This window comes from Peromyscus maniculatus, chromosome 1, assembly GCF_049852395.1.
Source record: "Peromyscus maniculatus bairdii isolate BWxNUB_F1_BW_parent chromosome 1, HU_Pman_BW_mat_3.1, whole genome shotgun sequence".
Lineage (NCBI taxonomy): Eukaryota > Metazoa > Chordata > Mammalia > Rodentia > Cricetidae > Peromyscus > Peromyscus maniculatus.
In genome coordinates, this window is record NC_134852.1 from 2,919,380 (window position 1) to 3,042,500 (window position 123,121).

The 123,121-nt window shown below is 39.0% G+C and overlaps 2 pseudogenes; one reads left to right on the forward strand and one right to left on the reverse strand.

Moving 5' to 3' along the window:
• Nucleotides 1-23,522: 23,522 nt before the first annotated feature.
• LOC143266768 (vomeronasal type-2 receptor 116-like) lies at nucleotides 23,523-100,260 on the reverse strand (annotated as a pseudogene).
• On the forward strand, nucleotides 26,397-86,243 carry LOC143266781 (vomeronasal type-2 receptor 116-like; annotated as a pseudogene).
• Nucleotides 100,261-123,121: the final 22,861 nt, after the last annotated feature.

Sequence of the window (123,121 nt, forward strand, 5' to 3'; positions counted from 1 at the left end):
TATCAATTTCACATAGCTTCTTTATTAGGGGTGAGAAGTGGTGTCCATTTGCTCCTCACAATTATGAGACATCACCTTAACTTGTACCATTTGAACCACACCAGGTCTTGGGCATGCTCACACAGTCTGAGTGAGCTTATATATGTGTGAATGCCATTGTGTCTGGAAGACAATGCTTCCTTGGAGTTATCCATCACCTTTGACTCATAATTCTGTCTGTCTCCTCTTCCACATAGATCTCTGAGCCTTGAGTTGAAGGAATTGATGAGACAACTCACTGAAGACAATGTGGTCCAAAGTTCCTCACTCTCTGCACACACTCTCCAGTTGTGGATTTCTGGGTTAGTTCCCATTGACTACAAGAAGCTTCTTCTCTGATGAGAGCTGAGTGAGGAACTGCTCAATGAGCATAGCAGAATATCCTTAGGATTCATTTGATTGCTGAGTTCCTTAAACAGAATAATAGTACTAGATTTTCATATATATATTCTGAGGTTCTGGGAATCTTTATCCATGTCAGGTCGAGTTCCATTTCATGGACTGGACATTAAATCCAGTCAGACATTGCTTGGTTAAACCCCTAGTATTTATGTCATTATTGTACTTATGTATCATACAGGCAGGTCATCAATATAGACCACAAAGTCTGTAGCTGGATTGGTGGTTACAATTCTCCTCTGGTAGAATGAAGAATACCTTCCAGTACCATAAATGCAAGTCAGTACAAGCACTAGCTTGATTTCTCCATGTTCAATGAAATAATGAGGGACAAATAGCCAAACGAATGGAAACACATGAACTATGAACCAAAGGCTGTGGGGCCTCCAACTGGATCAGGCCCTCTGAATATGTGAGACAATTGATTGACTTGATCTGTTTGGAGGCAGCTAGGTAGTGGTATCAGGTCCTGGGCTCATTGCATGAGCGAGCTGTTTGAAACTTGGAACTTATGCAGAGACGCTTGGTTCAATCTAGGAAGAGGGGACTAGTCCTGCCTGGACTGAGTCAGTGCATTTAACCTCTGAACTATTTCTCCCACCCCTAAGAATGAATCTTCTACACTGGTTGTTGCTGAAACCTTTGTCAAAGCCCAGGTGACTATACCCATTGAATTGAATTCTGAGTTTTCCACTTTGCTTTTTTGAAATATTTATATAATACCGAGTTAGCACTGTGATCCTCTGTTACTATTGCCCCAGGTTATAAATGCAACACACGTATTGTGATACCTCTAGCATGGGTTCCTTTCTTCACCTTTGCTTGGTCTATCTGGAATCTGATTTTTTTATAAGAAATTTTAGATTGTTTTTTCCTATGTCTTTAGTTATGTTTCAATGGAATTTTGATAGAGATTACATAGAATCTTTGATTATTTTGGTAATGTAACCAAGTATTAATGTACAATACTGATTTGCCAACCCATCAACATGTCAGATAGTTTCATTTTCCATTGTCTTCTCTTTCTTTCCTCACTGTTATAAAATCATCACCATGAAGAACCTTGAGCTCCTTGATTGCATTTATTCTCAGTTATTTTAATGTGGGAAGTTATTGTAACTGTGGTTGCTTTCTTAACTTCTTTCTCAGTATCGTCATTCCTTGCACACAAAAATGATCTTCTGTATCTTGATTTTGTATTCTCCTGATTTCCTGATGATATACATTAAGTCTAAGACACACTCTCAGAGTGTTGACCACCTCATGTACAAGTTTATACCATCTCCGGGTGAAAAAAGTTTGACTTCTATTCTTCATTCATTTCGTTCATTTTTCTGGGTTTATTGTTTTAGCAGAATATGAGCAAGGCTTACTTTTTTTTTTTTTTGGTTTTTCGAGACAGGGTTTCTCTGCGTAGCTTTGCGCCTTTCCTGGAGCTCACTTGGTAGCCCAGGCTGGCCTCGAACTCACAGAGATCCGCCTGTCTCTGCCTCCCGAGTGCTGGGATTAAAGGCGTGCGCCACCACCGCCCGGCGCAAGGCTTACTTTTGTGATACATGAATAAGCATGTTCCCTCTTTCAGTGTTTTTAAGGGAAGGTTCATAGTTATCCTCCATTTGATGTTTTGCTGGGCATTGGTTTGTCCTGTGCAGACCTCATCCCATTGAGACATTACCCTTCTATCCCTAATATTTTAGGGATGCTGTAGAATGTCAGATGTCTTTTCTGCATCTGTTGAGATGATCGTGTAATGTCTGCCTTGTCTATTAAAGCTTTCTGTGACATTCACTGAGTTTTGGTCTTAAACCATCTTTCCAACCCTAGTCCACAGTGAATCCTGTGGATACATACTTTATTTTGATTGCATGTGTTTTCTGGAGAATGTTTAGTTTAAGTACATCAGTAATATTTGCCTATAATTGCTTTTTCCTTTATTCTGTTTTGATGATTCCTTATCTGGTTTTGGATTCAGGGACATACTGAATTTTTAAAATATCATTGTTTCTATTACTTTCCTTTCAATTTCTGAGAATTGTTTGAATGACCTTCTTGTTGCATTTTCTTTAGGTATCTGGTAGAAAATTTAAACCAAGATGTGGCAAATACCTTAAGCAAACCTACTGTAAGGATTGAGATTGAAACAGTTATATAAAATATCATCTTCCAACTAAAAACCCACCAGACTAGTAGTAGTCACTACTAGATGAAAATAAATCTTTCAATAACTAACACCAATGCCATTAAGCTACTAAATTATTCCATTCAGAAGAAATGGATGAAGTACTATCTAACTATAGATATGAAGGCAGTGTCATTCTGATGTCCAAACAAGATTTATACAAAGCAAAACTTATATGATCATTTAATAAAACACTCATATCTTTTTGAGACAGGGTCATTTATGTCTTCCTGGCTATCTTGGTATTCAGTATACAGACAATATTGGTCTTGAACTCACCAGAGACTGCTTATATCTGCCTCCAGAGTACTAAGATTACAGACATGCTCCATCATGAGCAGCTATTTGTAGATTCTTAACATAGTACTTTTAAATCATTCACAATGATTGTAGGCTTCTTTCCAGAGTTGCAACAATGGATCAGGATAAGGAAATCGATTAATGTAGTGCATTGCATAAATGGCCTAATAAATGAATCACAGTCTCATCTGGCTAGATGCAAAAATACTTGGGGCAAAAATTCAAACTCTTTTTGTATCAAAGAACAAAAGAGAAAACAACAACAGGCTTCCATATTTGAGATCTTAAACAATCCACAGAAAATTATTTATATCAAAATGACAGGATAAAAATTACCACAAAACTCAGTTGCTTCCCTACATACAGAGAACACATTTGCTGTGAACGAAATTAAGAAAGCCACGTTCACAATTGTCTCAGAAATATGGTAAAGTAAACTTAATAAAAACTTGAAGGACATCAATAATGAAAACTTTAAAATAATGAAGAAACTGAATATATCATTAGTAGATGGGGAAATCTTACACACACACACACACACACACACACACACACACACACACACACACATATATATATATATATATATATATGAATACTCAATATTGTGAAAATAATTCCTTTCAAAAATTAATTAAGAGAACATAAGGGAACGCGATGGTTGAGCTGGAATTGGGAAGGAGTGGGGGAGCAATGAAAGAGATACCATGACAAAGGGAGACATCATGGGGATAGCTAGAATCTGAGTACTAGGGAAGTTCTCAAATTCCACAAAACACCTGAGCTGAGACTACTAGCAATAGTGGAGAGGGTGCCTAAACTGCCTTACTCCAGTGATCACATCAGTGAATACCCTATCTGTCATCATAGAGCATTGATCCAGTAACTATTAAAAGCACTTGCGACTTCCTGAGACTTAGAGACTGGCCCCCAGCTCCCATCCTGCCCCCGAGTTCCCTTCTGGACCAGAGGTGAGTATCCGGATGAAACTCTGACCCCAACCCTGGGCACCCTTCTAGCCCCACTGGGAGGGATCCCCTTCTCCAAGCCACCCGGGAGCCCCTGTAATCCCCGTGCCCTGGCCCCAGGTCCATCTGCCCGAGACCCCAGCCACTTCCTGAGACTTAGAGACCGGCCCCCAGCACCCATCCTGCCCCCCGACTTCCTTTCTGGACCAGAGGTGAATATCAAGGTCCAACCCGGACCCCATCCCTGGGCACCAGCCACTCTGGGAACACCTGCCCAACTTGGCCACAGGTTCTAGCCACCAGGCGGGTCCACTTCTAGCCCCCGACTTCCCTTCTGGACCAGAGTTGGACAAGAGAACTCCCTTTTGGACAAGAGAGAGAGACTTCCTGAAACTGTCAGCTCTTTCTGAAACAAGTACACTGATAAGACCAAGAAGGGACCACAAGGAGATGGGCAGACGTCAAGGCAGAAGTACATACAACAAAATGAAGAGCAATACAGCATCACCAGAACCTAGCCCGCCTCCAACATCTAGACCTGAACATCAAAAATTGGAAGAAGCAGAAGAAAGTAGCCTTATGAATAACATCATGAAGAAGGTAGAGCCTTGCATTGAGGAAAAGACAAGAAAATTGGAAGAACGCTGTAAACAACTAGAGGAAAGGGCAAACAAATTAAAAGAAAACAATAAAGCCCTGCAAGAAAAAAAATAAAGTACTGGAAGAAAACAATAAAGCACTGAAAGAAAATCATGAAAAAGCAATAAAAAAAACAAAGGAAACAGTCCAAGAACTGAAAAGGGAAATTGAAAAAATGAAGAAGACACAAACAGAGGGAATGCTGGAAATAGAAAACCTGAGTAAAAGATTGGGAAGTTCAGATGCAAGTATAACCAACAGAATGCAAGAGATGGAAGAGAGGATTTCTGGCATTGAAGATACAGTAGAAGAAATAGTTTCATCAGTCAAAGGAAACACTAAAGCCAACAAAGTCATGAACCAAAATGTCCAAGAAATTTGGGACACCATGAAAAGGCCAAACCTACGAATGATAGGGATAGAAGAAGGTGAAGAGTACCAACTCAAAGGCACAGAAAATATATTCAACAAAATTATAGAAGAAAACTTTCCCAACTTAAAGAAGGAAATGCCTATGAAGATACAAGAAGCCTAAAGAACACCAAACAGACTAGACCCCCCAAAGAGTCCCGCGACATATAATAATTAAACAACTAAATGTACAGAATAAAGAAAGAATATTAAGAGCAGCCAAGGAAAAAGGCCAAGTGACCTATAAAGGTAAACCCATCAGAATAACACCCGAATTCTCAATGGAGACTTTGAAAGCCAGAAGGACGTGGACAGATGTAATGCAGACACTAAGAGACCATGGATGTCAGCCCAGACTAATATACCCAGCAAAACTTTCAATCATCATAGACGGAAACAACAAGACATTCGAAGACAAAGCCAGATTTAAACAATACCTATCCACAAACCCAGCCCTACAGAAAGCACTAGAAGGAAAATTCCAATCGAGGGAAGTCAGATACACACTTGAAAACACAGGCAATAGATAAAGCCACAACAGTAAACCCCAAAGAAGAGAAGTACACACACACTACCACCAAAAATAACAGGGATGAAGAATCACTGGTCATTAATATCCCTTAATATCAACGGACTTAATTCACCTATAAAAAGACATAGACTTACAGAATGGATACAAAAGCAGGACCCATCTTTCTGCTGCATACAAGAAACACATCTCAAATTCAAAAACAGACACTACCTAAGAATAAAAGGTTGGGAAAAGACTTTCCAATCAAATGGTCTTAAGAAACATGCAGGGGTAGCCATCCTGATATCCAACAAAATAGACTTCAAACTAAAATCAATCAAAAGAGATCAAGAAGGACATTACATCTTCATCACAGGAAAGATCCACCAAGATGAAGTTTCAATTCTGAACATTTATGCCCCAAACACAAGGGCACCCACATATGTAAAAGAAACATTACTAAAGCTTAAACCTCATATAAAACCCCACACTTTAATAGTGGGAGATCTCAACACCCCACTTTCATCACTGGACAGATCTCCCAAATAGAAACTTAACAGAGAAATAAAGGACTTAACTGATGTCATGACCCAATTGGACCTAATAGATATCTACAGAACATTCCATCCTAACAAGAAAGAATATACTTTCTTCTCAGCACCCCATGGAACTTTCTCTAAAATCGACCACATACTTGGCCACAAAGCAAATCTCAACAGATACAAAACAATTAGAATAACCTCCTGTGTTCTATCAGACCACCATGGTTTAAAGTTAGATTTCAACAACAACAAAAACTACAGAAAACCTACAATCTCATGGAAACTGAATAATGCTCAACTGAATCACCAATGGGTTAGGGAAGAAATAAAGAAAGAAATTAAAGACTTCCTAGAGATCAATGAAAATGAAGACACCACATACCCAAACTTATGGGACACTATGAAAGCAGGGTAAAGAGGGAAATTGATTGCACTAAATGCCCACATAAAGAAGTTGGAGAAATTCCACACTAGTGAATTAACAGCACATCTGAAAACTCTAGAACAAGAAGAAGCAAAGTCTCCCAGGAAGAATAGACGCCAGGAAATTATCAAAGTGAGAGGTGAAATTAATAAATTAGAAACTGAGAGAATAATACAAAAAATTAATGAAACAAAGAGTTGGTTCTTTGAGAAAATCAACAAGATAGACAAGCCCTTATCCAAACTAACCAAAAGACAGAGAGAGAGAATCCAAATCAACAAAATCAGAAATGAAAAGGGGGACATAACAACAAACATTGAGGAAATCCAGAAAATTATCACGTCATATTTCAAAAACCTCTACTCCACAAAACTGGAAAACCTAAAAGAAATGGACATTTTTCTCTATAGGTACCACATACCTAAGTTAAATCAAGACCAGATAAACTATTTAAATAGTCCAATAAACCCTAAGGAAATAGAAACAGTCATTAAAAGTGTCCCAACCAAAAAAAGCCCAGGTTCAGATGATTTCAGCGCAGAATTCTACCAGATCTTCAAAGAAGAGTTAATACCAATACTCTCTAAATTGTTCCACATAATAGAAACAGAAGGAACATTACCAAACTCCTTCTATGAGGCTACAATTACCCTGATTCCTAAACCAAACAAAGATGCAACAAAGAAAGAGAACTACAGACCGATCTCCCTCATGAACATTGATGCAAAAATACTCAATAAAATACTGGCAAACAGACTCCAAGAACACATCAGAACAATTATCCACCATGATCAAGTAGGCTTCATCCCAGGGATGCAAGGTTGGTTCAAAATACGAAAGTCCATCAATGTAATACACCATATAAACAAAATCAAAGAAAAAAACCACATGATCATCTCACTAGATGAAGAAAAGGCATTTGACAAAATCCAACACCCCTTCATGATAAAAGTCTTGGAGCAATCAGGAATACAGGGAACATACCTAAACATAATAAAGGCAATATATAGCAAACCAACAGCCAACATCAAATTAAATGGAGAGAAACTCAAAGCAATTCCACTAAAATCAGTAACGAGGCAAGGCTGTCCACTCTCCCCATACTTATTCAATATAGTACTTGAAGTTCTAGCCAGAGCAATAAGACAACATAAGGAGATTAAGGGGATTCAAATTGGAAAGGAAGAAATCAAGCTTTCCCTATTTGCAGATGACATGATAGTATACTTGAGTGACCACCAAAGATTCCACCCAGGAATTGATAAAGCTTATAAACACCTTCAGCAACATAGCAGGATACAAGATCAACTCAAAAAAATCAGTAGCTCTCCTATACAAAATGGACAAAGAAGCTGAGAAGGCAATTAGAGATACATCACCCTTTACAATAGCAAAAATGACATAAAATACCTTGGGGTAACACTAACCAAGCAAGTGAAGGACCTATATGACAAGAACTTTAAGTCCCTGAAAAAGAAATTGAAGAAGATGTCAGAAAATGAAAAGGTCTCTTATGCTCATGGATAGGCAGGGTTAACATAGTAAAAATGGCAATCTTACCAAAAGCAATTTACAGATTCAATGCAATCCCCATCAAAATACCAAAACAATTCTTCACAGACCTGGAAAGAATAATACTCAACTTCATATGGAAAATCAAAAAACCCAGGATAGCTAAAAGAAATCTGTATAATAAAACAACTTCTGGAGACATCACAATCCCTGACTTCAAGCTCTACTATAGAGCTACAGTAATAAAAACAGCTTGGTATTGGCATAAAAACCGACATGTGGACCAATGGAATTGAATTGAACACCCTGACATTAACCCACACACCTATGGACATATAATTATTGACAAAGAAGCCAAAAGTGTACAATGGAAAAAAGAAAGCATCTTCAACAAATGGTGCTGGCATAACTGGATATCAACATGTAGAAGGCTGCAAATAGATCCATATCTGTCACTGTGCACAAAACTTAAGTCCAAGTGGATCAAAGACCTCAACATAAATCCAGCTACTCTGAACTTGCTAGAAGAGAAAGTAGGAAGTAGTCTTGAACGCATTGGCATAGGAGATCACTTCCTAAATATAACACCAGCAGGACAGACACTGAGACAAACAATCAATCAATGGGACCTCTTGAACCTGAGAAGCTTTTGTAGAGCAAAGGATATGGTCAACAAGGCAAAGTGACAGCCTACAGAATGGGAAAAGATCTTCACCAACCCCACATGTGATAGAGGACTGATATCCAGAATATATAAGGAACTCAAGAAATTAGACATCAAAATGACCAACAGTCCAGTTGAGAAATGGGCTTTAGAATTAAACAGAGAATTCTCAACAGAGGAAACCCAAATGGCTGAAAAACACTTAAGGAATTGCTCAACATCCCTAATCATCAGGGAAATGCAAATCAAAACAACTCTGAGATACCACCTTACGCCTGTCAGAGTGGCTAAGATCAAAAACACTGAAGACACTTTATGCTGGAGAGGATGTGGAACTAGGGGAACTCTCCTCCACTGCTGGTGGGAATGCATGCTTGTACAACCACTTTGGAAATCAATATGGCGCTTTCTTAGAAAATTGGGAATCAATCTCCCCCAAGATCCAGCTATACCACTCTTGGGCATATACCCAAAAATGTTCAAACATGCCACAAGAGCACTTGCTCAGCTATGTTCATATCAGCATTGTTTGTAATAGCCAAAACCTGGAAACAACCTAGATGCCCTTCAACTGAAGAATGGATAAATAAATTGTGGCACATATACACAATGGAATACTACTCAGCAGAGAAAAACAATGACATCATGTGGTTTGCAGGCAAATGGATGGATCTAGAAAAACTCATCCTGAATGAGGTAACCCAGACTCAGAAAGACAAATATAGTATCTACTCACTCATAGGAAGATGATAGATGTGGAACAAGGATGAATGGACTGCTACTCACATCACCAGTGAGGTTACCTGAAAAACAGGACCCCAAAAAAGACACGGAGAAATGGATGAGATCTACATGTACAGCCTGGTCATGAGTGGGAACAATGAAGAGCAATGGTCGAGGGAAAGAGAGTGGGAGATCCTAGCTGGATCAAGAAAAGAGAGGGAGAACAAGGAATAGGAGACCATCGTAAATGAAGACCACATGAGAAGGGGAGGAAGCAGACAGCTAGGGAGGCCCACGGAGATCCACAAAGATACCCCCGCAAAAGACTGCTGGCAATGGTCAAGAGACGGCAGGAACTGACCTACTCTGGTGATGGGATGGCCAGACACCCTGATAGTTGTGCCATAAACCCCATCCAAGGACTGAGGAATCTGGATGCAGACATCCACGGCTGGGCCCCTGGTAGAGCACTGGGAGTCTAATTAGTGAGAAAGAAGAGGGTTTATATGAGCGAGAGTTGTTGAAGCCAAGGTTGAATAAAGCACAGGGACAAATAACCAAATGAATGGAAGCACATGAACTATGAACCAAAGGCTGAGGGGCCCCCAACTGGATCAGGACCCCTGAATGGGTGAGCCAGTCATTTGGCTTGATCTGTTTGGGAGGCAGCTGTGCATTGGTGCCTGGTCCTGGTCTCGTTGCATGAGTTGGCTGTTTGAATCATGGGACTTATGCAGGGACACTTGGCTCGGTCTGGGAGGGGGGGAATGGACCTGCCTGGACTGAGTCTACCAGGTCAATCCCGGTCCTCAGGGAGGACCTTGATCTGGAGGAGGTGGGAATGGGGGGTGGGCTGGGAGGAGGGGGAAGGGGACGAGAAGGGGAGAACAGGGGAATCTGTGGCTATTAGGTTGAACTGAATGGTGTTGTAAAATAAAAAAAAATGACTATGCTACAAAAAAAAAAAAGCACTCGCAGAGATCCATAGCCAAGCACCAGGCCAAGCTCCACAAACTTAGTCAAAGAGAGGAAAAAGGGATTCTATGAGCAAGGGGCATCAAGATCATGATGGGGAAATCTACAGAGAAAACAAACCAAAATAGTGGGACCTCATGAACTTTGCCCAACAGCTGTGGAGCCTACATGAGACTGGAGTAGGCTCTCTGCATAAGGCAGACAGTTGTGTAACTTGATCTGATTAATGGGCCCCCTGGCAGTAGGATCAGGATCAATCCCGTCACAGGAGGTGGCTTTTTGGAGCACACTACCTATGATGGGACACCTTTCACAGCCTTGATGCAGGGAGAGGGCCTTGGGCCTGCCTCTACTGAGTATACCAGGCTCTGCTAAATCCCCATGGAGGACACCTTATTGGAGGAGGGAATGAACAATGGTTTGCTTAGGGAGAAACCTGGAGGGAAGAGAGGATGGAAGAGACAGAGATACATGGTTGGTATGTAAAATAATTTTAAAATTTCCTTAACAAAAAAAGACACAAGAAAAAGAGGAATAGATGTAAAGACAAGTATCAGAGAATAAAACATTTAGACTTAAAAACATCAGACACATACATATTTTATAGTAGCAGAGATGACACAGTGTGTAGCTTCTCCATGCCAGTCCTCAAATGTTGACAGCTACCACAGGCAGGTCCTGCCACTATAGCAAGTGAGAAGGGGAGTAAGCAGTCACCACTATAAGCAATGCCCTGGCTTTTTCAGAATGAAAACATAACATTTGAAATGCAGACATTCCTTTTTGACTTTGAAGATAGAGGTAGACCTGACCTTTGTAATCCTTAAAAGTCTGTAACTGTGCATGTGTTAGAGTGAGAAAGGACAAAGGACACACCCAAGTACCTCATAGTAGACAGATCTCATACATCCTCACCCCTTGCAGCTTCAGAGGTGTGGAGTGATCACATGCAGAGTATCTGAAAGCTTAACTGAATGGCTACATGAATACTCCCTCTAGTGAAGAATGGCACAAATATTGGAGACCCTGCTTCTGCACTAGGAGTCTCACACTTTTAGAAGTAACATTAGCAGACTCTGGAAGAGACGGGAATGCACCTTGTGAATACTGAACTCAATGTAGTACTCTGGAGCTTCTTGTCTTACACCACTGTATACCTCACAAGGGCACCTGTGAAAAGGAAGGCTGCCTATGATTGATCAAACTAATGAATGTTGTTTTTAATTTTGCTGTCAGCCTTGTAAATGGAGGCTACTTGGAAGAAAATTTTAAAAGTCGCACAGCTTGATAGTGGGAAAAAATGATTTTTAAATATCAAAACATATTTTGCATCGGTTTTAGTGATAGGATTGGGAGAAAGGACACAATCTACCAGCATTTCTCTGACTATTCACACACCTATTACACATTATATATCATGACATTTACATGAAAAATGCAAACACACTTACATCACATTCAGGAAAAATTTGGAATGCTCTTTGTCCAACAATACAGGCACTGCAAGAAGGTAAAAGACAAAACCTGTCACCACCTCTCCAGGCTTGTCTTCATTCTGCTTCATTCTCCAAAAGCACTTGGGGTGAGTGAGGTTGGACATGAGGAGGGGGAATGTTCAGGAGCCAGAAGAAGAAATGCAGAGTGAGCATCAGGTCCTGTCTCCAAATCTCTAAGCCAGTTGTGTGGACTGTGGATGCAGAATAGTTTATCAAATGGATAACCATGTATACACATCTGCTTTTATGTCTGCTGCCTACTGGAGAGATCACTTATGTGGATGAGATAGATGCCTTGCTCTCCAGATGGCTCTTCTACTCTGGAGAAATGTCAAGCACTTTCTGACCTAGGGCTCTGCAGCTGACATCCACAGCAGAGGTAATAAACATGGGTTGGAAAATAATCTGATGACATCTCAGCCTCAGGTCCTGTGACATCACATCATATCCCTGGGTATTGAGGCCCATGGGAGAAAGCAATGTTGGGCAGATTGGTCCCAGGACAGTGACAATGAGTTATTTGTTTGAACACCTTTAGAAATGATCTCAGCAGAATGTATCAGAAGATGGAGAGTTAGATGTAAAGGTAAAGAATTGAAACGACCCATGACAATCAAAGTTCATGTGGACACACTGTGTGTTCTATTCCCCAGTGCAAATGAGCGAGCCTCAGTCTCATGTGTAAGGCATCCACCATTCATAGAGCATAAGCAGTATGGCCTATGCTACATCTCTCACAGAGACCCAATAACCAACCAGTATCCCTGTGCTCCATTTTAAGAAGCTCCAACAATCAGGTCAAATCTAGAAATTCTAGTCTTATACTGTGTTGAGAAATGTCCAGGCCATCATTATCCATGAGAAATTAAGCTGAGTATTTGAGTTATGAATCATGAACTTCTTCCCTGACGTCAGCTGCTTCTGATAGCCTATTTCTTCAACTTCATCCTTCATTATCTATTCATTTCTGCTTATATTAGAACCCAGTAGTGACTCCAAAGAGAACTGTGTCCAGTAGCTTAGAACCCATTAGTAACTGGGATAAAGCCTGTGTTCAATATGTAAGCTGTTCTTATTCCATTGTCATACTCATATATTTTGGCTGCATTCTAGAATATGTGTTGCCAGTGGGAGAGTTCATTGATGAGTGTGGGCTGAGGAAACACCTTTAGATGATGTGGACTACAGAGCAACAACCACAAATGTGGGGCAATTAGTTGGTGTGGAGGATGCTAGATATTATTTAGTACTGGAGATGAGGTACACAGGGCTGGTGTTCTCTGGATCTTGTGCAATATTTAAAAATCAACATTTAACACATGCATGGCCCCCAAGTTCTGTGATGTGCTGCCTAAGACTGTCTAAGATGTGAATATTGACAGATGTGATGGGAGTAGATGTTCATATGAAAATGAGAAATTTCATGTTTCAAAACTGAATCTGTATTGATCACAGCAATCGGGATTAATTCTTTCTTTCTGCTAATTATTGTTAGTTTTTAACTTAGTGCATAACATAATGGGAATTAGTGTGGCATTTTCATGTGATGCGGATATAGACAGATGTAATTGGAGTAGATGTTCATAGTATCTTATGGCATGCATTCCCCATATGTAAAGCAGATGTAAAATTCCTGGTTAACCCATAATAGGATTATACCACAGGACTGGCAGGAGCTGGTACATGCTGTTCTGGAAACCGGACAACAACTCCAGTGGCAAATGTGGTTCAATGAGGAATCTAAAAACATACCAAAACAATGTGGGGATAAAGGTACACAAGTCTTCCAGAATCAGCTTTTTGGAGGAGGCCAAAATGCTGCAGTACAAAAACAATGTTTATATGATATCCAAACCTTAATTCTATGTTGAATGGAAGCCTTAAATGCATGGGACAGAGTTGAGGAACCAGGAAACATAACTGAGTCATATACTAAGGTTATACAGGGCTGGAAAGAATCTTTCACAGATTTCTTACAAAGACTGTCTTCAGCAGTAAAGAAAATGGTCCCGAATGCAGAAGCTAGTCAGAAAATAATTGAATCTTTGGCTTTTGAGAAGGCAAATGCAGCATGCAAGAGGATAATCAAGCCATTAAAAGCAAGATCTGCACCCTTGGAAGATTGGATTCGAGACACAGTTAATGTTGAGGCTCAAGTCCATGATATGTGCATAGGAGAAGCCATTTCAAGAGGTTTGAGGAATGTCAGATGTTTTGGATGTGGGAAGTAAGGACATTGGAAAAGGGACTGTAAACAGGGCATTCCTAGAAACATAAGAAATCTTTCCATCTTCTTAGATAGTCTTCATTTTTTTCTTCAAACACTTGAATTTCATGTTATGCAAGTCTTTCACTTGCTGGGTTAGTGTTTCCCCAAAAGATTTTATATAGTTTATGGCTATAGTGAAGGGTGTTGTTTCCCTGATTTCTTTCTCAAACACTTTGTAATTTGTAAAGAGGAGAGCTACTGAATTTTTTAATGAAACTTGTACCCATCCTCAATCCTAAAGTGTTTATCAGCTTGAGGAGGTCCCTGGCAGAATTTTGGCATCAATTATGTATACTGTCATATCATCTGCAAATACTGATACTTCCAATTCTTCCTTTTCAATTTGTATGCCCTTTATCTCCTTCTGTTGTCTTATTGCTCTAGCTAGAACTTCAAGTACTATACTGAGTAGTTACAGAGGAAGTACACAACTTCGTCTTGTTCCTGAATTTAGTGGAATTTCATGAATTTCTCTCCATTTACTTTGATGTTGGCTACAGACTTGATGTAAATTGCTTTTGTGAAGATTAAGTTTGCTCCTTGTATCCCTAATCTCTCCCAGACTTTTCTTATGAAGGGTGTTGGATTTTGCCAAAGGACTTTTCAGGATCCAATGAGATAATCATATACAATTTTCTTTCTTTTAGTTTGTTTATATGGTGATTATATTTATTGATTTGCATATGTAGAAAGATCGCTTAATCTCTGAGATGAAGCTACTTGATCATGATTGATGATCCTTTTGATATGTTCTTGGATTCTATTTGCAAGAATTTTATTGTATTTGCACCTGAATTCAAAAGGAAAATTGGTCTGTTATTCTCTTTCTTTCTTGACTCTTTTCATGTTTTGGGTACAGAGTGACCATGATCTCAGAAAATGAATTTAGCAGTTTTCCTTCTGTTTCTAATTTGTGGTATAATGTGAGGTATGTTGGTATAAGCTCTTCTTCAAGGTCTGGCACTGTGATTTTTTTTGCTTGGGAGAGTTTTAATGACTACTTCTAATTCCTTAAAGGTTACAGATTATTTAAATTGTTTATCTGGTCTTTGTTTTTCATTTTATTTTATTTTACAATACCATTCAGTTCTACATATCAGACATGGATTCCCTTGTTCTCCCACCTCCTGCCCCCTCCCCTTCCCCCCAGCCTACGCCCCATTCCCAACTCCTCCAGGGCAAAGCCTCCCCTGAGCACTGAAATTGACCTGGTAGACTTAGTCCAGGCAGGTCCTGTCCTCTCCTCCCAGACTGAGCCAAGCGTCCCTGTATAAGTCCCAGGTTTCAAACAGCTAACTCATGCAATGAGCCCAGGACCTGGTACCACTGCCTAGATGCCTCCCAAACAGATCAAGCCAATCAACTGTCTCACCTATTCAGAGGGCCTGATCCAGTTGGGGGCCCCTCAGACTTTGGTTCATAGTTCACGTGTTTCCATTCATTTGGCTATTTGTCCCTGTGCTTTATCCAACCTTGGTTTCAACAATTCTCGCTCATATAAAACCTCCTCTTTTCACTAATTAGACTCCTGGCGCTCCACCCATGGAGTAGCCATGGATCTCTGCATCCAGATCCCTCAATTGTTGGATGGGGTTTGTAGCATGACTATTAGGGTGTTTGGCCATCCCATCACCAGAGTAGGTCAGTTCAGACTGTCTCTCGACCATTGCGAGCAGTCTAATGTGGGGGTATCTTTGTGGATTTCTGTGGTCCTCTCTAGCACTTGTTTCTTCCTTTTCTCATGTGATCTTGATTTACTTTTACTAAGTTGCATCTATCCAGAAAAAATATCCATGTCTCTTAGATTTTCCAATTTTTTTTGAGTACAGTATGACCTAGTGATTCTTTTAATTTCCTTGGTGTCTGTTGTTATGCCCTCCCCTTGTCATTTCTGATTTTGTTAATTTGGGTATTACCTCTCTGCCTTTTAATTAGTTTGGATGGCAGTATATCTATTTTGTTGATTTTCTCAAAAACCAACTCTGTGTTACATTGAATCTCTGTATTCTTCTCTTAGTTTCTATTTTATTGATTTCAGCCTGCAATTTGATTATTTTTGCCATCTTCTCTATTTGGGTGTTGTTGCTCCTTTTTGTTCTAAAGCTTTCAATGAACTGTAAAGTTGCTGGTATGAGATCTCTCCACTTTTTATGTAAGCACATTTTTCCAACATTTTACTCAGAGTTAATGTCTATATTTGGGGTTTGGTGTGTTTCTTGTATGCAGCAAAACAATAGATTCTGTTTTCATATTCATTCTCTTACCTATGTCTTTTTATTGGGAAATTGAGTCCATTAATATTAAAAAATATTAATGATCAATGATTATTAATTCCTGTTTTCATGGTGGTGGTGGGTTTAGAGTGTGTGTGTGTGTGTGTGTGTGTGTGTGTGTGTGTGTGTGTGTGTGTCTGTGTCTGTGTGTCTGTGTGTCTGTGTGTCTGTGTGTTTCTGTTCTTTGGTTTTTTGTTGGTATGAGATTATCTATTGACATAGTGTAGTGGATGCAGTTAACCTCCTTGGAGTTTTGGTTGGAGTTTTGCTTCCTGTACCTTCTCTAGGGCTGGATTTGTGGGTAGATATTATTTAATTGTGACTTTGTCATGAAATATCTGGTTTTCTCCATCTAAGCTGATTGGGAGTTTCGCTGGATATAGTGGTCAGTGTTCTCTTAGACTCTACATAACATCTCTCCTGACTCTTCTGGTTTTCAGAGTCTCCATTAAGAAGTTGGGTGTATTCTAATGGGTGGGCCTTTATATGTTACTTGTTTTTTTTTTCTTTTTGGGCTTCTAATAGTTGTATTAGAACATTGTTCTGTATGTTTAGGGTTTGATAATTATATAGCTTGGAGATATTTTTTCTGGTCCAATCTCTTTGGTGTTCTGTAGGCTTCTTGTACCTGTATAGACATGTCATTCCTTAGGTTAGGAAAATTTTCTTCTAAGAATTTCTTGAATTTATTTTCTAACCATTTAAGCTGGTATTCTTATTCTATTATTATTATTCTTAGTTTGGTGTTTACATAGATTCCCAAATTTCCTAGATGTTTTAAGTTAGGAATTTTTAGATTTAACATTTCCTTCGACCAAGGAATATATTTCTTGTATTGTATCTTCATCACTTGAAATTCTCTCTTCCCTCTCTTGAATTCTGTTGGTGATGCTTGCATGTGTAGTTCCTGTTCACTTACCCAGATTTTTGATTTCCAGAATTTCCTCCTTCTGTGTTTTCTTTATTGCTTCTCTTCCATTTTCAGGTCTTAAGTAGTTTCTGTCACCTGCTTGTTTGTATTTTCCTGTCTTCTTTGACATTCTTTAAAGAATTTATCAATTTCCTCCAGTTTTTTTATTTTCTTTTCCTCAATTTCATCAAGGAATTTTTTCATTCCCTCTATCATCTTCATAAAGTTGTTTTTAAGGTTGCTTTCTTGTACTTCAGCACTGTTGGAATGTTCAGGTCTTTCTGTTATAGGGTAGCTGGGCTCTGTGGTGCCATATTGCCCTTTCTGTTGTTGATTGTATTCATGCACTGGCATTTAGGCATCTAGGTTTGCACTCATTATACATCTTTAGATGTTAATTCCTGACTGTCTGTTGAATGGGTGTTTCGTTTCTTGTATTGGATTCTGTTTCCTCTTTGGTCTTCTGGCCTAATTGGCCAGGGATTCTGGTGACTAGGCAGTTTATAGGGTATCTCCAGTGGGGTTTTGTGGCCTGCAAGACCTCTGGGATTTGAATATCAATCTGGCCTCTGTGTTCCAATAACCTAAGTGGCCTCTTGTGTTCTGGGTATCTGCTTACTATCTGGGATTCCTAGTATTGCATAGGCTCCAATAAGGCAGAAGTTTTCTGCAGAGGTTGCGGGCTAGGATAGGGAATACAGATGGTGTGCAGTTGGGGGCTGCTGGGGCAGCTTTAGTGAGTGTTGGCTAGCAGTGGGCAGTGTCTTACCTTGGGACTCCAGAACCAGCCTGGCCTGAGGTAAAACAGAAGTCTTCTGCCTAAGGTGTGGGCTGGATTATGGAGCCCAGAGGAGGGAGTACAGTCTTGGGCTGCAGGACATGCTTTAAGGAGTGTTAGCCAGCAGCGGCAGAGTCTAACCTGTGGTTCCTAGGAACTGCCAGAGCTGTTTTCTGGATAATGGATCTGAGTGAAGGGAATGCTAGGATCCCTAGAACCAACCTGGCCTTTGGTGAAGCAGAAGTCTTCTGCTGAAGTTGCAGGCTGGAATGTGGAGCCCAGGGGAGATAGGGCAGCCTGGAGCTGTTGGGAATCCTGGGGTCCCTAGGACCAGTCTCGCCTCCATTAAAGCTGCTAGAATTGTGGGCCAAAATATGGAGATGAATAGAGATTTTTCCTCTATTTTCTTCTGGCCTTAATGGACTTTTCCTTTATACTTTGATTTCCAACTTTGTGTTTTATGCTTTTGGGGTTTGTGTGTGCATGTGTGACAGAGTGAGTAATTAATTGTTGTTTGGTTTGGTTTGTTGTGATTTTGTTTTATCTTTTTTTTAAAAAGAGAGAAAGACAGGGTGTGGAATTGGGTGGACATGGAGATGGGGAGAATCTGAGAGGAGTTGGGGGGGGTGCAAAATCATGATCAGAATATATTAGATAGGGAGTGTGAATGGTAATGTGATGATATAAAGAGATTAAATATATATATATCAAAAATTAAAAGTGTATAGAAATATGGACATTATTAAGACATTGAAAATATAGCAGAAAATGCATAAGCGTATATCATAAGCCAAGAGTAAATTGATAAGATATCAGGAACAGAGAGTTCAAACACTTGACCATGAAGACATAAGAATACATGAGTAGTTCTGTATCTCTGCCATGCAGAGATACTGCTATACAGAGTTATGAGAACAGTGTCACTGATGAAGTGGTTCAAGGCTGCAAGAATTTAAGAATTTTAACTCATTCGTGCTCCTTCATAGAAGGAACAAACTTGGAGAACACCATGAAATTATGAATGTAGATGCATTTGGAATACAAGAGAACATCATATAAGATTTCAAAGGATTTCAAAGGACATCCTCTCTATTGCACTGAACTCTCGTGCCCTCTTAAGAATGGAGATGTATTAATGAAGAGGCAATGACAGAGTGAAATTAGGTTCATGTAATGTATGTCAGTGCTCTAGTGACTTGTAAAACAGATACAGCAATGTCACTCTAGGAGAGGATACCATAGGAGCAACAACAAAGAAAGCATGGGTGCTGCTTAATTTCTGTCAGCATGAAGTAGAAGGCAAATTGAGTTTAATCCTTCTGTATTTGTATCTGAAACAAAGCAAGGTGGTTCAGATATCATTGCAATGTTCTCGAGCAGGTAAGTGACTTAGAATAAAAGGGGGAACCTGAGTATGCATTCATAACCACCTGCATTTCTGCCAGATGTGGATCAGTGTATGAAGTGTCCAGAAACACACTATGCAAATACTGAGAAGAGCCACTGCCAACATAAGACTGTGACATTTCTGGCCTATGAAGACCCTTGGGAAAGATATTCAGCGTCATGTCCCTGGGCTTCTCCTCACTCACAGCTGTTGTTCTTGGGGTGTTTCTGAAACACAGAGACATTCCTATAGTCAAGGCCAATAACTGGCATCTCAATTATGTCCTGCTCATCACTCTCCTCCTCTGTTTTCTCTGTCCCTTGCTTTACATTGGCCATCCTAGCACAGCACCTGTATCCTACAGAGGAACATATTTGGATTTCTGATCACTGTGGCTCATTCCACTGTGATGGGAAAAACTCTCACTGTACTTAAAGCCTTCACGATCACTACTCCAGGGAGAATAAGGAGGTGGCTGCTGTTAGCAAGGGCCCCTTATTTCATCATTCCTATCTGCACCCTGCTGCAAGTTGTTCTCTCTGGAATCTGGATGGCAACCTATCCTCCATTTACTGACAAAGATGTCCTTTCAGAACATGGACATACCATCATCATTTGCAACAAAGGCTCAGCTATTGCCTTCTACTGCATCCTGGGATACCTGGGGACACTGGCTATAGGGAGTTACCTCATGGCTTTTTTGTCCAGGAATCTGCCTGACACATTCAATGAAGCCAAGTTCCTGGCTTTCAGCATGCTGGTGTTCTGCAGTGTCTGGGTCAGCTTCCTCCCTGTCTACCATAGCACCAAGGGGAAGGTCATGGTGGCTATGAAAATCCTCTCTATCTTGGCTTCTAGTACATCAATCACTCTTAGGCATCATCATTGTTCCCAAGTGCTACATAGTACTATTAAGACAAGAAATGAACTCACTTCATCACATTAGGGACACAACATATGCTAGAAGAACAAACCTTAAAACCTAGCTCCCATATTTCTTTAATTAAAGAGTTTTGATGTATAATTGTTCTCCACTCTCTGAATACTCACATGTGAAGTCAAAATTTAGCATTTGATCCCATATGCTATTATTTCTTTAAGTAATCATATTAGGCTAAATGAATTTTGCATCAATCCTCTTATTCATATTGGAATATAGCCTGCAATTTGAGTTCTCCTCTTACATTCACTATTACTTTTGTGTTATTGATTTCATTTACTGATGAAATGCTAATTTGGGAATTTTCCACTTGGATCATTCACATATTTTATTAATTTGACCACTAGATTATTCCAAAAAAAATTATTTCTGCTGTCAATTACATATGTTGATGAATAGTTTCAAGAGTTATACATGTAAATATTAAACATTTTTAAATTTGACATTCATTACAACAAATTTATGTTAATATAGTGTTTTGTTTCTGAAGCCCTTGAGACCATTCTCCAAATTGTCATGTGTTCTTTTCTTATATGTTTTATTCTGAAGAAATTCAAATTATTCACATTCGATGCAGCTTTTCATAAAGATTATACTGTACCATACATACTAAGTTATTGCAAACTCAGGACCTCATTTTATAACCCAACTCCAAATGTCAACCAGAACAGCCAATTTGCAGTCAACACCAGCAGCCTCTCTTGAATTATGATGCCCTGTGCAAAATGCCCAGATGTAACTACTCCCACTGACTCTGTACTCACTTCTCTGTGTTACTCTAAACACCCAAGCAGCGTTTATCTTGTCACTTCCTCACAGTCCTTCACCTTTTGCTAAAGGAGTGCATATTCCTTCAACTCATACAGACTGGAAAAGACCTACAATCCAGGAAGGCCATTTGCAGCCATTGAAGCAGAGGCTTCTCTATATCCTGGACTCCAGATAGAATCAGCAGAAGATACTTGGCACTCAGCTTCAGAACCTGTCTGTGTGATGCCTGTATGTGAACAAAGACTTAGTGAACCATGTCTGAGAGAGCCAGATCAGTCAGGAAGACAAGAGTAAATAATAATCCATAAAGAAGATGGGGACTGGCACACATTCTTATACACACAGGGTTCCCAATAGAAGAAGAGGATGTTTCATGTGTCTATAAAGCCCCAGGAATCTTCCCATGATGTACTTCCCTCATTCTCATGGAAATACACTTTGTTCAGTTGGCTGCTCCATTCAAATACTGTGTGTGTGTGTGTGTGTGTGTGTGTGTGTGTGAGAGAGAGAGAGAGAGAGAGAGAGAGAGAGAGAGAGAGAGAGAGAGAGAGAATATATAAGAGAAAAAGGGAAAATGGAATAAAATAAAATAAGGGAAATTCTTTTAATCTCATCATGGAAGCTACAGTGTGAGAGAATGATTCATGCCATAAACCACAGAATCTTAATTCAAAATAACAAATGGCCCCAATAGAGTCTTTAAACTTCCCTCTGAAACTTCACAAGCCATGCTCCCATCTTCTGCATTGCACTCAACATTCTTATATTCCTAGCTAGTATGGAACAGCTCCCATTAGGTAAACACTAAAAATTTTCTTACACAATATTTGAAAGTCCCTCCATAGTCCTCCTACAAAACAACATGGTCAGGTCTGTCAAAGCAAGACCTGATTCCTGGTACTACCTTGTCTTAGTTAGAGTTTCTATAGCTACAATAAAACAACATGGCCAAAAACCAAGTTGTAAAGGAAAAGGCATATTCTGCATACACTTTCACATTTGAGTCCATCGTTTCAGGAAGCCAGGATCAAAATCAAACAGGAACTGAGGCAGAGGCCATGGAGAGGTGCTGCTTACTTCCTTGCTCGGCCTGCTTTCTTATAGAACTCAGGACCACCAGCCTGGGGATGTCACCACCAACTTTGAGCTGGGCTGTCTACTAAAGTGAAATCTTTGTTTTACTGAGATACTGGATGCTGGTTGGCTGAGTTGAGAAATTAGTGGTGATTAAGAAGAGCCCTCAGTGGTGGTAGTGCTCACCTTTAATCCCAGCCCTCAGGAGGCAGAATAGAATGCATGTGTAACAGTAGATGACCAAAAGAAAATAAACTTAGTGACATCTTTGGATGTTTCTTGTCTCACAATATCATGTCAGGGTGTTTTCCTTTTTTGTTTCTTTATTTCTTTGTTGTTTTAATCTTTTTTGTTTTGTTTCATTTTGTTATGATTTCTCTTCTTATTTTTTTTCTTCTCTCATTTTACCCTACTAGTTTCTTTGACTATGTACAATGGCTACCACTTTACAGTTTTTATGGGACTGAGAATGTGCAACCAAGTGGGTCTCGGATTTATCTGACTTTTCTTGGGCTCCTTTCCTTCTTTTTGTTTGTTTTGTTCAATCTAATGTGTTATTGTCTTGTTTTTTCTTAGTATGTTTCATTTTATTATTATCCCACAGAAATCTCTTTTTTTTCTAGTGACAGACAGAAAAGGTTTGGATTCTGGTGTGTGTGTGTGTGTGTGTGTGTGTGTGTGTGTGTGTGTGTGTGTGTGTATGCATAACAGTCCTTGGAGGTCCAAAGAGGACATTGATCCCATGGAGATACTGTTACGGGGGGTGTAAACTACATTTTATGATGTCTGTATATTGAACTCTACCACTTTACAAGAGCAGTACATGATTTTGTCTGATGAGACATCTCTCCAGTTTCTGCAATATTCTGCAATATCTGTTTATTGAAACATCCATGTCACTCCTAAGTTCTACTTCACTAAATCCAAAGATGCATCATGATTCTGTAGTCTTCCAGCTTACAAGGGGTAGCATTTTGTTGCCTTCATCTGCAAACATGAGGTCACAAGCTTCCTTCAATTTCTCCAATAATTAATTGCTGTCAAAGTCTTACATTCACTAAGTTATCAAAAAGAAACCTCTGAGATAATTTCAAATCTTATTACATCTTAGAGACAAAAAGAACACTTCCACTCATCACTAATGTCCAAATGCAAAGTCCTTTAGAAATTGGTGGCTGAGTAGAAAGTTATGGGAGGCAATATAGATAAAAAGTAGCATACATGACACTGATAAACAACACCATTAGAAGAAACAGTGAGAGTCATTAGCTAATGAATAATCTTTCATTGTATCCTAACAGTTGGTTCTGTACCAACATTAAATTTGACAGTAGAAATTTATGAAATGTGAGTCCTGGAAAATGTTTTCTCCCTTAACTTTTGAAGAGAATTTCTCTCTGGTCTTACCAAAATGATGTAGCACTTGGGGACAAAGATGCATCCCAGCAAGCCAGCACTGGAGGCTAAGATGGAGAAGACCTCCACAGCCACCATGACCTTGCCCTTGGTGCTGTGGTAGACAGGGAGAAAAGTGACCCAGACACTGCAGAACAACAGCATGCTGAATGTCAAGAATTTGGCTTCATTGAATGTGTCAGGGAGATTCCTGGCCAAGAAAGCCACAGTGAAGCTCCCCAGGGCCAGAGAGCCCAGGTATCCTAAGACAGAATAGAAAGCAGTTACTGAGCCCTTGTTGCACACAATGATGATGTGGCCATGCTCAGAGTGTGAATCAATGTCAACAGAGGGAGGAGAATTGCCCAGCCAGAATGCACAGAGAATAATTTGGATGATGATGCAGAAGGGAATGATGTAGGTTGGTGCCCCTGATACCAGAAGCCACTTCATCCTTCTTTCAGGAGTTGTGATTTTAAAAGCCAAAACCACAGTAATTGTCTTGGCCAACACAGTGGAAACAGCCACAGTGAATGAAACTCCATATGTTATTTGCTGCAGGATACAGGTAGCTGAGTTGGGATGGCCAATGAAGAGCAAAGAACAGAGGAAACAGAAAATGAGGGAGATGAGCAGGATGTAGCTGAGAGTGAGGTTATTGGCCTTCACAATGGGAGTGTCTTGGTGCTTCACAAAGATCCCAAGAACCAGGACGGTGAATGCAGACAAACCCACGGCCATACAGGACAGAGTCATCCCCAAGGGGTCATCAAAGGCCAGAAAGGTCACATCTTTGTACAGGCAGTGGGTCTGCTCTGCATTGGCATACTGGTCCTCTGGACACTTCATACACTGATCCATATCTGATGCAGAAAGCAAAAGTATTGTTAGTGCAACTTCAGCATTTCTTATGGACAGGACACTCCAGTGTAATCTGTATTTTGGCATCTTTAAAACATCCACATACTTTATTGATAAAGATGTAGTTGAGACTTTTCTGAAGAGCATTCCATCCGTATCATAATGCCTATCTTCTTCAAGGACAAACACAGATCCTATTGATACACTATAATATGAATCTTTCTGTCTGGATTAGAAGTGATGCCCTCAAGAGAGATGGAGACTTGGTCTTATTCAGGATGAAACCTCTTATAGCTTTTTTTATTCCCATATGATCATCACCAAACACACGAGTAGCAGAGCAATAATAGCATATAGAATCGTGTGTGTGTGTGTGCATTGCATATGTATGTGAAAGCAGTAAATGAAAAATAGTGTTTGAAAATAGTAAATGAAAAAGAGCTCATGAGTTTGAGTGTTTTGTTGCATGTGATGTGTGGGAACTAGAATGAGGAGAGAGGGTGGTTTTATAATGTATGAAATTCTCACGAAAAATTATTTAAATATGATGCCCTTAGTTGTGTCCTCATCAGGGAATAGGGATAGCAAATAGTTTATAAAATGAATTAATCCTACTCTTAAGGTAGAAAACACAATGCATACATAGCACCGAGAAGTCTTGTATCTTATACCACCACCTTAGTGAGCACAAAGCATGTGCTTACTTCCCCAATTTCCTTCTATATGAGACCTGTGTCAGGACCTGCCCCCACATTTTCCCCCTGGGTGTTCTTGGGGAGTGAGGAATGAGAGATTTAGATAGAATTATAGAGGGGAGAGAGAGAGAGAGGCAGAAACACAGGATAGTCTCAGAGAGGCCTAGATCCTAATCCACTGGCTCAGAACTTTATTCCAAAGGGCTTTTTATATCAATGCCAAGGGGCGAGGCAAAAGACCTCCCCCTTACTAGATACAACTAAAGGTAGACCCTATGAAACAGCTAGTAGCCAGTCCTGAGGTCCAATCATCCTCTTAGGAAGCCATGCTGGTAAAGCAAGCTCAGATATCACTAGGAAACCTCTGTGGGCTCCAGCAGACCTGGGTTCTACTAATATACTCAATGGTGAAGGAGTTATTGGTAAAACAGCATGAACAAGGCAACATGAGAACTCCCAAGTGAGAGTGGTAATACAGAATATTTGAATTGAACAATAATACCCCATTCACAGCAAGTAAGTGAAATATGATTGGAATTGTGCTAAATTGTGGATAATAAATGAGAGCAATGATGTGCTTCCAGGATTTTAAGTCATTCCATGAATAAAACCAACCAGCATTTATGGACAGCTATGATTGCATTTTTGGTTTGTTGTTCTTTAAGGGGATGGAAAGATGGCTCAGCTGTTAAGAACATGGTCTGCTCTTACAGGAGGCCTAAGTCCAGTTCCAAGAATATGTGAAGTGCCATGTTACTACCTGTATCTCTGGTACAAAGGGCATCAGATGCCTCAGGTAGATGTCACATGGACCTGGCCCTGTATGGACTTACTACACTCTACATATGCCTAATTCAAATATTCATAAACATAAAGATTTTGTTTATTTTTTGTTGGTATTTATTATTATAAATGCCCTTTATAGTTATTATCTTTAATTAATTTTATTACAATCTGCTTGTAAAGATGCTGGTAAGCTGCCCGCCACGTGGCAAGGTATAGATTTATGGAAATGGATTAATTTAAGCTATAAGAACAGTTAGCAAGAAGCCTGCCACGGCCATACAGTTTGTAAGCAATATAAGTCTCTGTGTTTACTTGGCTGTGTCTGAGCTGCTGTGGGACTGGTGGGTGACAAAGATTTGTCCTGACTGTGGGCAAGGCAGGAAAACTCTAGCTACACCAAGCAGAGCTAACATCATGTCTTATCCCATCACATTCTCTCAAGTGTGAAAATTTGTAAAGATCCAGCAGTGCCCCTATGTATTCGGATATTGCCCATGATGGTTCCGTAAGTACAGGAGCTGACATGCCCTCTCTTGCATATCTGTAGTTAGGGATGCCATTGCCAGAGTGCCCTTTGACCATTTGGGACATTATGGACCTCAAATCACAGGGATGTGTTAGGTAAAAGATAGAGATTCCTATTGATCTCCTCAATTGCAAACATCATGGCCAAAATACATTGATAGTTCCTCAACTTGAACCCGCACAGAAGGTAGAACAATGTTTAGGAGGAAGACTCACAACACACAACCATAACATATGTGCAAGCAAACTGAAAGTAGATTTTTTTCACACAATATGATCTGATTACAGTTTCTCCTCCACCAACTACTCTAGGTTCCCCTCAATTCCCCTCCTGCTCAAATCTGTACCCTTTATTCCTCTCTCATTAGAAAACAAACAGCTACCAAAAAATCATGATAAATTAACATAGAAACAAACAAACCAAAATTGGACAAAATAAGTAAACAAACAGAAGAAAAACATCCAAAGAAAAAAGAAAAGAAAAACCCAATAGAGGAAAAGGCACACATTTTCATACATAGAAAATCATGAAAAGAAGAAATCAGAAACAATAATTGTACACAAAAGTCATATAATCCTAAAAAAAATTAAAATCCACAAATGTTATTAAGTTTATTTTTTTTGTTTTCCCGTTACTACTGAGCATGGGGCCTGCACTTAAGAATTGTTTGTATACCAATGAGACTCCCTTGAAGAAAACTAGTTATTGTATTTGCAACTGGGTTACTGATCGAGGCTTGTGACAACTTGGAGTTGGCTTCTGTATTAATGATGAGAGCTTGTGTTCACTTCCTCTCTCAGTGCTGGCAACCCATCTGTCTTAGTGGTGCAGGCTTTGGACATCCTTCCCAGTCTCTTGAGTTCATATATGTATCAGTCCTGCTATGTTTAGAAAGTCTTGTTTCCTCAATGTCTTCCACTTTCTCTGACTCTTACCATCTTCCCACCTCCTCTTCTATAGGGTTCCCTGAGATCTGAAGGAAAGGACTTTAAGAAGACATCTCATTTAGGAATGAGTGTTCCGTGGCTGGAGAGAACATCTTTGATGATAACTGAGTGACACAATGATCTATGAATATTGATGCAGAATATCCTTAGGAGACATTTTATTGTTACATATCTTTAGCAAAACAATAGTTTTTGGTTTCCCCCTGGTTCCATGGCCTATCTTGTTTCAAGTTCTTGACAATCTGAGAAGTGTTGGTTTCTATGTCATGGATTGAACCTAAAATCCAATCAGATATGGGTTGTTTAGTCCCACAATTTTTGAGCCATTTTGCACCAGTATATCTTGCAAGCAGGACATCATTGTAGATTGAGAGGTCTATAAATTAGGTTGGTGTTTACCTCCATGCAATCTCCCTGCAGACTGCCTTCCAGTTATATGACACTAGTGTATAGAAGCAAAGATTCTAGGTAGGCACTAGCTCAACTTTTCCATGTTCAATGAGTCCTGTAGTGATGTCATTATCAATGGGGTTTTACCATCAATTTGTGGAGAGCAACGAATATCTTTAGCAGCATCCTGGGTTGTTTGGGTATTTCCAGGAAACCCATATTGATAACAACTCAATTAACCTTTCCCTAAATTGGAAGTTTTGTCTGCTGGTGAGAAATATTTTGTTGGGGCTTTTGCTCCCTGTTTTTTTGGTGATTCCATTGAGATTTCTTTTATATATGTATAAATTTTAGAAGCTTCTACTGTATTAAATTCCTATATGACTTAAAAAGCTTTTTGTTTTTATTTCTTTAAGACTATGAAAAACCCTGAATGTGAACCTCCCAATAACTTGAGATTTGAGAGGGTAAGTAAAGAATCAGTTGCCTTATATCTGTGATAAATTCTGTCCATGAGTTAGAAGTAGGTCTTCAGATCTCCTAGAACTCAACTTTCAATCTGCAAAACCATGAAAAATCAAATGTTTCTTGAACAAGCCCCTAGTTACTAAGACATTCTTTAATTCAGGAACTTCCAGGCCATTCAATCTGTCTGAATATCAGTTGACATTTCTAAAATAATTCATTTTTATGTGTGTTGTGTGATACGTGTATATATTTTTCTATGTTGTGTGTGCATTCACATGCTGCTAGACAGTGAAAACTTCAAATAGGGCTTGTTATCTTCATCTGTATTTAACAATACATATTTTTGGCACATAAACTTGGCTTTTTCCTGCTTCTCCCCCTCATTTCTCCAAAAGCAACAGGTTTACACATCTGCACTGTAACACTCCCTCCCCCATTTTGCTTTTATGACCTGCAAAAGTCAACTCAGTTCTTTTTTTTTTCGACTTTGAGTTATTTGTCATTTAATTAAAAGACAGTTCTAAACAAAATCTGTGAATCCAATTGACCAGAACAAATCCTACATAGAACTGATAACTACAATTCCTGAAAAAGTTTCTCAGGACTGTCTAAGGGCCAAGAAATAGAATTACAGAATTTTAGGCTTTTAATGAGATATTTCAGGACCATCTTAATAGATAACAAGGTTCACTGTTGTGGGGTTTTATAAATCTTCTTGTCAAAATTCCTTACTCACAGCAAAAAAAAAAAACAAATCAATGCACTTTCAAAGTAATTTCAAATAGACATGCTCATTACCAGATCATTACTTAGCTAGATAATTGCTGTTCATATCGGCAACACAAATCACAGAGAAACTTATTAAGAAAACCTATTAATTTTTTTCTGATAAGCTTCATTATACAATATCTTCTAATTAATGTAATCAGTACCATAAAAATACAAGATAAAAAGGGAGCCATGAGGTCATCAGTATTCGTCTACCAGGAAGTGGGTGTACATTTTCTCACTGACCTTAGAAAACAGCCTTATTGATGATGCTGAAGTCTCTACTCCTGAGAAAATTCCTTGGATTTCTTTTTTAAAGGGAATAAGTATTAAGGTTCAAATAGTTTCTCTATAGGAAAGTGTTTATGCCATTTAACTAACTCCAGTGTTAGGTCTTTAGCCCTTCAGATACTAGTTTTACACATTTTCTTCTACTTGGCTTTCATGCTAGGACCCATATCACCTTTTGATGTTCATCTTTCATGTTGCATTGCTTGCTCGTCCCATTTCTGTTTGCATCCTGAGCTTCCCAGACATACACTTTTTTTTAGGGGTGAAAGCCTTAGATTGGGGAAATAGGAAAAGCCACCAGCCAGCATTACCTCACCAACTCTACAGCTTCCAAATGCAAGTTACTTCCTGTCTACCCATGCCTTTATCGCCTTGCTGTTCTGCCCTCTCATTGGCTCTCTTAGCCTAGCTACCTCACTTCCTCTTCCTACACAGCTCTGTCACTTTCTGTCTGTCTGTATAGATCTCTGGGTCTCTATGGTTGGTACTGGGATTAAAGGCACGTGTCACCACGCTTGGCTCTGTTACTTAGTATGGCCTTGAACACACAGAGATCCTGCCTGCTAAGTGATAGGATTAAGGGTGTATGCTACCACTCCCTGACTTCTTTGTTTACTTAAAGTGGCTTGTTATTTCCTCTGATCTCTAGGCAAATTTAATAAAGCACAAATTTAAGAGTTTTTGATATGTTTTTTGGTTTTACTAAAATGTTATGCCATGCTCCTACACAGAGACATCTCAATTCTCTCATCTTTAGGGGTAGGCAGGACATTTTATGTTATTTTTATTTTATTTTACAATACCATTCAGTTTTACATATCAGCCACGGGTTCCCTTATTCTCCCCCCTCCCACCCCCTCCCCTTACCCCCAGACTACCCCCCATTCCCACCTCCTCCAGGGTAAATCCTCCCCGAGGACTGCTATCAACCTGGTAGACTCAGTCCAGGCAGGTTCAGTCCCTTCCTCCCAGACTGAGACAAGTGTCCCTGCATAAGCTCTAGGTTTCAAACAGCCAACTCATAAATGAGCACAGGACTTGGTCCCACTGCCTAGTTGCCTCCCAAACTGATCAAGCCAATCAACTGTCTCACCTATTCAGATGGTCTGATCCAGCTGGGGGCCCCTCATCCTTTGGTTCATAGTTCATATGTTTCCATTCATTTGGCTATTTTTTTTTCAATAATTGAGTAAAACTGAAATTTATTATAAACCACAGTGGTCCTAGGGACCTCCATGCTACATATATAGCCTCTATGGTTCTATGGGTTGTGGTCTGATTGTTCTTTATTTTATATCTAGAATCCACTTATGAGTGAGTACATACCATGACTGTCTTTCTGGGTTTGGGTTACCTCACTCAGGATGATTTTTTCTAGTTCCATCCATTTGCCTGCAAATTTCATGCTTTCATTGTTTTTCTCTGCTGAGTAGTATTCCATTGTGTATATATACCACATTTTTTCCATCCATTCTTCCGTTGATGGGCATCAAGGTTGTTTCCAGGTTCTGGCTATTACAAATAGTGCTGCTATGAACATAGCTGAGCATGTATCTTTATGGTATGAATCAGCATTCATTGGGTATATGCCCAAGAATGGGATGGCTGGGTCTTGAGGTAGTTTGTTTCCTAATTTTCTGAGAAACCGCCATACTGATTTCCACAGTGGTTGTACAAGTTTACATTCCCACCAACAGTGGAGGAGTGTTCCCTTTGCTCCACATCCTCTCCAACATTGGCTGTCATTGGTGTTTTTGATTGTAGCCATTCTGGCAGGTGGTATCTCAGGGTCGTTTTGATTTGCATTTCTCTGATGATTAAGGATGTTGAGCATTTCTTTAAATGTCTTTCAGCCATTTGTAGTTCTTGTTTTGTGAATTCTCTGTTTAGCTCTTTAGCCCATTTTTTAATTGGACTGTTCAGTATTTTGATGTCTAGTTTCATGAGTTCTTTATATACTGTGGAGATCAATCCTCTGTCAGATGTGGGGTTGGTGAAGATATTTTCCCATTCTGTTGGCTGTGTTTTTGTCTTATTGACTGTGTCTTTTGCCCTGCAAAAGCTTCTCAATTTCGAGAGGTCCCATTTATTAATTGTTGTGCTCAGAGTCTGTGCTGTTGGTGTTTTATTTAGGAAATAGTCTCCAGTGCCAATGCGTTCAAGAGTGCTTCCTACTTTCTTTTCTATTAAGTTTAGTGTAACTGGATTTTTATGTTCAGGTCTTGATCCACTTGGACTTGAGTTTTGTGCATGGTGACAGATATGGATCTATTTGTAATCTTTTACATATTGACATCCAGTTATGCCAGCACCATTTGTTGAAGATACTTTCTTTGTTCCATTGTATAGTTTTGGCTCCTTTGTCAAAAACCAGGTGTTCATATGTGCATGGATTAATGTCAGGGTCTTCAATTCGATTCCATTGGTCCATATGTCAATTTTATACCAGTACAAGCTGGTTTTATTACTATAGCTCTATAGTAGAGTTTGAGGTCAGGGATGGTGATGCCTCCAAAGGTTGCTTTATCATATAAAATTCTTTTAGCTATCCTGGGTCTTTTGTTTTTCCATATGAAGTTGAGTATTTTTCTTTCCAAGTCTGTGAAGGATTGTGTTGGGATTTTGATGGGTATTGCATTGAATCTGTAGATTGCTTTTGGTAAGATTGCCATTTTTACTATGTTAATCCTACCTATTCATGAGCATGGGAGATCCTTCCATTTTCTGATATCTTCTTCAATTTCTTTCTTTAAAGATTTAAAGTTCTTATCAAAAAGGTCCTTCACTTGTTTAGTTAGTGATATCCCAAGGTGTTTTATATTATTTGTGGCTATTGTAAAGGGTGATGTTTCTCTGACTTCTTTCTCATCCCTTTTATCATTTGTGTATAGGAGGGCTACTGATTTTTTTGAGTTGATCTTGTATCCTGCAACTTTACTGAAGGAGTTTATCAGCTGTATGAGTTCCCTGGTAGAGTTTTTGGGGTCACTTATGTATACTATCATATCATCTGCAAATAGTGAAAGTTTGACTTCTTCCTTGCCAATTTGTATCCCTTTGATCTCCGTTTGTTGTCTTATTGCTCTAGCTAGAACTTCTAGTACTATTTTGAATAAATATGGGGAGAGTGGACAGCCTTGTCTTGTTCCTGATTTTAGTGGTATCGCTTTGAGTTTCTCTCCATTTAATTTTATGTTTGCTGTTGGCTTGCTCTAAATTGCTTTTATTATGTTTAGAAATGTTCCTTGTATTCCTGATCTTTCAAAGACCTTTATCATGAAGGGGTGTTGGATTTTGTCAAAGGTTTTTTCAGCATCTAAGGAGATGATCATGTGGTTTTTTTTCTTTCAGTTTGTTTATATGGTGTATTACATTGACTGACTTTCGTATGTTGAACCATCCTTGCATCCCTGGGATGAATCCTACTTGGTCGTGATGGATGATTGTTTTGATGTATTCTTGGATTTGGTTTGCCAATATTTTGTTGATTATTTTTGCATCAATGTTCATGTGGGAGATTGGTCTGTAGTTCTCTTTCTTTGTTGCATCTTTGTGTGGTTTGGGTATCAGGGTCATTGTAGCCTCATAAAAAGAGTTTGGTAGTGTTCCATTTGTTTCTTTGTGTGGAACACTTTGAAGAGTATTGATATTAGTTCTTCTTTGAAAGTCTGGTAGAATTCTGCACTGAAACCATCTGGTCCTGGGCTTTTTTTTTTTGGTTGGGAGACTTTTGATGACTGTTTCTATTTCTTTAGGGGTTATTGGTCTATTTAAATGGTTTATCTGGTCTTGATTTAATTTTGGTATGTGGTATTTATCCAGAAAATTGTCCATTTCTTCCTGGTTTTCCATTTTTGTGGAGTACAGGTTTTTGAAGTATGATCTGATGATTCCCTGGATTTCCTCGTTGTCTGTTGTTATGTCTCCCTTTTCATTTCTGATTTTGTGAATTTGGGTGCTCTCTCTTTGCTTTTGGTTAATTTGGCTAGGGGTTTATCTATCTTGTTGATTTTTTCAAAGAACCAACTCTTTGTTTCATTGATTTTTTGTATTGTTCTCTTGTTTTCCATTTCGTTGATTTTATCCATCAATTTGAATATTTCCTGGTGTCTATTTCTCCTGGGTGAGTTTGTTTCTTTTTGTTCTAGAGCTTTCAGTTGTGCTGTTAATTCATTGGTATGGGATTGCTCCATCTTCTTTATGTGTGCATTTAGAGCTATGAATTTTCCTCTTAGCACTGCTTTGATAGTGTCCCATAAGTTTGGATATGTTGTGCTTTCATTTTCATTGAATTCTAGGAAATCTTTAATATCTTTCTTTATTTCTTCCTTGACCAATTGATGTTTCAGGTTGGCATTATTCAGTTTCCATGAGTTTGTGGGTTTTCTATAATTTTTGTTGTTGTTGAGTTCTAACTTTAAGGCATGGTGGTCTAATAAAATACAGGAGGTTATTCCAAATTTTGTATCTGATATTTGTTTTGTGTCCAAGTATGTGGTCAATTTTTGAGAAGGTTCCATGGGGTGCTAAGAAGAAGGTATATTCTTTTTTGTTAGGATGGAATATTCTGTAGCTATCTATTAGATCCATTTGAGTCATAACATCTGTTAGGTCCTTTACTTCTTTGTTAAGTTTCAGTCTGGTAGATCTATCTTTTGGTGAGAGTGGTGTGTTAAAATCCCCCACTACTAATGTGTGGGGTTTGATGTGCATTTTAAACTTTAGTAGTGTTTCTTTTATGAATGTGGGTGCTTTTATATTTGGAGCATAAATGTTCAAAATCGAGACTTCATCTTGGTGGATTTTTCCCATGATAAATATGTAATGTCCATCCTGGTCTCTTTTGATTGATTTTAGTTTGAAGTCTATTTTATTAGGATAGCTACACCAGCTTGTTTCTTAGGTCCATTTGCTTGGAAAGCCTTTTCCCAGCCTTTACTCGGAGGTAGTGTCTGTCTTTGGTGTATTTCTTGTATGTAGCAGATGGATGGGTCCTGTTTTCTTATCCATTCTGTTAGCCTGTGTCTTTTTTTTAAGCTTTTTAATAGCTTTATTGAAGTATAGCTGATTCACAAACATTTGTATCAATTTCACATGTAAGTTTGAACAGATGTACACACTCATGATATCACCACCACATCGTACAGGATGTCAAGTATAGATCCCCCAGGTAGGATCCCACCCATAAGCTAGATTATCGAGTTTATATCACATTGCTTGCTCAAGAGAATGCCAATTTTGGGATAACAATGGTATATATTCACATTCCCTAATGTGGTCTGTGGTCTGCTGGGGATGCTTTACTTCAGGACACTAACCATTTTCCAGGTATTCACTGAGAAGTTTGGGAGTAATGGGTTTGATGCCTCGCTAGTTTCATGACTCCAGTCTGTAAATCTCTACAGAAGGGGAAAAATCTAGAACTAGATTCTCATGATATGATACCCTATTGTAGCTTCATTTCATCTGTTGTCATGAAAGACATGTTAAAGCAGAGTAATTCTGTCCCATGATGGTTTTGAAAGATGTAGCTCTAAGTGGCTGGGGTGAGCTCATTGATGGTGAGGCCTCACTCTCCCTTCTTGCTTCAGAATCTACTGCATATCCTGCCTAAGATTGAGCTTTTACTGTAGCTAGAGTTTTCTGCCTTGCCCACAGTCAGGACAAATCATTGTCACCCGCCAGTCCCACAGCCGCTCAGACCCAAACAAGTAAACACAGAGACTTATACTGCTTACAAACTGTATGGCTGTGGCAGGCTTCTTGCTAACTGTGCTTACAGCTTAAATTAATCCATTTCCATAAATCTATACCTTGCCACGTGGCTGGTGGCTTACCAGAGTCTTCACATGCTGCTGGTCATGGCGGCGGCTGCAGTGTCTCTCCGCCTCAGCCTTCCGCTTCCCAGAATTCTCCTCTCCCCTTGTCCCACCTACTTCCTGCCTGGCCACTGGCCAACCAGTGTTTTATTTATTGACCAATCAGAGCAATTTGACATACAGACCGTCCCACAGCACTTCCCCTTTCTTTTTTTTAAAAGGAAGGTTTTAACTTTTACACATCTCCAAAGTCAGCTTGGTATATTTGGGAATTTGGGTGTAGCTTCTCTTACTACTTCCTGCTGGAGGGGGGCGCTGTATCTTATGGGGACACAAAGAAAATTTTAGGATCATGGAGTAGTCCGTGAGACCGTATTGTCTGAGCCAGTTGCCTTCAAACGATTCTGGATGTTGAATCATCTGGGTCATGGTGTCATCAGAGATCTTTCAGGTGGTCTTGGCTGGTCAAACCTGATGTATCTTAATCTGGAACAAATCCATAGCCTCTGGCTTTCTGTGGAAACAAAACCAAGCCTCTTTTCCAAAGCAACATATCCTTACATCCAAATTTTGAAGTCAAGGTACCTTTAAAATATACATTTTGGCATAACTTAACAGCTTTTGCAATCAAATGTTTTTCTTCAGTTACAAATATCAAAGAGAACATAATCCAGATTCTCTGTGTGGTAGCCATCTTTACGTGGCTTATTTTTTATATTACCTTGAGCCTATTGCTTAAACTGCAGCCTTTTAAGCCTGAAACAGCGCTGTGGCTGCTAGCTCTGCCCACTTCAGCTTCCCAACATGGCAGTGGTACTTTTTCCGCCAGCTCTGGGAGCCATCCTGGGTCTATGCTTTTATCCAAGCAGTGTGTAGCCCAGAAACCTCTTTTTGTTTTGTACTAGCAAAGGTTAAATCCACCATGCAGCTTAATGTGCCACTTGAAGAGGCCTCATTCCCACCATACTGCAGATCAAGCTCGCACGCTAGGAACCCGCCAGTAGCTCAAACCGGCAGGCTGCCGCTCCTTTGAGAGAGACAATTAGGAAGCTGTTTTTAGCTCCATTTTACAATCTTTTCTCAGGTTTTAGGTAGAAACTCTTGCCAACACGTTGGGCGCCATTTGTAGCTAGAGTTTTCTGCCTTGCCCACAGTCAGGACAAATCTTTGTCACTCGCCAGTCCCACAGTCGTTCAGACCCAACCAAGTAAACACAGAGACTTATATTGCTTACAAACTGTATGGCTGTGGCAGGCTTCTTGCTAACTGTGCTTACAGCTTAAATTAATCCATTTCCATAAATCTATACCTTGCCACGTGGCTGGTGGCTTACCAGCGTCTTCACATGCTGCTGGTCATGGCGGCAGCTGCAGTGTCTCTCCCAGCCTGTGTCTTTTTATAGGTGAGTTGAGACCATTGATATTGATGGATATTAATGACCAGTGATTGTTAATTCCTGTTATTTTTGTTGTGGTTGTGTTGTGTTGTCCTCTGTGGTGTATGTTGATGTGGAATTATCTGTTGCTTGATTTTTCATGGATGTGTTTAGATTCTTTGGGTTGGATTTTCCCTTCTAGTGCTTTCTGTAGGGCTGGGTTTGTGGACAGGTATTGATTTAATCTGGTTTTATCCTGGAATATTTTGTTTACTCTGCCTATGGTGATTGAGAGTTTTGTCTGGGTTGGCATCCGTGGTCTCTTAGTGTCTGCATGAGATTTGTCCAGGATCTTCTAGCTTTCATAGTCTCTATTGAGTAGTCTGGTGTTATTCTGATGGGTTTGCCTTTATATGTTACTTGGTCTTTTTCCTTTGTGGTTCTTAATATTTTTTCTTTGTTCTGTGTGTTTAGTGTTTTGATTATTATGTGGCGAGGGGACTTTTTTTTGGATCCAGCCTATTCAGTGTTCTGTAAGCTTCTTGTATCTTCATAGGTATTTCTTCCTTTAGGTTAGGAAAGTTTTCTTCTATGATTTTGTTGAATATATTTTCTGTGCCTTTGAGTTGGTATTCTTCCCCTTCTTCTATCCCTATTATTCTTAGGTTTGGTCTTTTCATGGTGTCCCAAATTTCCTGGACGTTTTGTGTTACGACTTTTTTGTCTTTAGTGTTTTCTTTGACTGACGAATCTATTTTCTCTATTGTGTCTTCAGTGTCAGAGATTCTCTGTTCCATCTCTTGCAATCAGTTGGTTATACTTGTTTCTGTAGTTCCTGTTCGTTTAGTCAGGATTTCTGTTTCCAGCATTCCCTCAGCATGTGTTTTCTTTATTGTCTCAAATTCATTTTTCAGATCTTGGAATGTTTCTTTCATCTGTTTAATTGCTTTTTCTTGGCTTTCTTTGATTTCTTCCCATTTTTTGTTCGTTTCTTCTTCCATTTCTTTAAGGGAGTTTTTTATTTCCTCTTTAATGGAGTTTTTCATTTCCTCTTTAAGGGAAGTTTTTATTTCCTCTTTAAGGGAGTTTTTCATTTCCTCTTTAAGGAAAGTTTTTATTTCCACTTTGAGGGAATGTTTTATTTCTTCTTTAAGGGCCTCTATCATCTTCTTAAAGTCATTTTTAGGGTTGATTTCTTCTGTTTCTTCTGTCTTAATATGTTCAGGTCTTGCAGGTGTAGAATCACTAAGTTCTGATGTTGCCATATAGGTCTTTATGTTGTTGCCTGTATTTTTGCACTGGCGTCTACTCATCTCTTCCTCTGTGCGGTGCAGGTGGTGTCTGTGTCTGAGAGTGCCTCTCTTGTTCTAATTTTTAGTCTTGGTTTAGTAGGAGTTCTTGGTTAAATTGGTGCTATTGGTCTATTTCTTCAGGGGCAGCTGATCTCAGTCAGTGAACTATATAGTTATGATTATGGTGATCTGGTTTGATGGCTGGGCAGCACCTTCTTCTGTGTTCCCAGGTCACGTTTTGTTCATTCGTCAACTCCTCAGCTGATCTTGTTTCTTCAGACTTCCAACTGTAGGCATCTAAATCCTCTACCAGATGGGTTTCAGCTGAGCAGGGTAGTCTCACCAACACCTCCAAGTTCTTGGGTTTTGCAGGATCAGCAGCTGGGCCCTGGGTTGTCCTCAGACGGAATGTTGAGATTTGTTCTGGTTCCGTCCCACGGAGATAGCTTCTTCCCCGGGTGTTGGGGTTAGAGGAGTCCCTGTTCCAAGCTGCGTCTGCTTGTCTCCATCGCCGGGCCTGTCTACCTCTGCAGTCCGCCGCCAGGCCTGTATGTCCCTGTCAGCTGCCGCTGGGTCTGTCTGCCTCTGCAGGCCGCAGCCGGGCCTGTATGTCTCTGCTGGCTGCCACCACGGGCCTGTCTACCTCTGCAGGCTGCCACTGGGCCTGTGTGTCTCTGCCGGCTGCCGACGCTGGGCCCATCTACCTCTGAGGGCCGCCGCCACAGGCCTACCTGTGTCTGCTTGTCTCCGCTGCAGGGCCTGTCTACCTCTGTGGGCGGCTGCTGTGCCTGTATGTCTCTTCCGGCTGCTGCTGGACCTGAATGTCCCTGTCGGCCCATGCCGCCGGGCCTGTCTACCTCTGAGGGCCGCCTCCACAGGCCTACCTGTGTCTGCTTGTCTCTGCTGCCAGGCCTGTCTACCTCTGTGGGCCGCCGCTGGGCCTGTATGTTTCTGCCTGCTGCCACCAGGCCTGAATGTCCCTGTCAGCTTCCGCTGCTAGACCGTCTACCTCTGCAGGCCAATGCCACAGGCCTACCTGTTTCTGCTTGTCTCCGCTGCCGGGCCTGTCTACCCAACTCAGTTCTTACATTGCACTGCAATCATGTTTCCTTCTGATATATCTACTCATTCTGTTAATATTAGTCGCTAGTGAGGAAAATAAGTTGCACTCTGTAGTCATGAAATTTCCACACATATGGAAGAATATTATGACATTTCACAAAAATATAATATTTGAAAGATTTGTTTTATTAAGTTTGTATTTTATACATAGTTCTTTGATTTGTGTGCCAAAGTTCATTCCCTGTTGACATGCTTTTAGTGATTCATATAAATGCAATATTATTTTCTTCATGTTGCTGGTTTCTGTAGAAGAGGAGATGAATAACACGTTAAACTCATTTGATAAGAACACAGACTTTATTTTATTTGTACCTCTTTTCTCCTTGACTATCATCATGAAGTGGTGTTGGATTTTTCTTAGAGGCCTTACTCCATGTAACCAGATGATTCATTTTTCCCTGTCATTTAGTGTGTTTAATGGTGGATTACATTAATTGATTTAGAGGTGCTGAACCATTCCTGCACCTATTGGATAAGGCCAACATGATCATGGTGTATTATGATTTTTGTGTGTTATTCAGTTCAGTTTTCAAGCATTTTATTTGTTTTTATGTTCATAAATGGTTGTCCACAAATTTATCTTCATTTTATAGTAGGGTGTTTGTTGTTTTTGAAATCAGGGTAATATCATGTTCAAAATGTAAATGTTCTTTCTTTTTCTATTTTGTGCAATAGTTTAAGAAATATTAATGTTAGCTCTTCTTTGAAGGACTGGTAGAATTGTGCACTGACTCCATTCAACTTTAAAATTTTATTTAAAATTGGGATATTTTTAGTTAATGTTTTAATTTCACTGGATGTTACATGTCTATTCGAACCATTAACTTCAATTGTAACTTCATTTGTACGTTTTTTTATACCTTGAAATTCATGTATTTCTTTAATTTTTTCCAATTTCGAGGAATATATGTGTTTTATAGCATATTCTTACGATCATCTGAATATCCTCAATGTCTGTTGTAATCTCTCCCCTTCCTTCTCTAATTTTATTAATTTGGATTCTCTTTTTTCTTTTGTTGATTGACTAACATGCTATTAATCTTAGTATTGGCTTCATTCCTTCTTTCTATTGAATTTTTCATTTCTTTTTGACATGGATTCACAGTTCCATAAACTTTCCTCTTGTGACAGCTGTCCTTGTGTTTCACAGGATTTGATATGTTATGATTTTATTCCATTCTATCTAGGAATGTCAATGTCCTTCTAGATTTTTTCCTTCACTTAGTAATGATTCAGTTTTGTGTAACTTAGCATCCATGATTTTGTGTTCCTTTTTTAGTTGTTTATATCCTGATTTAATAATACACTCTGACAGCATGCATGATGTGCTTTAAGTTGTCCTGTATATTAGAGACTTGCTTTTATACTAATATATTGTCTATTTTAGAGAAAATTTAATGGGCTACAGAGATGAACGCATATTTTTTAGTTTTTGGTTGGAATGTTCTATAGATATATGTTAAGTCTGTTTGGTTTTGCAGAACTCCTTATATAAAGCTCCACAAAAGAAACTTCCTATGTTGTAAAACAATAGTGACAGTTAATATACAGAACCAAGAAAGAATATGGAAAGCTACAAATGAAAATGATCAAGTTGTATTCAAAGAGGGACCCATCAGAATAGCAACAGATTCTTTCAGGAGATACTAGAAAACCATAGTAGATTGGGCTGATATTCTACAAGCTATGGGAAAGCACCACCACTCCCCCATCTACTGTACCCAGCAAACTATCAATCATAATAATAGAGAAAGGTATACTTTTCATGATAAAAAGTGGTTGAAGAAAATTATGACCACTAGACCCATTTTGCAAAAGGCAAATGAAGGAAAAGTTAGGTCTGAAGCCGGGCGGTGGTGGCGCATGCCTTTAATCCCAGCACTCGGGAGGCAGAGCCAGGCGGATCTCTGTGAGTTCGAGGCCAGCCTGGGCTACCAAGTGAGCTCCAGGAAAGGCGCAAAGCAACACAGAGAAAGCCTGTCTCGAAAAACTAAAAAAAAAAAAAAAGTTAGGTCTGAAGCAAATAGACTTATTTAAGTTGGCAGAGTGAAAAATAAACAATTCCAGAAATTGATACTGAAAAATAAGTCTGAATAATAAACCTTTAATGATACATCTTAAAAAACCAAACAAAATTCCAGGACTTAATATATACCATTCAATAGTAACTTGTAATATATGTGGTCTCATAATATTACTTATGAGAAAAGGTAAAGAGGTTGAACTAGAAAGCAATATCGAGATTTTAGTGGTCTCCCAGAAACATAATTCATAACTAATGATAGCCCCCAAATTAGCATTAAAGGATGGAAAAAAGCTTCCATGCAAATGTAACTAAAAACTAAGCAGGCTGAAGAGAGTAGGGATACCAGGAACATACATCAAAATAATAAAGTTAAATTATAGCAAGCAAATAGCCAATATCAAGTTAAATAGAGAGTAATTTAAAGCAGTTCCACTAAAATTGGAAACAAGAAAGACAGTGTACTCTCTCTATTTCTATTCAATATAGTACTTGAAGTTCTAGCTGTATCACTAAGACAAGTGAATGAGATTAAGTAGATATAAATTGGAAAGGCAGAATTCAATGTATCAGTATTTAAAAATGATTCAATAATACACATAAGTGACACCAAAAATTCTACCAGAGAACTACTACACCTGATAAACTCCTTCAGCAATGTTGCTGGATACAAGACTAGCTCAAAAAATTTAATAGCCATCCTATATACAAGGACAAATGGACTGAGAAAGAAATCAGGAAATGACACACTTCTAAATATCCACAGATAATAAAAATATACACACCTGTGGGAATCCTTTTCATCTGGTGAATTGTTCCTTTAGCCATGCAGAAGATTAAGTTTCATGACATCTCACTTGTAATTGTTGGCTGTTATTCCTGTGCTAATGCAGGCCTTTCAGAAAATCCTTTCTTATATGAATATCATATAGGCTACTGTCCGTGCATCCTTCTAGAAGTTTCAGGTTTAGGTCTCTAATCAATTTGGAGTTTGTTTTTATGTAAGGTGATAGACACTAGTCTAATGTCATTCTTCTGCATATGGACATCCAGTTTTCTTAGCGATATTAGTGCAAGATGTTTTGTTTTTTTCTGCAGCATATGTTTGTGACATCTTTTTCCAATATGTCTGTTTTCCTGCCAGTGAATAATGTTTTTATTACTATGGCTCTGTAATTTATCATAAGAGCTAGAAAATAATGCCCCAGTATTGTTTCTTTCTTCTGAATTATTTGGACTGTCTGGGGTCCGTTTTCTGGGGTCCATGCGAATTTTAGGATAATATTTTTCTGTTTCTGTGGAGAAGGGGTTGGGAATTTTGACTGGGATTGCAATGACAAAATTTTTTTTTTTGGTAAAACAGTGATTTTTACAATGTTAATTTTACCAGTCCATGAGCATGGAATGTCTGTTTTCTATTGTGTTTCTGTCTCTTTCTTCAATTGTTTGGTTATATTTATTACTAGATAGTTTGTGAAACTCTTGTGAATGTTAGTATGTTTATGAATTTCTTCTCTGTGCATTTGTTATTGATGCATAGAAAAGATTTTTTTGAGCAAGTCGATTCTCTATCTGCACAAATTGCTGAATCAGTTGATCATTTCTAGATTATTCCTGTAGAACTTTTGGTATCTCTAATGTACAGCATCATGTCATTCACAAACATGGATAGTTTAACTTCTTTTCTCTCTGTGCCCTCTTTGTCTTTCTTCTCTTCCCTTACTGCTCCTGGCAGTACTCCGACCATAGTTTTGTAAAGGAGTGGGGATAGTGGGCATCTCTGGCCTCTTCCTGGCTTCAGTGGTGTTTCTTCATGCTTTTTGCTATGTGAGATCAGGGTGTCTGTGGGTTTTTTCCATGATGTGATGGTAATTTACTTTGGCTCTTTTGCAGAACTATAAAATAAAATGCAGATGGTATTCTTCCCCTGGTGAAGACTACATCAGCTTCTCTGTAGATTATTGAGCCAGGTGGTGAGAGGGTTCCTATTTTGAAATCCACTCAGCATTAACTAAATATCACCTTGCATCCAGTTTCCTCTATCTTGAGGGAGATTATTGTGTCTCACCACAGGTTTTAATAACAATCTAATCTCTTATACCCTGTAATTCTTTAGAAATTGGTTGGTTTTTGAAGTAATCAAATAAGAATAGGTTAACTGTGGATGGGCTTCATATTATTTGGTTTCTTTAATAAATAACAGCCTGTGTCATGGCTTAGATAAAGAATAAAGTATTGTAACAACAATGCAAGGGTTGTCTGTAGCAGATTCCAACAGACAATTCTTTCTCCATCCATTTCAGAGTATAAAAGACACAGTGAAACCTTTTTATCCTCAGTGCTCCAGGATCATGGGGTCTATCCATCTTTTGTAAGAAGATACAAATTTTAAATTCTGTGTTACAATCATACTGGAAAAAGAATATCAGTAAATAAATGGGTGAGTTCATGAAAGATTGATTTTAAGAATGACATGCCTTATACAATCCCTTCAATACAATATGGGATATTTGTTGTTGTTGCATTCCTCTTTGGAGTCTGAAATTAGCTGTTTAATTTTAGCTCTCAGAACTCCATAATATGTGCTATGTTCAGTCATACGTATCCTAAAACCAAATTCAGTGTGAGAAGACAAATGTGACTAGCTCCTAGACATAACATGCTTGTTACATACATGAATGAATAGTAACTGTGGTTATATGTATAAGGCTTCAAAGAGATCAAGAAAATAAGTACTTTTAGCATAGGAAGGTGATTGTTTCCTGATGCTCACACATAGTTGAGGGGTTGTGGATATTTTAGCATTTGATTCTATTCTTTTATTAGAAAATTTAAATTTATATAATGATGAATTAAAATCAAACTCATCAAGATAGAAATGAAAGTAACCCTCTACAGGCTAGATATGGTAACAACTGGCAAGGCAGGATATGCCTTATCTGCAGTAGTGGCACAAATGTTATGTTGGTAACCAACCACTTTCTTACTGGATTCAAGGTGTGCTCAGAAACCAGATATGCATGCCTAGTGATATAATATGGCCAAGATCTCCAGGGGCAAATCACTTCTATTAATTATCTAAGTGAACATAATATCAAACAGTCCTCTAAATTCATCTCCATATCCCATGGTTAGTGCAAATCTAGACACAATTAATGAAGCACATTTGTGCAGTGGAGAGTCGTTAATACAGATACCCAGAAGTCATCAGAGTGCAGAGAGTGAGTGACAGTAGAATGATCAACCACATTTGGAAATATATAAACCCACTGACATAGGCTCAGGGACCACCATGAAGGAAGACAACAAGTTTTCAAGAATCAGAGGTAAGGGATCACCTGATCAAAACAGTATCTTCTGTACAAAATAGGACTGCTGTACTTTTGAATTAATACAAGCTGTGTTTGCCAGAACAAAGCCTGTAGGTGATCAATCCATTTAACCAAGTATGGAGATGGGAGTGGCTCCTTAATCCCATGGCTAACTGAGAATCTACTGAAGTGTGAAAGCCTCCAGAAGAAGGAGAATCCATTTTTATTAAAGGTATGGCACCTGCTAGATCAACCATGTTGTAGTAAATGTCCTCCCAGCCATTAGTATATGGGCAACACATAGGGCACAGTGGCTTACATAAAATATGGAGGATAAAATGCTGGGGGCGGGGGAGTCGAGGGCTGCATCTGGGAGGACTTGGTGGTGGGTATGATGGAAATATGAGGGATTATGTACTCAAAGTGATAATCAAAGTATTATATAAAATTGAACCTCAATAAAGTGTATAGACATATGCAACACAGCAAAACCCACAGAACAACACAGCACACAAAATAACATTATGAAATAGAAAGACAAGTTCATCTGGAGAAAAATTTAAACTTCAATTCTAAGAGAACACAATCAGTAATTTCATATTTTCAATAAAAGTTGAGTCTAATCATCTGTTTTGAATTTTATATAAGGTATAGATTCTGGTTACTAATTTTTAATTATTGGGTTCATTTCTGTCAGTAACAGTTTTCGCATTCATGAACTCCTTTAAAGTTCTCACCCCCGATTCTATGTCCTCCACCACCCCCTCCAACCCCAGCTCTGTCAATGCAGATCCCATCCACTTCTCCTTTGCTGGGCTATCTATGTGTTCCCTCCCTGTCAGCTAGCGTCTCCGAAGCTGTGGACTGCAGTCTGGCCATCTCTTGCCCTACATCATGGGAGTGGGAAGAAGCAGGGTGCTGGGGAATCCCTCAGGAATCCACAGAGATGACCCCTTGTTGGACTACTGGCAATGATGAGGGGGTGCCTGGACTGGTCCACTCTGATGACGGGTCTAGTGAATACCATAGCTGTCATCATAGAGCCTTTATCCAGTGACTGATGGAGGCAAATGCAGGGATCCACAACCCAGGGTCAGGGTGAGCTCTGCGAATCCAGTCATGGGAGAAAGGAAGGATTCCGAGGGCAGAGGGACTTTGAGATCATGATGGGAAGACATGAAGAGATGACCTGCCACACTAGTGGAGACCCATGAACTGTGGAATAATGGCTGTAGAGCCCCCATGGGACTGACCTACCCCCTCTAGATATGGGAGACAGTTGTTTAGCTCGAACTGTTTGGGGGACACACAGGGTGGGGTGAGGGTGGGAGAGATCAGGATCCATGCCTGGTTCATGGGCAGGCTTTTGGGATCTCGGTGCCTGTGGTGTGGAACCTTGCTCAGCCTTGGTGCAGCAGGGAGGGGCTTGGACCTGCCTGGGTTTGGTATTCCAGGTTCTGCTGACTTCCCATGGGAGAACTTGATTTCTCGGATGTGGAGATGTGGTGTGGCTGGGGAGAGAGGGCTGTGGGGGTGGGAAGAGAGAGGAGGTGGGATCTGTGGGTGGTATGTCGGGTGAGTAGAAAATTTCTTAATAAACAAAATGGAGAAAAAGAAAAATAATTAAATTAAATGTGAAATGGAGACCTTGGTTTCCTTAATTTCTCAGTAAAAATCCTAATATAAATATTATGTAGCTTTAAATACTTTCCTTTATGAGAGGAATTAGAATTCTCAGAACAGAAAATCTACAAATATAACCACATAAAAGAACTTGAGGACTAGATGAAAAGACATGGAAATGTCCAGCCACCCTGATTTTTCTCAAATAAAAACTTTAATTAAGTGTTACATGAACACAAGCATTCAGATGCCATGACTGTCAGACTGATAGCCAAGATGCTAATTAGTGGGTATCATTTCCAATATGGACACTTTGGACAAAGTTATACATGTCTCAAGTAAGAAAGAATGAAAAGACACAGTATTTTATCATGCTACTTAAAATGACATTAACTTAGAACTTATAAATGACTTATATCTGGAATTTTTCCATTAAATATTTTCAAACTATTGTTGGCAATGAGTACTGAAACCATGGATACTGGGATATTGAGTAATTATATCCTAGAGACTGGAGAAGCAGCTGATGAGTGATGAAATGTTCCTGTTCCCTTTGTTTCCCCAACTATAATCAATTGGTGGTTCTAGCATGGCTTCTAACTGCCATCTTACCTGATCAACTTCAATTCTTAGCAACAACAGCAGATGTACTAAAATCTTATACCAAGGCCAGCAAGTTGCCTCGGTGGCAAGAGACATAAATAGACCTGAGGCTCTGAGACCAACCCAGGATCCCAGAATGACAGGAGAGAATAGATTCTGAGAACTACCCTCTGACTTCCACACCCACACTTTAAATATTTGTACTTAGACACAAATGTGTGCATGCATGCAAACACACATATACACACAAATTAAAAAATAATAAAAATTCGCCGCATGGTGGTGGCACACACCTTTAATCCCAGCACTTGGAAGGCAGAGGCAGGCGGATCTCTGTGAGTTCAAGGCCAGCCTGGGCTACCAAGTGAGTTCCAGGAAAGGCGCAAAGCTACATAGAGAAACCCTGTCTCGAAAAACCAAAAAGAAAAAAGAAAAAAAATAATAAAAATTCATGCCATATTAAGAGTGTGATTTCTTAGTCTTGCAAAAAAAACACCTACCAGAAAAATTGTTATGCTAAATGTTCAAATGTTAACAATAAAAACAACTTGGCATAATTGGGAAAAGAAACTGAATTTCCATTATCTTCATTTTTACACAACACTCTAGTTTAATCAGGCAATGAAAAGAAAATTTGATTGTGAAGGGAAAAATAAATTATTGTTATTTCCACGGGATGAAACTATAATGGTTAGAAAGTCCAAAATTTTTAACTAATCTAAAGAGTGAATGATGAGCTGAGCAGGTCTATATGACTTTCAGCATACCTAGGGGATATTGGAAATTTAATGCCACATCCCCAATAAAGTAAATATTAAAAAAAGATTATTGTTACATTGTTTAGTAACAAGGTATAGCCAAGCCAGTAGGGACTCAATCTCCCCCATTATTAGGAGACCTCATGAGGATCCCCCTCATATATTTTAGAAAGTCTTCAATGCACTAGGTTTCTATACCATCCATCAACTCCTCCTCAATCAGCTGTCTCTCCCCAGATTCCCTTCCTCAACCCAATTTCTATCCACCCTGCCCACCTGACACCGCATTCCTGTCCCACCATCCCCAATCTATTCTATTTCTCCCGCTGAAAGATTCACGCATTCTCCCAGAGCCTTTTTTCTATACCTAACCTCTCTGAGTCTATGGATTACAAGTAGGTTATCATTTATTTAATGGCTAATACCCACCCATAAGTGAATACATACCATATTTATTGTACTGGGCCTAGGTTACCTCACTCAAGATGTTTCTTTTTTCTAGTTCTATCCGTTTGCCTGTAAATTTCATGATGCCATTTTTTTTAGACAGGGTCTTTCTCTGTATCTCTGGTTGTCCTGGAACTTGCTCTGTAGACCTAGCTGTCACGAACTCACAGATATCCCTCTGCTTCTTCCTCTTGAGTCCTGGGATTAAAGTCATGCACCACCATTGCCCAGCTGATGATGTCATTTTTTAAAGAGCAGAGTAACATTCCACTGTGCAAATTTACCACATATTCTATCATATGACACATATACACATATGACATGAACTTAGAAGGCAGATACTTGTGCTGAGTAAAAAAATCAATAGTAAAATGAGTGACAAATGTGGGTAATAAAGGAGCAATCACCAGTAAAGTACACTGGTACACACATATGAAAACGCCACACCAAATCCCATTATGTTATGCACTAATTTAAAAACTAACAATAATTAGTAGAAAGAAAGCCTTAATCCTGATTGCTGTCATCAAAACAGATTCAGTTTTGAAACATGAAATTTCTCATTTTCATATGAACGTCTACTCCCATCACATCTGTCAATATTCACATCTCACACAGTCTTAGGCAGCTCATAACAGAACCAGGGGGCCATGCATGTGTTAAATGTTAATTTTTAAATATTCCACAAGATCCAGAGAATACCAGCCCTGTGTACCTCTTCTCCAGTACTAAATAACATCTACCATCCTCCACACCATGTAATCACCCTACATTTGTGCTGTTTGCTAAATAGTCCATATCGTCTGAAGGTGTTTCCTCAGCCCACAATCATCAATGAGCTCTCCCACTGGCAATACATATTCTAGAATGCAGCCGCAATTATATGAGCATGACAATGGAATAAGAACAGCTTACACATTGAACACAGACTTTATTCCCAGTTACTGATGGGTTCTAAGCTACTGGACAGAGTGCTGCTTTGGAGTCACTACTCAGTTTTGAGATAAGCATGAGCAAATAGATAATGAAGGATAAAGTTGAAGAAATAGGTCATCAGAAGGAACTGACTTCACAGAAGGAGGCCATGTGTTATAACCAAATACTCAACTTAGTTTCTCATGGAGAATGATGGACTGGGCATTGGTGGACATAGTATAAGCCAAGTAATTTGTGGATTTGACCTTATTATTGGAGCATCACACAATGGAGAGCAGGGATGCTGGTTGGTTATATGGTCTCTGTGACTGATGTAGCATGGGGCATACTGCTCATGATCTATGAATGGTGGATGCCATGCACACGAGACTGAATCTCTCTTATTTGCACTTGATAATAGAACACACACTGTGTCCACATGAACTCTGATTATCATGGGTCATTTCAATTCTTTACCTTCACATCTAACTGTTGATCTTCTGATATTTTCTGCTGACATCATTTCTAAAGGTGTTCTAACAAATAACTCATTGACACTGTCCTGGGACCAATCTGCCCAACATTGCTTTCTCCCATGAGCCTCAATACCTAGGGATATGAGTTGATGTCATAGGACCTGAGGCTGAGATGTGCTCAGATTATTTTCCAGCCCAAGTTTTTTTTTTTTACCTCTGCTGTGGACGTCACCTGCAGAGCCCTAGGTCAGAAAGTGTTTGACATTTCTCCAGGGTAGTGGAGCCACCTGGAGAGCAACGCATCTCATTCACATAAGTGATCTCTTCAGTGGGCAGCAGACATAAAAGCAGATGTGTATACATGGTTATCCATTTGATAAACTAGTGTGCATCCACAGACCACACTACTGGCTTAGAGATTTGGAAGCAGGACCTGATGCTCACTCTGTATTTCTTCTTCTGGATCCTGAACATCCCCCTCCTCATGTCCAACCTCATTCATCCCAAGTGCTTTTGGAGAATGAAGCAGAATGAAGACAAGCCTGGAGAGGTGGTGCCAGGTTGTATCTTTTACCTTATTGCAGGGCAGAGCAGTGTAGTGCAGGCGGACTTGAAAGAGTATCTCAGATTTACCCTGGATGTGCTGTAAGTGTGTTTGCATTTTTCATATAAATGTCATGATATATAATGCATAATAGGTATGTGAATGGGCAGAGCAATGCTGGGAGCTTCCGTCCTTTTCTCCCAATCTTTTGTCCAAGATCCGATGCAAAATATGTTTTGATATTTAATAATCATTGTTTTCCCACTATCAAGCTGAGACTTTTTTTTTTCTAATTAGCCTCCATTTACAAGGCAGAAAGCCAAGTTGAAAACAGCATTCTTTACTTTGTTCTATCATAGGCAGCCTTCCTTTTCACAGGTGCCATTGTGAGGTGTCCAGTGGTGTCCTAAGATAAGAAACTCCAGACGACTACAATGAGTTCAGTAGTCATAAGACTCATTCAAGTCTCTTCCAGAGTCTGCTAATGTCACATGTATCAGTGTGTGACTCCTAGTACAGGGTCTCTAATATTTGTGCCACTACTCACTGGGGAGAGTATCCATGTATCCATTTAGTTAAGCTTTCAGGTATTATGCACAGGATCACTCCACAACTCTGAAGCTGTGAGGAGAAGGATGTATGAGATCTGTCTACTGTCAAATACTTGGGTGTGTCCTTTGCCCTTCCCTAACTTGAACACATGCACAGTCACAGGCTTTTAGGGATTACAAAGGCCAGATCTATCTCTATCTTCAAAGTCAAAAAGGGAACGTCTGCATTTCAAATGTTGTGTTTTCATTATGAAAACACTAGGACATCACTTATAGTGTTGACTGCTTACTCCCCTTCTCACTTACTATAGTGGCAGGAGCTGCCGGTGGTAGCTGTCAATATTTGATAACTGGGATGGAGAGGCTACACATTGGGTGTTCTCTGCTACTATAAATGATGTATGTGTCTGATGTTTTAAGTCTAAATAATTTATTCTCTGATAATTACATTTACCTCTATTCTTTTTCTTGTTTCTATTTTTGTTAAGGATTTTTTTATTGATTTTACATACCAACCACGTATCTCCCTCTCTTCCCTCCTCTCATCATTCCAGCTTTCTCCACTCCCCAAACCACTATTCATTCCCTTCTCAATAAGGTGTCCTCCATGGGGAAAGAGCAGAGCCTGGTACATTCAGTAGAGGCAGGTCCAAGGCCCTTTCTCTGCATCAAGGCTATGAAAGGTGTTCCATCTTAGGTAGTGTGCTTCAAAAGAAACCTTCTGCACCAGGGATGGATCTTATTCCAACTGCAAGGGGGGCCCTTAATCAGATCAAGCTACACAACTGTCTCCCTTATGCATGGGGCCTAGTCCAGTCCCATGCAGGCTCCACAGCTGTTGGGCAAAGTTCATTAGGTCCCACTAGTTTTGTGTGGTTTTCTCTGTAGGTTTCCCTATCATGATCTTGATGCCCCTTGCTCATAGAATCCCTCTTCTCTCTCTTTGACTGAAGTCCTGGAGCTTGGCCTGGTGCTTGGCTGTGGATCTCCACAAGTGCTTTCATTAGTTACTGGATGAATGCTTTATGATGACGAATAGGTATTCACCGATGTTATCACTGGGGTAAGCCAATTCAGGCATCCTCTCCACTATTACTAGTAGTCTAAGCTGAGGTATTCTTGTGGAATCCTGGGAACTATCCTAGTACTCAGTTTCTAACTATCCCTATGATGTCTCCCTTTATCATGGTATCTCTTTCATTGCTGTCCCACTCCATCCCAATTCCAGTTTAACCACCCCATTCCCTTATGATCTGTCAATTAATTTTTTGCTTTAAAAATATTGAGTACATACATATGTGTGTGTGTGTGTGTGTGTGTGTGTGTGTGTGTGTGTAAGATTAGCCCATCCACTAATGATATATTCAGTCTTCATTATTTTAAAGTTTTCATTATTGATGTCCTTCAAGTTTTTATTAAGTTTATTTTACCATACTTGTGAGGCAATTGCGAATGTAGTTTCCTTAATTTCTTTCTTAGCAAATGTGTTCTTTGCATATAGGGAAGTAACTGACTTTTGTGGTAATTTTGTATTCTGTCATTTTGATGTAAATATTTTCTTTGAAGTGTTTAGGATCTCAAATATGGAAGCCTATTGTTTGCTTCTCTTTTGTTCTTTGATACAAAAAGAGGTTGAATTTTTGTCCCAAGTATTTTTGGCATCTTGTCAGATGACACTGTGATTCATTTCTTAAGCCATTTATGCAATACGTTACATGTATAGATTTCCTTATCCTGATCCATTGTTGCATCTCTGAAAAGAAGCCTATGATCATTGTGAATGATTTAATCTAAGGTGTTCTTTAATTGGTTTTAAAAGTACTATATTAAGAATCTACAAATAGATGGTCATGATGAAGCATGTCTGTAATCCCAGCATTGTGGTGGCAGATATACACAGTCTCTGGTGAGTTAAAGACCAACCTTGTCTATATAGTCAATTCCAGGATAGTCAGGGAGACATACCTGACACTGTCTCAAAAAGATATGAGTGTTTTATTAAATGATCATACAAATTTTGTTTTGTATAAATCTTGTTTTGACATCAGACTGACATTGCCATCATATCTATATGTAGATAGCACTTTAACCATTTCTGCTGAATGGAATAATTTAATTGCTTAATAGCATTGGTGTTGGTTATTGGAAGATTTATTTGCATCTGGTAGTGACTACTACTAGTCTGGTGGGTTTTTGTTAGGAAGAGGGTTTTTTATTACTGTTTCAATCTCAATCCTTACAGTAGACTTGCTTAAGGTGTTTGCCATATCTTGGTTTAATTTTTCTACCAGATACCTAAAGAAAATGCAACCAGAATGTCATTCAAACAATTCTCAGAAATTGAAAGGAAAGTAATAGAAACAATGATATTTTAAAAATGGTTTCTGTGCTCAATGCATGAGTTGGGTGTTTGAAACCTGGGGCTTATGCAGAGACACTTGGCTCAGCCTGGGAGGAGGGGACTGGACCTGCCTAGACTGAGTCTACCAGGTTGATGTCAATCCTCGGGGGAGTCTTTGCCCTTAAGGAGATGGGAATGGGGGTGGGCTGGGGGGGAGGGGAGGGGGTGGAAGGGGGAAGAACAAGGGAATCCGTGGCTGATATGTAGAACTAAATTATATTGTAAAATAAAAATAAAAAAACCTCAGTATGTCCCTGACACTAAAACCAGATAAGGAATCATCAAAACAGAATAATAGAAAAGGCAATTATAGGCAAATATCACGGATGTACTTAAACCAATATTCTCCAGAAAATACATGCAATCCAAATTCAAGTATGTATCAGCAAGATCCACTGTGGAGTAGTTGGCTTCATACCAGGGTTGGAAAGATGGTTTAACATCAAAACTCAGCGAATGTCACAGATAGCTTTAGCAAACAAGGCAGACATTACATGATCACTTCAACAGATGCAGAAAAGGCATCTGACAACTACAGTATCCCTGAAACATTAGGGATAGAAGGGTAATGTCTCAATGGGATGAAGGTTGCACAGGACAATCCCACATCCAGCATTACATCAAATGGAAGACAACTGAGAACCTTCCCTAAAAACACCAAAGGAGGAAAGACACCCATTCATATATTACAAAAGTAAGTATTGCTCATTTTCCGCTAAATCAAGAAGCCCAGAAAAAAGAATGGAATGAATCAAGAAATGAAGTCAAACTTTTTCACCAGCAGATGGTATGAAATTGTACATGAGGTGGTCAACACACTCTGAGTGTGTCTTAGACCTAATGAATACCATCAGGAAAAGAGGAGAATAGAAAATCAAGATACAAAATATCATTTTGTGTACAAGGAATGATGATATTGAGAAAGAAGTCAAGAAAGCAATGACAGGAACAATAACTTCCCACAATAAAATACCTGAGAATAAATTCAAACAAGTCAAGGGTCTTCATGGTGAAGATGTTGTAACAGTGAGGAAAGAAAGAGGAGTCAATAGAAGATAAAACTATCTGACATGTTGATGGGTTGGCACAAACAGTATTGTACATTAATACTTGGTTACATTATGAAAATAATCTAAGATTCTATGCAATCTCCATCAAAATTCCATTGAAACATAACTAAAAAATAGGCAAAACCATCCAAAACTTCCCATAAAAATCAGATTCCAGATAGATCAAGCAAAGATGAAGAAAGGAAACAATGCTGGAGATATAACAATGTGTGTGTTCCATTTATAACCTAGGGCAATAGTAACAGAGGATCACGGTGCTAATTGTATATTATATAAATATTTCAAGAAAGCAAAATGGAAAACTTATAATTCAGTTCCATGGGTATAGTCACCTGAGATTTGAAAAAGTTTTCAGCAACAAGCAGTGAAGATTCAGTCTACTCAACAAATATGGTTAGGAAACTGAACATTAAGGATTGGTATCTCAAATGCATATGAGCATCAAGCAAATAATAGCCAAATTTAAAATGTGGTAAATTATTAATCAGTGAGATCTCAGAAGATTAAACACAAATGTCTGAACATCACTTAAAGAAATCATCCTTAGCCATCTCAGAAATGCAAATAAAACTATTTAGAAAATTCCTCTTATATCAGTCAGAGTGGCCAAGATTAATAATACAAATGACAGCACATGCTGGTGAGGATTCCAGGCGTGGGGAAAATTATCGATTGCTTGTGTGGGTAAAAACATGTGCAGCCACTATGGAAACCAGTGTGACAATTCCTCATGAGGTTGTGAATCTATCTACTTCAAGATCCAGCAATATTATTCTTGGAAACATACTCAAAGAATTTTGCATCTTGCTGCACAGACACTTGTTCATCATTTTCATTCTTGTTCCATTTATAACAGTTGGAAATTGTAAGCATCCTAGAAGCTCATGAACTAAGGAATGGATAATTATATCATAGTACATTTGAATTATAAGGGGTTATTTTTCAGTTGTAATAATTTTTTTAAAAATAGGAATTCCTGAACATTGCCAGAGACCTACAGTCAGACCCTGTTCTATGTTTGGGGAATCCTACAGGAGAGAGAGAGAGAGAGAGAGAGAGAGAGAGAGAGAGAGAGAGAGAGAGAAACAGAGACAGAGACAGAGACAGAGACAGAGAACAAGGAGCGTGGGAGCCAGAGTGATCAAGGACATCACAAGAAAACCCACAGAAAATCTAACCTGGGATCATAGGGGCTCACAGAGCCTGAACCAACAACAGGGAGCCTGCACAATAGTGACCAAGGTGTTCTGCATATATGTAACAGTTTTGTAGCTTCATCTTCTTGTGGGACTTCTTACAGTGGGAACATGGTTTATCTCTGACACTGCTGGCATTGTGACTCTACTTTTTATCCTGGGCAGCCTTAATGCAAGGGAAGGGGCTTAGTCTTCCTGATACTTGATATGGCATAATTTGTTGATAAGCATTGGAGGCCTGACCCTTTCTGAATATAAAAGTAGGAGGAATGCATAGGGGTAAGGAAGGTACTGTGATGAGGGATGCTAGCAGAAATTGTGGTCAGGATATAAAATAATACAGAAACTTTTAAAAAGGAATTCCAGAAATCCACATGTAATTATAAGAACTAGTGAAAATCACCTTGAGGAATGTACCTAAGAACCAAAAAAAAAAGACAAATATATGTTTTCTTTAACATGTGACTATTAGCTTCTAAAACTTTGATATTCATGCTACCATCTGAATAACCACAGAAGTAAATATATAGTAAGGGACAGGGGGAGGAGAGGATCTAACATGAAGAGGAAAATGGAACACATTGTTATGGAGAGACACAGGGCAAACTAGATTTAGAAGATTAAATAAGGAGTGAATGGCAGAGAATGGTAAATGTGGTGTGTTTAGAAGGACAACTCACACTCAAGGCCAGTTGAAAACTATTTGGAAACCAGCTACTTGGAAGGTTCCTAAAGTATTTACACATGTGAAGGAAATCTAAATAGAATTACCAAATAAAGTGGGGACTAGTGCCCCAGCTAGACATTTTCTGCACCAAATATTTATCTAAGCTGGGAACAGGTTACATATCTTGGTGAGGGCATCCATGAAAACTACCAAACATCATTTGCTATTCCCAAGGCTATGAATTACTCCACACAAGTTTCTGGTAAAGCTTTATTTCAAAACACACCACTTACTATTTCATTGAACATGGAGAAGTCAAGCTGGAAAGCCTTCACCATCACTGACTTGCATTCATGATACTGGAAGGTATTCTGCATTCTACCAGAGGAGAATTGTAACTACCAATCCAGCTACAGACTTTGTAATCTATAAGTGACCTGCCTACATGATACATAAGTACAAAAATGGAATAAATATTAGGGGTTTAACCAATCAATGTCTGACTGGATTTAAAGTCCACTCCATGAAATGGAACTCGACCTGACATGGATAAAGATTCCCAGAACCTCAGTGTATATATATCAAAGTCATAGGGGGAAATATAGTACTATTATTCTGTTTAAGGAACTCAGAAACAAAAAGAATACTAATGATATTCTGCTATACTCATTGATCAGTGCATCACTCAGCTCTCATCAGAGATGTTTCTTGTAGTCAATGGGAACTATCCCAGAAATCCACAACTGCACAGTGTGTGCAGAGAGTGAGGAACTCTGGAGCACATTGTCTTCAGTGAGTTGTCTCATCAATTCCTTAAACTCAAGGCTCAGAGATCTATGTGGAAGAGGAGACAGACAGAATTATGAGTCAAAGGTGATGGATAACTCCAAGGAAGCATTGTCTTCCAGACACAATGGCACTGATGAGTATATAAGCTCACCCAACTGTGTGAGCATGCCAAGACCTGTTGTGGTTCAAATGGTACAAGTTCAAATGATGTCTAATAATTGTGAGGAGCAAGTGGACACCACATCTCACCCCTAAAAAAGAAGCTATGTGAAACTTCTACCTGCTTTGAAAAGGAAAATCTGTTTTCTCCAGTGGAGTCTCACTGAGTACATTATTAGACACAATTTAGGACCAGTCCCATGCACAGGAGTGTTTCCATAACACAAAATGGAAAGAAAGGATTTTTTTGTAGACTTTTTGTCTTAATTTTCTTCCCTTGGTCTTCTTTGTGTATTCGTTTCTTTTTCATTTTTTATAATTATTACTATATTTTTATTTATTTATTTTCTTGATTTTACATTCCACCCAAAGGTTCCTCTCCCTTCCCTCTTTCTAGGTCCACCCTCCTTTATCCTCCAACCTCACCACATCCAATACTCCTTCACTGTTATTCTTTAGATACAGGCAGGAATCCCATGGATATCAGTGAGTCCTGGTATATCAAGATGCTTTGAGAGCAGGCACCCATTTTTCCACCAAGGTTGGATGTAGATGTAACAATCTTATTAAATAAGAAACAGAGCCAAATGGAGAGTTAAAAGCCCAAGAGGTCAGAGCAGTAGCTAAGAGCTGAGACTAAAAACCCTTTCTTACACTTGACTGCCACTGCTGTCCTTCCCCTCAGCAAGAGACCTCCTTCCTGTGTATCTGTCTTTTTATTGACTTTCTGTTCTGCCTTCTCATTGGTTGTAAACCCAACCACATGACTTCCTCATTACTGCCTGTCTATACAGACATCCAGGTCTTCCATGGTTGGTATTGAGATTAATGGTGTGTGTGTGTCCATGCTGGCTGTATCCTTGAACACACAGAGATCTGTCTGTATTGTGATTAGCATTAAAGGTGTATGCCAACACAGTCTGGCTCTTGCTATGTGTTGCTATTAGCGCTGATACCAAGGCAACTTTATTTATTAACATACAAATAAAATCACATTTCAGCACATGTAAAATATCAGTATATTTCCCCCTTCCTATTGAAATAAAAAGAAAAAAGGAAAAAAGTTATAACTAATATAAGAAAAACTATATACAAAAATACAATAACTATATACCATATATACAAGCAATAAATACCTAAACAATGTCTAGTACATTTGCATTTGACCAATTCAGAGAAAGTAATTCCATTACCTCTCCTATTTTGGTAAGTTCAAAATGTACCTGATTCACTTTCGATCCTAACTTATATTACTAACAGAACTATCTTATAATGTCTTTCAAATTTATACACTTAGTCTTCAGAGAGTTTATTTTCTAAAATTCTTAACAAGGAAAACTATAACTATCTAAACTTTAACTATCACTATCTAATCTTCAACTCCCTCAAAGACTTAAGAAGTAAATACTACATAACAAAAATAAAAACAGGAAGTGCACGCAAGCAGCTTCCAAAAAATGTGAGTTGACAGAAACAGGCAGCTGCCTGGACAGTTACCCCAGGTTTCTCCACAGTGTTGGGGCATCATCTTCAGCCTATATGCTTAGCATATCTGACAGACTCATTTGTGAACTATGATGTTCACAGGGTCAACAGTTTGACCTCATATTTGCTGAGAGCAGTCCATGTTCCAAAAACACGTGAATTCCACTAGTGTCATGTCATGATTCAGGATTTTAAATTCTGGAAATTGTTGATGTTTTTTGTATACAGCTGTCCATTCTTCTTCAATGTGTGGGGGGTGGGCTTCATCTCGCCATCTCCTTCTTCTCCAAATGCCTCTATTAAATGCCAGTCTATTATTGAGAGGCATGAACTTAGTTACTCTTCAAGAATAACTGTTTCAGCTGCTCTTCCACTGCACATCAGAAGTCATTAGTCCACTGACTGTTCAGCTGCCTTCAAAGAAAAGTGCACTGTGCCTTTTCCGGATTGCAAAGGCCACTTCAAGTATGGTGCCATATTGTCCTGGTCTCAGAAGATGCCCTTTGTTAAAGCCACAACCACACTTGTTTTGGCAAGAATCAGTAGTCCTCTGTTTCATGTCCTGTCTGTCCATTTTGCTTGTTTGTCAGCAGTTGATTCGAGGATACTTTGTTGTTCAGTGTCTAACTTTTGCCACAATGATAGTTAACTCTATATGCAGTTTCTTCAATGCCCATATTTTCTCTGAAGTAGGTTTGTACTTCCAGGAGCCAACATGTCTCATAGTCAATAACAAAATAAAAAATTTTTAAGTTACTAAAACACTTTAAATGCCATAATCTGTAGATCTCTGAAGGGTTTGAAGATGACCTTTCTGTTTAAAATATATCTGCTTGATTTTGAAAACACACCTAATGTGACTACAAGTTTGATTGTAATGTCTAACTACTAACTTTCACTTTTTTATATCCTAATAGTTGGTAATAATTAATATTCAAGGATCAACAAACTGTATTACATTGTTAAATGAATGATATAAGTACAGTATCTTGAACAAGATTAGAAATATACATATAGCATTTTCTAACAATTTCAATCTCAATATATATAATTTGTATACAATATAAAAATCCAATCCCATGTAAATTATTTAAAACTAGTAATTGTCTTTTTTTAAAACAAGAACCTTAAAATTAATCTCTTTTGCTTAGGCCTTTTCCTAACCCTTAACAACAACTTGCAATCAACCCTACTAAACAATGGAAATTATCCCAGACCCAAAATGCATTTAAAGACCAATAAGCCACCTGCCCCACACCACCTCTTTGGGAATGTGGGCTTCATATTCTAAAAATTGCTTCTTGCTGGATATGGGCGAAGATATCTTTATTCTGAAAAGAAAAGTTTTGGATTAATTGTCAAATTCTAGGAAAGGTAGCTATATCCTTTTGTTGTCCAGTTTGAGCATAATGCCAAAGTTCAAGGCTCATCTCAAGTCCTTATTCAAGTCATCAATGAAACTGGATCATCTCGGCTAGCCATCTCAAAATTTCTCTGAGCCGTTTATTGCTCAAAGCTCATCTGTAGATGATGTTTGTCAGCTTAGTGGTATTATTTTTGACCATGTGGAATTGTTGTGGGGCCCCATCTTCTTCCCGGAGACTTCAGTTGATGTTAGGCCTGGCTGTGATTTCCTGCAGAAAACTGATAAGAGACTCGAACATAAAGACATGTATAGGTAGCTAGCTGAAGCCCCTTTTATAGAATTAGTATAATATATGACTATTATTAGTATCTTAACAAAGTTTAATATGAATATATAAATATAAATCTTGTAAATTTTGATATAAAATTCATACTTTAAAAAAAGTTTAAAGAATCAGAATAGAATCAAAGAATTGAGATTAATAGTAATAGAATAGTCCCTTAATTAATTTGGTTTTTCTCCTGTCCCCTATCAGAAGACGGTTCCTTCTTCTGGCATGTGACAGAGAGTTTGCATTTTCCTTTTAGCAACATGCTTGAGTTTAAAGAAGGAGAGAGCCATTAACCAACTCCAAAGCCAGCTGTAAATTTTAATTGAACTGGAACTACAAGAAGACCAATATTGTTAAATGTCTTTAGAGAAAAACAGAAACATTTAGGAAGAGTTATTAAATTTTATACATGATATACCAATAGATCATTTTGCTCTTTTTCTTGGGACAGATAATTTTTCCTTTTTCTTCAGTTATCTCATTTGTCCAGTGTTCTTCATCTTCCTTAGCCTTCATTATCCTGAAAGACAAAAACAAAAACCTTTCCCCAAGACTAATTTTGGGGATGTTCCTTTTTGGCAAGTTATTATCTGATTAAATTAAAAGGCATGTATTAATGGTATAAGTTAGTTTAAATTGGATGGTTATGCTGGTTGATGAACTATCACCTCTAATTAAAAGGTCTCTCTTGTTCAAATCGAACCTTTATCAATTTTGATGGGATCCACAGCATATCTTCTCCTGTAGAAACAAAAGCAAAACCTCATCCCCAACGTAACACATATCCTGGCTTCCATTCTGAGGTCAGCACATCTTTAAAATATATAGGCTGATTTAATTCTGTAGTTTTTTTTCTATTATCCAATGTCTCTCTGCAGCTGTTTTTCCTTTCTCATTAGCACTGAGAAAACTCAAAGTTAATAGAGCATATGCAGTCTATTTCTGGGGGTTTTGTTACCCCTTTCTGTTTATTTAGCATATCCTTTAGAGTTCTATCTGATCTTTCTATTACTACTTGGTCTGTAGGATTATTGCTGAAATTATTAAGGCCACTCCACATAGTCAAAAGGATATTTATTTAATGGTGTAACTTACAAATTAAGGGATACGTAGGTTGCGGGGTCTGGGGAAGGTGTATAGCAATTCAGCCATGTTCTCTGGAGCTCTGCTCGGTCCACCTCCATCATTCAGGGTCCTGGAACAGAGAAAGAGCTCTCCCATTCAGCTCTGGCATCTCCAGGCACCTCCCCTGTCCCTGCCTTGTAGGCATGACAATTGCCAGAGTCTCAATGGGGCTTGGAACTTCCAGATCAAAGCAGGAATGGCTACCCACTACATAGGATTATGTGGTAAGCTGTAATATGCTTTATATTGTAATAAGCATGAAACGGTTTCATTTTAACAGAGACATATGATGGGGCATTGTCAGTTTTAATTTGTGCAGGTATACCCATGATGGCTATAACTTCTAGCAAATGAGTGATTATAAAATCAGTTTTTTCAGAACTCAAAGCAGTTGCCCATTGAAATCCTGAATAAGTATCAATGGTGTGGTGTACATATTTCAATTTTCCAAATTCTACAAAGTGAAACACGTCCATCTGCCATATTTCTTTCCTCTGAATACCCTTTGTGTTACATCCTGCTGGTAACAGCGTTTGATTGTAAAAGGAACAAGTATGACATTTCCTTACAATTTCCTTGGCTTGTTGCCAGGTTATGGAAAAACCTTTTCTAAAACTTTAATATTGACATATTTTTTAATGAAATTCTGAGGCCTCGAGCACATTTCCTATCAATAAGTTATCAATCTCATCATCACCTTGTGCTAGAGGGCCTGGCAGACCAGTATGGGATTGAATATGAGTTATATATGAAGCATGACTCCTTATCCTGATTGTATTGTGTAACTGAATAAATAGTGAACTTAATTCTGACTCATCAGGAATAATTTCTGCAGTTTCAATAGGTAATACCACTTTTTAGCATACTGAGACTCAGTAATATGTTGAGAGGTGCTAAAAAAATCCATTAAGACCAACAGAATAGCATACAATTCTGATTTTTGAACTGAATTATAAGGACTTTGAACCACTTTCCTTAAATTTTATGATTTGTAACCTGTCTTTCCTTGTTTGTTTGCATCTGTATAAAATGTATGAACTCTGGATATGGGTTTATCCCATACAATTCAAGGAAAAATCCAATCAGCTCTCTTTATAAGATCAACTCTATCACTTTTGGGATATTTGCTGTTAATTTTTCCCAAAAAATTACTGCAAACTCTATGCCAACTTTCACTTTCTGTCCATAACATTTCAATGTCTTCCTTAATTAAAGGTACAAAAATTTCTGTTGAGTCTATTCCTGCGAATTGACAAAGTCTCACTTTTCCTTTCAAAATTAAATCTGAGATTTTTTCCACATAAATTTTTAATTTTTTTATTTGGTAAAAATAACCATTCCAATATAATATCTTCCCTTTGCATTAATATTCCTGTAGGAGAATGACTAGAGGGTAAAATAACCAAAGTGCAATCCAGGTTTGGATGAATACAATCCACGTGTCCTTCATGTACTTTCTTTTCTGCCAAGGCCAATTCTTTCTCAGCTTCAGGTGATAATTCTCTTGGACTATTTAAGTCCTAGTCACCTTCTAAGGTTTTGAACAAATTATAAAGTTCATCATATTTTACCACAACAATAATTCGTAGATGGGAAATGTCTCCAAATAATCTTTGAGAGTCATTAAGAGTCTATAATCAATCTCTCCTAATTTGCACCTTTTGGGGTCTAATTTTTTGTAGACCTATTTTATGTACTAAATAATTAATAGAATGTCCTCTTTCTATCTTTATAGGAGCAATATGTAATCCCCAGCAAGACAATTTTTTTTTACTTCTTCCAACATTCCTTCTAATGTATCTGCATTTGAGTCGGCTAGTAAATATCATCCATATAACGATAAATTATAGATTTAGAAAAATTTTTTAACCTATCACTTCCAATGACTGTAGTACAAAATATTGGCACAGAGTTGGGCTATTCAACATTCCCTGTGGGAAGACCCTCCATTGATATCTGTTAATTGGTTGAGAATTATTATAAGTAGGCACTGTGAAAGCAAATCTTTCTCTGTCTTTTTCTTGTAAGGGTATTGAAAAGACACAGTCTTTTAAATCAATAACTGTAGGAGGCAATCCTTTTGGTGATATAGTAGACAAAGGAATTCCAGATTGTAGAGAGCCCATTGGCTGAATTACTTTGTTAATTGGTCGAAGGTCTGTTACTATTCCCCATTTTCCAGATTTCTTTTTATTAACAAATGCAGGAGAATTCCAAGGACTGGTTGCTTCTTCAATAAGCTGAGCATTTAACTGTCCTTCTACCAGCTTTTCTAAAGCCTGGAGTTTCTCTGTTGTTAAAGGCCATTGATGAACCCATACAGACTTACCTGTTAACTATATTAAAGGTGTCTTTGGAAGATCATCATTTGTTGTATTTTGTTCTTGCATAATATGGATGGCTGGTGACCACCCATTAGAACAATATCTTCTAAAATTTCTCTCAGAAACATGTGTGAGTTTATGATTTGTTTCTGAGGTTGGAAGGATGTTAATATGAGTATTCCATTGTTGCAACAGGTCTCGACCCCACAGGTTCATAGATATGTGAGCCACATATGGTTTTAATTTTCCTCTCTGTCCTTCTGGACCTATACATTTGAACCATCTTGCACTCTGTTTCACTTGCAATAATGTTCCAATCCCTAACAGGTGAATGTTTACCTCCTGAAGAGGCCAAGTTGAACGCCAAAATTCTGATGCAATTATGGTAATGTCAGCACCTATGTCCACCAGACCAGACAACAAAACATCATTTATTTTTATTGTTAATTTTGGTCCTTGTTCATTTATAGAAGTTTGCCCAAAAATTTCTTCATGGTTTCTCCTGAATTTTCTGTTTTCTCTGTCTCAGTTGTTCCATTACCCCGAGCAACCTGGTTTATTCCAATAGGCATTGGGCTATTTCATTGCTCTGAGTAGGAGTTTCCTCTATGACTGCAGGAAAGGACTGAGCTGGATTTGCTGTTGTTGCCTGCCTGAGGCTCCTCTGGGATTACCCGAAGACTGAGGCAAAGTATTACCTTGCCTGGCCCTTGTTGATCTACATTCATTGGTCCAGTGTTTTCCCTTACCACAACTTCTGCATAATCCAGAAGGAAGGGGAATTCTGTTGCCATTGTTTCTTGAAGAAACATTGTTTCTAGGAATGCCTTGTTTACAGTCCCTTTTCAAATGTCCTTGCTTTCCACATACAAACCATCTGACATTCCTCAAACCTCTTGAAATTGCTTCTCCTATCCACATATCATCATTGTCATGAGTCTCAACATTAAACATGTCCCTAATCCAATCTTCCAAGGGTGCATATCTTGCCTTTAACAGCCTGATTATTCTCTTGCATGCTGCATTCAAGTTCTCAAAAGGCAAACATTTAATTATTATCTAGCTAGCTTCTGAATTCGATACCATTCTTTTTAGTGCTGAAATCGGTCTTTGTAAGAAATCCATGAAGGATTATTTTGAGCCCTGTATGACTGTTTTAAACGACTCAGTTTTCTTTCCTGTTTCCTCAACTCTGTCCCATGCATTCAAGGCTGCCATTTGACATAGAATTAGGGTTTGGACATCATATGAACATTTTGTTTGTATTGCAGCATATTGGCCTTCTTCAACAAACTGAGCCTGAGACATTTCTGTACCTTTAGCCCTCCATTGATTTTCTATGTTTTTAGCTTCCTCTTTGAACCACATTTGCCAGTGTAGCTGTGCCCCAGGTTCCAGAACAGCATTTACCAGCTCTCTCCAGTCCTGTGGTATAATCTTATTATAACTTGACCAGGAGTTTAACATTTGCTTTACAAATGGGAAATACATGCCATAAGATACTATTGGTCTGCTAGGCTGAGGTAGGCCCAGGCAGGAAGCTGGGCCCACTGAGGTGGGAAATCTGGTGGCCAAGTCAAGCCAACCAAGTAGTTTTTAATGAATTCTTACCACGTGGGCACCAAATGTAGGTATAACAGTCTTATTAAATAAGAAACACAGAGACAAATGCAGAGTTAAAATCCCAAGAGGTCAGAGCAGTAGCTAAGAGCTGAGACTAAAAACCCTTTCTTACCCTTGACTGCCACTGCTGTCCTTCCCCTCAGAAAGAGACCTCCTTCCTGTGTATCTATCTTTTTATTGACTTTCTGTTCTGCCTTCTCATTGGCTGTAAACCAAACCACATGACCTCCTCATCACTGCCTGTCTATACAGACCTCCAGGTTTTCTATGGTTGGTATTGAGATTAAAGGCATGTGTCTCCATGCTGGCTGTATCCTTGAACACACAGAGATCTATCTGTATTATGATCGGGATTAAAGGTGTGTGCCACCACAGCCTGGCTCTTGCTATGGCTTTCTATTAGCTCTGACCCGAGGCAACTTTATTTATTAACATATAAATAAAATCACATTATAGTGTAGCTTGAGAATTTCTCTCAAGCTCCCACCAAGTCCTGGCAGTCCAACAGCCCACTTATAAAATAAACATGCAGACGCTTATATTATTTAATGTGTGTGGCCTAATGGCTCAGGCTTCTAGCTATCCAGTTCTTACATCTTAAATTAATCCATTTCTATAAATCTATACCTTGCCACGTGGCTTGTGGCTTACCAATTTCTTCACATGCTGCTTGTCCTGATGGTGGCTGGCAGTGTCTCCTCCCACCGTCCTGTTCTCTCAGTTCTCCTCTCTGTTATTCCCACCTATACTTCCTGCCTGGCCACTGGCCAATCAGTGTTTTATTTACTGACCAATCAGAGCATATGACATACAGACTATCCCACAGCACTTCCTCATTTCTTTTTTTTAAGGAAGTTTTTAACTTTTACAATGCCAGCTTGTTATATTTGGGAATTTGGGTTTAGCTTCTCTTACTACTTCCTGCTGGAGGGGGGCACTGTATCTTATGGGGACACAAAGAAAACTTTAGGATTTTGGAGTAGCCTGCAAGAATGTATTGTCTGAGCCTGTTGCCTTGAATCTCATCTGAATATGGATTATCTGGGCCATGGTGTCATCGGAGATCTTTCACTGGGTCTTGGATGTTCAAACCTGATGTATCTTAATCTGGAACAAATCCATAGCCTCTCGCTTTCTGTGGAAAAAAAAGCAGAGCCTCCTTTCCAAAGTAACATATCCTTACATCCAAATTTTGAAGTCAAGGTACCTTTAAAATATACATTTTGATAGAACTCAACAACTTTTGCAATCTAATGTTTTTCTTCAGTAACGAATATCAAAGAGAACATAATCCAGATTCTCAGTGTGGTAGCCATCTTTATGTGGCTTATTTTTTATATTATCTTGAGCCTATTGCTTTATACTGCAGCATTATAAGACTGAAATGGCGCTGTGGTTGCTGGCTTTGCCCACTTCAACTTCCGAACATGGAGGTGGTATGTTTTCTGCCAGCTCTGGGAGACATCAGCTCTTAGAAATAGTGGGTCTATACTTCTATCAAAGCAGCATGTAGACCAGAAACCTCTTTTTGTTTTGTACTAGCAAAGGCTGAATCCTCCACGCAGCTTAATGTGCCACTTGCAGAGACCTCATTCCTGCCAAACTGCAGGTAGAGCGCACATACCAGGAACCCGCCATAGTAGATAGTAGGTCAAACACACAGGCTGCAGCTAATTTGAAAGAGACAACTAGGAACTGTTTATAGCTCCGTTTTAGAATCTTTTTACTCGGGTCTTGGGTGGAAACTCTTGCCAACACATTGGGCACCATTTTTAGCTGGAGTTTTCTCCAGTCCGGCCTGATCCAAAGACAGGACAAATCTCTATCACCCACCAGTCCTGCAGCCACTCAGACCCAACTGAACAAACACACAGAGACTTATATTATTTAAACTGTTTGGCCTAATGGCTCAGGCTTCTAGCTATCCAGTTCTTACATCCTAAATTAATCCATTTCTATAAATCTATACCTTGCCCTGTGGCCTATGGCTTACAGGCATCTTCACATGATGCTTGTCCTGTTGGTGGCTGGCAGTATCTCCTCCCACCTTCCTGTTCGCTCTATTCTCCTCTCAGTTATTCCCGCCTATACTTCCTGCCTGGCCACTGGCCAACCAGTGTTTTATTTATTGACCAATCAGAGCATTTGACAAACAGATTATCTCACGGCATTATAGGACAAATAAAATATCACCATGGTTGGATCAGGAAGTCCAACAGGAGAAAGGGGTCCCAAAAGCAGGCATCAGAGTCAGAGACATCCTCTTGCTGTGTAATGAAAACCAATTTACACAACTGTAACATACAGGCAGAGAGTCTAGGTCAATCCTATATAAGCTCCCGGGTTGTCCTTTTACTCTCTATGAGCCCTTCTGAGTCCAGATTAGTTGATTCTGTGGGTTTTCATGTGGTGCTCTTTACACCACTGGGTCTTACAATCCTTCCTCTCCCTCTTCTGCAGTAGTCTCCATGCTCGGCTCAAAGTTTGGCTGTTACAGTTTGTCCAACCTATAAGGTATGTTGGGGTAAATGTGGTGTAGAAATTGAGAGAGTGACCAACAGATGACTGGCACACCTGGAGACCCATTCCATGAGAGGAAATCCCCCTTGAGGACCAGGACTCAGAATCAGGATATCCCAGACAATTAGGATAGAACTAAACATGAACAGGGGAAAAAGCCGTTTCCTTTTTCCTAATGATTCCTAATGATATTCCTTTATACTCATAAACTGATATCTAAACCCGTTGTCATAAGAGACACTGTACACAGCAACATATGGAAAGAGATGTCTATTTGGTTTTTGATTATTATTTTAATTTTCATTTTTTTTATTTTTTTATTTTTTTCTTTACAGAGCCAAGAACCAAATCCAAGGCCTTGCACGTGCTAAGCAAGTGCTCTACCACTAAGCTGAATCCCTAAACCCCCTTGTGATGTTCTCTTCACATTTTTCTCCCCTTTTCGGTTTTGTTTTTAAAGAAAAATAGAAAAAAAATATAAAGGTAGGTAGGTAGGTAGTTGAGGAGGACCCAGAAGAAATTGAGAGAAGAGAAAAACATTATCAAAATACCCTCTAGGAAAAAAATTCAATTTATGAGTAGGCTCTCCCCCCATATAAAAATGGAGAAGACACAGTCTACTAAAGAAATGCTAGTGGAAAAAGTGCCAACCAGGGGTTGAAAGGAAGTATCTCCCAACCATTTTCCTGTTCCAAAATCAAGTCCAAATGGATCAAAAACATTATTTTATTTTACAATACTATTCAGTTCTACATAACAGCCACAGATTCCCTTGTTCTCTCCCTTCCTGCCCCCCTCCCCTTCGCCCCAGCCCACCTCCCATTCCCACCTACTCCAGATCAAGTTCTCCGCGGAGGACTGATATCGACCTGATAGACTCAGTTCAGGCAGGTCGAGTCCCCTCCTCCCAGATTGAGCCAAGCGACCCTGCATAAGTCCCAGGTTTCAAATAGCTAACTCATGCAACGAGCACAGGAACTGGTACTACTGCCCAGATGCCTCCCAAACAGATCAAGCCAATCAACTGTCTCACCTATTCAGAGGGCCTGATCCAGTTGGGGGCCCCTCAGTCTTTGGTTCATAGTTCATGTGTTTCCATTCGTTTGACTATTTGTCCCTGTGCTTAATCCAAACTTGGTTTCAACAATTCTCACTCATATAAACCCTCCTCTTTCTCACTAGTTAGACTCCCAGCACTCCACCCGGGGGCCTAGCCCTGGATGTCTGCATTCAGAATCCTCAGTCCTTGGATGGGGTTTCTGGCAGAACTATTAGGGTGTTTGGCCATCCCATCACCAGAGTAGGTGCATCCCGGCTGTCTCTCGAGCATTGCCAGCAGTCTGTTGTAGGGGTATCTTTGTGGATTTCTGTGGGCCTCTTTAGCACTTTCTTTCTTCCTTTTCTCATGTGGTCTTCATTTACCATGGTCTCCTATTCCTTGTTCTCCCTCTCTGTAATTGATCCAGCTGGGATCTCCCACTCTCTTTCCCTCGACCCTTGCCCTTTATTGCTCCCACTCATGTCCAGGCTGTTCATGTATATCTCATTTACTTCTCCATCATTGGTTGATCTCCATGTATTTCTTGGAGTCCTGTTTTCCAGGTAGCCTGCCTGGTGATGTGAGTAGCAGTCCAGTCATCCTTGTTCCACATCTAGTATACTCCTATGAGTGAGTACATACCATATTTGTCTTTCTGAGTCTGGGTTACCTCATTCAGGATGATTTTTTCTAGATCCATCCATTTGCCTGCAAACCACATGATGTCATTGTTTTTTCTCTGCTGAGTAGTATTCCATTGTGTACATGTGCCACAATTTATTTATCCGTTCTTCAGTTGAAGGGCATCTAGGTTGTTTCCAGGTTTTGGCTATTACAAACAATGCTGATATAAACATAGCTGAGCAAGTGCTCTTGTGGTATGATTGAGCATTACTTGGGTATATGCCCAACAGTGGTATAGCTGGATCTTGGGGGAAAATGATTCCCAATTTTCTAAGAAGGTGCCATATTGATTTCCAAAGTGGTTGTACAAGCTTGCATTCCCACCAGCAGTGGAGGAGAGTTACCCTAGTTCCACATCCTCTCCAGCATAAAGTGTCTTCAGTGTTTTTGATCTTAGCCATTCTGACAGGCATAAGGTGGTATCACAGAGTTGCTTTGATTTGCATTTCCCTGATGATTAGGGATGTTGAGCAATTCCTTAAATGTCTTTCAGCCATTTGAGTTTCTTCTGTTGAGAATTCTGTTTAGTTCTATAGCCCATTTCTTAATTGGACTGTGGGTCATTTGGATGTCTAATTTCTTGAGTTCCTTATATATTCTGGATATCAGTCCTCTGTCACATGTGGGGTTCGTGAAGACCTTTTCCCATTCTGTAGGCTGTCGCTTTGCCTTGTTGACTGTATCCTTTGCTCTACAAAAGCTTCTCAGTTTCAAGTGGTCCCATTGATTGATTGTTTGTCTCAGTGTCTGTGCTACTGGTGTTATATTTAGGAAGTGATCTCCTATGCCAATGCATTCAAGACTACTTCCTACTTTCTCTTCTAGCAGGTTCAGAGTAGCTGGATTTATGTTGAGGTCCTTGATCCACTTGGACTTAAGTTTTGTGCACGGTGACGGATATGGATCTATTTGCTGCCTTCTACACATTGATATCCAGTTATGCCAGCACCATTTGTTGAAGATGCTTTCTTTTTTCCATTGTACACTTTTGGCTTCTTTGTCAAAAATTATATGTTCATAGTTGTATGGGTTAATTTCAGGGTCTTCAGTTCGATTCCATTGGTCCACATGTCGGTTTTTATGCCAATACCAAGCTGTTTTTATTACTGTAGCTCTATAGTAGAGCTTGAAGTCAGGGATTGTGATGCCTCCAGAGGTTGCTTTACTGTACAGGATTCTTTTGGCTATCCTGGTTTTTTTGTTTTTCCATATGAAGTTGAGTATTATTCTTTCCAGGTCTGTGAAGAATTGTGTTGGTGTTTTGATGGGGATTGCATTGAATCTGTAGATTGCCTTTGGTAAAATTGCCATTTTTACTATGTTGGTCCTGCCTATCCATGAGCATGGGAGATCTTTCCATTTTCTGAAATCTTCTATTTCATTTTTCAGGGACTTAAAGTTCTTGTCATATAGGTCCTTCACTTACTTGGTTAGTGTTATTCCAAGGTTTTTTTATGTCATTTGTGGCTATTGTAAAGGGTGATGTATCTGTGATTTCCTTCTCAGCTTCTTTGTCCATTGTATATAGGAGGGCTACTGAGTTTTTTGAGTTGATCTTGTATCCTGCTATGTTGCTGAAGGTGTTTATAAGCTTTATTAGTTCCTGTGTGGAATCTTTGGGGTCACTCAAGTATACTATCATGTCATCTGCAAATAGGGGAAGATTGACTTCTTCCTTTCTAATTTGTATCCCCTTAATCTCCTTATGTTGTCTTATTTCTCTGGCTAGAACTTCAAGTACTATATTGAATAAGTATGGGGAGAGTGGACAGCCTTGCCTCGATCCTGATTTTAGTAGAATTGCTTTGAGTTTCCCTCCATTTAATTTGATGTTGGCTGTTGGCTTTCTGTAAATTGCCTTTATTATGTTTAGGTAAGTTCCCTGTATTCCTGATGGCTCCAAGACTTTTATCATGAAGGGGTGTTGAATTTTGTCAAATGCCTTTTCTGTATCTAGTGAGATTATCATGTGGTTTTTTTCTTTGAGTTTGTTTATATGGTGTATTACATTGATGGACTTTCGTATGTTGAACCACCCTTGCATCCCTGAGATGAAGCCTACTTGATCATGGTGGATAATTGTTTTGATGTGTTCTTGGAGTCTGTTTGCGAGTACTTTATTGAGTATTTTTGCATCTATATTCATGAGGGAGATCAGTCTGTAGTTCTCTTTCTTTGTTGTATCCTTGTTTGGTTTAGGAATCAGGGTAATTGGAGCCCCATAGAAGGAGTTTGGTAATGTTCCTTCCGTTTCTCTTATGTGGAACAATTTAGAGAGTATTGGTATTAACTCTTCTTTGAAGATCTGGTAGAATTCTGCAGTGAAACCATCCGTTGCTGGGCTTTTTTTGGTTGGGAGACTTTTAATGACTGTTTCTATTTCCTTAGGCATTATGTATTATTAAATATTTTATCTGGTCTTGATTTAACTTAGGCATATGGTACCTATACAGAAAATTGTCCATTTCTTTTAGGTTTTCCAGTTTTGTGGAGTAGAGGTTTTTGAAATATGACCTGATAATTCTCTGGATTTCCTCAATGTCTGTAGTTATGTCCCCCTTTTCATTTCTGATTTTGTGGATTTGGATTCTCTCTCTCTGTCTTTTGGTTAGTTTGGATATGGGCTTGTCTATCTTGTTGATTTTCTCAAAGAACAAACTCTTTGTTTCATTAATTTTTTGTATTGTTCTCTTAGTTTCTATTTTATTGATTTCACCTCTAACAGTCTTAAGAAACAAGTGGGTGTAGCCATCCTGATATCCAACAAAATAGACTTCAAACTAAAATCAATCAAAAGAGATCAATAAGGGCATTACATACTCATCACAGGAAAGATGCACCAAGATGAAGTTTCAATTCTGAACATTTATGCCCCAAACAATAGTGCTTAACAGCACACCTGAAAGCTCTAGAACACGAAGAAGCAAAGTCTCTCAGGAAGAATAGATACCAGGAAATTATCAAAGTGAGAGGTGAAATTAATAAATTAGAAACTAAGAGAATAATACAAATAAATAATGCAACAAAGAGTTGGTTCTTTGAGAAAATCAACAAGATAGACAAGCCCTTATCCAAACTAACCAAAAGACAGAGAGAGAATCCAAATCAACAAAATCAGAAATGAAAAGGAGGACATAACAGACATTGAGGATCAAAAATTTTAGTGTAAGTCTAGAAAGCATGAATCTGATAAAGAAAACATGGAGAAAACATCTAAATATATAGAATAACTCAGGAAATAAGACCACATTTTAACAAGTGTGATTGCATAAAACTAGTTTTGTTTGCATTCAAAAATGCTATGAGCATGTTAAGAGGCAGTCCATACAAATGGAATAATATCTACTGGCTGTACTAGACTAATGAATATCTAGAATATAGAAAGTAGTACTAAACTGGGGCTGTAGACATGAGTCATCAGTTAAGAACACTTGCTGATCTGTCAAAGGATCTGAGTTCAGTTTCAACCACCCATGTTGGCAGGCACCTCAAAACCACTTAAATTTCCAGCTCTGCAGGATCCATCTTCCTCTTCTGGTCCCCAGGAAAACTGCATTCTCAAGCTTCCTACAAATACACATATATATCATTTATCAAATGTGCATCCAGTATTTAAAATGCCAAGATGAAATTCTCTGTCAAAGTGGACAAGAACTGTAGCAGGAATCTTAAAAGTTCTTATTAATAAAATCAAACCCGAGGCCAGTTATTGGGGTCCATGCTGATAGATCAGAGACATAACAAGCCACAGCTAACCTCACCTGGTCAACTTCTCAGCTGGTCTTGTTTCCTCCGACTGGAAGCTTCTATGTCCTCATCCCAATGGCTCTCAGCTGAACTGCTGTTGCAAAGCCTGAAGCTTAACCAGCCACATGCTTAACCAGCCAAATGCTTCTAGTTTCTGGTCCTCACGCCTTATATATCTTTCTGCTTTCTACAACCACTCCCTAGGATTAAAGGCTGGCTTTCTGGGATTAAAGGCCTGTGTCACCATGCTTGGCTTTTTCCAATGTGGCCTTGAACTCAGAGAGATCCAGAGGAATTTCTATCTCTGGAATGCTAGGATTAAAGGTGTGTGCTATCACTGCCTAACTAGTGGCTTTTCTGCTCTCTGACCTCAGATAAGTTTATTAAGGTACACGATATTTTGGGGAACACAATATCACCACAAAGAACACATTTCTCATTTTTGTGACATCCACTCTCATCAGCTGTTTAGGTTTTTTTCAAGCTCTCAAGCATCTCCTGTTTTTCCAACCTTACAACACAGTGGAATTTGTCAAGCTATATCTGAAAATGACATTGAATGCATGATAATCCTATTATTAACTACAAAGCATTCATCTATAGAGCCTTATCCATACTAAATCCTGTGCCTTTATTTTTAGAATACCATCTGAAAACTACAAGTTTGCTCTGCCTTTGGCTTTTGCTGTGGAAGAAGTCAACAGGAGTCTATATCTTCTACCAAATGTGTCTCTCGTGTTTTACTTCTTCACAGACCATTATCATGATAAACACGCATTTCAAAAATTCATATATGTTACTACCAAAGGGCTTAGACCTCTTGTTAACTACATCTGTAAACGTAAGATCAAATGTCGTATAATGATTACAGGACCAATGTTAGCACCATCCATGAGCCTGGCACAATTTTTTGAGCTCTACAAATATCCACAGGTGAGGTTGTTTGGGCGATAAAATATGAAATCTTTCTCATTTCTTGGCTAAGCCTGATGCTGAGGAGAGTATATGGGGGAGATTGGCTTCACATTAATGTAAATCAAGTTCAAGTGTAATTAATCAGCCACTCAATGGGACATTCCCAGTTCATCATTTGATATGTAGATGAGAAGAATAATTAGCAGTCAAAGTGATTTTCCTTGAACAAATTGTAGAAAGGTAATTTTCTGCAGGTTTCTAACAGTGTAGTATAACTGTAGTAATAGGAGAAAATTGCCTTCCTGTCATTTAAACTGGTACTTCACATACCTCAGGGCTTCCATTGAGATTTCTGACAGTCCTCTACCTCATGCTGCTCCCTGTGTTCTATGTCCTTTAGCTCACTTATGGACATTTCAATCCTATCCTGAGTGATCGTGAACAGTTTCCCAGTCTGTATCAGATGGCCCCCAAGGACACAGCTCTGGCCCTGGCCATGGTCTCTTTCATGACTCACTTCAACTGGAACTGGGTTGGGCTGGCCATCTCAGATGATGACCAGGGTCTCCAATTTCTCTCAGATCTGAGAGGAGAAAGTGAAGTCCAAAGAATCTGCTTATCCTTTGTGATCATGATCCCAGTCAACAAGGAGTTATACATGTCAAGAGCTGAAGTGTATAACAACCAGATTGAGACATCATCCACAAATGTTGTTATCATTTATGGTGACACAGACAGTACTCTAGCTGTGTGCTTTAGAATGTGGGTATCACGTGGTATGCAGAGAATATGGGTCACCACCTCACAGTGGGATGTCATTACAAGTAAGAGAGACTTCACCCTTGACTCATTCCATGGGACTCTTGCTTTTGCACACCACCATGCTGAGATTTCTGGTTTTAAAAATTTTGTTCAGACAATGAACTCTTCCAAATACACAGACCTATTCCTGGCCCAACTGGGGTGGATGTTCTTTAGCTGTGAAGCCTCAACATCTAACTGTAAGACACTGGAGAACTGCTCTTTCAATGCCTCACTAGAATGGTTAATGGAACAGAGTTTTGACATGGCCTTTAGTGATGATGCTTATGATATATACAATGCCGTGTATGCTGTGGCCCATGCTCTCCATGAAATGCTTCTTCGACAAGTAGAAAACCAGCCAGTCTCAACTCTGACAGAACTGGATTCTGACTGCTCACAGGTACTGTATCTTCCAGTGGATGGTACTTGGTGTCATCAATGTTATAATCTCTAAAGAGTCTTTCACATGCCGAAACCAATATTTGTCATGTATGTGGTGTTTGCTATAAGGGATGGTTTGCATAAGTGTACTCACCTGATTCTGACCCCAAGGTATGCTCTGGGGACCTTAACCCTCGTGATTCTCTGATAGCTATATTACAGGAAATAGTGCTGATTCAGTTCAATACCTACTTGTGTACCTGTGTGTGTGAGTACATTTGCATCTGATTTTCTGTATGTTTTGTGTTTGTTTCTGTGTATGTGTTTGTATCTTTGTGGGTGTCTAAATGTATTTCTGTGACTTTGTATGCATGCGTATAGATGTGGTACTTTGCATGTATGAATATCTCTCTCCTGTGTTTGTTCGTGACTGTGTATATGAGCATATATTTGTTGTGTGTGTCTCTTTGTGAATATTTTTATCAGTGTGTGTCTCAGTGTGTGTGTGTTTTTTGCTTGCTTAGGTCTGTCTGTATGTGTGTGTTAGTGTGTATGTGTATTAATGAGTGTGGCTCTATTATGTGTGTGCCTCTGCATGGGTGTTTGTGTGGAAGTGTTTGTGTGTGTGTGTATGTGTGTGTGTGTGTGTGTTTATGGTGCATATTTATGTTTGATGTTTGTGTGTTTTTCTTTTTTTTTTTTTTTTTTTTTTTTTTTTTTTTTTTTTTTTTTTTTTTTTTTGGTTTTTCGAGACAGGGTTTCTCTGTGTAGCTTTGCGCCTTTCCTGGAACTCACTTGGTAGCCCAGGCTGGCCTCGAACTCACAAAGATCCGCCTGCCTCTGCCTCCCGAGTGCTGGGATTAAAGGCGTGCGCCACCACCGCCCGGCTGTTTGTGTGTTTTTCTGTGTTTGTGTTTGATGGTTTCCCCTGAGAGAACTAAAATTCTAGGAACACAATAACTTTATTTATTCACATGCTTTCACTGAGTTTCTCCCTTGGGCACCTTCAATAAAGTTGTCTTAGGATGAAATAAAATCATCTTCAGACTTAAAATAAAGGAATATAGTATAAAGCATGTTGCCTATCTTTCAGCTTCACCTATATCTGAAGAATATGCACTTTGTTAATCCTGCTGGAGATGTAATACATATGAATCAGAAAGAAAAACCACAAGCAGAGTAGGGCATTTACCACATTTCTAATTTCCCCCATGGTGTTGGACTTAAGGTGAAAATAGGAGAATTTATGCCATATTTTCCACATGATCAACAGCTCCATTTATATGAAGATATGATAAAGTGGGCCACAGGAAGTAGAGAGGTGGGTCTGACAAAAATATATTGATGTACACTTCCGAGTTGTAGCCACTGTCAAGTGAGGCCATTTGGGTTTCTCTGTGACTTAGTGAAATTAGATAGATGATCATGTAAAGACATAATTTTAAACTTCTGGATGATGTTTCTTCCCTTCGTTTTTTAAAAATATGATTTTTTGGTACGTTTTTGAAAATCTAAGAGAAACATATGATATATTTTTATCATATCAGACACATTCTGCTTTGTAAACAAATATAAAACTAGATATGACCACTTGATATTATTCACAGTAAATTTATCAATATTCTCTTGGTACCATTCTGATTGCTGCCCATTGATTTTCACCTCTTCTGTTGAATCTCTAATCCACATGCTGGAAAGACTGAAGCTACTTTTAAGGAAAGATTTGGAACTAGGAACAGATATGCAAGTCTTTAATTTATATTCTATAATTTTTTCAAGTACTTTGACTAGGAGGTCTTAAACTGCCTACTTGTCTAACAATACATTCACATTTTTCATGGGCCACGTTAGATATCTTATTAATTAAAACTTGTTTTTTTATACTTTTTATGTATATGGATGTTTTGCCTGTATATATTTGTTCCATATGAGTATTAGGTATGTAAGCATGCCCACAGAGGGACTATGACACCCAGTGCCTGAAAACAATTTTGAGCCTAAGTGTAGGAGTTGGGGGATTGAGCAGCAAATGTGATAGGTTGCTGCCACCTCTCCAGCCCTCAATCATAATTTCAAAAGGAATCCTTCATTATGAGAGCATTTCGTTGTGCCTTAATTCTTACATAACTCATTCAAGCAAACAAACAAGTAAAAAAATAAACAGAAAGGTTTATATTATTTCCTTGTTTGGTTTGACTCATAATTAAAATAATTTGGCTTTTGAAAAATTTGAAAATAAAATATCCCATTATGTGTTCCCAGATATATCATAGGTATTGATTCTGATGTGTCTGGTTTTATATTATCTGAACTACATTGCCTACTACAATATTGTTTGCTGAATTTGAAAGGGGTTTACTTCCAGAAAGTGTGCAAACTTAATCTGAAGTGATATCTCAAGTTGCTAAGATACAGTTAAATCAGGAGTTAATATTCTATTTTCACAGTGATGAGAAAATTATGCTCAGAGAACATAGCAACTGTGTTGAAGTTTTAGCTACTAGCCTGTACCACTAGATCAGAAGAGAGTAATGAAATCACAAGTCTGCTTCTATCAGGCCTAACTTGAGCAAACATTACAAAACATCAACCAAAAGGATAGGGAGGACTAAAAACAAACCAATATGTGCCATATTCTAGATATGCAAATCGTAATGCAGAAATGAAACTTGCAAACAGTGAGGAAGCAGGACTCCAAATGATACAATCATAGGCTTAGGTGACAGTGAACTCAATGACATACTAAACAAAGACTTCAAAGAATAGTTGTAAGAATGTTCCAGAAATCAAAGAGCATTCAAGTTACCTCTGAGGATAATCCAACTAGACAAACACTTGCAAATAATAAGGAATTGAATGAAAAAGAGACAAAAATTCAATAGAGGTACAATAACAATGAAGAATTCATACTGCCACTCTGAAAATGAAAGACACAACAATTCACACAGCAAACTGTATTAAATGTGTTACTAAGACAATATCTCAATTAGAAGACAGGCTATTGGGACTTGAAACAAGACAGATGAATTATTATTTATTATATAAAACAATATAATTATATAATTCATTACATAAATATATAATTAATTCATTATACAATTATATACTTATATAACTCATTATATAAAACAATAAGGAATGATGAAGATCAATAAAATATCAAGTTAAGAAAGCACAGGCAGAAGAGGAGAACAACATGTGAAAGGACCAAAGGTATTTCTAATAGAATGACAGCCACAATTTTACCAAATGCTGGGGAAATATGGCCATCCAGATAGAGGAGACTGTCAGAGTGCCCAACAGACAGGTTCAGAAAAGGATAGTTTGAATTTTGAATATTACTTAAACTCTGAATTAGGCAGAATAAAGAGGAAATTTAGGTTACAAGACAGAAGGTCAATTTCATTGAAAGTCTTCATAATCACAGTAACTTTATTCATAGACACTTTAAAAGGAGGGAGTATCAATTATGTGTTTCAAACAGAGACAAAATTTCCAACTTCAATTACGACATACAACAAAGCTGTCCTTCATAATTTAAGGAAGATAGAAAAACTTATAATGGTGACCACAAATTGCAGGAATATATAGCTACTGGAACATCATTAAGGAAGACAATTCCAGACTGTCTTGACATGTCACACTCCTTCACACTGTTTATTAAGTTAAACAGTAGATGTCACAGGAATGTGTAGACTACACTAGATCACCAGACAGAAAAGCAAAGGTTTGAAATCCATGAAAACTTACAAAAACACCAATTGACAATAATCACAAATAACATTCATTAATAACTGAATTTGAAGAATCCCACTCTTTAATCAAAGCACACAGACAAGGATTTTTTTCAAAAATAAACAATACTCTGTTGCTCAGAAAGAAAACATTGCACTCATAATGAAGAACAGAATCTCCACAGAACAGGAAAAAGACTATTCCAGTCTTTCAGTAAAGTGAATCAGAAAGAAGAAAACTGTACTCCAATTAATGAACATGGATGGAGAAATTCTCAAGTAAATACTGGCAAACAGGTCTCAACAGCACATCAGAATGATCAATCCCTACACACAAGGTGACTATATTACAGCAATGTCATGCTGTTCAACATATGCAGATCAATCAAGTATAATATGTCACATAAATATGTGATCAAATATATAGGATAGAAATTATATGCTCATTGAAAAAGATACAGAAAATAGCTTGAGCGATGTCCAGCATCCATTCAGGGAAAGCAAACATAAAAAAACACATTTGAAAAATAGAAAGGACATTTTCTGACAAAATGTTTTTTATAAAACTGAACATAGAAAACACTATATGACATGGAGAGACACTTAAAGCATTTCCACTAAATTCAGAAATGGAATCAAGTGTGGTGGTGCTTCCCAGAATTGATGAAAAACTAAAAATTAGGTCACCAATATGACCAGAGACCAATTAGACAATGAAAATTTCTCAATGAAGTTTCTTTTTTTCTTGTAGCTCTGCTTTGTGTCAAATTGACAAAGCTAAGCTATACAATGGGTGGGTAGGATGTTCAGTTCAGGCATTCCAGTGGTGACACTACATATACTCCTAGATCTTCTTGAACTTTTAGTAGTTCAGAAGCACTTCAACACTTCATCAATTTGTTCTCACATGTTCATGTGTGGACTTGTACAAAGTCCTGAAAGAAATGTGTTCACTCAGGTCATGGATAGAAAGAAAACTTGTTAACTACTCAACATGATGAGATGCTATAACTATTGAAGGAGTAGTCAGACTCCCGGCCCAACATCTGTCTGATTTTCCTCAGATGCCCTCTGCTGTGTGCAGTGTTGATTGTCACCCTGGATTCAAAAAAATCCATCAAGAAGGAATGGCAGCCTGCTGTTTTGATTGCATTCCCTGCCCAGCAAATGAGATTTCCAATGAGACAGGTAAGTGTTTACTGCAGGGAGAAATTGTTCAGATTGACTTTCTTCTTCTATCTGAACTGAAATATGACTTCTGCTGTCCACACTGCACTTTCGAAGGGGCCTGGAAAGGTGCTGCACTGCTTTGTGATATTCACAAGAGGAGACTGCTCAGACATAGGTTTAAGCTAAATAAAGTCTTCATTAGATGGATGTCATCTACAGTTGGTGTACAGGACCCCAGTGTAGCACTGAGCCTTTCTCAGGGTGAGATTTGAAGCAAAAGAACCATGTTCTGGGTTGACATACTTCAGTTACCAAGAACAGTGAGCCAAAAGCAGTTCCACAGAAGCTAAAAAGCAAAGTCAGTACATTTTGAGACTTTCCCAGTACTATAAGGACTATGATGGATTAGGGCTTTGCTTCAGTTTGGCAAGTGGTGCTTCTAGGTGGTGAGTTTTACATTCTGAGTGGCACATCTATCATGGAGTCCGTTGAGCTAGGGAGGGTCTGGGGACATTCTAAGTTCTGTGGCCCTTTTGCAGCACAAATAAAATCTATTCCTTTCCTAATTTTGTTTTACAAGTATGTGATCAATAATAATGTCCTTATAAATAACAACCTGTGCCTTCACATATACACTTGACTCACTGGAAAATCATCATTGGTAGTATTTTGTAAAAGAAAGTGTCTTGAAAAATCATACACCCCTGTGAGGGAATGCTGCACTATATCCGTCCAAATGATTATATCCCTGTAAAGGTACATGTAAACTAGATTGGAGTCATGAGTCTTTGTATATATTTGGTTATTCATTTACCCTCTTTGAACGTATGTATGTATTCCTGTGTGAGTTCATATGCAGGAGATTGTGGAGACCAAAATAGTGCATACAAGTTCCAGGACCTTGAGTTACAGACAGGTGTAAGCTTCCACGTGGATGCTGAGTCCAAATCCGTGTTCTCTGCAAGAGTTGTAAGCACTCTTTTTTCCACTTTTCTGTGTTAAGAAATTTTCTACTAACTCCACATACTATCCACGATCCCCTTTCCTCCCTCCTCCCACCCCCAGCCCTCTTTCCCAAGCTACCCTGCATCTCCACATCCCCCAAATCGAGGTCTTCCATGGGGAGTCAGCAGAGCCCAGCACACTGAGCCTAGCCATTGCACCAAGGCTGTGCAAGGTGTCATAACACAGGCCTCAGATTCCAGAAGCCTCCCCATAGACCAGGGACAGATGACGATCCCCCTGCCTGGGTGTCCCCCAAACAGTTCAAGCCAAACAACCATCTTCTGTATCCAGAAGGCCCAGTCCAGTCCCATGGGGGAACCACAGCCACTAGTCCACAGTTCATGGGCTTCCACTAGTGTGGCAGGTCATCTCTGCAAGTCCTCCCATCATAATCTGGACATCCCTCTCTTGTAGTATCCCTCCTCTCTCTCATTTGAATTCCTGGAGCTCAGCATGGTGCCTGGCCTTGGATCTCTGTATCTGCCTCCATCAGTCACAAAGGCTCTAGGATGACAGCTAGGTTATTTGCTAGGCTGGTCAATTAAATAGACCAGTCCAGGCACCCTCTGGATCACTGTCAGCAGACCAAAGTGCGGTCAACCTTGTGGATTCCTGAGAGTCTCCCCAGCACCCTGCCTCTTCCTATTCCCATGATGTCCTAATCTATCATGGAATCTTCCTCCCTGCCCTCCCACTGTGTCCCTGTTCCAGCTTGACCCTCCCATTCCCCTCTGTTCTCATCCCCTACCCTCACCCTCTGCCACCCCCACACCCAGTCCACTCATAGATCTCATCCACTTCTCCTTCACAGGGTCATCCATGTGTCCTTCCTCTGCTCTTTCCCTGTTAGCTAACCTCTCCAGAGTTGTGGGTTGCAGTCTGGCTATTCCTTCTGTCCCATTTAGTATCCACTTATGAGTGAGTACATACTATGTTTGTCCTTCTGAGTCTAGGTTACATCACTCAAAATGACATTTTCTAGATTTTTCCATTTGCTTCCAAATTTCATGACATCATTTTTTACTGCTGAGTAGTACTCCATTGTGTATATGTGCCATATTTTCTTTATCCATTCTTCAGTTGAATGGTATCTTGGCTGTTTCCAGGTTCTGGTTATTACAAATAATGCTGCTATGAACACAGTTGAGCACATGTCCTTGTGGTAAAATTGGGCATTCCTTGTGTATATACCCAAGAGTGGTATAGCTGGGTGTTGAGAAAGACTCATTCCAAATTTTCTGAGAAACCACCATACTGATTTGAAGTGTGGCTGTACAAGTTTGCATTCCCACCAACAGTGGAGGAATCTTCCCCTTGCTCCACATCCTCTCCAACATAAGCTGTTTTCACTGTTTTTGATCTTAGTCATTCTGACAGGGTTAAGATGGTATCTCAGAGTTGTTTTGATTTGCATATCCCTGATGACTAAAGATGTTGAGCAATTCCTTAAATGCCTTTCAGGCATTTGAGGTTCTTCTGTTGAGAATTCTCTGTTTAGCTCTTTAGACCATTTTTTAATTGTATTGTTCAGTATTTTGATGTCTAGCTTTTTGAGTTCTTTATATATTTTGAAGATCAGCCCTCTGTCAGATGTGGGGTTGGTGAAGATCTTTTCCCATTCTGTAGGCTGTCCTTTGGTCTTATTGACCCTGTCCTTTGCTCTATAAAAGCTTCTCCATTTCAGGGGGTCCTATTTATTAATTATCGCTCTCAGTGTCTCTGCTACTGGTAAACACTCTTAACTGTTGAGTCATCTCCTGCCACTGAATTCATGAATCCTACACAACTTGTTCTTGCCACTGCCTACAAACATTGCTGACAAACAGAAATATTGAGTCACCATGTGCTGTGATGGTAAAGAAGTGTTGTGTGGTGGTGGGCGTGGTGTTTATACAGCATTTGATAAATAGCAAGTGTTTTGTGTTGTCATTTAGCTGACAGGTGCATGAGGAAGACAGCATGAAGATGTGAATTCAGTGTGGTACCATAATGCTGCAATGGGAGCCTGCTAAAGAAAATTTGGGATGATGCACGTGCTGTTACTTCCATGTGAGGGAGGTTCTCAGAGAGTTTTGACTGATGCCATTGTAGGTTTACTGACTAAAGAGGAGGAACTGTGGGTAAAACTACTAGAAACAGCTAAACACAAGACAGCCCTTGATTTCATATAAAAAATGGGGAAAATTTGGACACTTGATGTAGAAAAAGACAGGTATCCCACTTAAGATTTTTGTACACAGTAGCAATGAATGTCGCAATAATACAAATAAAATAGTTTTGTAGTGAGAAGAAATAACCGCAATTATTCCAATGATAGTTTCACATACACAATCCATATAAGTCAACACATTATTGATTTGGAGGTGGCCAAATTCAAACGAGAGTCCACCAGTGTTTTTGACATTTATTGTCAGTCATTGTCTATAATGCAAAGATCATTTTAAAAAGACATTTGGGGCCGGGCGGTGGTGGCGCACGCCTTTAATCCCAGCACTCGGGAGGCAGAGCCAGGCGGATCTTTGTGAGTTCGAGGCCAGCCTGGGCTACCAAGTGAGTTCCAGGAAAGGCGCAAAGCTACACAGAGAAACCCTGTCTCGAAAAACCAAAAAAAAAAAAAAAAAAAAAAAAAAAGACATTTGGGGCGTTGGAGAGATGTCTCAGCAGTTAAGGGCATGGGTTGCTCTTCTAGAGGTCCTGTGTTCAATTTCCAGAAACCACATGCTGGCTCACAATTATCTATAATGAAATTCACTGCCCTCTTCTTGTGTGCAGGGATACATGCAGGCTGAGCATTATATACATAATAAACAACTAAATCTTAAAAAATATATATATTTAGGGTCAATGAGAAGAGTTAGCAGATAAATCTCTTGCCACAAGTCTGATGACCTGAACTCATTGCAGGAAGCCCATTGAAATGAGATGGAGCCAACTCCTACAAGATACCTTCTTGACAATTGCACTTTACACACACACACAAAAAAAAAAACCACTGACACACATGTGTAAAAAATAGATTGTAAAACAATTGATTTAAGATAATAACTATAAAGGGCATTTATATTAATAAATACCAACAAAAAATAAACAAAAACTTTATGTTTATGAATATTTGAATTAGTCATATGTAGAGGATAGTAAATCCTTTACAGGGCCAGGTCCCAGTGAATGACACCGGAGGTATCTGATGCCCTTTGTACCAGAGTTACAGGTAGAAATTTGGGACTTCACATGTTCTGGGAACTGGACTTAAGTACCCTGTAAGAGCAGACCATGTTCTTAACAGATGAGCCATCTTTCCAGCCCCTTAAAGAACAACAAACAAAAAATGTAATTATAGATGTCCATAAATGCTAGTTTGGTTTTATTCATGGAATGACTTAAAATCCTGGAAGCACATCATTGCTCTCCATTATTATCCACAATTTAGCACAATTACAAGCGTATTTCACTTATTACTGTGGTGGAAATTACAACTTATGAATGGGGTATTATTGTTCACTTCAAATATTCTGTGTTGCCATTCTCACTTGGGAGTTCTCATCTTGTCTTGTTCATGCTGTTTTACCAAAAACTCCTTCAACATTGAGTACATTAGTAGAACCCAGGTCTTTTGGAGCCCACAGAGGTTTCCTAGTGATATCTGAGCTTGTTTTACCAGCAGGGCTGCATACAAGGATGATTGGACCTCAGACCTGGGTACTAGGTGTTTGGTAGGGTCTACATTTAGCTGTATCTAGTATTGGGGAGTTTTTTTTGCCTCCCCCTTGACATTGATATAAAAATTCCTTTGAAATAAAGTTCTGGGCTGGTGGATTAGGATCTAGGCTCCACTGAGGCTATCTTGTGTTTCTGTCTCTCTCTTCTCTCTATACTTCTATCTAAATCTCTTATCCCTCACTCCCCAGGAACATCCAGAGGGAAAATACCCACAGAGGTCTCATATAGAAGTAAATTAGGGAAGGAAGTAGGTGCTCTGTGCTCACAAAGGTGGTGATATAAGATACAAGCCTTCTGGGTGTTATATATGTGTAGAGTTTCTACCTTAATAGTAGGATTATTTCATTTTATAAAATGTTTAGTGTCCCTGTTCCCAGATGAGAACACAACTAAAGGCATTATATTTATTTATTTATTTTGAGAATTTCATACATCATTATAAAATCTCTCTCTCTCCCCATTCTATTTCCCACAAATCATATGCAACAAAAACTCTCAAAATCATGAGCTCTTTTTAATTTACTAGTTTCAAACACTCATTTTCATTTTCTTTCACATAAATATGCACTTTTATGCATACACACAATAGATTCAATTTGTTGTTTCTTGGCTACTCATGTGTTTGGTGATGATCATATGGGAATAAAAAAAACTATAAGAAGTTTCATCCTGGATACGACCAAGTCTCCATCTCTCATGGGGGCATCATTTCTAATTCAGACAGGAAGATTCATGTTATAGTGTATCAATAGGATCTGTGTTTGTCCTTGAAGAAGATAGGCATTATGAAATGGAAGCAGTGCTTTTCAGAAAAGTCTCCATTCCAAAACACACTGGAGTGGCCTGTCCATAAGAAATGCTGAAGTTGCACTAACAATACTTTTGCTTTCTGCTTCAGATATGGATCAGTGTTTGAAGTGTCCAGAGGACCAGTATGCCAATGCAGAGCAGAACCACTGCCTGTACAAAGATGTGACATTTCTGGCCTTTGATGACCCCTTGGGGATGACGCTGTCCTGTATGGCCTTGGGTTTGTCTGCATTCACCGTTCTGGTTCTTGGGATCTTTGTGAAGCACCAAGACACTCCCATTGTGAAGGCCAATAACCTCACTCTCAGTTACATCCTGCTCATCTCCCTCATCTTCTGTTTCCTATGCTCCTTGCTCTTCATTGGCCATCCCAACTCAGCTACCTGTATCCTGCAGCAAATAGCATATGGAGTTTCATTCACTGTGGCTGTTTCCACTGTGTTGGCCAAGACAATTACTGTGGTTTTGGCTTTTAAAGTCACTACTCCTGGAAGAAGGATGAAGTGGCTCCTGGTATCAGGGGTACCTAACTACATTATTCCCATCTGCACCATCATCCAAATTATTCTCTGTGCAATCTGGCTGGGAACATCTCCTCCCTCTGTTGACACTGATGCATACTCTGAGCATGGCCACATCATCATTGTGTGCAACAAAGGCTCAGTAACTGCTTTCTACTCTGTCTTAGGATACCTGGGTTCCTTGGCCCTGGGAAGCTTCACTGTGGCTTTCTTGGCCAGGAATCTCCCTGACACATTCAATGAAGCCAAATTCATGACGTTCAGCATGCTGTTGTTCTGCAGTGTCTGGGTCACTTTTCTCCCTGTCTACCAAAGCACCAAGGGCAAGGTCATGGTGGCTGTGGAGGTCTTCTCCATCTTAGCCTCCAGTGCTGGATTGTTGGGATGTATCTTTGTCCCCAAGTGCTATATCATTTTGATAAGACCAGAGAGAAATTCTCTTCAAAAGTTAAGGGCAAAATCATCTTCCAGAACTCACATTTCATAAATTTTAAATGACACATGTAATGTTGGTACTGAACAACCTATTAGCATACGATGAAAGATTATTCATTAGCTAGTGACTCTCACTGTTTCTTTTAATGATGTTGTTTTTCAGTGACATGTGTACTACTTTTATCTACATTGTCTCCCACAAGCTTCCAATTAGTCATCTATTTTTACAAGACATGGCTGTTCGAAATTAGTGCAGAGTGGTAATGTTCTCTTTGTCTCATATATACTATAAGATTTATAATAAAATCTGATGCTTCTTTTTGATATCTTAGTGAATGTAAGACATTGACACCAATTGATTATTGGAGAAATTGAAGGAAGTTTGTGACCTCATGTTTGCAGATGAAGGCAACACAATACTACCCCTTGTAGGGGAAAGACTAGAGAATTCTGATGCATCATGGGAGTTAGAGGAGTAGAACTTAGGAGAGAAGGATGTTTCAATAAACAGATATTGTAGAATATTGCAGAAGCTGGAGATTTGTCTCAGTAGACAAAATCATGTGCTGCTCTTGCAAAATGGCTGAGTTCAATACACAGCCCTCATAAAATGTAGTTTACATCACCTGTAACAGTAGCTCCAAGGGATCAATGCCCTCTTTGGGCCTCCAAGGACTCTTATACACACACATGCACATAACAATACACTCAAAACACAGACATACACACACACACACAAACACACACATACATTCACACACATCTGAATCCAACACCTTTTTGTCTTTCACTGGAAAGCAAAGAGATTTCTATGGGATTATAATAATATATAATTCATTAAAAGAAAATATACTAGGATAAAACAAAAAATAACACATTAGATTGAACAAAAGAAACAAAGAGAAGGAAAGGAACCCAAGACAACTCAAATGAATCAGAGACCCAATTTGTTGCACACTCAATGTCACCAAAACATAAAGTCGTAGGCATTGTACATACTCAGAGAAACTAATAGGGTAAAATGAGAGAAGAAAAAAATAAGAAGACAAAACAAAACAAGACAAAACAACAAAAACAAGATTAAAAATAAAAAGAAACAAAATAGTGAAATACCCTTTCATGAAATTGTGAGACTAGAAACATCCAAAGATGCCATGAGTTCATTTTCTATTGTCATCTAATGCTGAACATGCATTCTACCCTTCAAAGTAGTTGGTTTCCCCAGTGAGACTCCCCTGGATGAGACTAAATTTCATTAGCAGCTGGATATTGCTTCTGAGTTAGGAATGGGGCATATGTCCAATTCACCTTTCAGCTAAAGTACCCTGCACTTCATAATGTTTTGTCAGTCTGACACGAGCTAAAGTCATCTGAGAGGAAGGAACCTCAATTAAGAAAATGTTTTTAAGCTTTCGGTGGTGGTGCACACGTTTAATCCCAGCCCTTGGGAGGCATAAACTGGCAGATATCTGTGAGTTTGAGGCCAGCCTGGTCTACAGAGTTAGTTACAGGAGAGCCAAGGCTACATGAAGAAACCCTGTCCTTTTTGTTAGTTTTTGACACAGATTTCTCTGTGTAGCTTTGCGCCTTACCTGGAACTCACTTTGTAGTCCAGACTGGCATCAAACTCACAGAGATCTGCCTGGTTCTGCCTCTCCAGTGCTGGTGTTAAAGTCGTGTGCCACCACCACTGGGCAGAAATCCTATCTTGATGTCTCCCACCCCCCCAAAATGAAAATGATATCCAGCTATAGGGCATTTTCTTAGTTAGTCATTGATAGGGAGGCCCTAGCTAAAAGTGGGTGGTGACAATCCTAGGCTGGTGGTCCTGAGTTCTATAAGAAGGCAGGCTGAGCAAGGCAGTAAGCAGCACCTCTCCATGGCCTCTGCCTCAGTTCCTACCTCCAGTCTCAGCCCTGTTTTACTTTAGTCCTGGCTTCCTTCATTGATGAACTCAAATGTAAAAGAGTGTGCAAAATACACCCTTTCCTCTCCAACTTGGTTTTTGGCCATGTTGTTTTATTGAAGCAATAGAAACTCTAACTATAACAAGTTGGTACCAGGAGTGGGGTCTTGCTTTGACAGACCTGACCATGTTACTTTGTAGGAGAACCTTGAAGGGACTTTGAAATATTGTATAAAAAATCCTTTGAGTATTTAACTAATGGTGAGCTGTTCTGTAGTAGCTCAGAATATAAGAATGTTGAGTGCAATGCAGAATATGGGAACATGGCTTGTGAAGTTTCAGAGGGAAGTTTAAAGACTCTCTTTGAGACATTTATTATTTTTTTATTTTATTTTAGAATACTATTCAGTTCCACATAATAGCCACAGATTCCCCTGTTCTACCCCTCTCGCCACCCTCCCCCTCCCCCCAGCCCACCCCCCATTCCCACCTCCTCCAGATCAAGGTCTCCCCGGAGGACTGGGAACGACCTGGTAGACTCAGTCCAGGCAGGTCCATTCCCCCCCTCCCAGACCGAGCCAAGTGTCCCTGCATAAGTCCCAGGATTCAAACAGCCAACTCATGCAACGAGCCCAGGACCCGGCACCAATGCACAGCTGCCTCCCAAACAGATCAAGCCAAATGACTGTCTCACCCATTCAGGGGGCCTGATCCAGTTGGGGGCCCCTCAGCCTTTGGTTCATAGATCCTGTGCTTCCATTCATTTGGTTATTTGTCCCTGTGCTTTATCCAACCTTGGCTTCAACAATTCTCGCTCATATAAACCCTCTTCTTTCTCACTAATTAGACTCCCAGTGCTCCACCAGGGGCCCAGCCGTGGATGTCTGCATCCAGATTCCTCAGTCCTTGGATGGGGTTTATGGCACAACTATCAGGGTGTCTGGTCATCCCATCACCAGAGTAGGTCAGTTCCTGCCGTCTCTCGACCATTGCCAGCAGTCTTTTGCAGGGGGTATCTTTGTGGATCTCCGTGGGCCTCCCTAGCTCTCTGCTTCCTCCCCTTCTCATGTGGTCTTCATTTACCATGGTCTCCTATTCCTTGTTCTCCCTCTCTGTTCTTGATCCAGGTGGGATCTGCCAGTCTCTTTCCCTCAACCCTCGCCTTTCATTGCTCCCACTCATGTCCAGGCTGTTCATGTAGATCTCATCCATTTCTCTGTCTTTGGGTGATCCCCGTCTCTTTCTTGGGGTCCTGTTTTCCAGGTAGCCTCACTGGTGATGTGAGTAGCAGTCCAGTCATCCTTGTTCCACATCTAGTATCCTCCAATGAGGATACTCAGTCTAGGCAGGTCCAGTCCCCTCCTCCCAGATTGAGCCAAGTGTCCCTGCATAAGCTCCAGGTTTCAAACAGCTATCTAATGCAGTGAGCCCAGGACCTGGTACCACTGCCTAGATGCCTCCCAAACAGATCAAGCCAATCAACTGTCTCACCTATTCAGAGGGCCTGATCCAGTTGGGGGCCCCTCAGCCTTTGGTTCATAGTTCATGTGTTTCCATTCGTTTGGCTATTTGTCCCTGTGCTTTATCCAACCCTGGTTTCAACAATTCTTGCTCATATAAACCCTCCTCTTTCACGCTAATTAGACTCCCAGCACTCCACTCGGGGGCCTAGCTGTGGATGTCTGCATCCAGATTCCTCAGTCCTTGGATGGGGTTTCACAGAACCTAGAAACAACCTAGATTCCCATCAACTTAACAATGGATGAAGAGAATGTGTGATAAAAATACACAATGGAGTAATACTCAGCAATAAAAAATAATGGCATCATAAAATTTGGAGGCAAATGAATGGAACTAGAAAATACCATTCTGAGTGAAGTAACCCAGACTTAGAAGTACAAACACGGTATGTACTCACTCATAAGTCGATACTAGATGGAAAGCAAAGAATAACTATATTACAACCCACAACTCCAGAGGGGCTAGCTAACAAGGGGACCCTAAGAAGGATACATGGATCACTCTGGGAAGAGAAAATAGATGAAATATCCATGAGTAAACTGGGGGTGGTGGCGAAATGGTGGGTGGGGTGGGGAATGAGAACATAATGGAGTGGGATGGTTGAGCTGGAACAGGGACTGAGTAGGAGAAGACTGAAAGAGATACCTTGATAGAAGGACACATCATGAGGATAGGGAGAAACCAGGATTACAGGGAAGTTCCCAGGAATCCACAAGGGTGACCCAAGCTTGGACTACTAGCCATAGTAGACAGGATGCCCGAACTGGCATACCCCAGTAATTGGATCAATAGGTACCCTCCCTAACTGTCATCATAGAGCCTTCATCCACTAACTGATGGAAGCCAATATAAAGATAAACAACCAAACACCAGGCTGAGCTTCAGGAGTCCAGTTGAAGAATAAAGAAGAGGGATTCCATGAGAAAGAGGCATCAAGATCATGTTGGAGGAACCTATAGAGACAACCAAACCAAACTAGTTTGAACTCATGACCTTTAGACCAACAGCTATGAAACCTCCATGGGACTGGACTAGGAACTCTGTGTAAGCAAGACAGATGTGTATCTTGATCTGTTTATGGGAGCTGCCTGGCAGTGAGACCAGGATCCATCTCTGGTGCATGAGCTGGCTTTTTGGAGCCCACTACTTATGGTGGGACACATTGCATAGCCATAATGAATGGGAAGTGGCATGGACCAGCCTTAACTGAATGCACCAGGCTCTGCTGACTCCCCATGTGAGGTCTTACTTTGTCAGAGGAGGGAATAGGGGTGGGTTGTTCGGGGTGGGGGGAAGCTGGGAGGTTGGGAGAAAGGAAGAAAGGGCAATTTCTCATTGTTATGTAAAATGAGTAAAACCTTTTTAATTATAAAAAAGAAGCACATCTCAACATCAAGTATATGTTAACTCGGAGTATGGAGTTGGAAAATATTTTCCAAGCAGATGGACCTAAGAAGCAAGCTGGTGTAGCTATTATAATATCTAACAAAATAGACTTCCAAGCAAAATTAATCATAAGACATAGAGAAGAACATTTCATACCCATCAAAAGGAAGAAAAAAATTCACGAAGAGAACTTTGCAGTTTTTAACACCATGGCTCAAATTTCAAAGCCCTGGCATTTGTAAAAGAAACATTACTAAACCTGAAATCACACAAAATCCTCATACATTAATTATAGAAGACTTCAATAACCCTCTCTCACCAATAGACAGGCTATCCAGATAAAACCTAAACAGTGAAATAATGGAGCTAAGAGATGTTATAACTCAAATGAACTTAACAGACGTTTACAGAACAGTTCACCCAAACACAAAAGAATATACTTTCTTTTCAGCATCCCCTGGAACAGTCTCCAAAGTTTGCCAAATACTTGGCAACAAAGCAAGTTCAACAGATACAAGAAAACTGAAATAACCACATATAACTTATCAGACTGCAGTGGATTAAAGCCGTATTTCAGCAACAACAGAACATTCATCTACTGAATCACTACTGGTTCAAGAAGAGATAAAGAAAATAAAGACTTCCTAGACTTCAATGAAAATGAATGTACAGCATACCTAAACTTATGTATGGTGATATTTTATTTGTGCTGAAATGTGAATTGATTTGTTTTTTAATAAATAAAGTTACCAGGGGTTCAGAGCTAAAAGCAAGCAATTTAGCAGAAGTCCAGCAGTTGTGGCACATGCCCTTAATCTGATCACATGGCAGGCACAGTCTGTGTGTTTTCAAGGACACAGCCAAGCGGTGACCCGAACCTTCAATGTCAGTATGAATCATAGAGACCTGGAGGTCTGTATAGACAGGCGGTGATGAGGAAATCATGTGGTTGGGTTTAAAGCCAATGAGAAGGTAGAACATAAAGGCAATAAAAAGACAGGTCACACAGAGGTTCTCTCTCTCTCAGGGGAAGGACGGCAGTGACTGGTAAGCTAAAGGCTTCACTAGTGCTCTGATCTTTGGGGCCATTAACTGTGCATTTGGCTCTGTGTTTCTTATTTAATAAGACCGTTTATAATTTCATCTACACTTATGTGACCCAATGAAAGTGGTGTAGAGGAAAGTTCATAAGACTAATTGCCTACATCAAAAGGACAGTTCTCATACCAGGAATGTAAGAGTACATCTGAAAGTTTTAGAACAAAATGAAGCAAGAACACCGAAGAGGAGTAGATGGAAAAAATAATCAGTCTGAGGGCTAAAATTAGTAAACAGAAACATAAAGATCATTGTGGTGGTATTCTAATTGTACTGAAATGTGGTTTTGATTGTATGTTAATAAATAAAGTTGCCCGGGGGTCAGAGCTATTAGAGCCATAGACAGAGTGTGGCGGTGGTGGCACATGCCTTTAATCCCATAGATCTCTGTGTGTTCAGGGATACATCCAGCATTGGAGACATATGCCTTTAAGACCTAGGGGGCTGAACATTCAGACAGTGACGAGGCAGTCATATGTTTGGGTTTACAACCAATGAGAAGGCAAAACAATAATACTATAAAAAAGATGTACAGACAGGATATAGCTCTCTTTCTGGAAGCTGGGACAGCAGAAGGAAGGGTGAGATTTTAGCTCTGAGTTCTGACCTCTTGGCTTTCTCTTTTACATTGTTTCTGTGTTTCTTATTTAATAAGATGGTTGGTTACATCTACATCTCATGCCCAATGTGGGGCAAGAGTTTCCACCTAAAACCTGAGAAAAGATTCTAAAACAGAACTAAAAACAGCTTCCTAATTGTCTCTCTCAAATGAGCGGCAGCCTGCAGGTTTGAGCTACTGGCAGGTTCCTAGCATTCGAGCTCTATCTGCAGTATGGCAGGAATGAGGCCTGTGCAAGTGGCACATTAAGCTGTGTGGTGGATTTAGCCTTTGCTAGTACAAAACAAAAAAGGAGGTTTCTGGGCTACACCCTGCTTGGATAAAAGCATAGACCCACGATGGCTCCCAGAGCTGGCAGAAAACGTACCACCGCCATGTTGGGAAGCTGAAGTAGGCGGAGCCAGCAGCCACAACACAGTTTCAGGCTTAAAAGGCTGCAGTTTAAAGCAATAGGCTCAAGGTAATATAAAAAATAAGCCACATAAAAATGGCTACCACACAGAGAATCTGGATTATGTTCTCTTTTATATTTGTAACTGAAGAAAAACATTTGATTGCAAAAGCTGTTGAGTTATGCCAAAATGTGTATTTTAAAGGTACCTTGACTTCAAAATTTGGATATAAGGATATGTTGCTTTGGAAAAGAGGCTCTGCTTTTGTTTCTGCAGAAGGCTGAGGCAGAGAGAAACCGCCAGCCGCCACCATGACCAGCAGCATGTGAAGATGCCGGTAAGCCACCAGCCATGTGGCAAGGTATAGATTTATAGAAATGAATTAATTTAAGCTATAAGAACTGTTAGCAAGAGGCTTGCCATGGCCATACAATTTGTAAGCAATATAAGTCTCTGTGTTTATTTGGTTGGGTCTGAGCGGCTGTGGGACTGGCAGATGACAAAGATTTGTCCTGACTGTGGGCAAGGCAGGAAAACTCTAGCTACAGATCATTGGGAAGAATCAATGAAACAAAGAATTGCTTTTTGAGAAAATCATCAAGATAGACAAACCTCCATCCAAATTAATTAAAAGACACAGAGAGAATACCCAAATTAACAAAATCAGAGATGACAAGTGGGTTACAGCAACAGTCAGCAAGGAAACCCAAAGAAACATTAGGTCAAACTTTAAAAACCTGTACTCAACAAAATTGGAAAACCTGAAAAAAAGGGATATTTTTCTTGATAGATACAACTTACCAAAGATAAATCAAGATCAATTAAACAAATTAAACTGACCTATAATCCCCAAGGAAATAGAAGCAGCCATTAAAAATCTTTCAACCAAAGAAAGCCAGGGACCAGATGGCTTTATCAAAGAGTTCTCCCAGACCTTTGAAGAAGAGCTAATATCAACATTCCTCCAATTATTCCACAAAACAGAAACAGAAGGCACATTGACAAATCCATTTTATGAGGCCATGGTAGCCTTGATACTCAAACCACAAAAAGAGTCAACAAAGAAACAGAGTTACAGACTAATTTCCCTTATGAACATAGAATCAAACATAATAAAATACTTGCAAGCAGAATCCAAGAATATATCAAAAAGATTATGTACCATGATCAAGTAAACTTTATCCCAAAGATTTAGAGATGTTTTAATATATCAAAATCAGTGAATATATTCACCATACAAACAAACTGAAGGAAAGAAAATAGCATGATTATCTCATTGGAAGCTGAACAATCCTTTGACAAAATTAAACACCCTTTTATGATATAAGTCTTGGAGAAATTAGGGATACAAAGAAGATACTTAATCACTGCTAAGGCAATTGACGTCCAGCCTATAGCCAATATTAAAGTGAATGGACAGAAATCCCATTAAATTCAGGAACAAGAAAAGGCTGTCTGCTCTCTTCATATTTATTCAATATAGTACTTGAAGTTCTAGTTAGAGCAACAAGATACGCCTCAACCAAAGAATGGATAAAGAAATGTGGTACACAATGGGGTATATTCTTGTGTTAGAAAAAAATGACATCATGAAAGTTCCTGGTAAACGGATGGAACTAGAAACAAAAATCATCCTTTGTGAGATAACCCAGTGTGAGAAAGAGAAACATGATATATTGTCACTTATAAGTGAATATTAGCTGTTAAGTACAGAATAATCACACTATAATTCATAGACTCAGAGAGGTTAAGTAACAAAAAGAGCTCTAGGGTGAAAATGGATCTCCTTGGGAAAGGGAACTATAATAGATTTTTGTGGGTGTACTAGGGGCAGGTGGGGATGGTAACAGAGTTATCAGGATGGGAAGGAGGGACACAGGGGAGATGGTATGGGAAGATCCTATTGGAATAGTTAGATACATAGGGAGCTATTTGGAAATCCAGTGCAGTGGATACTTTCTGGAAGCTATGAGGGTAACCATTGAGAGAACTCCGAGTAATAGAGGATATGGAGTCTAAACTGGCCATCTTATTTTACCAGGCTAGACTCTCATTGGTGGAACTTGGACCCCAATCCAGCCACAAAACTTTCCAACCACAACTTGTCCTGCAAGCAAGCTGTTTGGGGCAATGGAGGCTCAGAGCTTATGGGGGTGGCCAATCAGTGACTGATCTGTCTTGAGACCCAAGTCATGAGAAACAGCTCATGCTTTGCTTTGTCTGGATGGCCAGAAACCTTAATCTGAATGCAGATTAGAGACCTAGAGTAGAAACACACACTGCTGACAAGAGAGAGAGAGAGAGCAAGAGCGAGAGCGAGAGCGAGAGAGAGAGAGAGAGAGAGAGAGAGAGAGAGAGAGAGAGAGAGAGAGAATGGAGTGAAGCAGGCTTTTGAAAGCTCCATTCCCACCGTAAATGACAGTCCTCCTTCAATGAAGCCACATCTCCTAATCCTTCCAAAACAGTTCCACAACTATAGACCAAGTATTCAAACATATGAGCCTCTGGGGGCCATTCTCATTTAAACTACCGTACATGTATCTGCTCTGCCTTCATGAACTCTAACAGTCTGAAATTATAACGCAATGCAAGGTCATCGTTTATTAGATGCTTGGTCATGGTGCCTTTTTATAGCAATAGAAAAGAAAGCAAGACAAAGTGCATGATGACATGAAGCATACTGCTCTGGTGTTGGAAGGTGGTTTTCTGTAGACAGACATTTCCACAATTGTTTAGGAGCACAAAGCAGGTATGAGTTTCAATTTCAATAGTATGTTATTCCAGTTGGAAAAATGAACTTAACCAGTGGTTTTCTGACAGTTGGAAGTAAGAGAATTGTCTTCACTAAAGTGAGTTCACTTACAGATAATTTTCATTTGCTTGGATATTGCAGATGTGGAAATTTTCTGTGAATGTTTTCTGCATGATTGACATGTACCTGTCTCGTTGGAAATCTCATTCTCTGGGCATTGCTTGCAGTCAAAGCAACAGGCAGCCTCACCCTCTTGGTGGGTTTTCCTGAATGCAGGATGACAGCTCTCACTGCATACAGACTGAGGAATCTGAGAATACTAAATGAATGGTAGCAAAGGGTCATGTTTTATGGAATCTCTAATAGATTTTTTGAATATTGAGCTGTTAATTTATTTATGTTAATGTTTATAAATGCAGAATGTTGATTTTTTTATTAGTAAGGTGAGTTATTCACAGACCCATGTGGTAAATACTTGACCCTAATAACATTACTTTGTTGGAAAATTGTTCAAAGATTATGAGGTGAGGCATAAAAGTAAGAACTTAGGTCCTTGGTAGCATGTCTTGGTGATATAATTGCTACAAAACTATTGCTTCTTGACTCCTGGATAGAAAGGCAAATGAGTTTTTTTCTTCCGTGGTAAGGGTTCACCTTGTCTTCCATAATAGAGATTCATCTTAGAACAACTGTGTAAACTAATCTTGTAGAATTATTGTGGAAATTTTTCTAGATTAGTTTACTTGAGGTAAAAAAAATAATCCTCTCTAAAGTGGGTTGCCCCAATTTATTGGCCCTGGTCATCTAGTAAAATAAAAGGAAGAAATGATGATAATGGCAGAGTTCAGCTATCTTTGCATCTTGACTGTTGATGCAATGTGAACATCTTCCTCTACCACCTAAAAACATGGCTTTCTGCAGTGAGAGAATATATTCTCAAACTGTGAGCCAAGAAGAGTCTCCCATACTGTTTGCTAAGTAGCATTTTTGCAATGGCAAAACAAACAACTAACACATCTACATATTCCCATAATGCTCTTCTATCTTGACAGAGACTTAGAAGCAAAAGAACTACTGACCATTGACTGAAACCTTGCAAGATGGAATCAAAATAAATCTTTTGTTAGGTGAACTGTGAAAATGATGGAAATGATCCTGAAAAAAATACTTTTTACTTTTATGTATGTTAAAAAATGAGCAGATTGGAAAATGGTTCATTCACCAAAATTAGGTATGAAGACAATGCTTTATATTGGTCATTATGTGTCTATGAATGGGCCCTGAGAGCAGTGAAGGGTCATGACACATAGGAATATAGTTTTTGAAATTTATATAGGTCAAAATACTAAAGTAAGATGCAACCCACCTTTGTTAATCCTGTGGCCCACTGTATCATGTCATAAGATAAGGACAATTCCTGGCCCTCTGGAGCATTTGGTGAAAATCTTCCTACTTTTGCATTTATCCCAAGACCTTTTGGGAAATTCCAAAAATTGAGAATGTCATATTCTGCATGAGGTTTCCTTTTCCAATCCAGGACCACCTGCTCTCCAGCATGATTGATGAGTTGTGTGTTTTTTAGAAAAGGGTGTAGCTAAAAGACATACATGCCTTATGCTACATAAACTTCAGAGAAGTGCAAAAGAGGCATAATCAGGGAACATCTCTTCTTGATTTTAATCCATATTGTGAAAAGCACCTTTAATATACTTTAATATAGGTACTACTCATATAAAACAAATGAAACGCAACAGGAATGGAAACATCATTATCGTTCTAATATATCCAATCAATCCCTTTAGAAAACATAGAACCAAGAACTCCTAAATCATAAATATGAATGGAAAAAACTCTCACCTTCTTTGAAAATATATTCATACTTGGGTTAGAGAGAAGGCTCTGAGGTGAAGAGCACTGTCTTGTCTTTCAGAGGACCCTGGTTCAATTCCCAACACCCACATAATAGCTTACAACTGCCTGTAACTCTAGTTCAAGGGGACCCTACCCCCTCACAGAGACATGTACACAGGCAAAACAATAATGTTCATAAAATAAAAAAATGAAATACAAAAATAAAGTATAGTCATATCCAATTAAGTTTTGAAAATATTTATAGTTTCACTATAAAGTAAATGATTTTATGAGTGTTCATTTATGTAACATAAGCATTTTAGAAGTCTTCACGTCCATTGTGACAATTATCTATCTCTGTCTTTACTGTTATGTGAAATCTCTGAGGTAAATGGATTTTTTGTATTGAAAAACTTACCCTGGAAATATTGTGTGACACTTTGCAATACAACTACATATCGACTTAAAAGAGACTCTTCCTTTTACAATCTCTCTTGCAGCTTTTTAACAAAATAAACTAAACTATGTATTGTCTAGTTTTAGTGCATTTATAAACGCTTTGGGTGGCATATTTTTGATGGTATAATACTACAGAAGTGCTGTTACCTGCCAGGGGAAGAATGCCATCTCTTTTCCTTTTCCACGCATTTAAAATTGTACTTGATTGAGAGTCATCTCATGTAGACTGTGGGCCACAGCATACACTGCATTGTACACATTGTAACTCTTTGTAACTCTCTCCATTCATGACAATGTCAAACATGTTCCCTGGTAAGAATCTCAAGGAGGTGTTAGACAGACAGTTATCCACAATTTTACAGTTTTTCCTCAAAAGTGAACAGTTGAAGAATGAGTGCCATAATACGGGAAGATAAATGTCTTTTGGGTATTTGGAAGGATTGACTGTCTGGATAAAATCTGTAAAATTATTGATCTCCTCATTATGTTGTGAAAAAATAAGGGTCCCATGCAATGCATCTAACAGGAAATAGTTATCAAATGTGGAATGATCCCATTGTGAGTTCAGGACCCAGACTTTCCATGTGGGTAACATCTGCTTAAGATTTACTATTAAGCTTAATAGAGAATCAGTGTCACCAAAAATAATAATCACATTTGGTGATGATTCCAGGATTTTCACCTGATTTTTCCAGGAAGTGGCCAGAAATGAACACCTGATGACTAGGATCATTTCCACAAATGCTATGCGCACTCCATTTTTCTCCATCTTGATTCTCAAATCTGACAGGATCTGGGAACTTTTGTGATCATCTATGATGAACAGCCCAACCCAGTTCCAGTGGAAATGAAGCATCAAAGATACAATGCCAAGTGTCAGATATATGTCCTTGGGGGCCACCTGGTACAGGGAAGAAAATCTTCTTTGTTCACTGAGAGTAGTATCAAAAGGCCCAAAACTAAGCTGTAGGGAAAAACAATCAGAAAGAAGAACATTGTCATGAAATTTAACTCAATTATACAGCAATGGCTTAAAGCCTTTGAAGTTCAAATCTGTATTCCTATGGGTTTATCAGAAAAGCACAGTGATGTTCTTCTTTCAGCTCAGCAGCTGCACATGAATCTCCTGATATTTTGAGTACTCTCTATAGCCCCATAGCCCTGCAGTCAGTGGCCCAACAACTGCTCAGGCTTCAGACTGGAGGTACTTCCAGTCCCAAGGCCTGGGTACATGGTGGCTGCTATGTATAGGTTTAAACTAAGTCTGAATTGTTCTATTTACCAACAAAGACTCAGAAGTCAGATTTGAGGGTGAAAGCACATTAGATCAGAGAGGGTGAGAAGCAAACTAGTTGACCTTCCTTTTTGCCAGAGACCCATCAATAGACATGTCTCTTCATTCATCTCAAACATAAAAGACAGCACCAAACTCTTAATCCCACATTACTCCTTCCTGTATGTCTCTCTATCTGCATTCCTGGATCATCCAGACTCTCCATAGCTAATTCCAGTCACCTAGTTGCTGACTTCACCCCCTAAACTAAGGATTTTTTTTTAATTAAACACATACACTATCTCAGGGTTCACATTAAGAATGAATAACCCTTGACAGTACAGACAATATGTAGAGGTTCAATGGAGTGGTGTCCTCCTCCACCCTTCCTTCCCCTTATCTCTATTTTAAGCTATAAAAGCACATATGTATCAACTATGTCTGCATACTTCCCTATCCATGAAGAGCTACTCATTTCCCCTTTTCTCACACAGACAGCTGAAATACCATCAAGTAGAGCTGGCATCATGTCGTATTCCATCATCCTCTCTCACCTGTGGAAATTTGTAAAGGTCAAGCACTGCCCCTATGTATTCAGTTATTGCCCATGATGGTCCTTTAAGTACAGCAGCTGATATGCCCTCTCTTGCACATCTTTAGTTAGGTAGGGCATAACTAGGGTCTGAAAATGAGTCAAAAAGATTGGCCAGAGTGTGCCTCTGACCATGTCGGACATTGTGGACCTTGAATCCCAGGGATGTATTAGGTAAAATATAGGGATTGCTGTTGATCTCCTCAATTGCAAACATCATGGCAAAAATACATTAGTAGTTCCTCAGCTTAGACCTGCAGAGAAGGCAGAACAATATTGAGGAGGAAGATTCATACCACACAACAAATTACACATGTGCAAGCTTAGTGCACTGGCTTTTACAATTCAAATACTTCTGTTTCCCCAAATCCAGGTTTAAGTATCTTTGTAGTATTTACTGCAAATAGAATGGGACTATTATTTGGTTTTTAATTTTTTTCAATTGAAAACAGATTTTTTTCATGTAATATTTTCTAATTATAGTTTCCCCTCCAATATTTCCTTCCATGTTCTCTCCTCTTCCCCTCTCACTCAAACCTAGGCCTCTTCTTCTCTCTTATTAGAAAACAATCAAATATCTAAAATATAATAAATTAAAATAAAGACAAACAGAATGGGAAAAGTTTGTTTTTTTTTAACCAACTCTACTTTAGATAATGGGCTAATGTACAAAATATATAAAGAACCCAAGAAACTAGACAAAAACAAAACAAATAATCCAATTAAAAAGTGGGGTACAGAGCTAAAACTGAGAATTTCTTGCACCATCAGAATGGCTAAGATCAATAACACAAGTGACAGCTCATGCCAGCAAGAATGTGGAGCAAGGACAACACTCCCCCATTGCTGGTGAGAGTGCAAACTTGTACAGCAACTATGGAGAACAATATGGCGGTTCCTCAGAAAACTGGAAATGGACCTACCTCAACACCCAGCTATCCCACTCTTGGGTGTGTACCCAAAGGATGCTCTATCCTACCACAAGGATACCTGCTCAGCTATGTTTGTTGTGCCTTTATTCCCAATAGCCAGAAGCTGAAAATAATCTACTTGTCCCTCAACAAAAGAATGGATAAAGAAAATTGGGTATAGATTTATGCAGTGTATTCAGCTGTTAGAAAAAAAGTGACATCATAAAATTTGCAGGCAAATGGATGGAACTAGAAAAAAGTAATCTATGGACCCCTAAAGACAAACATCATATGCACTCACTTATAGGTAGATATTAGTTGTTAAGTAAATGGTAATAATGCTACAGTCCACAAACCAAGAAAGGCCAAGTTACAACTAGTGCTCTAAGTGGGACACATGGATCTTTCTGGTAGGGGAAAATTGAATAGATTTTTTGGGTACATAAGTAGTGGGGAGTTGGGGTGGGCATCTGAATAGGAGTGGGGGACGTATGGAGGGAGAGAGTACTTGGAGAAATGACTAGAATTGGGGTGCATTTGTGGGAGCATCCTAGTCCAGTAGATGCTCCCTAGATTTTATGAAGATAATCCTGGGAGAGGATATGGATATAATAGAGGATATGGATCTGAACTGTCCATCTTTAGTAACCAGGTCAGCTTTCCAGTGCTGATACTCACACACCAACACAGCCACAAAACCTTCCCCCTACAATTTATCCTGCCTTCCAGACATCCTAGGTCAGAGGAGATGCAGAATTTGTGGGACTGTACAGCTAATAACTTGTCTAACTTGAGGCCTAAGTCAGGGCAGGAAGCCCATGCTTGACACTGTCTAGGTGACTATGAACTGGTGGTTATCTCTGATGGGCCAGAGATCTATAATAGCCAATCAGTATAATGATTCTTAGTGATATTCTCCTATACTCATAGATGGTGCCCCATCCAATTGTCATCATAAATTCCTTCACTGTCAGCTGATGGGAGCAGATGCAGACACATAGCTAAGCATTAGGCAGTGAGAGAGCGAGCCCAAACTGAAGATCTCCATTGTGTCCCTCCCCTTGGAGCTTGGAGACCTCCATGGAAGAGTGGAAGAAGAATTTTAGGATCCAAAGGGATCAAGAACACCAGGAAAACAGTTCTACAGAATCAACTAAGCAAGACTTACAGAGGCTCAAAGAAACTGATGCAGCCAAAACAAAGCTTGTATGTGTCTGTACTAGGTTCTCTGCATACATATAACAGTTGTTAGCTTGCTGTTTTTGTGGGAGTGGGGTTGACTTTGACTCTTTCATTTGCTCTTGGGACTCTTCCTACTGTGTTGCCTATCCCAGCCACGATATGAGGGTTTGTGCTTAGTCTTATTGTATATTGTTATGTCCTGTTGGGTGATATCCCTGGGAGGCCTGCTCTTTTCTGAAGGGAAATGGAGGAGGAGTGGATCTGGCGAGAGAGGGAAAGAGGGGGACTGGGAGGAATGCAGGGAAGGAAAACTGCCATCATTATGTACTGAAAACAAAACAAAAATCAGACCATCCCCACAAATCTAAGTAAGCACAATTATCTTAAAATGTGACAAGACAGACATCCAACAAAACCTATTCAGAAGAGGCAGTCAAGTGTCCTTTCTACTCACTAAAGGAAAAAAAAGTTCAACAAAAGGGTATAAAAATGCTGATCAAATAGACATCAAATACAGGATTCCCCAACTTCACTGATGAGACAGTCTTAGATTTAAAAGCAGAGATCAACCTTAGGACAGAGATGGTAGATGAGTTCAATACCCCACTTTCAACAAGAGACAGGTAACAAGGAAAAAAGTGAATAGAGATATTCTGAAGTTAAATGACATCATAACTCTACATTTAATGCACCTGCTCACTTGCAATGCTCTAGAGAGAGGACGTTTACAGAACACACTTTTTGTCCACTCTCCACACTGTACCCTTCAATAACCCACTCACAAGAATCAATACTTTCAAAATGTCTTCAAAATATGAGCATTCTGGCCCAGAAACCTCCTATTTTATACCAACCAATGGGATATGAGGTTCAATATTTTGAGCAGACAATTTTAATAAAACTATATTATATTTCAAAAGCTTTTTTACATCTACAGAGACCATATGATACAAATAAGGACTCCTTTGTTTTTATATGCACTATGTACACATCAATGCAAAACTGAATGGCATGATGGTTCTCCATCTCATTGTGAGCACACAGGCTTACAGCTTGACATTTTGTTCTCCTGGGAACCAAGATACAAACACACTGTGGGCAACTCAAGAGGAGTATATATCCTCCCCAAATATTATGTATGAATTTGCACTAAAAGTTATTTCCAAACTATATTGTTTTACTAGTTCTACTTATAAAGTAAGAGAATCTATAAAGATGTTTCTAGAAGAATACTCAATATATTTATTTAATGTTCTAGAATTTCTCTGTAGACCATGCTTGCCTTGAAAACATAGGTTCACCTGTCTGTGCTTTACAAATGCTCTGTAAAGGCATTAACCACCATTATGGCCAGTAAGATGCTTGGTTCATATTGCGCATGACTTGTACTAAACTGGACAATTAATATGTTTAAAGTGAAAAGGAGGACATGTCGCCGGGCAGTGATGGTGCATGCCTTTACTCCCAGCACTCAGAAGGCAGAACCAGGCAGATGTCTGTGAGTTCGAGGCCAGCCTTGTCTACAAAGCGAGTTTCAGGAAAGGTGCAAAGCTACACAGAGAAACCCAAAAATAAAACCAAAAAACAATTAAAAAACAGAAAAAAAAGAAAGGAGGACATGTTACATTCCATGGTTTAATTGCTGCACATTTTTAAATATAATGAATTGTCATCTTATACCCCATAAACAGAAACTGATGTCATGATAATAAATGAACATTTATAAATATTATTGATAACTATCACAATGCAAAACTTAAAGAAATTCCTGCAAATAGTTTTAAAACATGCAGGAAATCTGTGCCATTTCTGAAAAATACAGTTTTGATATTTGGCCAATATACCTTGTACAACTAAAAGTTTGTGCTATTTTACACCTTCAGTATGACATAGTGTAAATATGTAAAATAAATGTTACATTGTAAAAATGATTTCAAATAACCAGTAAGCAGATATTTATGTCCTTTAATTTGAAAAAAACTAAAAAAAGAATATATCTGCAGTAAAACAAACACAATCTTAAAATCTGAGTTTTCATATTCTTCTAATACATAAATTGTTTCAAGTTATTAATATACAAATGCACACCTAACTAATGCAATGCAACTTGGACATATTAAGTAAACCTTATTTTTAAATTAGTGTTAATGAAAAGCTTTCTCATACAGAGTTAGAGAAAGTGCCATTATTACTTTACAGGGAAATTAACCCTTATGCATCTAAGATTCTATAGTGTGCATCAACATATGCTTATGTAGATTAATCTGGTTTAATTAGATGGTAGTCATATTTTGCAGCTATTAGACATTAATTTACTGTCTTCCTAATATTGAGAAAAAATCAAAATCCAATCAAAATTAGAACACACAAAATTAGTGTGATAGAAAATAATGATAGGTGCATAACTTCTAGCCTTTTGTAGTCATGGTAATTATGATAAATAAATTTATGCATCTCCAATTAATTTTTTTATTTTCTAATTTTATTTATTTATTTACTTATTTAGCCCAAACAGGACTGGAACTGAATATGTAGTTGGCCTTAAACTTGTGGCAATCCTCCTGCCTCAGACTCTTTTTTTATTTTTGAAATTATAATTTTTTCTTTTCTTTTATTTATTTTTTTCTTTTTTCTTTTATTTTCAATACTATTCAGTTCTACATAACAGCCACAGATACCCTTGTTCTCCCCCTTCGTGCCCCGCTTCCCTTCCCCCCAACCCACCCCTCATTCCCACCTCCTCCAGGGCAAAGCCTCCCCCAAGATCTGAGATCAACCTGGTAGACTCAGTCCAGGCAGGTCCAGTCCCGTCCTCCCAGACTGAGCCAAGCATCCCTGCATAAGCCCCAGCTTACAAAGAGCCAACTCATGCAGTGAGCACAGCACCAGGTACCGCTGCCTAGATGCCTCCCAAACAGATCAAGCCAATCAACTGTCTCACATATAGAGAGGGCCTGATCCAGCTGGGGACCCCTCAGCCCAAATTTGGTTCATAGTTCATGCATTTCCATTCATTTGGTTATTTGTCCCTGTGCTTTATCCAACCTTGGCTTCAATAATTCTCGCTCATATAAACCCTCTGCTTTCTCACTAATTAGACTCCCAGTGCTCCACCAGGGGCCGAGCCGTGGATGTTGCATCCAGATTCCTCAGTCCTTGGATGGGGTTTATGGCACAACTATCAGGGTGTCTGGCCATCCCATCACCCGAGTAGGTCAGTTCCTGCCGTCTCTCAACCATTGGCAGCAGTTTTTTGCGGGGGTATCTTTGTGGATCTCCGTGGGCCTCCCTAGCTCTCTGCTTCCTCCCCTTCTCATGTGGTCTTCATTTCCCATGGTCTCCTATTCCTTGTTCTCCCTCTCTTTTCTTGATCCAGCTAGGATCTCCCACTCTCTTTCCTTCGACCCTTGCCCTTCATCACTCCCACTCATGTCCAGGCTGTACATATAGATCTCATCCATTTATCTGGGTCTTTCTTATGGTCCTGTTTTCAGGTAGCCTCACTGGTGATGTGAGTAGCAGTCCAGTCATCCTTGTTCCACATCTAGCATCTTCCTATGAGTGAGTACATATCATATTTGTCTTTCTGAGTCTGGGTTACCTCACTCAGGATGATTTTTTTCTAGACCCATCCATTTGCCTGCAAACCTCATGATGTCATTGTTTTTCTTTGCTGGGTAGTATTCCGTTGTGTATATGTGCCACAATTTATTTATCCATTTTTCAGTTGAAGGGCATCTAGGTTGTTTCCAGGTTTGGGCTATTACCAACAATGCTGATATGAACATAGCTGAGCAAGTGCTCTTGTGGTATGTTTTAGCATTTCTTGGGTATATGCACAAGAGTGGTATAGCTGGATCTTGGGGAAGATTGATTCTCAATTTTCTAAGAAACTACCATAGTGATTTCCAAAGTGGTTATACAATCTTGCATTCCCACCAGCAGTGGAGGAGAGTTCCCCTAGTCCCACATCCTCTCCAGCATAAAGTGTCTTCAGTGTTTTTGATCTTAGACATTCTGAGGGGTGTAAGGTGGTATCCCTGAGTTGTTTTGATTTGCATTTCCCTGATGATTAGGGATGTTGAGCAATTCCTTAAATGTCTTTAAGTTTCCTTTTGAGTTTCCTCTGTTGAGAATTCTCTGTTTAGTTCTATTGCCCATTTCTTAAATGGACTGTTGTTGTTTCCATGTCTAATTTCTTGAGTTCCTTATATATTCTGGATATCAGCCCTCTGTCAGATGTGGGGATGGCGAAGACCTTTTCCCATTCTGTAGGCTGTTGCTTTGCCTTGTTGACTGTATCTTTTGCTCTACAAAAGCTTCTCAGTTTCAAGAAGTCCCTTTGATTGATTGTTTCTCTCGGTGTCTCTGCTACTGGTGTTATATTTAGGAAGTGATCTCCTATGCCAATGCATTCAAGACTACTTCCTACTTTCTCTTCCAGCAGGTTCAGAGTAGCTGGATTTATGTTGAGGTCCTTGATCCACTTGAACTTAAGTTTGGTGCACGGTGACAGATATGGATCTATTTGCAGTCTTCTACACATTGATATCGAATGGTGCCAGCACCATTTGTTGAAGATTCTTTCTTTTTTCCATTGTACAATTCTGGCTTCTTTGTCAAAAATTATATGTCCATAGGTGTGTGGGTTAATATCAGGGTCTTCAATTCTATTCCATTGGTCCACATGTTGGTTTTTATGCCAATACCAAGCTGTTTTTATTACTGTAGCTCTATAGTAGAGCTTGAAGCCAGGGATTGTGATGCCTCCAGAAGTTGTTTTATTGTACAGGTTTCTTTTAGCTATCCTGTTTTTTTTTTGTTTTTCCATATGAAGTTGAGTATTATTCTTTCCAGGTCTGTAAAGAATTGTGTTGGTATATTGATGGGGATTGCATTGAATCTGTAAATTGCTTTTGGTAAGTTTGCCATTTTTACTATGCTAACCCTGCCTATCCACGAGCATGGGAGATCTTTCCATTTTCTGACATATTCCTCAATTTCTTTTTTCAGCAACTTAAAGTTCTTGTCATATAGGTCCTTCACTTGCTTGGTCAGTGTTACCCCAAGGTATTTTATGTCATTTGTGGCCATTGTAAAGGATGATGTATCTCTAATTGCCTTCTCAGCTTCCTTGTCCATTGTATATAGGAGGGCTACTGATTTTTTTGAGTTGATCTTGTATCCTGCTATGTTGCTGAAGGTGTTTATAAGCTTTATCAATTCCTGGGTGGAATCTTTGAGGTCACTCAAGTATACTATCATGTCATCTGCAAATAGGGAAAGCTTGACTTCTTCCTCTCCAATTTGAATCCCCTTAATCTCCTTATGTTGTCTTATTGCTCTGGCTAGAACTTCAAGTACTATATTGAATAAGTATGAGGAGAGTGGACAGCCTTTCCTTGTTCCGGATTTTAGTGGAATTGCTTTGAGTTTCTCACCATTTACTTTGATGTTGGCTGTTGGCTTGATGTAAATTACCTTTATTATGTTTAGGTGTGTTCCCTGCATTCCTGATCCCTCCAAGACTTTTATCATGAAGGGGTGTTGGATTTTGTCAAATGTCTTCTCTGCATCTAGTGAGATGATCATGTGGTTTTTTTCTTTGAGTTTGTTTATATGGTGTATTACATTGATGGACTTTTATATGTTGAACCACCCTTGCATCCTTGGGATGAAGCCTGCTTGATCATGGTGGATAATTGTTTTGATGTGTTCTTGGAGTCTGTTTGCCAATATTTTAGCATCAATGTTCACGAGAGAGATCGGTCTGTAGTTCTCTTTCTTTGTTGTATCTTTGTTTGCTTTAGGAATCAGGGTAATTTTAGCCTCATAGAAGGAGTTCCTTCTGTTTCTATTGTGTCTAACAATTTAGTGAATATTGGTTCTAACTCTTCTTTGAGGATCTGGTAGAATTCTGTGCTTAAACTATCTGGTCCTTGGCTTTTTTTGGTTGGGAGACTTTTTTATTTTAAACCAAGAAAGGGGAAATGTGCCAACATTTTGTTTGTTCTCTAACAAATAAAACTACCTGAAAATCCAAAGCAGGATCTAGCCACTACTTAAGCATCAAAGTCTGGATGTCTGTACATACAGACAGGAAGAGATAGAGTTGGGCAGAGAGCAGAAATGCTATGGTGGAATGAAGAGAGGAGCTTGATCTCTTTCAGTGGAGGATTTTATAGTGGTAAGAACTGGTGACTTGTTGCTCTAGCTGTCTTTCAGGTTCTACCCCAATATATCACTCTGGGTTTGGTATTAATAAGACCTTTTAAGGTTTTTTGTTACATTGATTAGTAACAAGAGATGGCCAAGTCAGTTGGGACTCAATCTTCCCCGGTATCAGGAGACTCATTAGGATCATCTTTATATATTCTACTAGGTCTTCAATGCACTAGGTTTCTATACCATCCTACAATTGCTCCTAAATCAGCTGTCTCTCCCCAGATTCCCCTTCTCAACCCCATTTCTCTTCACACTGCCCACCAGACACCCCATTCCTGTCTCAAAAACCCCAGTCCACCAATAAAATCTATTCTATTTCTCCTGCCCAAAAAGATTTGTGTGTTTTCCCAGAGACTTCTTCTATACCTAACCTCTCTGAGTCTATGGATTATAAGTTGTTTATCATTTTTCTAATGGCTAATACCCAATGTAAGTGTAAGTGGATACACACAAAATCTATCATACTGAATGGAGGGTGGGCTGGGGGTAAGGGGAGGGGGTAGGAGGGGGGAGAATAGGGGAACCCATGGCTGATATGTAGAACTGAATGGTATTGTAAAATAAAAAATATATATCACAAAAAATACCAAAGCAATAAAATATGAAACACTTAAAAAAAATCTATCATACTGGGCCTAGGTTATCTTTTTCTAGTTTTATCCATTTGCCCATAAATTTCATGATGTCATTTTTTGTATTTTTTTTGCAACAGGGTCTTTCTTTGTATCTCTGGTTGTCCTAGAACTTGCTCAGTAGACCAAGCTGGTCATGAAGTCATAGAGGTCCCTCTGCCTCTGTCTCCTGAGTGCTTGGGTCAAAGTCATGTACCACCATTGCCCAGCTGATGATGTCATTTTTAAACAGCCGAGTAGCACTCTATTGTGCAAATTAACCACATATTCTCTCATATGGAACACATATACACATATGACATGAACTCAGACATCTTACACATTCTTGGGCAGTTTATCACAGAACCAGGCAGCCATACAATTATTAAATGATGATTTTTAAATATTCTAGAAGATTCAGAAAATACTAGCCCTTTGTACCTCGTCTCCAGTAATAAATAACATCTACCATCATCCACACCAAGTAATTGACCTACATTTGTGCTGCTTGCTCTGTAGTCCATATCATCTAAAGGTGTTTCCTCAGCCCACACTCATCAATGAGCTCTCCCACTGGCAATACATATTCTAGAATGCAGCCAAAATATATGAGCATGACAATGGGATAAGAACAGCTTACACATTGAACACAGGCTTTATCCCAGTTACTAATGGGTTCTAAGCTACCAAATACAGTGCTGCTTTGGAGTCACTGCTGGGTTCTAAGATAAGCAGAAATGAATAGATAATGAAGGATAAAGTTGAAGAAATAGGTCATTAGAAGGAACTGTCTTCAGGGAAGCAGTTCATGATTTATAACTCAAATACTCAGCTTAATTTCTCATAGAAAATGATGGCCTGGGCATTTCTGAACACAGTATAAGACAAGGAATTTCTAGATTTGACTTGATTTTTGGAGCTTCATAAAGTGGAGAGCAGGGATACTGGTTGGTTATTTGGTCTCTGTGAGTGGTGTAGCATGTTCCATACTGCTCATGATCTATGAATGGTGGATGCAGTACACATGAGACTGAGGCTCTCTCATTTGCACTCGGGAATAGAAAACACAGTGTGTCGACATGAACTTTGATTGTTATGGGTTGTTTCAATTCTTTACCTTTACATCTAACTGTCCATCTTCTGATACATTCTGCTGAGATCATTTCTAAAAGTGTTCAAACAAATAACTCATTGACTCTGTCCTGGGACCAATCGGCCCAAATTGCTTTCTCCCATGGGCCTCAATACCCAGGGATATGAGGTGATGTCATAGGACCTGAGGCTGAGATGTTCTTGGATATATTTTAAAGCCCATGTTTATTACCTCTATTGTGGACATTAGCTGCAGAGTCCTAGGTCAGAGAGTGCTTGACATTTTTCCAGAGTAGTGGAGCCATCTGGAGGGCAAGGCATCTCATCCACATAAGTGATCTCTCCAGTAGGCAGCAGACATAAAAGCAGATGTGTATACATGGTTATCTATTTGATAAACTGATATGCATCCACAGACCACACTACTGGCTTAGAGATTTGGAAGCAGGACCTGATGCTCACTCTGCATTTCTTCTGGCTCCTGAACATCCCCCTCTTCATGTCCCACCTCACTCATCCCAAGTGCTTTTGGAGAATGAAGCAGAATGAAGACAAGCATGGATAAGCTACACACTGGGTCATCTCTGCTACTATAAAATATGTATGTGTCTGATGTTTTTAAGTCTAAATGTGTTATTATCTGATACTTGTCTTTACATCTATTCCTCTTTTTCTTGTGTTTTTTTTTGTTAAAGAATTTTTAAAATTATTTTACATACCAACCATGTATCTCCATCTCTTCCATCCTCTCTCCCCTCCAGGTTTCTCCCTAAGCAAACCACTGTTCATTCCCTCCTCCAATAAGGTGTTCTCCATGGGGATTTAGCAGAGTCTGGTAAATTCGGTAGAGGCAGGCCCAAGGCCCTCTTCCTGCATCAAGGCTGTGAAAAGTATCCCATCATAGATATCATGCTCCAAAAAGCCTTATGCAGAGAGCCTACTCCAGTCTCATGTAGGCTCCACAGCTGTTGGGCAAAGTTCATGAGGTCCCACTATTTTGGTTTGTTTTCTCTGTAGATTTCCTCATCATGATCTTGATGCCCCTTGCTCATAGAATCCTTCTTCCCTCTCTTCATGTAAATTTGTGGAGCTTGGCCTGGTGCTTGGCTATGGATCTCTGCAAGTGCTTTTAATATCTACTAGATGAATGCTCTATGATGACAGATAGGGTATTCACTGATGTGATCACTGGAGTAAGGCAGTTTGGGCACCCTCTCCACTATTGCTAATAGTCTAAGCTGGGGTGTTTTGTGGAATTTGAGAACTTCCCTAGTACTCAGTTTCTAGCTATCCCCATGATGTCTCCCTTTGTCATGGTATCTCTTTCATTTTTCCCCCACTCCTTGAATTTTTTCCCAAGTATTTTTGCATCTAGCCAAATGAGACTGTGATTCATTTATTAGGTCATTTATGCAATACATTACATTAATCGATTCCTTATCCTGATCCATTGTTGCATCTCTGGAAAGAAGCCTACAATTATTGTGAATGATTTAAAAGTACTATATTAATAATCAACAAATAGCTGCTCATGATGGAGCATGTCTTTAATTCCAGTATTCTGGAGGCCAATATAAGCAGTCTCTGGTGAGTTCAAGACCAATATTGTCTATATACTGAATACCAACATAGCCAGGAAGACATAAATGACCCTGTCTCAAAAAAGATATGACTGTTTGATAAAATGATCATATAAGTTTTGCTTTGTATAAATATTGTTTGGACATCAGAATGACATTGCCATCATATCTATAGTTAGATAGTACTTCATCCATTTCTGCTGAATGGAATAATTTAGTAGCTTAATTGCATTGGTGTTAGTTATTGAAAGATTTATTTGCATCTAGTAGTGACTACTTCTAGTCTGGTGGGTATTTAGTTGGAAGATCGTATTTTTTACAACTGTTTCAATCTCAATCCTTACCCTAGATTTGCTTAAGGTGTTTGCCACATCTTGGTTTAATTTTTCTACCAGATACCTAAAGAAAATGCAACAAGAATGTCATTCAAACAATTCTCAGAAATTGAAAGGAAAGTAATAGAAACAATGATATTTTAAAAATTAAGTATGTCCCTGAACCCAAACCAGATAAGTAATAATCAAAACAGAATAAAGGAAAAGGCAATTATAGGCAAATATTACTGATGTACTTAAAACCAAACATTCTCCAGAAAATACATGCAATCCAAATTCAAGTATGTATCCACATGATTCACTGTGGACTAACATTGGAAAGATGGTTTAACACCAAAACTCAGTCACAGAAAGCTTTAATAGACAAGGCAGACATTACACAATCATCTCAACAGATGCAGAAAAGACATCTGACATTTTACAGCATCCCTAAATATTAGAGGTAGAAGGGTAATGTCTCAATGGGATGATGTCTGCACAGGACAAACCCATGCCCAGCAATACATCAAATGGAGGATAACTATGAACATTCCCTTAAAAACACTGAAACATGGAACATGCTCATTCATATATCACCAAAGTAAGTCTTGCTCATATTGTGCTAAAACAATAAGCCCAGAAAAAAGAACGAAATGAATCAAGAGTAGAAGTCAAACTTTTTCACCAGGAGATGGTATAAACTTGTACATGAGGTGGTCAATACTCCGAGAGTGTGTCTTAGAGTTAATGTATACCATCAGGAAATCGGGGAATACAAAATGAAGATACAAAAGATCATTTTTGTGTGCAAGGAATGATGATACTGAGAAAGAAGTTAAGAAATCAACCACAGTTACAGTAACTTCCCACATTAAAATAACTGAGAATAAATGCAATCAAGGAGCTCAAGTGTCTTCATGGTGAAGATTTTGTAATAGTGAGGAAAAAAAGAGAAGACAATGGAAAATGAAACTATCTGACATGTTGATGGGTTGGCACAATCAGTATTGTACATTAATACTTGGTTACATTACCAAAATAATCTAAGATTCTATGCAATCTCTATCAAAATTCCATTGAAACATAACTAAAAACATAGGAAAAAACAATCCAAAATTTCCTATAAAAAATCAGATTCCAGATAGACCAAGCAAAGGTGAAGAAAGGAACCAATGCTAGAGGTATCACAATACATATGTTCCATTTATACCCTAGGACAATAGTAACAGAGGATCACTGTGCTAACTCGGTATTATATAAATATTTCAAGAAAGCAAAATGGAAAACTCATAATTCAATTCCATGGGTATAGTCACCTGGGCTTTGACAAAGGTTTCAGCAACAACCAGTGTAGAAGATTCATTCTTGGGGGTTGGAGAAATAGTTCAGAGGTTAAGCGCTCTGACTGCTCTTCCAGAGGTCCTGAGTTAAATTCCTGTCAACCACATGGTGGATCACAACCATCTATAATGTGATCTAGTGCCCTCATCTGACCTGCAGTCATACATGCTGTATACTAAATAAATAAATCTTAAAAAAAAGAAGATTCAATCTACTCAACAAATATTGGTAGGAAACTGAACATTAAGGATTAGTATCTCAAATGGATATGAACATCAAGCAAATAATAGTCAAATTAAAAATAGGGTAAATTATTAATCAATGAGATCTCAGAAGATTAAACACAAATGCCTGAACAAAACTTAAAGAAATCATTCATAGCTATCACAGATATGCAAATAAATACTCCTTTGAAAATTCCTCTTAAATCAATCAGAATGTCCAAGACCAATAATACAAAAGACAGCATATGCTGGTGAGGATTCCGGGTGTGAGAATTGCTCATGAGGTTGTGAGTCTATCTACTTCAAAATCCAGCAATATTATTCTTGGAAACATACTCAAAGAATTCTGAATCTTGCTACACAAACACTTGTTCATCATTTTCATTCTTGTTCTATTTATAATTTTGGAAATTGTAAGCATCCTAGAATTTCACCAAATGAGGAATGCACAATGAAATCATAGCACATTTGAACTATGTGGGTTTTTTTTTCAGTTGTAATTTTTTAAAAGTAATTCCTGAACAATGCCAGAGGCCCACCGTCAGACCCTGTTCTGTGTTTGGTGAATCCTACTGGAGAGAGAGAGGGCAAAGAGTGTAGGACCCAGAGCCATCAAGGACATCACAAGAAAACCCACAGAAACATCTAACCTGGTATCATGGGAGCTCACTGAGAGGGAACCAACAACAGGGAACCTGCTTGGTAGTGACCTAGGTGTTCTGCACGTGTGTGACAATTGTGTAGCTTTGTCTTCTTGTGGAACTCCTAACAGTGGGAACAGAGGCTGTCTCTGACACTTTTGCTGGCATTGGGACCCTACTCCTTATCCTGGGCTGCCTTAATACAAGGGAAGGTGCTCATTCTTCCTGATACTTGATATGGCAAAATTTGTTGATAACTATTGGAGGCCTGACCCTTTCTGAATAGAAAAGTAGGAGCAGTGGATGAGGGCGGGGAAAAAGTGAGTTGCAAGAAAGTTTTGGATGAGAGGAGGCAGGGTAAACTGTGGTCAGGATAAAAAATAATAAAATATTTATTAAAGGAATTGCTGAAATTAACAAGTACATATTGAAAGTAGTGAAAATCATCTTGAGAAATGTACTGAAGACCCCACTGCCCAAAAGAAGACAAATACGTGTTTTCTTTTAGTGACTATTAGTTTTTAAAACTTTGATATGCATGCTACCATCTGAATAACCACAGTAGTTAAGAAAGTAGTAAAGGGTCAGCATAGAGAGGATCTATCATCGAAGAGAAAATGGAACACACTTTTATGCAGAGATACAGGGCAAACTAGAATTAGAGGATTAAATAGGGAGGGAATGGCAGAGAGTGTTAATTGTAAGTGTGTTTGGAAGGACAACTCACACTCAAGGCCACTTCAAAACTATTGGGAAACTTGCTACTTGGAAGGTTCCTAAAGTATTCACACACATGTAAAGAAAGTCTGAATGGAATCAGACTGAATGGAATCAGTGTCCCAGCTAGACATTTTCTGCACTAAATATTTATCTAATGCCAGGAACAGGTAACATATCTTGGTGAGTCATTAGCCAAGGGGAACCATGGAAACTACCAGACATCATTGTCTATTCTCAAGGCTATGGATTACTCTATACAAGTTTCTGTTGAGGTTTTATTGCAGAAGACACCACTCATTATTTGTTTTTTTATTTATTTATTTTTATTATTATTTTATTTTATTTTACAATACTATTCATTTCTACATAACAGCCACAGATTCCCTTGTTCTCCCCCTTCCTTCCCCCCTCCCCTTACCCCCAGCACACCCCCCATTCCCACCGCCTCCAGAGCAAGGCCTCCCCTGAGGACTGAGATCAACCTGATAGACTCAGTCCAAGCAGGTCCAGTCCCCTCCTCCTTGATTGAGCCAAGCGTCCCTGCATAATTCCCAGGTTTCAAACAGCTAGCTCATGCAATGAGCCCAGGACCTGATACCACTACCTAGATGCCTCCCAAAGAGATCAAGCCAATCAACTGTCTCACCTATTCAGAGGGCTTGATCCAGTTGGGGGCCCCTCAGCCTTTGGTTCATAGTTCATGTGTTTCCATTCGTTTGGCTATTTGTCCCTCATTACTTCATTGATCATGGCAAAGTCAAGCTAGTTCTTGCACTGACTTGCATTTATGGTACTGGAGGGTATTCTGCATTCTACCAGAGGAGAATTGTAACTACCAATTCAGCTACAGAATTTGTGATCTATAATGATGACTTGCCTGTATGGTATGTAAGTACAATAATGACATAAATACTACGGGTTTAACCAAGCAATGTCTGACTGGGTTTATTGTCCAGTCCATGAAATGGAACTCAACCTGACATGGATAAAGATTCCCAGAACCTCAGTATATATATGGGAAAATCTAGTACTATTATTCTGTTTAAGGAACTCAGCAATAAATTGAATCCTAATGATTTTCTGCTATGCTCATTGATCAGTTCCTCACTCAGCTCTCATCAGAGAAGATGCTTCTTGTAGTCAATGGGAACTAACCCAGAAATCCACAACTGCACAGTGTGTGCACAGAGAGAGAAACTTTGGAGCACATTGTCTTCAGTGAGTTGTCTCATCAATTCCTTCAACTCAAGGCTCAGTGATCTATGCGGAAGAGGAGACAGACAGAATTATGAGTCAAAGGTGATGGATAACTCCAAGGAAGTATTGTCTTCCAGACACAATGGCACTGATGCGTATATAAGCTCACCCAAACTGTGTGAGAATGCCTAAGACCTGTTGTGGTTCAAATGGTACAAGTTCAAATGATGTCTCATAATTGTGAGAAGCAACTGGACATCACATCTCACCCCTAAAAAAGAAGCTATGTGAAACTTCTACCTGCTTTGAAAAGGAAAATCTGTTTTCTCCAGTGGAGTCTCACTGAGTACATTATTAGATACAATTTAGGATCAGTTCCATGCACAAGAGTGTTTCCATAACACAAAATGGAAAGAAAGGAATTTTTGTAGACTTTTTGTCTTAATTTTCTTCCCTTGGTCTTCTGTGTGTATTTGTTTCTTTTTCATTTTTTGTATATATTATTATATTTTTTTTGGTTTTTCGAGACAGGGTTTCTCTGTGTAGCTTTGCGCCTTTTCTGGAACTCAGTTGGTAGCCCAGGCTGGCCTCAAACTCACAAAGATCCGCCTGCCTCTGCCTCCCGAGTGCTGGGATTAAAGGCGTGCGCCACCACCGCCCAGCTTATTATTATATTTTTATTTATTTATTTTCTTGATTTTTACATATCACCCAAAGGTTCTCCTCCCTTCCCTGTTTCTAGGTCCCCCCTACTTTGTCCTCCAACCTCAAAACATCGATCCTCCTTCAAAGTTATTTTTTAGATACAGGCAGGAATCCCGTGGATATCAGTGAGTCCTGGTATATCAAGCTGCAGTGAGACCAGGCACCCATTCTTCTACCAAATTTGAATGTAGATGTAACATTCTTATTAAATAAGAAACACAGAGCCAAATGCAGAGTTAAAAGAACAAGCGGTCAGAGCAGTAGCTAAGAACTGATACTAAAATCCCTTTCTTATAAAATCACTGCTGCTGAAAAATCCATAAACATAAATTATAATCCAAGAGTAAATTGATAAGGTATCAGGAACAGATGGTTTAAAACTTGTCCATAAAGACATAAGAATACATGAGTAGTTCTTTATGCAATACATAGATACTACTATACAGATTTATGAAAAGAGTGTCAATGATGAAGTGGTTCAAGGCTACAAGAATTTAAGAATTTTTACTCATTCAGGCACCTTCATAGAATGAAGAAACTTAGAGAACACCATGGATTTTATGAATGTAGATGCATTTAGAATAAAAGAGAACATATTTATAAGATTTCAAAAGACATCCTTTCTATTGCACTGAATTCTTGTGCCCTCTTAAGAATGGAGATGTATTAATAAATAGGCAATGCCAGAGTGAATTTAGGTTCATGTGACATATGCCAATGCTCTAGTGACTTGTAAAACAGATACAGCAGTGTCACTCCAGGAGAGGACACCATATGAGTAACAACAGAGAAAGCATTGGTGCTGCTTAATTTCTGTCACCATGAAGTAGAAGGCAAATTGAGTTTAATCCTTCTGTACTTGTAAGTGAAACAAAGCAAGGTGGTTCAGATATCATTGCAATGTTCTTGAGCAGGTAAGTGACTTAGAATAAAAGGGAAAAGCTGAGTATGCATTCATAACCAACTGCATTTCTGACAGATGTGGGTCAGAGTGTGAAGTGTCCAGAAACACAGTATGCAAATAATGAGAAGAGCCACTGTCAACATAAGACTGTGACATTTCTGGCCTATGAAGATCCCTTGGGGAAGATATTCAGCGTCATGTCCTTGGGGTTCTCCTCACTCACAGCTGTTGTTCTTGGGATATTTCTGAAACACAGAGACACTCCTATTGTCAAGGCCAATAACCGGCATCTCAGTTATATCCTGCTCATCACTCTCATCCTCTGTTTTCTCTGTCCCTTGCTTTACATTGGCCATCCTAGCACAGTCACCTGTATTCTACAGCAGAACATATTTGGACTTCTGTTCACTGTGGCTCTTTCCACTGTGCTGGCCAAAACTCTCACTGTACTTATAGCCTTCAAGATCACTACTCCAGGGAGAATGAGGAGGTGGCTACTGATAGCAAAGGCCCCCCATTTCATCATTCCCATCTGCACACTACTGCAAGTTGTTCTCTCTGGAATCTGGCTGGCAACCTCTCCTCCATATATTGACAAAGATATCCTTTCAGAATATGGACATATCATCATCATTTTCAACAAAGGCTGAGCTATTGCCTTCTACTGCATCCTGGGGTACCTCAGAAGACTGGCTATAGGGAGTTACCTCATGGCTTTTTTGTCCAGGAATCTGCCTGACACATTCGATGAAGCCAAGATCCTGGCTTTCAGCATGCTGGTGTTCTACAGTGTGTGGATCAGCTTCCTCCCTGTCTACCATAGCACCAAGGGGAAGGTCATGGTGGCTATGGAAGTCCTCTCTATCATGACTTCTGGTACACCACTCTTAGACATCATCTTTGTTCCCAAGTGCTACATCATACTATTAAGACCAGAAAAGAACTCACTTCATCACATTAGGGTTATAACATATGTTTGAATATCAAACCTTAAACCTAGCTCCCATATTTTTTAAATTAAAGAGTTTTGATGTATGATTATTCCTCACTCTCCGAATACTCACATATGAAGTCATAATTTGCCATTTGATACCATACACTATTATTTCTTAAAGTAATCATATTAGGCTAAATGAATTTTGCATCCATCCTCTTATTTATGTTGGAATGTAGCCTGCATTTTGAGTTCTCCTCTTACATTCACTATTACTTTTGTGTTATTGATTTCATTTGCTGATAAAATGCTAATTTGGGAATTTTCCACTTGGATCATTCACATATTTTATTAATTTGACCACTAGATTATTCAAAAAATATACTTCAGTTGTCAATTATATATGGTGATGAACAGTTTCAAGAGTTATACATGTAAATATTAAACATTTTTAAATTTGACATTCATTACAACAAATTCAAATTATTCATATTCGATGTAACTTTTCATAAAGATTATACTCTACCAGAACACTACATAATGAGCTACATACTAAGTTATTGCAAACTCGGGACCTCATTTTATAATCCAACACCAAATGTCAACCAGAACAGCCAATTTGCAGTCAACACCTGGAGGCTCTCTTGCATTATGATGCCCTGTGTCAAATGCCCAGATGTAACTACTCCAACTGACTCTGTACTCACTTCTCTGTGTTATTCTAAACATCCAAGCAGCCTTTATCTTGTCACTTCCTCACAGTCCTTCACCTTTTGCTAATTGGTGCATATTCCTTCAACTCATACAGACTGGGAAAGACCTACAATCCAGGGAGGCCATTTGCAGCCATTGAAGCAGAGGCTTCTCTGTATCCTGGACTCCAGAAATAATCAGCAGAAGATACTTGGCACTCAGCTTCAGAAACGGTCTGTTTGATGCTTATCAACAAATTATGCCATATCAAGTATCAGGAAGAATGAGCACCTTCCCTTGTATTAAGGCAGCCCAGGATAAGGAGTAGGGTCCCAATGCCAGCAAAAGTGTCAGAGGTAGCCCCTGTTCCCACTGTTAGGAGTCCCACAAGTAGACAAAGCTACACAACTGTCACACACGTGCAGAACACCTAGGTCACTACCATGCTGGCTCCCTGTTGTTGGTTCCCTCTCAGTGAGCTCCCATGATACCAGGTTAGATGTTTCTGTGAGTTTTCTTGTGATGTCCTTGATTGCTCTGGTTCCTAATCTCCTCTCTCTCTCTCTCTCTCTCTCTCTCTCTCTCTCTCTCTCTCTCTCTCTCTCTCTCTCTCTCTCTCTGTCTCCTGTAGGATTCCCCAAACTCAGAATAATGTCTCACTGTGGATCTCTGTCTCTGTTCAGGATTTCCTTTAAAAAATTATTACAACTGAAAAAAACCCTTATAGTTCAAATGTGCTATGATTTCATTATCCATTCTTCAGTGGATGAGGATGCTTACAAATTCCAACAGTTATAAATAGAAGAAGAATGAAATTCATGAACAAGTATCTGTGTAGCAAGATGCAGAATACTTTGTGTATGTGCCCAAGAATAATATTGCTGGATCTTCAAGTAGATAGATTCACAACCTCATGAGGAATTGTCACACTGGTTTCCATAATGGCTGCATATGTTTTTAACCCCACAAGAAATCATTAAGTGTTCCCCACTCCTGGAATCCTCACCACCATGTGCTGTCATTTGTATTATTGTTCTTGGCCATTCTGACTGATGGAAGAGGAATTTTCAATGGAGTATTTATTTGCTTTTCTGTGATGGCTAAGAATGTTTTCTTTAAGTGTTGTTCAGACATTTGTGTTTAATCTTCTGAGATCTCTTTACCCCATTTTAATTTGGCTATCCTTTGCTTGATGTTCTTATGCTTTTGAGATACTAATCCTTAATGTCCAGATTCCTACCAATATTTATTAAATGGACTGTTTCTTCTACACTGGTTGTTGAAACCTTTGATAAAGGTCAGGTGACTATACACGTTTAATTGAATTATGAGTTTTCCATTTTGCGTACTTGAAATATTTATATATTTTAGAGTTAGCACTTTGATCCTCTGTTACTATTGCCCTAGGTAATAAATGGGACACAAGTATTGTGACACCTCCAGTATTGGTTCATTTCTTCACCTTTGCTTCGTCTATCTGGAATCTGATTTTCTATGGGAAATTTTGCATTGTTTCCTGTTTTTTAGTCATGTTTTCATGGAATTTTAATGGAGATTGCATAGAATCTTAAATTACTTGGGTAATGTAACCAAGTATTAATGTACACATTGAATATGCCAACTCATCAACATGTCAGATAGTTTCACCTTCCATTGTCTTCTCTTTCTTTCCTCACGGTTACCAATTTTTCACCTTGAAGACCGTTGAGTTCCTTGGTTGCATTTATTCCCAGGTATTTTTTGTGGGGAAGTTATTGTAACTGTGGTTGCTTTCTTGACTTCTTTCTCAGTATCATCATTCCTTCTACACAAAAATGATATTTTGAATCTTGATTTTGTATTCTCCTCTTTTCCTGATGGTATTCATTAGGTCTAAGACAAACTGAGGGAGTGTTGACCACCTCATGTACAAGTTCATACCATCTGCTGGTGACAAAGTGTGACTTTGTTTCTTGATTCACTCTCTTCTTTTTCTGGGCTTATTGTTTTAGCAGAATATGAGCAAGACTTACTTTTGTGATATATGGATGAGCATCTTCCCTCCTTTGGTGTTTCTAAGGAAAAGTTCTCAGTTATTCTCCATTTGATGTAATGCTCGACATGGGTTTGTCCTGTGCAGACTTCATCCCATTGAGACATTATCCTTCTGTAACTAAAGTTTCAGGGATAGTGTAGATTGTCAGATGCCTTTTCTGCATCTGTTGAGAAGATGATGTATTTTTGCCTTGTCTATTAAAGCTATCTGTGAAATTCACTGAGTTTTTGGTGTTAAACCATCTTTCCAACACTGGAATGAAGCCACCTAGTCCACAGTGGACCTTGCCGATACATACTTGAATTTGGACTGCATGTATTTTCTGGGGAATATTTGGTTTAAGTACATCAGTGATATTTGAAAATAATTGCCTTTTACTTCTTTTCTGTTTTGATGATTCCTTATCTGGTTTTGGTGTTGTGGACATAGTGAGTTTCTAAAATATCATTGTTTGTATTATTTTCCTTTCAATTTTTAGGGTTGTTTGAATGACATTCTTCTTGCATTTTCTTTAGGTATCTGGTAGGAAAATTAAACGAAGATGTGGCAAACACCTTGAGCAAATCTACTGTAAGGATTGAGATTGAAACAGTAATTAAAAAAAAACCATCTTCCAACTAAAAACTCACAAGACTAGTAACAGTCACTGCTGGATGCAAATAAAGCTTCCAATAACTAACACCACTGCTATTAAGCTATTAAATTATTCTATTCAACAGAAATACGTGAAGTACTATATAAATATGTATATGAAGGCAGTGTCAGCCTGATATCCAAATAAGATTTATACAGAACAAAATTAATATGAACATTTAATAAAACACTCCCGTATATTTTTGAGCCAGGGTCAGTTAAGTCTCCCTGGCTCTACTGCAACTCAACAAATAGACAATGTTGGTCTTGAGCTCACCAGAGATTGCTTATATCTGCCTCCAGAGTGCTGGGATTAGAAACAAACTCCATCATGACCAGCTATTTAAAGACACTTAATATAGTACTTTTAAAACAACTCCTTAGATGAAATCATTCACCATGATCCTAGGCTTCTTTCTAAAGGTGCAAGAATGGTTCATGATAAGGAAATCTGTCGATGTAATGTATTGCATAAATGGCTTAAGGAATGAATCACCCATTTCCCTGAAAACTTCATGATGTCATTGTTTTTCTCTGATGAGTAGTACTCCATTGCGTACATGAACCACATTTTCTTTATCCATTCTTAACTTGAGGGGCACGTAGGTTGTTTCCTGGTTCTGGCTATTACAAATAGTGCTGCTATGAACATAGTTGAGCATGTGTCTTTCGGTATAATTGAGCATTCCTTTCGGATATGCCCAAAAGTGGTATAATTGGGTCTTGGGGGAGACTGATTCCCAATTTTCTAAGAAACCATCATATTGATTTTACAAAGTGACTGTACACGTTTGCATACCCACCAACAGTGGAGGAGTGTTCCACTTGCTCCACATCCTCTCCAACATAAGCTGTCTTCAGTGTTTTTTATCTTAGCCATTCTGACAGGAGTAGGATGATATCACAGATTCATTCTGTTTCTTGCATTTCCCTAATGACTAAAGAGGTTTAGCAAGTCCTTAAATGTCTTTCAGCCATATGAGATTATTCTGTTGAGAAGAATGAATGTAAAATCTCTTCATAAAAAAGTAAAAATAAAAAAGAAATGAATCACAGTGCCATCTGGCTAGATGCAAAAATTACTTGTGACAAAGCCACAACCTCTTTTTGTTTCAACAGCCCAAAATAAGAAAAGAATA